General features: G+C 42.1%; 1 protein-coding gene across 1 annotated transcript; it reads left to right on the top strand.

The window, feature by feature from the left end:
* Positions 1 to 49,691: 49,691 nt before the first annotated feature.
* LOC124775076 lies at positions 49,692 to 100,454 on the top strand. Its single transcript, XM_047249880.1, has 3 exons — positions 49,692 to 49,808; positions 91,398 to 92,273; positions 98,854 to 100,454. Exons 2-3 carry the CDS (start codon positions 91,419 to 91,421, stop codon positions 99,268 to 99,270), a joined length of 1,272 nt encoding a protein of 423 aa, XP_047105836.1. The 5' UTR covers positions 49,692 to 49,808; positions 91,398 to 91,418; the 3' UTR covers positions 99,271 to 100,454.
* The last annotated feature ends 43,725 nt before the right edge of the window (positions 100,455 to 144,179 follow it).

The raw sequence follows: 144,179 nt of genomic DNA, 5'->3' as shown, positions 1-144,179 counted from the left end.
AGGTCGTGGTTGACGTTTCACATGTGGCTGAACACTTCCTGTTTCCTTAAATAACGTAATTATCCGGTGAACGGTCGGAACACTTGGATGATGTCTTCCAGGATACCGAGCAGCATGCATGACACACGCCCGTTGGGCATTTTGTTCACAATAGCCATACATCAACACGATATCGACCTTTTCCGCAATTGGTAAACGGTCAATTTTAACACAGGTAATGTATCACGAAGCAAATACCGTCCGCACTGGCGGAATGTTACGTGATACCACGTAGCTATACGTTTGTGACTATTACAGCGCCATCTATCTCAAAGTGATAAAAGTGGTCCAACTAAAACATTCATATTTCCTGACGTACTACACGAATATGTAATAAAAAGTGGGGTTCCTATTTAAAAAAACATAGTTGATATCTGTTTGACCTATGGCAGCGCCATCTAGCGGGCCAACCATAGCGCCATCTGGTTTCCCCCTTCAAGCTAGGCGAGTTTCGTTCGTTGTAGTTGTTTCGTTTGATGCTTATTTCGTGAGATATTTGGCCCGGTCACTATCAATGGACCACCCTGTATATGTTTCACAATGATTTTATACCAGTTCTCAGCATAATAATTTGGTATTTGCTTAAATGATAATGATTAATTGTTGCCAACCTTCCAATCTACGACAATGCAAATATATCACCTAAGTTGAGGTGAGCTCTGTCAGGAGAGGTAGAAGAATGTGGGCATCTAGTGTGGCTGAAATCGGAAGAAGAAAAGGTTTCCTTTACGACCGGTAGTAGAACTTCATTCTTCTACTTCATACTTCTTCTACTTCATACCTCTAGTGTACAGGAGAGCCAATAAAACGGGTTTCTAAAGCTGGTTAGCACATTAGGCTTGCTAGCTACCTCTCAATAGGCAACAACTGGTAGCAATAAGTATTCATGAGATCGTTATAAAGCAAACCAATAACATTGAGTCATAGCAGAACTGCAGTCAGGGTAACATCTTTCGGAGTATCATTACAACAGAGGCTAAGAAGCTGCTTCTGGCAGGCGTGCAATGTTGTATATCTTATTCAAGTACTTCGAAACGGGTAAGTGCTCTCCACTGAGAAACTCACCGAGTAAAAAACGTTTGCGACCCTGCGAATGTGATTGGGCTTATACTTAAGGTGAGCAAGAAATAGAACTATATGTCTTGTGAATCAAACAAAGCAATCTTACTCTGAAATAAGAGACAAAAGAATAATCAAATTATAGGCATTCCAGCACACCTAGAGGTGCCCGCGCCTGGACTCAATGAGGATAGTTTTGTCAATATCTGTGGGTTGCCAAGATGCAGGAGCAGGGCAATAATGTCACAGTCCAGATGGTGTAATGTAGGATGGCGCTGGTAAGAAATTAAAAAAAAAACAAAACTGCGAGATGGCGTTGGTGGGAACTTCAAAAGTTTTGCCAGCCGTTAAAATAAAACAGCCTATCACAGCCCAGCGTTTTGTCATTAAAACGAAACAGTGAACCAGTATTGCACCATGTTCAAAAGTATCCAAAAGATCTGAATGAGTTACCAAAAATGTGTAAAGGGTACACCTTACAGTATTTCCACTATCTGAATTTTGCGTCATGTTCAAAAATGTTTGCACAATATGAATTTCGGTACGTGATCAAAAGTATCTGAATGACTAGTATTATTTATCAAAAATATATAAGCTTTTACACAATTGGAATAGCCATTCACAGAGCTTCGTACGTCAAAGATGATATCATTCTCGTCGCTAACTCCGTAACGTCTGCACGTGATTGTCTAGAGTTAACTGTGGTAGTGGAGGCAACGAGAGGAAAACAGCCCTGTCAGGTCTGGATTTGTCTGACTTCACGTAAACCTGGCACACATTGTGTAACGTCTGCACGTGTTTTGCTGAATGCAGCTCAGTTCTTATACGTGCAGTTCCTTACAAAATAATCTAGGAATTATTTGTTTTATCAAACCCAAGCAATGTTATAAAAGTTTTGTTTCTTTTTGTTTGTATAGTCTATTGGAATTAGATATGTGGACGGGTATTTGGGTTTTTTCTAGTTCTATGCTGCAAATACCTCCTGCCACAGGATGTGACATGTAATCTTCCAGCAGATACATTCTTGGATATGTTTCCTGGTCGAATTTTGAGTATTTTGGTAGATCAATTGGGGGTGAAGACTATCTCGAAAAGCATCTTACTTTTCTAATACTAATAAAATCTCTAACTCTGAATTTCGTTTTCCGTGGCTCTGTCATCCTGATATTATTATACACAGCAGACAAAAACCTGTTATCATTCACATCAACAAGTCTCGTATTAATTTTTCTGTGTTTTGTGCACTGACTTTCTAAATCTTGCGCCATATCAATCAATTTTGAAGGAGCCTTGTATAACGGAATGTTTAAACTTCTTACCATTAAGATCTCTGTTGAACAGCTCCACAACTGAAGCTTTCAAGCTTAAAAACGATGAGTAGGGTCAACCTTACGTTTTTGCATTAGATTCCGAAATGAGTGTTATAAAATTTCTTACTCGAGCCGGTTTTCAAACGATTCTACCTCTTCTGTATATTTTTCTAAGAACTTCTGGGGCCTCAGTATTGGTTTTAGCCATCAAAGCGGCAACCCACGCAAATTTGGACTACACGTCAATTAGTGCTAATTAATATTTATAGCGGTTCTAGGCGCTACAGTCTGGAACAGCGCAGATTCGAATCCTGCCTCGGGCATGGATGTATGTGATGTCCTTAGGTTAGTTGCGTTTAAGTAGTTCTAAGTTCTAGGGGACTGATGACCTCAGATGTTAAGTCCCATAGCACTCAGAGCCATTCGAACCATTTAATATTTATAACTATAATGTTTGTCTAGTGTTAAAATAAAAGCTGACCTACTTTGGACACACAATACGAAGGCATGCCTCGCTGGAAAAAAACATTAATGCTGGGGAAGATTGAAGGAACTAGAAGAAGAGGACGTCAGAGGATGAGATGGGTCGATGGCATCACAGAAGCAATGTGTTCCAACCCTGAAGATCTTCGGGAGAAAGTGCAAGACAGGAAAAAGTGGCGTGATTTGGTTCATGGGGTCACGAAGAGTCGGAACCGACTAAACGAATAGAGAGAGAGAGAGAGAATGTTTGGAATATACAGTCAGATTAACTAAATCAGTCTGATGTTCTTCTTCAATTCCTTTCATTTTAAGTACGGGCCTTGCATAAATTTTGTATGCTAGGCAATGCAATTCTTCATTATTTCAGTTCGCATAATGTTTACAGTGAAGTCAGCAACAAGTGCACGATCTCATCTTAATGAGGAATCAACAATAAAGTATTTACATATGCGCCGACGGAAAAAATCGAAATACCAAAAAATAATGTAAGGTAATGAAATTTCGGGAATAAATTTGTCGAAGTAACACATTTAAGTGATTAATATTGCAAGATCATAGGTTAATGTAAGAACTACACAAGCCATTGCAAATGTGAAATGATAGTGCATTAGTAACAGGTGTAACCGTCAGAATGTTGAATGAAAGCATGCAAACATGCATGCATTGTGTGGTACAGGTGCCGCATGTAATTTTGCGGGGTGGAGTTCCATGTCTGCGGCACTTCGTCACTCAGTTGAGGGACGCTTAATGCTGTGTGTGGATGGCGCTGGAGTTGTCGTCCGACGATGTACCATATGAGATCGGTTGGAAACAGGTCTGCTGATTGAGAAGGCTAAGGCAACATGTCGACACTCTGGAGAGCATGTTGGGTCACAACAGCGATATTTGGGCAAGCATTATCATACTGGAAAACACCCCCTAGAATGTTGTTCATGAATTGCAGCAGAACAGTCAAGTCACCAGACTGACGAACAAATTTGTAGTCAGGGTGCTTGGGATAATCACGTGAGTGCTCCTCTTGCCATCTGAAGTCGCACCTTAGACCATGTAGTATGTCTTGCGCATAGTCAGGCAGGTTGGTTCCAGGTTGCCGCCTCTTAACCAAACATGGTCTTAGCTGACACCCGAGACAGAACCAGCTTTCATTAGGGTATACAACAGACCTTCAAACTACCCTACAAAGAGGTCTCGCTTGACACCACTGAAGTCGCAAATGGTGCTAGTTTGGGATCAGTAGAATGCACGCTACAGGGCGTCTGGCTCGGAGCTGTAGCTACTAGCGCCACTCTTACGCGACTGGCGTGAAATTTGAATAGACATCATGTTTCAGATGTGGAAACACGCCTATCAACTTTCGTTTTGTCGCACCAACACTTCTCGGTGTTGCGATTTTTTTCTGTCAGTATAAAATATATTTAAGAGCGTAAAGAGAGCAAAGAAACAAAAATGCTCTAGGTATAAATTTTATTATAAAAAATTACTTTTCTTTCTTTTATACAACAACAAGATCGCTTTCACTCATTAATTTCAAATGGGAAATCTCTCATACGACAATCGCACCACCACTGACCCAAAAATTTCACATTTAACATACTATTAACTGGCTTCTATTTGTCAACACACATTGTCAGTCTCAGCGCAGGAAGTGAGGGGCAACCATTGTCCTCAATATTATGGGTGTTATATTCTGACAACAAGTCCTTAAACTACCAAAATATATGAAATCTGCTCCTAAAGCATGAGAGAAGGTACCCTGACTAAGATGTGTAACTTCTAAAACGTACACACAACTGTGAATTGAGAGTAGAGTTTCCACTATGATAGGCTACTGACGAAGAGTGTCGATGTTATGGCTTGGTGTATATATTTTAAAGAGCGAAGTTAGCTGCATTGTTAACCACGTGATCGCGATGATTACAATCACTTTTGGTGATGCCTCCTAAATTTATGTGTGTGCTTCCCATCAAGAAACTGCGAGAAATGTGTGACTATTACATCTCTCTTTAGAGAATGATTGAATGGTGAAAAGGAAAACCACTACAAAATCTCTACTGCTATTACTTGTAAGTTTCTATACTGCTATTTCTATAACTAATGGGATAGGGATTGGGTGTAAAGAGAGCAAAACAGGTCTAGAGACTGAGGAATAAAAGACGCTGACTTTTTTTTAAAAAATATTGTTTCTTTACTCCGCTCAGTTTCATATGAAGGGCTTATTTCAATAATGGTACAAGTCCATTACCTCCACTATTTTGTCTATAATGCTTCTGAAATTAATGAGCCAAACAGAAAGAAAGGTTCATCTCTAGCAAGAAGCCATACTTACTTTACTTTACACGTGGCTAAGGCCTTATCGACCATACACCTGCTCTAAGAGCCTCTTCCAATTATTTCTATCCAGGGAAATTGTTGTCCAATCAGAGTTGATGCCCATCCTAGCTGCATCTTCCCGGATATTCTCGATCCACCTAATTCGAGGTCTTTCTCTTCTTCTCTTTCCTTCTAATTTCTTAGTGGATGCTATTTTGGGTAGTCTGTTCTCCGGCATCCTTGCTACATGACCAGCCCAGTTCAGTCTTCTCTTCTTTAACATTTCCACAATGGTACTATGTTTGTACAGCTCCCGTAGTTCTTCATTTTTCCTTATCCTCCACTCCATGACATTTTCATCGAAGATTGGTCCAAATATTTTTCTTAGTATTTTTCTTTCAAATATCAACAGTTTTTCTTCATCTTTTTTCCAGAATGTAATAGCTTCACATCCATATAATGCTACTGGTACAATAGTTGACTGATAAAAACGGATTTTGAATTCAGTACTAAGTGATCTCATCCTTAAAATTTTGATACAGCTGTAAAAAGTTCTATTAGCTGCTGCTAGACGGGCGTCTATTTCTATTTCTGCTCTATTGTCTCTGCTAAAAAGACTCCCTAAGTACTTGAAGTGGTCAACTGCCTTGAAAGTGAGGCCATTTACGGTCAGTGGTGTATTCTTTTGGAGTTTTTTACTTATGACTAGATATTCTGTCTTTTCTTCGTTCACATGAAGTCCAGCTTTCTCAGCTATTTTGTAATAATTTTGCATCATCCTGATTAATTCAGCTTTTGAAGTGCTTATTAAGGCTACATCATCTGCATAAGCAAGTCTAGTAATGTTCTGTCCCTGCAGTTGGATCCCTTGTGGATTAGTTTTGGTGAATTCTCTATCAATCTTCTCTAAGATAATATTAAATAGAATAGGTGAGATGGCATCCCCTTGTCTCAGTCCAGTGTACACCTTAAAATTTTCAGTCTCTCCTGCAGGTGTCTTAACTTTGCATATGGTTTCTTCCAAACACATTTTAACTAATTTGATTAATTTTAATGGTATTTCAAATTCTTTCATGGTGTTTAAGAGTGTCTGTCGGTGTATGCTATCATAGGCCTTCTTCAAGTCTATAAATAGAATATGGATATCTACATTAAATTCCCATGCCTTCTCATTTATTTGTCTCAATGTGAATAAGTGATCCAAAGTGGATCTGTTAGTGCGGAAACCACATTGGTAGTCCCCAATCAGTTCTTCGGTTATGGGAATCAGTCTGTGTAGTATACACATCGACAAAATTTTATACGTGACATCGAGTAGGGCAATTCCTCTGTAGTTCTCACAGACAAGGGGATCATTCTTCTTAAAGATGGGGCATATAATTGCAGTTTTCCAATCGGCCGGTATGTTTTCTGTCTCCCAAGTTGTTTCAATTAAGGAATGTAGTTCTATTTCCAATTGTGGTCCTCCATTTTTTAAAAGTTCAGCATATACCTGGTCTTCCCCACAGGCCTTGTTGTTCTTTAATTTCTTTATTGTTTGTCTTATTTCATTTACTGATGGTGTGGTGACTTGAATATCAACTGTATCTGGTTCTTCAAATGTAAAGTAATATTGTGGATCATTGCAGTTGAGCAGCTGTGTAAAGTATGTCTTCCATGTTTCTTGTATGTCATTCTTGTTTGTAAGTATTTTCCCATTATGGTCCTTTATAAACTGTTCCCTTTTAGTGAATTTTCCCAAGGACTTTTTTATATTCTGGTACATCTGCCTTGCTCTGTGATGCTTGAAATCATCCTCCGCTTCTCTTACCATGTTGTTGTAGTGTTTTCTCTTCTCTTGTCTTAGAGTTCGTTGCGTTTCCTTGCGGATTTTATAGTATCTCTCCTTTAGTGTAATATTGTCCATGTCTTGTAACCATGCCTTCCTCGCATTTTGCCTCTCCAGTACTCTTTCTTCGCACTTTATATTAAACCAGATTTTGTTAGTTCGTTTTCTTTTACCTATAGTTTTGGAAGCTACATCTTGAATACTGTTTCTGAGGTGTCTCCATCTACTTTCCACGTCTTGCTGGTCACTATGTGTCAGTCTAGATTCCGATAGGTTAATTTCCATTTCTTTCCTAAAGTTTTCTTTTATTTTTTCTTCTGCCAGATTTTCTACATCGTACCTTTTAATTTCAACCCTATTTGTACTTTGTTTCTTTTTTAGCTTTATTTTCATTTGAGCTATGATTAACATATGATCTGTCTCACAATCTGCTCCCCTAAAAGTTCTAACGTCTTTAATACTGTTTTGAAATCGTCTTTGGATGGCGACATGGTCAATCTGGTTCACTACTTTTCCATCTGGTGATATCCATGTCCCTAAATGAATGCGTTTGTGTTGGAATTTTGTGCTGCTTAATGTGAGACCATTTGCCATTGCAAAGTTTATGAGTCGCACACCATTCTCTGAACTTTCATCATGTAAGCTGTAATTCCCAATGGTTGGTTTGTAGATTTGGCAAGAAGCCATATGCTTGAATATTTTTGGTATCTCAACTGCAGATTTGTCAGCGCTCATTTGATTTTAGGACTCTGTATCTCAATATGAACAAAAATGGACTTGTACCACTATTGAAATAAGCCCTTCATAGTACAATGTTTCCTTTTTTACGTACCATCATTAAATCTCTGATATATGAGTACACCTTGTTACTCACTTGGTTGAAGGCGTCATTTCTATGACAAAATCGTGATTAACCTGGCAGTATTCTGTAGGCAACAGTTTTTTTTCTTTGCACTTCATTTCTCACACCAATGACAGACGATTTCAGTGTGTCTTCGTCATGTTGCGAGCAATCGATGAGATGAGAGGACTGAGGCACTTCTGGAACTCTGTTCTGCACATGAGCAGATTCTCCATAGCCCTCTCTCTCCGTAATACAGCGACTGAACTTTGCAGTACATTTAATATGGTTGTGCAGCATTGTTTGTGCTAAAATTAACTGAATAATTCTCTTCAGGATATTTAAACGCATTCAAATACGTTTAGAAAAATATTATGTTATTCCACCGAATAGGCTGCAGTCATCGTCAGTCAAATACCTGTATGACTAAAAAGCTAAATTACGTATCTTGAAGTTTCGAGAACTGCATGGCCCACACGTTGCCAATATTTTTTCGACGACACAGCAGAAATTTCGCTGGGAAGTCCTTAGACAACCTCCACTCAGTACCTATGTCTCCCCATGCGATTTCCATACTTTTGAAGCACTGAAGGAAGACGTTCGTCGTCGATTTGCTTCAGATGAAGTGGTGCACATCTGGCTACAATCACGGTTCCATATGCAACTGCAAACATTTTTACTTGAAGGCACTGACAGTTTTGTCTCACTGTCTCGTTTCCTTTTGACTGTCATTTTAAAGCTGTGATTTTAATCAAGATGTTGAAGATGTATTTGAAAATTGTTGTGTATTTTTCAATGTAATAATCCGTAATATGTTATTAGGTATGTAACTCAGTGTTTTTCTTGCGTATCATGTCTTATCTGAACTTCCATAACAGACAGCTTATTCCAGCTTCTTAATACAGTGTTCAGGTTATATCATTTAACAGAGTCCAGGATAAGTACTACATTGTACGCAGACAAACAAATGCAGATATTACACCGTCTGTGACAGATTTCCACAAAGTTAGACGAGTCCAGATTTGGCAAAGCTGCTGACGAAAACATCATGCTGCTCTTCTTGCCGACAGCTACCAAAGCTAGCTTTCGCCAATCATGTGCAGACGTCATGCGATTGTTGTCAGAATGATATCATCCTTGACATAGGAAGCTCTCCCATTGACTGTTTCGTTTTAGTGACTTGTAAAATACTGTGCTGTAATTGAGAGATCTAACTATGTGTGTGTGTGTGTGTGTGTGTGTGTGTGTGTGTGTGTGTGTGTGTGTGTACGCTTATGTATTTTTAATAAATAATACAGGTCATTTGGACACTTTACAACATGGTACAAATCTTGCTTATTTGGATACTTTTGAACACGGTGGCTATGTACTGGTTGGGATTTTTCGTTATGATGACCAGTAAACTACTGAGCTAGGATTGGATCTTTCATTTGATTTTTTTAAACTTTCCACAGCTGTCATCTTGCATTTTTTTAATTCCCGAAAAGCGCCACCTTGCATTCCACTGTCTTGGATTGTGATGACATCACCCTGTCCTGCATCTAGCAACCCATAGATACTGGCAAACCTGCCAATAGGGTCCTGAGGTCGGGACCTCTAGGTCCAAACCCAGGGATGAGGGGTGTGGTGGAATGATTCTAGGCATACTACTGGCAGTCTATTAGAAAGTTAACATCCTTGCACATCTTTGAGATCAAACCTCCTACTGACCTACATCCTGCTACAGATCTGAAAGATTAGTGAGTCAACACCTGTGTTTGGTTTGAACAGACCAGAAATTACACGGTGGAGAGCTGGTTTCAGAATGGCTTCGATGGAGTCTCCAAGGCACAAAAATGATTGGTAGGGAACTCCCATGTGTGGGTTTCAACGATTTACAAAATTCTAATAAGGAACAGTGGATAGAAAGCATTTAAGAAACGATATTTAAGCCACGAGATCACAGCCCAGCTCTGAAAATTTGTATGGCAGTTCCTACGGAAAATTTATAGGAAAGGATGTCTTTGTGTGTAAATGGGACCAAAGTATTTCTAATTCAGAAAGCTCAAACGGGTATTATCTTACTTGATGCTCTTTGGTATGTTATTAGGAGTGGCAGAGACGTTTAACAAATAGAGGAAGCACAGTAGCGTGTATCTGGGAATGCCTAAGCGGCATAACCAAAAGGCATTGCCGCGTCTCCACATGAACTGTTGCCAGAAACGACTGACAGGGGGGCCATCAGATCTGTTGATCATGGATTTTGATGAGTCTTAGGTATGTTGTAGAGGGGCCTGTACCGAGTGCCTGATTAGCGCATTTCATTCGGCGACCCCTAGTTTCTCAGAATATTGATGTCGAAGTTTTTTTTCCCTGTACCCATAGCGTTAAGCCGGTCTCACATGGAATAAGATTCGCTGCAAACGTACTTGCCGGCTCACAGGAACAGCTCCATTGTGCTCTGTGTCGTCTGCTAGCCCAGTGCACTATAGGGAGCTGAGCATATGTTCCATGGTAGAACCTGTGCTAATTTCCTTGTGTGACATACTAAGGTTCCCTGACTGCTACCTGTACTGGCCTGTAGGGCGTCTGATGTTACAGCCTACAGGGTGGGAACTCTCAGACGACGCCAGCTAACCCTCGAGACAAAACAGAATGTCATGCGTCCGTCGGCCGACCTGTGACCTTTCTCAAATGATTGTAAAGAAACTATTCGATAAAAAAATTGGTTCTCACACATCTTGTAGTTCAGTTAGTCAGATTCATGATCAACTGCGGACCATTTCGTCTACTGTCATATTTATTGTGAGATTTCAGGGTTAAGCAAACTACTGCAAGAATTTCAAAAAGTCTTCAGTGAAGAACAGTGGTCTCTATGAATTAGCTTTAGGTGCATGTTAAGTCGTATATTGCTGTGTACGAAATGGAGCTAATATTTTGAATTATTCTTTAAAATTGGAGCCATACTGCTATCTAATGCCGGTCAGTGTGGCGGAGCGTTTCTAGGCGCTTCAGTCTGGAACCGCGCGACCACTACGGTCGGAGGTTCGAATCTTGCCTCGGGCATGGATGTGTGTGATGTCCTTAGGTTAGTTAGGTTTAAGTAGTTCTAAGTTCTGGGGGACTGATGACCTCAGATGTTAAGTGGTGGTTAGAGTTTAACGTCCCGTCGACAACGAGGTCACTAGAGACGGAGCGCAAGCTCGGGTTAGGGAAGGATTGGGAAGGAAATCGGCCGTGCCCTTTCAAAGGAACCATCCCGGCATTTGCCTGAAACGATTTAGGGAAATCACGGAAAACCTAAATCAGGATGGCTGGAGACGGGATTGAACCGTCGTCAGATGTTAAGTCCCATAGTGCTCAGAGCCATTTGCTATCTAATATCAATCTCGAGAAAATGGGCTGCATGTAATACACTTTGTCCTGAAATTGCGGACCGGTGAAAAAGTCACAATGAAATATTCACAAAATTCCTCATATCTCGTAAATGGTTCCAGACATTGACGCAAGGTTTTGGGAAATGATAGTACGTAAAGAGGAGATTATTCATTACATGATCAATATGCGGAACTTCCATACCTAGCGCGATATTCAAGTGACTAGATTTTTTTCAATCAAATAATGTAATGTATAAGCACCGTCGATAGCTGGCGAAACGAGAATTGCTGTGGCTTCGGAAAAATATATGTGAGGAAATTATAGTTTATACTGAGAATAGGAAACAATTGAGTCGATAGTTTAATAGTATGGTGTTCCATGCTTCTGTGGCAATTTCATATATTAATGCCAGTGAATAGAGCATTTGTTAACGCTGCTATATTTTGGCGAAACAAGCAGATTTTAACGTGGCAACAGGGAGACTTACGTATTACTCAAAACTCGTCTCTGGTAACAGTTTTTTGAAGAAAATTTAAAGTAAATCTGGGGAAAATAAATCGCTACTTCACTTCGACGGAATCCTATACCGCAGTTTATTTTTAATGATGAGTGATACGGACTGAAACTGGCCCACGGATTTTATTTCTGTATCTCAAAAATCTAAGAAATGAGAGAACAATTTGCAGCACCTGGTGTGGCTTCTTTTCTTTCCTATCCCTATACAGAGTGAAGGATTATACTTTTTCACCACAAACATCTCCAAGTTTGTCGAAGATATTGGTAATCTGTTTACGTCATGATGGGTAGTTGACAGTATTTTGAAATTTTAAATTTTTTCATATCTCTCAAATCAATGAGGTAGCGAAATGAAATTCTTTGCACAGTTTCAGTTCACATCATTCATTATTAAAAACACAGTGTAGTATAGTGGTCTGTTGAAATTTCAACAGAAGTAGCGATTGATCTTATCCAGACTTCTTATTACCTTTACTTTTCTTCAGAGAGACACTATCAGTGACGAGTTTTGAGTAACACGTAAGTTCCTTTGCTGCCACAATCCAATCTCTTCCTTCGCAAAAACACAGCAGGCTTTATAAATATTCATCTCACTGACATTCTAATGCAGTTGTAATTGTGACAGAATCGTGAAACAGCAACTGATGGAAGGACAAGTCAATAATTTATGAAAGTGAGTAATTACTTCACACATATTATTCCAAAAGCATAGCAATTCTCGTTTTACCGCCTATCGATGGCTCTTAAATATTATATTACTCAATTGGAAGAATCTTTAGTCACCTTGAAGACTGCATCAGATATGGAAGTGAGGCATATTAATCATATGCCAAAGTACTCTTTGCCAAAATCTTGGCTCCATATCTGAAACTGTTTACGATACCAGGAATTTTGTGAATATTTCATTTTGGATTTCATACTGATGTGCAAGTTGAGGATGAAGTGCTTCACATACAACCCATTTCCTCGAGATTTATGATAAATAGCAACATCCTTCCAAGTTCTAAGGATAATTAGCTATGCTAGCTACATTTCATATACAGCTACATATGCCACAAACTGCACCAAATGCAAATTATAGCTACCTCTACTTTTCACTAGAAACATTCCAAAATACTTACATTAGTTCGGTTAATCGTGAAATATCACAATATATATGATAGTTAAAGAAATGATAGCCAGTTTGTCATCAAGCTGACGAATTAAACTATGAGGTAAGCAAAAATCAAAATTTTAATCGAATACTTTATTTAATATCATTTGAGAAAGACTGCTGTTTGGCCAGCTTGCATGGTTCGCAGTTCATGGAGTCAAACCAGCCAGCTATCTTCTGCGCCAAGGTTCCGCATGCAAGCTGGTTGTCATGCTCGCCATCTACCAAACTTACGGAGGACCATTAATTACATTAACTCAAAATGTAGGGTGGGGGGGGGGGGGGGAGGCGGCAAGGATCTGGCAAAATCTCAACAAATCTCATTTAAAGGGAAGGGGGAGGAAATTGAAATATGATGTAAGCTTTTTAATTCTGACAACATATGTTGTTAAAATGGACATCTTTTTACTTTATGTAATTAATCCTGAGTGTAGACAATATTGAAATGCTCACCAATCTTTGTGGCCTCTCTGAACTGAACTGAATGTTTCACATGTGTGAATTCTCTGATTTTAAACAAGTGTCAGATTCCATTCGGGGAGTTCTCTGGCCAGCTGGTCAGAATCACTGCGACTCAGACAGTGAATTAATCGTGATCTTCTGCAACGCATATAAAGCTGATGTTACTATGTTGAACATGAATTTGTACCAAAATTCTTACAACATGTCCGTTAAGCTGTATACGGACAAGCCAAACACACGTCCCAGCCAGAAGTTAAATGTTGTGAAAGGAAGCTAAGCCAAAGTTCACCGACAAGAGTTCTCTTAATGACTCTACAAACCAAGAGACTGAAAAGCTATGTAATTGTACAGTTCAAAGGAAGGTACAAACAATGTTGTATAAAGATGCAATGACATTTAATGTATATACTATATACAAACAGAGCGGCGCGGGATTAGCCGAGCGGTCTATGGCGCTACAGTCATGGGGTGTGCGGCTGGTCCCGGCGGAGGTTCGAGTCCTCCCTCGGGTATGGGTGTGTGTGTTTGTCCTTAGGATAATTTAGGTTAAGTAGTGTGTAAGCTTAGGGACTGACAACCTTAGCAGTTTAGTCCCATAAGATTACACACACATTTGAACATTTTGAACAAACAGAAGATTAGTGTTTGTGATACACCAAAATGGTTAATACTATTACCGTGGAGCCTTTTTGTCCATCTATCTGTCTCTCTGTCCATCCTAGTAATATTCAGAATTGGCATGTTTAAAATAGTGTTTTTAATCATGGGTTAAAACACTGTTTAATACACTCGACTAGGGAGGCGGGGTGAGAGGAGGATGGTTCCCACCTCATCTGACGAAATCTCACCAAGGGGAGAGGGTGGTCCAAATTTTAAAGAAAACTCCTTACGTAACGTAATTAATGGACTTCCCCGCACTCCGTGAGAGACAGGCTTTAGCATCGTTTGAACCAAGGGAACGTGGATCAGCAGTTTATGTTCGCGGCCACCACGCAAATCTTGCCGGTGTTCTCTTTCTTATTTTTGTCGTAATGCATTACATGTAGTGAAGATTCTATGAAAATAAATTACGTAATTCAGTATCAATTTAGTGCGCCTGATTTCATAGGAATGCTTAAATATGCGTAGTTTCCATCGAAGAATTGAATTCAGACGAACTGCATTTTCCAGTAACGCAGGAAAAGTCACTATCCAGGTACTCAGGGCATGCGTCTCTACAACCTGCCTAAGACATCAAAACCGTTCATTGACAGCTGTGGCGGCCCTCCGGCGAGCTGGAAATCACATTAAATCATGCTTACAAACATTTAATGCACAGATCGCAGCATGAGAAACAAGATCAAATTATTTTACAAACTTCAACACCAGTACCCGTCATTAAAATGCGCATATTGTTTACGTCTGAGGTTAGAAAATAACTTAATATTTTATGAGTAAATATCAATTTTAAATACACAGAGCGTTTCCAAATTCATGTTGCACATTTCTAGAGGTTGTAGAGGGGACTTCGCAGATCAATTTTCACATAGGAACCCACGTCCGGAAACGTCATCCAACGGCGCTATAGAGCGTCAAAGTTGTAGGCGGCGGCGCCTGAGTAAATGTGTGGTGTGCGTACTGTAAGACCTTCGGTACACACACCATCAGATTATTTGACTTGTCGCTCTAGCGAAGTAGGCGAGTGTCAGCAATATGTCTCGTGGTCTTATCGTGGCGTGTTTATCTTCTGCCGTTAGGTCAGACGATAGAATTGCCACTTGCACGCTTAGAGTAGCAGATTGACGGTGACCAACTTTAAATAGTGAAACACGTATGTAACATAGCAGCGATGGCGAGGCATTGTAGCATCTGTGACCAGAGAGTATGCGCTTGACCGCGCGAGTGTTGCGAGCGGTTCTCAGTCTGTCAGTCAGTCGTTGCGAGTACTCTGTCAGTAGTCGTCGCGTGCTGTACGCTAATAGTCGTCATGGAGAGCGGTCGGTCAGTAGTAGCAGCCCAGTGCGGTTGTGTGATGTAGGCGGTCGGCAACACTGGTCAAGATGGTGAATAAGGTATACTGTTAATTAATATAATCATTAGATAATGAAAAATTTTATTTATTGTAATTATTCTCCAACAAGCCCCCCAATAATAATTTTTATTTCAAAAGCATTTTTTTAAAAATTTGATTTTTATTGAACTAAAGACTTCGTTGCACTTCCCATTTCATTCCACTTCTTTTGAAGAAAAATTTCACTAAAATCACAAAAAAAGAGAATATTATTATTTGCAATGCAGTTCCTCCAAGCGGTGCGCAACAACAAGAGCAGAAATGTGACATCCATTTATTCTGAGGTAAGACTTTAACTCTGATTGTTTTACACAGGGCCAAAGACCGATATTTCGGTTTAATTGAATTTTCTTATCACTGAATGGACTTTAATTTTTTTTTATGAAAAACTTATATTTGAGTCAGATTGCGAATTTCACATTTTGTTGCCATTGTCAGTACATTTCATTGTGGGCAGGTTACGCTTAGAGCAGTGTCCATTAGCACTCATAATTAAATATTGTCATATTTCTTTCTTTCAAATTTTTGTGGAGAGGTTACAAACGGCTCCCATTTGTATTAAATATTGTCATTTATTCCCTTTTAAATTACGGTGGGGAGGTTACACTTGGCGACCCTGCCAGGATCGAATTTCGTTGAGAGTCTTTTGAACAACAGTCAGATATCTGCTCTTGTTTGCTCAGATATAATTACGATTTGGCGCAACGCTTTTACTAATTTTGTGACTTTCTTTCTACAGGTCAACGGCAATTCGTTGCTCTGTTGTATTTGTGTGTTGTTTTTGCATTGTGCTTATTGTTTTGTGAATATTTGTGACTACTGTAAAAATGCCGCGAAAGACTGTGAATAGTGTATCGCGAGGTATTATGAATGAAATTACCGACTCAAACAACTTTACCGATAGGACATGTGACACGCAGTGTAATGATGACAATCCTGCGTTCACTAACAATCAGTGCATTCCAACCACTAGTGATGACTTTTACCCTGATAATGAACAAACGAACTCAATTGTCTCGTCTGTTAATTGGACGACAATTGATGACGCAGAACGCTCTATTGTAATGAGCGCTGCCGAGCTTAACACACCCGATTTGGAAAATTCAAGTAACGTACAGACAAATTTGTCTAGTGAAAATGAACAGTGTACTGAAAGTAGGACGGATTTATTTAATTCTGAAATAATGTCTGACAGTGTACATTCGACTGACAAACTTTTTTCTAAATCTCAGAATAACCAAATGGTTACAGTAAGCGAGAAAGTTCCAGATCCACTATTGAACAGCATAGAGAATAGAAATGCTAATTTTGAATCGGATCCAATTATGGCATTTTTGCGGCAAAATTTCAAACAGTTTAATGAAAAATTTGATAAAAATGACGAAAATCTCAAACAACTTAGCGAACAGGTCAAACAACAGAGTGAAGATTTCAGACAACTTAGGGAAGACAACAAACAAGATAACGAAAATCTCAAACAACAACTTAATGAACAGGTCAAACAACAGAGTGAAGATTTCAGACAACTTAGGGAAGACAACAAACAAGATAACGAAAAACTCAAACAATACTTAAATGAAAAATTAGACGACAATTCGAGACAGCTGAGTGAACAAATTAGAGCCGTTGCTGCGCAGTGCCATGACACTAAGGAACAGTTGCGCGTGGAAATTGAGGCTTGTTCACGAAAAAATAGCGAAGAAATTAAGTCTGTTGCGCAGGAATTAAGAGAAATGCAAACAGCCGCAACAGATACACTCAGAGACGAAATTAGCGGAGTCGCTAAACAATGCTCTGAAAAAGCTACACAATTACGCGACGAGTTTAAAACAATGACAGCGGAACTTTCGCGCACAATGGATGAAAAGATAGACGCAAAATTCGAGCAACAGAACTCTCAAATTAACGAACGTCTTAGTGTTCACATACGAAACAGTGATACGCGTTTCCGTAAATTTATTCAGGATCAAAACAAAGTAAAACGACAAGTCATGGAAACAATCACTGCACAAAGACAAGAGGACAAACGAAAAATATTCGCGAAAGCGAAGACGTATGTAGACAATAATATTACTACAGTGTCCGACAAAATTAATACCATAGAACAGTTGAACGCGGAATTACGGGATGAAATTTCTGATCTTAAATTAAAAACAGATACACACACAGTAAATATTCAAACAGTGACAGACAGATTCGAACAATAAGATCTAACACAGGATTGCGATGTCATCAAAGCTGATGTTAAAAAACTGAGCGAAACTACGTGCAAGTTGCAAAAACAGATTAATGCGTCTGATTCTAAAACCGATGATCAGGTTAAAATACTGACTGAAAAATGTGATGAATTGGCCAGTCGTATTGATGCTATCGAAAATACTAATGACAATAAATCAGACGATACTGCACCGGTTTCATTTATCCAAACACCTGAATTTCAAAATTTACAGCAGACAATTAATGAGATCGATTCATCTAACAACACGTTACGTAGGAAGTTATCAAATTTACAACAAGAAGTAACAGAGATGAAAAACATTTCAGTTAATAACATACCACAACAGACGCCACTTTATGAACATGTGTCAGACTCACGCAACACGTATAATGTGAGCAATTTACAGAGACTACGAGACGTAAAATCCGAAAAGCCACGCGACTTAAAATATGAAAAGCTACGCAACTTGAAGTACGAAACGACACAGACGAACAGATTCACACCCAAACCTGAACGTGTTATGAAATTCAATGACGAGAAGGTTGATTATAAGCAATTTGCATTTGTAAGAAAATGTAAGGAATTTAATAATGGCAGAACACAGATACACGATTTGCACTGTATACGACACTTTATCTTTGTACATTCACCGCTATTACCTGTAATGCAGAAACTAGCTTTGAACCTGATGCAACAATTTGCTATTGTACACTCCTGGAAATTGAAATAAGAACACCGTGAATTCATTGTCCCAGGAAGGGGAAACTTTATTGACACATTCCTGGGGTCAGATACATCACATGATCACACTGACAGAACCACAGGCACATAGACACAGGCAACAGAGCATGCACAATGTCGGCACTAGTACAGTGTATATCCACCTTTCGCAGCAATGCAGGCTGCTATTCTCCCATGGAGACGATCGTAGAGATGCTGGATGTAGTCCTGTGGAACGGCTTGCCATGCCATTTCCACCTGGCGCCTCAGTTGGACCAGCGTTCGTGCTGGACGTGCAGACCGCGTGAGACGACGCTTCATCCAGTCCCAAACATGCTCAATGGGGGACAGATCCGGAGATCTTGCTGGCCAGGGTAGTTGACTTACACCTTCTAGAGCACGTTGGGTGGCACGGGATACATGCGGACGTGCATTGTCCTGTTGGAACAGCAAGTTCCCTTGCCGGTCTAGGAATGGTAGAACGATGGGTTCGATGACGGTTTGGATGTACCGTGCACTATTCAGTGTCCCCTCGACGATCACCAGCGGTGTACGGCCAGTGTAGGAGATCGCTCCCCACACCATGATGCCGGGTGTTGGCCCTGTGTGCCTCGGTCGTATGCAGTCCTGATTGTGGCGCTCACCTACACGGCGCCAAACACACATACGACCATCATTGGCACCAAGGCAGAAGCGACTCTCATCGCTGAAGACGACACGTCTACATTCGTCCCTCCATTCACGCCTGTAGCGACACCACTGGAGGCGGGCTGCACGATGTTGGGGCGTGAGCGGAAGACGGCCTAACGGTGTGCGGGACCGTAGCCCAGCTTCATGGAGACGGTTGCGAATGGTCCTCGCCGATACCCCAGGAGCAACAGTGTCCCTAATTTGCTGGGAAGTGGCGGTGCGGTCCCCTACGGCACTGCGTAGGATCCTACGGTCTTGGCGTGCATCCGTGCGTCGCTGCGGTCCGGTCCCAGGTCGACGGGCACGTGCACCTTCCGCCGACCACTGGCGACAACATCGATGTACTGTGGAGACCTCACGCCCCACGTGTTGAGCAATTCGGCGGTACGTCCACCCGGCCTCCCGCATGCCCACTATACGCCCTCGCTCAAAGTCCGTCAACTGCACATACGGTTCACGTCCACGCTGTCGCGGCATGCTACCAGTGTTAAAGACTGCGATGGAGCTCCGTATGCCACGGCAAACTGGCTGACACTGACGGCGGCGGTGCACAAATGCTGCGCAGCTAGCGCCATTCGACGGCCAACACCGCGGTTCCTGGTGTGTCCGCTGTGCCGTGCGTGTGATCATTGCTTGTACAGCCCTCTCGCAGTGTCCGGAGCAAGTATGGTGGGTCTGACACACTGGTGTCAATGTGTTCTTTTTTCCATTTCCAGGAGTGTATTTTCATCAGCATTACGTATTATGCAGAAACTGGAATTAGCAAGAATACAGCGATTTACTTTTGGAATTTTACCGCTATTGCCTGTAACGCAAAAGCTGAAATTTATTTGCAGTGCGTAATTGACCTCAGGGGATTCATTACGCTTTAATGAATATGTGCCGTAGCGAGCATAGGGCCCCGAGCTGGAGTAGTGCTGTTTCATCTTTAGTTTTCTGCACTGCTGCCTTTTCTTCTACTATCCTTTATATCTATCAAAACTGCTCTTTAACTATTGCTCTACCTAGAATTAAAAAAAATATGTAATGAAAACCGGATATGACAAATCTTTACCGAATGTGACAATTTTCAGTAGGCACTCCCGTAATGACAACTACCGCCGTAATTTTAATAACAGATAAAATCGTAATCATCAGTATGTGTAAAATTATCAGCAATAGGAACCATATTTTTGTAACAATAGATGTTTTTCACCACAACAGCATGAAAGTAAGCCGCTTAGCATACCTAACCAACAATGCAGTCTACAAGGTCAACCAAACTTTAATGTTTCGCCGCGTGCACGTATAGTCCCAGCTCCAACAAATAGTAACGCATGGCAGCAAAGAAATAACTACGTACAGACAACACACTATTTCAACTCGTATCGCAATGCGCCGTACAGAAATTACTATCATGACAGACGTAAAAAAAATAACGAGGACAATTTTCAGCGTACATTTAATAACAGTCGATCTTATGAGCAGCAACAACATCAGCAACAACGAATAATCATGAATGAAACAGACAACAGGTGTCATCCATAGCGTAACACGTCAGTAAGAAATAACAGAACAGTTCGTATAGTGGATATGCCACAGCATCCTCCCGTAAATAATAACACGTACGATAAATTTTAACCAGATACAGCACAGATTGCATATTACAGTAACGCAAACATTACTTTTGACACGCAGAATTTTGTTCACGAGAATGTTATTTGAAACATGCTTTGTTGAATGCTCCACTTTTATCGCACCCAGATCTTAGTAGAAATTTTTCCATTGCCACTGACAATTCCAATACGCTTTAGGCGTACACATTTTTCAGGAAAAAGAAGAAGATGGCTCTACAGTAATTAAAAACATCGCATTTGCAAGTCGCATTTTGTCACCCGCTGAACGAAATTATTCCGTTACAGAATTAGAAACATTATGTGTTGTATGGGCTTTTACGAGATTTAGGCACTTTCTTTATGGCAGACATACCACCGTTTACACAGACCACAGAGCGATACAATTTTTACTTTCAGCTAAATTCACTCACGACAGGTTAAGCAGATGGAAACTATATTTACAGGAATTTAATTTTACAATAGTTCACATTCCCGGCACGCAAAATGTTATAGCAGACGCACTATCGCGTTCTCTCGGCAACAATCAGCAAGACGTAGCAACCAACTTCTGCAAAACAAATTTCAGTGTCATGTACATTCAGCAAGTTGCATTTGAAAACTTTATTTCATCGTCATTACAGGACATAGCAAAGGAGCAAAATAAAGACAATGTGTGGAAAGAAATTAAACAGCTTTGGCAAGATAAGAATAATGTTACGATTAGAAACCATTACACTGTGCGCAATGACATTGTGTTTCGCCGCTCTCATCCTGACAGCAACAATTGGTTATTATGCATTCCTGACGAACTGGTTAACAAATTAATTTGGTACACTCATTTAAGTTACGCACATTACGGAGCACGAAAATGTTTTCTTATACTGAGACAGAACTGTTATTTTACCAACATGGAGAAACGTATACGACGAGTTTTAGCGTCTTGTAAAATTTGCCAGAAAGCTAAATCAGACACCACCTCACATATTCCTCCATTATATCCCATTGTACCTGTTAAATTAAGACATATGGCCGCTGTAGATATTTTTGGTCCGATTCCCAGAACTAACAGAGGTTTTTGCTACATATTTGTCGCTGTTGAGCTCACTTCAAAATTTGTTACTTTCACTCCATTACGCAAAGCTACTGCTAAAACTGTTTCGAAAGCATTTGTAAAACATTTTCTATCTCATGTAGGGCATGTAATGAAAGTAATTTCTGACAATGGATCTCAATTTCGTAGTAGCGTATGGACACGCATGTTACGAGCCAGAAACATTTCTCCGATCTATATATCCAAGTACCACGCTTCTTCGAACCCCTGTGAACGATTAATGAAAGAAATTGGTAAACTGTGCCGAATATACTGCCACAAAAGACATATTGAGTGGGACACACACATATTCTCATTCCAAGATGTAATTAATTCCATTCCAAATGAATCCACTATGCTATCTCCGTCTGTTATACTGAAAAATGCTGAACCACCTAACAAAATTAAAGAATTGATAACATTTCCTACATCTCGTCGATTACGACACCACGAAATAATTGACATTGCGCTGAACAACATCAAACGTGCCGCAGAGCGCCGGAGAAGACAGCAAAAACAGGTTTGTACACACCGCGTCTTTCACGTTGGACAGAAGATACTAATACGTACACACTATTTATCCAGAAAATTAAAAGGTAAGTGCAGTAAATTTGAACTTCTATACGCAGGTCCATATCGGATTCGCAGCATCCCTCACCCCAATGTTGTACACGTCGAAACTTTGAGAACCAGAAAATCGAAAGGCAATCACCATATCTCAAACATTAAACCGTTTATTGAGTGAAACCACTGTATGATTCAACACACTATGATGCCATTTACTAACGCAATTATTTCACCTGACTAATTACTGATGATTATCGTATTTTTTTTGGCAAGTGCCCGACAAGGTAAGGTTAGCAGGTTGCTTTTCTTGTTGTTACACATCAGACCGTGCATATTTTTCCAGATGAACTTACGTATTTTATGAATAATTATGCAATTCTATGTAATGACGTATTAATTTTATCAAATTCTCTCTCCATTAAAGTCTTTAATTCTCGCCTCTATTAACTACACTACATACAAGCTGAACACAACGAACGTCACATTTGTCTTTTTATGTACGATTGTATTCCAGTTTTGTTTGTATGCACTGTGAAATGGTTAAGATATACCACACACCAGTCGACTTTGACATTTTTTTTGCCCTATGATATCTCAACATCGTGACTGTTTTACATTTTTTGCTGCTGCATTGTATTATTCTGTGTACATTTTTGCATCTGAACACTGTCAATGTCTTTGACATATTACGTTTTCTGTCATGTTATGCTGTATGCTTAATTGTGTCACCATAAACCAGTCATTATTTAGTGGGTATAGGATTTAAATGCAAGACATTAATCTTTGTTCATGAATTTCAGAAAGAAATGATGCATGTAAGAAATAAATTCAACAGAAATGGGAATTTCACCTACGGAATAAACGAAAGGAGATGCAATAACTTTATGAGGAAGAGTAAATGGATCAGGATTAACAAACATTAACAAGAATATACTATACTCATCGTAGAATAGCAGTCTTAACTAATTTTTTCTTTCAGAATACAAGGTGATTGATGCAGGCTGTCAGACTGAACTACACATCTTAGTTTTAGTGATGAAATATGCTAGAGATAAGGAATAGTTGTATAATGAGTAATGAAGTGATTTTTTGCAGATGATAATGAATACTGATTAATAATGACGAAGGAAATGGTATTATGAATAATGAATTTTTTCTTTACAGGTGATGATAATAATGAAGTTATGATAATATGGATAATGAAGTGATGGATAATGAAGTTTTTTCTTTACAGATGAGGATAATGTTGAAGTTATGTATTTATGCTACGTAGTTATTTAAGTATTTGTTGCAGTTTGCTTTGACAGCAGGTGTTACATTGCATAGTAGGATGACAGAAAGTTTTGGAAAGGACAGCTATGGAACACATTTTTATACACACTTCACTGCCTGTTAATTCGAAGTTCACTACTTTTCAGCATAGTGTGCGTTTCTTCTTTCAGGTCAATAATCCATTTTGTATTTTTTTCAGGAGAAGCTTTTCATGATACTTACTAAACCTGTTACTTATTATACCTGTTCTAGTACTTGCATTTTTTATTTTTTACCCATTTGTGTTTATCATTTATAAATGTGATCACATATACTGCCTTGTTACATAACCTTGCTACAGCTGACTCATGACGAATGACGTTACCTATCCTCATTTGCGGCAATAGGTCAAAAGCAAATAGTATTATGCCTCAGCAATTAATTAACGATCCCAACGCAATGCATTGCTAAAAAGAGGTATTACCAGTCCCAAATAGTGATACCAGTTTGAGAAAATTCTGAATAATACTGATTAGCTCTGAATAGTATGTCACTTGAGTAATGACTTCTTAATGAGACAAAAAAAAAGGTATATATTTAAAATAATGCTTTGTCACTAGTTAATAACTGCCACTGTTTATTGTAATGAGACTACTTATAATGCCTATGATTACTAATGCTATGACTAATTAACTGATTTTAATAATGACTTTGTAATGATCTGAATACTATTGAAGGAGGAACACTGTTTATTGTAATGAGACTACTTATAATGCCTGTGATTATTAATGCTATGACTGTAATTAACTGATTTTTAATAATGACTTCGTAATAATCTGAATAATACTGAATGATGATTCTATTCAATACTTGCTGGCCACTGAGTGCCAATAATTAATGTCACTTGAAGAATTGTTATTAATTATGCCATTAGTTAGCCCTTTTTTTTTCCATGTTGAGTTTTCATGTTTTGGTTAATGGCCAATGAGTGCCAATAATTTGTATCACTCAATGTATTATGTTAATGCTAGGCCAATAATTGACTCTCCTTTTCAACTAAGACTTCTGATGAACATTATTCTGTCATACTAAATATACTTTGTAACTGGCCAAGGACCGCCACTGTTTATTGTAATACGATTACCCATGATGCCAGCTAGTGATTCTTAATAGATTGGAATGACACATAATTAATTAACTATGGTACTGTTTAATAATGCTTTGTAATTAGGAGAAGACTAATAATTCTTACTATTGGAATGACAAATGATTAATTAACGACAAATGATTAATTAACTGTAATTAGACAAATGATTAATTAACGACAAATGATTAATTAACTGTAATTAGGAAAAGGCTAATGATTATTATTGGAATGACAAATGATTAATTAACTGTAATTAGGAGAAGGTTAATGATTCTTAATTACACTCTGTAACTGAAAAGAATGCGATTATTTGTAACCAGGAAAAGAAGGCTACTGATTCCATGTAAAACAATTAATGAACATTTTTCTGTAATACTACATACTTAGTACAGAAATGTTCAATAACTGGGCTATGAATGCCACAAACTAATTAAGTCTCTAACTGTCAATATTATGTGACTTGATGTCCTTCACCTCATAAGCTGACTACCCTGAATTATTGCAATGTCCATTTGTCCTGTTTATCCTAGTGATCATGGAGCACTATATTTGGTTTTGCACTAATTCTACGTTGGTGCGCCTTGTAAGAGCGTGGTGTTGACACGACATGCTGTCCACCACCGTGAGCGATGAAGACGTTATTATGGTCGCACTGTTTGGTGTACCTAATGTACTGCCAAAATGAAAACATGGAACATTACTACGACAATTCAGTGTCTTGGGAACGCTGATAAATTCTGATGGGAAAAGAACTTCAAGTTGTGTCATTTGGTGTTGCACTTCTGTGGAAAGATATGGACTTTCAGAGCAGCTGTGTGCAATCTAAAGTGCTACAACCATGATGCAATCCTTCCCTTTCCTATCCTGATTCTTGTCACATAAAAAAAAAAAACTTTTTTGGTAACATCATTTATGTTCATAGGTTATACATTTTTCGATTTGTTGAATTCCAGTGCGAGTACACTTGTGGCACTGGTCGACATGATTTTTTTTGCCATTATGTTTATTTGTTGTGAAAATGCTAAAGACTTTTCTTCAGTGCGTGTGCACTTTGGACATGATTTTTTGCCATTATGATTATTTATTGCGAAAATGCTAAAGACATTTTTTCGATTTGTTCTGAAGTACAGTATATGTACACTCTTGTCTTTTATATTGTATATACATTTTTTATTGTAATGATATGTTCTGAACTACAGTACATGTGCACTTATGATAGGTGTTAATATGTTTTCTATTGAACTTCAGTGCCTGTGCACTTATCTCATTTTTCAATATGTTTTCTACTATTCTGTATATTCAATACTTCAATGTCTATGCACTTATGTCATTTGTTACTAATTGTACATACATTTCATCAATTACTGATATGTTCTCAACTGCAGTGCATGTGCACTCATGTCACTTGTCAACATAATATTTTTTTCCAGTCTGTTTATTTGTTCTAAATATGCCAATGAATTTTTTCAGTGCCTGTGCACTTTGTTTTCTGTCAAATAATTTGTATATACATTTTTCTGATTTGTTACTAAGTTTTGTACTCACATTTTGTCTTTGTCTGATATATCTTGTACTTAGTGCGTGTGCACAACATTTACTTTATGTACTACATCTAATTATTCTGTAAATTGTAGAAGTTTATTAGTTAATTAAAAATTTTGCCGCGATTGGCAAGTCCAAATGACTCACCATCGCTGCCAAATTTTTGCCCCCCCAGTGGAGGGTTACGAAACACGTATGTAACATAGCAGCGATGGCGAGGCATTGTAGCATCTGTGACCAGAGAGTATGCACTTGACCGCGCGAGTGTTGCGAGCGGTTCTCAGTCTGTCAGTCAGTCGTTGCGAGTACTCTGTCAGTAGTCGTCGCGTGCTGTACGCTAATAGTCGTCATGGAGAGCGGTCGGTCAGTAGTAGCAGCCCAGTGCGGTTGTGTGATGTAGGCGGTCGGCAACACTGGTCAAGATGGTGAATAAGGTATACTGTTAATTAATATAATCATTAGATAATGAAAAATTTTATTTATTGTAATTATTCTCCAACAAGCCCCCCAATAATAATTTTTATTTCAAAAGCATTTTTTTAAAAATTTGATTTTTATTGAACTAAAGATTTCGTTGCACTTCCCATTTCATTCCACTTCTTTTGAAGAAAAATTTCACTAAAATCACAAAAAAAGAGAATATTATTATTTGCAATGCAGTTCCTCCAAGCGGTGCGCAACAACAAGAGCAGAAATGTGACATCCATTTATTCTGAGGTAAGACTTTAACTCTGATTGTTTTACACAGGGCCAAAGACCGATATTTCGGTTTAATTGAATTTTCTTATCACTGAATGGACTTTAATTTTTTTTTATGAAAAACTTATATTTGAGTCAGATTGCGAATTTCACATTTTGTTGCCATTGTCAGTACATTTCATTGTGGGCAGGTTACGCTTAGAGCAGTGTCCATTAGCACTCATAATTAAATATTGTCATATTTCTTTCTTTCAAATTTTTGTGGAGAGGTTACAAACGGCTCCCATTTGTATTAAGTATTGTCTTTCCCTTTAAAATTACGGTGGGGAGGTTACAATAGAACTTGATTAATTTTCACACACATTTCTTAAAATAATAAAAAAATATAGACATTACGTAACTTGATTCTGGATGATGTTTACAACTGACAATCTGAAGTTCCTTTGGTATTGGTACATTAATCTTATTCTCACATATCTCTGATACTTGACAAAGTGTCTATTCATTTATCTTCATGGCTATGTACAGGAATATGGTAATCTTGTTAGGCGCAGACTGAAACTTGACTGTAGGCTGGTACAGACAAATGCAGACTGGTACAGACTAATGCAGACTGACTAATCGGAGGTCTGTACACTCGTTATAATACCTCGCGCTTTCAGGTATCACTGCACGAGTGTGATCCACGAGGAGAAAAGGTTCTACGTTAGCAGCAATCTCATTGGCTGCGTTACATGTTAATACGCGGATCGGCGGAAGCAGAATTTGGTCCGTCTCTAAGACAGTGCAATCTCGTAGTGCGGAGACGGACGAGCGCTCCGCCTGCGCTGTTGTGCTTAGCGGGGCGCGCTCTAGTGGGAAAGTTGTGTACGCGCTGACTATGCGGAACTATGTACACAACAAAATGTATGTATATAAACGGCGATTCTGTGATGATGTTACAATTTTTCTAGGATTATGGGGAAGGATAAATGTATCCATTTGATATAAGGATCCCTGTAACTGAAACGAAGGAATCTAAAATTGTAAACGAAAACCGTTCTTATACCTCTTTAAGTGGAACATATGTACTGGTACGGTTGTTTCTAAGATTGTGGCGTAGGCAACTTCCAGAGTTGGTAGTATGTCCAACAGAAGGAAAATATATCCAGTAAAGATGGTCTCTAAAACGAATGCCTGAGGAGCTGTGAGCACTTGTTCATCTTCGCTACAGTGAAACACATCTCTTCCACTAAACAAGTGCTCATAGCTCTTAAGGTATGCATTTTAGAGCACATATTTACTACACTTTTTGCTTGTTTTGGTCCATACTACCACCTCTGATACTTCACTGCAATCTTAGCAACAACGGTACCAGTACATGTATCCAAATGTAAGAGGTATCAGAACGGTTTTCGTTTATAACTTCCGCTCTGTCGTTTCCAGTACAGGGACCATTGCCTCAAATTGATACATTTATCCTTCATCATCATGGAAAATCTGTAATATCACCAAGGAAACTGTATATAAATACATTTACAGGTGCCGGTGTCAATAACTTTGACACTCTGTAACGTCCATGGGGGAGGGAGTGGGGTTCCTCCGAAAAACTTAATCTACTGAGACCCCTCTGCAGCATTTAGAGGTGTGTAACATGCATTATGAAACACCCTCTACAATGTGTGAGTGTGATTTATTATGAAACTGTTTTAAATTACGTTGGTCAATTGGTTCAAAATTTGTGTAAGCAGATCAATAGGAGGGAGTGGCATAGTAAGAAGAAACGATGATGGCAACCAGTAGGAAGGAAAGTAAAAGATGTTGTGGGGAGAAGGCATAGTAAGCCGGGCTGGGTTTCAAGATGGCTGATAAGCTTTGTGTTTGGTATCGAAAGGATGAGGAGATCTGTGTCCATGATGCGAGGTGGTAAGGCTTGTGTGGCTGATTTTAGTGCAACAAGCCGCCACAGAGCGAGGACTTGGATTTCACCAAAGGCAGACTCAAAGTGTCTCTCATAATTGAAGAACAAATAATTGACCTGCCACTTCTACGATACACAATCTGCGATACACCTTCCTATGAAAACCTTAAAGTTCCTTTAGGATCTCTCTCGTGGAAAAAAAAAACAATAAATAAATAAAAAACCCTTATTATGCGGCCGCTTGCTATAGTTTAGCAGTTTGGTGCTCAAGTCCGTTTCGTTCATTAAACATTACCATGCGTCTAGATTCTTGTTTCCGCAACAGACGCGTGCCAGTAATGTTAATGTGACGTTAGCGTGCAATAACCACTCACAGACGGCTCGTGACAGCACAAGCAATGGAGAGAGTCGGGGCGACGCCGAAAACAATGCAGTTATTGCCGTACTGCGGAAACGGAGCAATTTGTCTGACGTCAGAAAGGGCGGCAGCGTTTACGAAACAGCAAAGTTTGTAAACTGTGTGCATGCTGCTGTGGCTAAACTATACTGCGCGTAGCGCCGAGGCAACAGCGGTGCACGACGAGTCAGGGGTGAGCGACGGCTGCGGCGATGTGTATGGGCGAACATACGTACAACGTTTTATGCTCCATCAAACAGCCATTGGCGTATACGGCGTGAAACGTCTGAAAACAATCTGCAACAATCGTCGGAAGATTGGAGAAGTGAGCGTTATGGTCTGGGGATGTTTTCGTGGCATTCGCTGGGTGATCTCATCATTTCGGAAGGCACGATGCTTCAACACAAGCATGCATCTATCCTTAGGGACTACGTCCATCCCTACATGCAATTTGTTTTTCCTCAGCGTGATGGCACCTACTAGCCATAAAATGCAACTGTCACACAGCTCGCAGTGCACACGAGTGGTCTAAAGAGCGACACGATAAGCTATCATACTCCCCAGGCCACCAAACTCCCAGGATTTAACCTGTTAGAGAATCTGTGGGACCACGTCGACTGGGCTGTTCGAGCCATGGATGCTCAACCTGGAAAACTGGTGCAGCTTGCTATGGCACTGAAGTCCAGAACCTGGCTCTCTTCCTGCACGTCTCGCAGCAGTTCGCACTGCAAAAGGTGATTATTCAGGCTGTTGATAGGTGGGCGCATCAGTGTAACTGTACAGTGGAGTTTGAGGGCCCTACCTGCTGTGTGCACTCACTAAAAGGTAACGCTGGCCTGCAAAACCGGAAATGACTGAACCAGAAATCCAGTCCTGCACACAGGGATGCGCTTTCGGATTCTCTCAGTTCACCACACAGCAAAAGGTTACTTGTTTGATCACGAAATATCACTCGCCCATGACTTCAGAAATACACTTGGAAAAAAGCCATCTTCGTCCCAGAAGGTATATGGCTTATACACTCCCCAAAAGGGACGTGAGTACCAATTTTTTTTCTTTATGGCGATTTCATTCTCCTGCCCCATATGGGCAGGGGAGAGCTGTCAGTGGCACAATCCGCCGGTCTTCAGCCGAGTGACATCACAGCTAATACGAGAATAAAATGTTACATATAAGGCAATAAAAAAGGGGGACATAAAACAGAGTAAGGGGAGATAATGGAGGTAAAAATACACTGACATGGAGATGTTCATGTGAGAACAATTAAAAAAAAGTCGACATAAAGTTAAAAAACACAGTTGGCGATTCTTAAAACACGAAGAAGAAGAGACTGAAGACACCCGCAAAGGTTAAAAGTCGGCCACAGTATTAAAAACGCTCCAGGACAACACACTTTAAACCCACTTGGTGCACACACGATGAAGAATAAAACTGCCAGGTGGGACCTGCCGAGGGAGAGGCCAGAGAGGATGGAAAAGGAGGGGAGAGCAAGGTGCAGGAGGGGAGGGGGCGGGATGAAAAGAGTAGGGGCGTCAGCGGCTACACCAAGAGGCAAGAGACTGGTGGGGCAGGAGATGAAGAGAGAAGACAAGGCAGGAGGAGTGCAGAGACACTGAGGGGGAGCACAGGAGAGGGAGGGGGCGTAGGAGGGGAAAGCCACTCAGTAGAAGATAGGGGGGAGAGAGAGCCCAGAGGAGGAGGCAGGAGGAAGATGAGGTTAGAGTTGGTAGGAAGGGTAGATGTCAGGGCAAAGTTCATCGTCTGGGAGGGGCAGGTGGTGGAAGTTGCATTGGGAAAGGAGGCGGAGGGTGTGGAGATGGAGATAGGGTGGGACACAAGGGTAAAGGCGCAGCAGTGGGCTGGGGGTGGAGAGGAAGGGAGACACAAGGGGGTGAGGGGGATCAATGTGGCGGACAATATATAGTATGCGGATGTGTTCAAGGAAAAGGAGAAGGTGGGGGAAGGGGATGGAATCATAAAGGATGCGCGTGGGGGACGGAAGGCGGATGCAGAAGGCGAGGTGGAGCACATGGCGTTCGATGATTTGGAGGGATTTATACAACCTGGGAGGGGCGGAAGTCCATGCTACGCAGGCATAACAGAGGATGGGGTGGATCAAGGATCTGTAGGTGTGAAGAATGGTAGAAGGATGCAGGCCCCATGTCCAGCTGGACAGGAGCTTCAGGAAGTGGAGTCTGTTGTGAGCTTTGCGTTGGGTGGTAAGGAGATGAGGTGTCCAGGTGAGGTGGCAGTCAAGGGTGAGGGCAAGGTATTTGACGGTAGGAGTGAGGTGGATAGGATGGCCATAAATGTAGAAATCATGGAAGGAGCAGGTGGTGTGGCCTATGATGATAGCCTGGGTCTTGGAGGGGTTGATACAGAGGAACCACTTGTTGCACCAAGCGGTGGATATGTCAAGGTGGGTTAGTACCAAAAGGGCTCCACAAAATTGTTTTTAGCTTTTAACCCTCTTAATACGAGCGTAAAATAAGATTAAAATTATTTTGAACTACTTATCTCTTCTTTTATACACACTGCTGGAAAAAATTTAACACCCTCAAGGACTGTGTTCAGTAGCACCAGGGTACAGTATGTGCATACTGAGGGGTTGTAGTGTTGGTGATTCATTTGGCACAGCCATCGGCGACTACATGGCGCTCGGAGGTGTGTTTGTGCGCCCTCTGTTTTGTATCTGCTTTCAGTAACTGTGCAGAATTTAGAGGTGAGCAGTGCTTGCAATATTCATTCTAGGTGTACAACCATGCCCCTCTGCCGTGTAAATATTCCAGTCAAACAGTGATAGTCATTTGAACAGGATCGCCTTATGGGCCAGCGGAGAGCTGGATTGCCTTATCGATGGATTGCCGCACGTGTTGGGCATAATGAATTGGCCGGTGGTCTGTCGCTGCTTTTACCAGGGCTCTGTGGAACTTTTCACACTCGTAGACCAGGTTCTGGACGTCCCCGTATAAAAATAGTACAGACGCACGCCAAAATCGACGCATTGTGCGAGCAGCGGTGGTCGACCGAACAACATCCAAGTAAGAAATCTGCGGACATGTTGCACCTGTTCAGTCACAGAGAATCACTGGAAACTGTCTGCTTGCAGCAGGACTAACAAGGAAACATCGCCAACTAACTGACCAAGTGGGAAGTACTGTACAGCGCGGTCACTAAGTCGGCGAAGCAACAAGCGAGAGTGCATTGCACGTTGTGTCAAAGTGCGCGGCTCCTACGCTGTAGTAGGTGCCAGAGAACTCTCTGCTTTGAACGCTTTTATATTGCAATTAACAAGAACAGTGTAAATTAATAAAATTAATAAGTGTGCCATTAAAGAAGCAGCGTAACGCTATTTAATTATTAAAATAGGCACTGTGCGTCATTTTCTTTCGATTGAAAATCTGACAGTATTAAGGTGGAGTACATTTGCAAAAGTTGCGCTATTCTCCAACGTCACTGGAGCGATTAAATTGTAAATCTAAAGTAATTAACTCCATTTCATAGTAACTGACAAGTTGCTTACGTTTATTCATTTTGAGTTATGTGTGTGTGTATGTATTTGTGTGTGCGTGTGTCAGGCTGACATACTACGTACTGTTTTCGCGTAAAACACGTGTTTTAAAACAATATTTCAAAACACGTTTGGCGGACGTGATACCCTTCCATCTAATCTTCCCTCGTCTTCAACAGCCCACGAATAGGACGGCGCTGCTTATCTATCCGCTGTACAGTACTTGGCAATCTGACATAAGGCGGCTAATTGGTGTAGAGCGAGTGTCAGCTAACCGTTGCACTCGAAACGAGATCGGTTGCTGGGTTTGATATCTAGCTAAAGTGCTTTTTCTCCTTAAAATATCAGGTAATAGTATGTTTCCTTCGAAAACTCACGTGTGCCTATGGCCAGGCTACCAATGACACCGCGACACCGCCAAGCACGGGTACTCTGGTGTCGCGAAATATTCGACTGGAGAGTGCAGTGGCATTCAGTGAGGTGAGTAGGTTCTGTCTGTATGTGAGTGACTGACAGACACTTGTACGACGTAGACCTGCTGAGCCTCCTGCTCTGAAGTGCATTCGCCTGCGATACACAAGTCTCATCACAGGCATCATTATCTGGGGAGCCATCAGCTACAAATCGTAGCCACATTTGGTGTTTCTGCAGGGTGGAGTAACTAGTGCCCACCGAATCACTCTGCTTGCTAACCGCTGCTGCTGCCATTTCTTCGATAGGAAACTGATGCGCTTTTCCAGTAGGACAACGCTCGTTTACATAGGGCTGCTTACGATCGTATGCATACGGGAATACACGCATGCGTTGCTGTCAGAGAGGAGTACACTGCATAGCGGTGCATGTGTTTGGACATCCTGTACTATGACACATATATTTCATTTGGTCTGAATTTGCTAGCACATACTCCTACATCACTGGCCATTAAAATTGCTACACCAAGAAGAAATGCAGATGATAAACGGGTATTCGTTGGATAAATAAGACTAGAGCTGACATATGATTACATTTTCACGCAGTTTGGGTGCATAGATCCTGAGAAATCTGCACCCAGAACAGCCACCTCTGGCCGTAATAACGGCCTTGATACGCATGGCCATTGACTCAAACAGAGCTTGGATGCCGTGTACAGGTACAGCTACCCATGCAGCTTCAACACGATACCACAGTTCATCAAAAGTAGTGACTGGCGTATTGTGACGAGCCAGTTGCTCGGCCACCATTGACCAGACGTTTCCAAATTGGTGGGAGATCTAGAGAATGTGCAGGCCAGGGCAGCAGTCGAACATTTCCTGTATCCAGAAAGGGCTGTACAGAACCTGCAAAATGCGGTCGTGCATTATCCTTCTGAAATGTAGGGTTTCGCAGGGAACGAATGAAGGGTAGAGCGACGGGTCGCAGCACATCTGAAATGTAACGTCCACTGTTCAAAGTGCCGTCAATGCGAACAAGAAGTGACCGAGACGTGCAACCAATGGCACCCCGTACCATCACGCCGGATGATTCGCCAGTATGGCGATGACGAATACACGCTTCCAATGTGCGTTCACCGCGATGTTGTCAAACACGGATGCGACCATCATGATGATGTAAACAGAATCTGGATTCATCCAAAAAAATGACGTTTTGCCATTCGTGCACCCAGGTTCGTCGTTGAGTACACCATCGCAGGCGCTCCTGTCTGTGATGAGCGTCGAGGGTAGCCGTAGCCATGGTCTCCGATCTCCGAGCTGATAGTCCATGCTGCTGCAAACTTCGTCCAACTGTTCGTGCAGATGGTTGTTGTCTTGCAAACGTCCCCATCTGTTGACTCAGGGATCGAGACGTGGCTGCACGATCCGTTACAGCCATGCGGACAAGATGCCTGTCATCTCGACTGCTAGTGATACGAGGCCGTTGGGATACAGCAGGGCGTTCCGTATTACCCTCCTGAACCCATAGATTCCAAATTCTGCTAACATTCATTGGATCTCGACCAACGCGAGCAGCAGTGTCGCGATACGAAAAACCGTAATCGTGAAAAGCTACAATCCAACCTTTATCAAAGTTGGAAACGTGATGGTAGGCATTTCTTCTCCTTACACGAGGCATCACAATAACGTTTCATCAGGCAACGCCGGTCAACTGCTGTTTGTGTATGAGAAATTGGTTGGAAACTTTCCTCATGTCAGCTCGTTGTAGATGTCGCCACCGGGGCCAACCTTGTGTGAATGCTCTGAAAAGCTAATCATTTGCGTATCACAGCATCTTCTTCCTGTCGGTTAAATTTCGCGTCTGTAGCACGTCATCGTTGTGGTGTAGCAATTGTAATGGCCAGTAATATATAATGGTGAATTGCCTGTCACGTCATTTGTAAATGAAATTATCTTGTCCTTGAGGGTGTTTCATTTTTTTCCGGCTGTGTGTGCAGACTCTTTTTTTCTCTTTTTGGCGATGTAGTCACTCGGACTGCAATGCATGGTACAAATCTGCCGAACTATAGTTCAATTCTTTTATCTTGGCGGCTCGCGCATGCCCACCCAGACGCGGGAGATTGCTGCGTTGCCATTGCACACGACGCACGCGCCAATAGAAGCAGCGCCATAGTATAGCACAGTTCGCAAGCTTACGTGTAGGGGGGAGAGCGCAGTTCATGAAGTAAAGCGACCACGGCCGCATTAACCCTTTCGCTGCTACAAAGACGTGCTCACTGCATTCCGCGCTGTGGGCGATTTTGTCACTGCACTGCTCGCCTGTGCAGACACATTGTGTTCCGACTGCTTTGACACTCTTTATCATTCGATTCCACAAAAACTATTTGGCTCAAAAATTAGATTTTTACCTATCTTCTTGACTGATACCTTCCCCCCCATAAATGACTTAATTTTGTTTCGATGTTCAACGCAGTTATTATGCAGCATTAAATATAGTAAACCTTTGCACGAAATTTTGAAGAGTTTGCAGAGGTAAAAGTCCATAGAGTATACTTTCCGTATGGTCGATTTTAGTTGCCACAATGTTGAGAATGAAATGTGGACAAGATACCTGTATATTTCATTTAATTTAAGTACCACATAAGTGTCGTATGTAATATTGAGAAATATTCCACCTTTCGCGACTGTAACAAAAGTTTTACTTACACTGGGCACGTTTGGCTTTATTTTAAAGCACTTCAATCAATCAAAAGGAAGTAGACAAAATACATTAAACAAAACTGTGGACTTACAAAAACATTAGGACTTGAATATACCGTCTGTCAGTGAAGTGCTCAGAGCTATGTCAAATATAATTTTGTGTGTGGCACACACAAACAGCATTTATTTGCTAAAACACTGATGAGCCAACACAAACGTTGAATATTGTGCTACCGCAGCACAAAACTACGAAAGGTGACTTGGCAATGGAGGACACAAAATACAGTCCTCTTATGATGCTTCAAAAGAGAGAAACGCGTCTGGTCTAAATAAGTCACTTATTACAGTTGCAGAAGAGGGATATATTTCAATACCATTGGTAAAACTGCGACTGTGGAACAAAAACAAGAAATAGAACATGAATACCATTGTGTATGTGCCATACCTTTCACCGATGGAAGTGCTTTAAAATAAAGCCAAACGCGCTGTGTGTATATAAAACTTTTATTACAGTCGCGAAAGACGGAATATTTCTCAATATTACATACGACACCTATGTGGTACTTAAATTAAATGAGATATTGTTATACGGTAAATATTATATGAAATTTAGGTATCTTGTCCACATTTCATTCTCAACATTGTGGCAACTAAAATCGACCATACGGAAAGTATACGCTATGGACTTTTACCTCTGCAAACTCTTCAAAATGTCGTGCAATGGTTTACTACATTTAATGCGGGGAGCACGTGTCTGCAGCAGCGAAAAAGTTAATGAAGAGGCAAAGCACTAGAAATTTCATTCAAACGAATAAAATTCGTGAAGTAAGGCACTCCAATATTGTTTTTAAAAAAAGAAAATACTAAGCTCTACACAAGGTTTGAACTCATAACCTTTCACTTGGCAGCCCAACACCTTAACCGTTCCGCTATTTCAGCTCATCGAACAGTGCAACTCCATAAGGACTCTAACACCTCAAGCAACTACTTATAAACACTGTTGGTATGACTATGAATTACTCACGCTTCGTCGAAGTACAATAGGAAATAAACAATTACCGCTGTTCTTTATTGCGAAAAAGCAGTTCGTGAGATTGAAACAAACACCTTTCCTTGCTATCGCCTGAATTAGGAGTCTTATTGCTTGTTTGGTTTAATTAATTAATAGAATAAGAAGCAAGTGGTATAAAGAATGCTTTTTCCGAACTTTCTGTAAAAGAAAGCCTGCCATCAAGACATTGCTTTTGTTCTATTACTTTATTTATGACTGAACGTTTCTAAAACTGAAGACACTCGTCCGTGCTCTGCACTGCTGTCGAGATCTGGCAACGTCGTTCTCTGTTCATTGGCTGACTGTGTTTTGTGACGTCAGATGCGCAGAACGAACCTAAACTCGGCCGCCAAGATATATGACGTGCACTATAACGGTTAGCGCGTATATACTTTTTATCGTAAGTTGTAATTGAAATAATAATCCGAAGACTGCACACTGTAGCGTACGCCAGTATTAGCTCGCCAAACCATTACAGTGCCAAACGTACCCATTAACTCACTCAGCAGGCGTAGTAATATTGTGAAAAATTTCGATAAGTGCGATAAGTGTCCGCGCTCAGTGCCTCTGAGTGCAGCCTACAACAGCAGGTACTCTGGCAGTTCACACGAAGCGACTAATATGTTTCTTTTAGGCAGTCAGCTTCAGGAACTCAATTCAGACATTTACGTCGGCCAATGTTATGCTCTCGGCAATAAAACACACAAATAAAGAAAAGATGTTATGTGGAGATGTGTCCGGAAACGCTTAATTTCCATCTTAGAGCTCATTTTAGTTTCTTCCACCTGCGCTCAATGGAGCACGTTATCATGATTTCATACGGGATACTCTACCTGTGCTGCTAGAACATGTGCCTTTACAAGTACGACACAACATGTGGTTCACGCACGATGGAGCTCCTGCACATTTCAGTCGAAGTGTTCGTACGCTTCTCAACAACAGATTCGGTGACCGATGGATTGGTAGAGGTAGACCAATTCCATGGTCTCCACGCTCTCCTGACCTCAACCCTCTTGACTTATGGGGGCATTTGAAAGCTCTTGTCTACGCAACCCCGGTACCAGATGTAGAGACTCTTCGTGCTCGTATTGTGGACGGCTGTGATACAATACGCCATTCTCCAGGGCTGCATCAGCGCATCAGGGATTCCATGCGGTGGAGGGTGGATGCATGTATTCTCGCTAACGGAGGACATTTTGAACATTTCCTGTAAGTGTTTGAAGTCACGCTGGTACGTTCTGTTGCTGTGTGTTTCCATTCCATGATTAATGTGATTTGAAGAGAAGTAATAAAATGAGCTCTAACATGGAAAGTAAGCGTTTCCAGACACATGTCCACATAACATATTTTCTTTCTTTGTGTGTGAGGAATGTTTCCTGAAAGTTTCTCCGTACGTTTTTGTAACACCCAGTATATGTGTTTACAGACATGTTCAAATTATTAGACAACAGACGTGTTTTTCCATAACTTTACATATATTGCACATTTACCTCCATTAAATAGTTTGTGTGCATGCTTGCTCAATATTTTTATCCTCACGGAATTGCGTTTATCAACGTTTCACATGACATTTTAATGTCATTGTCGTACTATTACATTTCCTGTAGCTTATCCATGAGATCTAGTTTGGTGGTTATTGTAAATTTCGTTGTCCTACGCATGACAATAGAGCAAAAATGTTCACTGGGATTTGTATCAGCGCTGTTCCCTGGCCCGGGCAACACTTTCAATTGCTTTTCTTCCAAACACTTCGCAATACTTTTGCCGTTGTGGCAAGGTGCCACATCATGCATAAAAATGGCATATTTATTGGGGAGCCACTCACTGATTTGGTGAAAAAATTTCTTTCCAAAGATTTCTTTATATTGTCCTACCTCACTGCCCTTCCGACAGTGTTTGATCTTCCAGGGTCTTCCACTCTAGAGCCTAACCGAAGTTGGATGCTTCGCACTGGAACGCTTCTCCTGGTCTCCGACGAACAGACTGGCTGCTTTCTTCCATCGCAGAGAATACAGATTCGTCACTGAAGAATAACTCGAGGATGAATACAAAATTCCAAATTAGGAAAGATGTGAATTGTAGCAAAGGAGACCTGAACAATCCCAAAATCCAAATTTGCATTTCTTTGACGTTAATAAAACGCCACAATTTGGAGCACAAACTCTTAATTTTACATTTCACTCCCAATTAATTTACCATCATGTTACATACCTTAGCCAAGACCTCATTTGTCCACGCCTGAAATAGTTTAGTCAGCTGTGGTAATTTTCTGGTTTTTCATCGGTCGGCATGCTTTTAAAACACATTCAACCAGTTGCGTCCTCACTGTCACAGGAGAAACTTCAAAACCTAAACCTTTCAGCTGATGGCTAAAGTCAGAAGAAGTAAGTTAACGGTTCATTGTTTGCCATGTCTGGAAGTCTTCTCTATTATTATAGGAGTGATTTTCTTTTACATCCACATTTTCCTCCTCTGTTTAATTAGTATTCAGCAAGTTCGCACACTGGAAGATTGAATCTGCTAACAGTTTTCTGTGATATTCTCTTAGCGACAGAAATTTCTTGCTGTGTATAACGGTTTTCAGCAAGACGTACTACCACGACAAATGTTTTCCTAGGTGAAATGTGTTTTGACTTTCCCATCTACATCTACTTTTACATCTACATCTACATCTATATTCTCAAACCACCGTGAGGCGCATGGCAGAGGGTACTTCCCATTGTATTTGTTATTAGTATTTCTTCCCGTTCCGTTCACGTATGGGACGCAGGCATAATGACTGTTTGAATGTCTCTGTGCGTGCAGTAATTATTGTAATTTTATCCTGACGATCCCTACGTCACGATACGTAGGGGTTTTTAGTATATCCCTACAGTAATAATTTAAAGCCGGTTCTCGGGACCGTTAATAGACTTTCTCGAGATATTTTACGTTTATCTTCAAGAGTCTGCCAGTTGAGTTCCTTCAATACAGCTGTGACATTCTCCGACGGATAAGACAAACATGTGACCATTCGTACTAACCTTCTCTGCATACTTCAACAGCCCCTGTTAGTAATTTTTGGTACGGGGCCCCGAACACTTGAGCAATATTCTAGACCTATGGCACGAAGATTTGTAAGAAATCTCCTTTGACTGTACTTCCCCAGTATTCCACCAATAAACCGAAGTCTACCACCTGCTTCACCAAGAACCGATCCTGTGTGATCATTCAATTTCGTATCCCTACAAAGTATTACACCCAGATATTTGTATGAGTAGGCCGATTGCAACACTGACTCATTGATATTATAGTCATAGGACCCTACATTTTTTTCGTTTTGTGAAGTGCACAGTTATACCTTTAGTAAAGCTTAAAGGAAGCTGTCAATCTATGCGCCACTTTGAAATCTTATCAAGATTTGACTAAATATTTATGCAGCTTCTTTCAGACAGTACTTCAACACAGATAACTGAATCATCCGCAAAAAGTCTGAGGTTACTGTTAATATTGTCTGCATGAACAGCAAGGGTCTCAACACAGTTCTCTGGGGCACACCTGAAGTTTCTTTTTCATGTGGCAATGACTCTTCGTCCAAGATAACATGCTGCGTCCTCCCTAGCAAAGAGTCCCCAATCTAGCTACAAATTTCACTTGATCTCCCACATGATCGTAATTTTGACAGTAAGTGTAGGTGTGGGACTGAGTGAAATGCTTTTCGTAAATCAAGAAATACTGCATCTACCTGACTGCCTTGATCCAAAGCTTTCAGTATGTTCTTTCTTTGGCACCTTCAAGGTTTATTCCTACACTAAACACATTCAAGTTCACAGGCTATATAAGATCTTATTATGTAGCAGGAAGTTTGTAGAATAAAAACCAAATTGAAGTTCACCACAGAAACATGAAACAATGTTGTAAACACAGTTTCAAAGGGTGTTCAAAAAAATGGCTCTGAGCACTATGGGACTTAACTGCTGAGGTCATTAATCCCCTAGAACTTAGAACTAGTTAAACCTAACTAACCTAAGGACATCACAAACATCCATGCCCGAGGCAGGATTCGAACCTGCGACCGTAGCGGTCTTGCGGTTCCAGACTGCAGCGCCTTTAACCACACGGCCACTTCGGCCGGCTCAAATGGTGTGCCCTGCGAGCCTACACTGACCCAATTTGGTGGGGAAATGACAAATGTTGCCAACTGTGAAAAATGCAATGATATGCGAGTTGCTTGAAAGAGAAATTTCATAGAACAATCAAGAATGAATTAACCATAAAACATATCAGGTATTACACTTTTTTCTCTTGTTTTTCTGCTAGCGAACTCGGGATATTAAAAAAATAATATATCCTTTAGTCTAGTAACTTGAACATGTAAATGTATATAGCTTTGAAATATTAAAAAAAATATATATGAAGACAGTAACTGTTCTCGAAAGAACAGATACCATTGATGACCGTGCAGCTTCTTTAGAATAAAATAAATGATAATTAATTGAAACCATCAGCTAACTGCCGACAGGTGTTGTTGATATACCTCGATGGGGACAACTGAAAACTTGTGCCCCGACCGGGACCCGAACCCGAGATCTCCTGCTTTCATGGCAGACGCTCTATCCAATTCCTTCCTTTTTTTCGGTATTGTTCGTTGCGTTTGGTCTGGGCGGACGTCAAAAGACATCCGTTCAAGTTGATCGTTGATTCCTTTACTCAGGTTTTTTTTTTTTTTTTTTTTTTTTTTTTTTTTTTTTTTTTTTTTTTTTTACAGAGGGCGAGCAGCCATCTGACCGAACACGCTGAGCTACTGTGCCGGCAAAAGCCGCAAAGGACACAGATGAATAGCGCGACTGCTGGGACTTATCCCTTGCACGCCTCCCGTGTCGGGACACACATTTTCAGCTGTCCCCATCGAGGTGTATGAACAACACCTGTCGGCAGCTGAGGGTTTCAATTAATTATCATTTATTAAAAAATATGTCCTTTAGTATAATAATCTGAATACAGATATACAGGGTGTTCAAAAAAGTGTGGAATACGAGTGTGGAATACTTTGAGAGGTGGGAGTACTCATCGAAATAAGAAAAATAAGTCCGATAAACATATGACCCGAAACGCATACTTTACGAGATAAAGACGTGTTTATAGGGAGGGTAGCGCGATAACTGGTTGCGGATATTAGCACAGTCGTTGCATTGGTACTCCGTCAAATGTGTCAGCAGGGTATTATGATGTCTTGCTCACAGTACTTTATCTACCGTTAGGTAGTCTGCAGGCAGTTTTGTGGGTCGAGTCGTGTTGTACGTTACGTCAGTTTTGGTCGTGTTTGTGTGCCTTGGTACGTATCCTGGTGATTTCCCATCTTCCAAGCGCAGATTAACTTATGTGTTTACTGTTATTGGTGCAGTACATTTACATTTTCTCTCTTTCACCTCTTGTTAGCGATGGAAGCCTATTACTCGACAACTGAAACGGTGGATATGATATTCTGCTATGGTTTAGCAAATGGACCTAGGTAGCGAGCACGTGTCCTCTACGCTGAAAAATATCCACAGCGTAGAGTGGCCTCTGATAAGCTGTTTCGGCAGACTTTTCAGTGTCTGAGGAACACAAGTGCCACTGCACCTCGGAAGACCGACAGTGGAAGGTCCCGCACAGTTCGCATGCCTGACATGGAGGAGCGTGTACTCTGTTCGATGGAAGAAACCCCTGGGGCCAATGTGTGGCGATTATTAGCAGCAGAACGCGTGCATCACTCTCTTATCTGGCGGGTACTTCACGAATATTTGCTGAGCCCACATCATGTACATCGCGTTGAGGCCCTAAGGTCACAGGATCCTCGTGGCAGACGGCGGTACTGTCAGTGGCTGTTGCCGCAGATCCACTTCTCACATCCAAGATTTTACTTACCGATGAGACGGGTTCACAAGACATGGTGTTGTGAATTACATAACCAGCACGTATGGGCAGCTGTAAGTTCCAAAGCAATCCAGGAAAGAGGGCATCAACATCGATTGTCAATCAACGTATGGGCAGGCGTACTTGGCAACAGATTAATACGGCCATACTATCTACAACAAAGGTTAACTGGGGTGCATTATCTGGATTTTCTCGTCAATGTATTCCCTACGTTGCTGGAGGCTGTGCCATAGCAGCAATGAATAAAAAAGTAGTTCGTGTACGATGGCACATCAGCACACTTTCGAAAGAATGTGCGGGAACATCTGACAGAGACATTTTGGGACGGCTGGATTGGTCGGGGGAGGGAGGGGGTGGGACGGCTGGATATGTCGGGGGGAGGGAGGGAGAGACAGCTTGGCCTGCTCGTTCCCCAGACCTCAATCTCCTAGACTTTTGATTATGCGGACACTTGAAAGAACCGGTCTACGCCACGCACGCCAATCTACGATGTGCAGACACTACAGGGTCGCGTCTTCAATGCGTGCCGGCAGGTACAACAACAGCCGGGGATACTTCAAAGGGAGAACCGACTCGTGGCGATAACATATTAGACCTTCTGGTGACAAACAGACCAGAACTATTTGAAACAGTTAACTCAGAACAGGGAATCAGCGATCATAAAGCGGTTACTGCATCGATGATTTGAGTCGTAAATAGAAATATTAAAAAAGGTAGGAAGATTTTTCCGTTTAGCAAAAGTGACAAAAATCAGATTTCAGAGTACTTGATGGCTCAACGCAAAAGTTTTGTCTCAAGTACAGATAGTGTTGAGGATCAGTGAACAAAGTTCAAAACCATCGTACAATATGCATTAGACGAGTATGTACCAAGCAAGATCGTAATAGATGGAAAAGATCCACCGTGGTACAACAACCGAGTTAGAAAACTACTGCGGAAGCAAAGGGAACTTCACAGCAAATATAAACATAGCCAAAGCCTTGCAGACAGACAAAAATTACACGAAGCGAAATGTAGTGTGAGGAGGGCTATGCGAGAGGCGTTCAATGAATTCGAAAGTAAAGTTCTATGTACTGACTTGGCAGAAAATCCTAAGAAATTTTGGTCTTATGTCAAAGCGGTAGGTGGATCAGAACAAAATGTCCAGACACTCTGTGACCAAAATGGTACTGAAACAGAGGATGACAGACTAAAAGCCGAAATACCAAATGTCTTTTTCCAAAGCGGTTTCACAGAGGAAGACTGCACTGTAGTTTCTTCTCTAGATTGTCGCACAGGTGACAAAATGGTAGATATCGAAATATATGACAGAGGTATAGAATAACGAAATCGCTCAAAAGGGGAAAGGCTGCCGGACCTGATGGGATACCAGCTCGATTTTACACACAGTACGCCAACGAACTTGGTCCCCTTCTTGCAACGGTGTACCGGAGGTCTCTAGAAGAGCATAGTGTTCCAAAGGATTGGAAAAGGGCACCGGTCATCCCCGTTTTCAAGATGTGCAGAACTATAGACCTATATCTCTAACGTCGATCAGTTGTAGAATTTTGGAACACGTATTATGTTCGAGTATAATGACTTTTCTGGAGACTAGAAAACTACTCTGTAGGAATCGGCATGGGTTTCGAAAAAGACGATCGTGTGAAACCCAGCTCGCACTATTCGTCCACGAGACTCAGAGGGCCATAGACATGGGTTCCCAGGTAGGTGCTGTGTTTCTTGACTTCCGCAAGGCGTATGATACAGTTCCCCACCGTCGTTTAATGAACAAAGTAAGATGATATGGACTATCAGACCAATTGTGTGATTGGATTCAAGCGTTCCTAGAAAACAGGACGCAGCATGTCATTCTCAATGGAGAGGAGTCTTCCGAAGTAAGAGTGGTTTCTGGTGTGCCGCAGGGGAGTGTCGTAGGACCGTTGCTGTTCACAATATACATAATTGACCTTGTGGATAACATCGGAAGTTCACTGAGGCTTTTTGCGGATGATACTGTAGTATATCGACAGGTAGTAACAGTGGAAAATTGTACTGAAATGCAGGAGGATCTGCAACGAATTGGCGCATGGTGCAGGGAATGGCAATTGAATCTCAATGTAGACAAGTGTAATGTGCTGCGAATACACAGAAAGAAAGATCCTTTATCATTTAGCTACAATATAGCAGGTCTGCAACTGGAAGCAGTTAATTCCACAAATTATCTGGGAGTAGGCATTAGGAGTGATTTAAAATGGAATGACCACATAAAATTAATCGTCGGTAAAGCAGATGCCGGACTGAGATTCATTGGAAGAATCCTAAGGAAATGCAAACTGAAAACAAAGGAAGTAGGTTACAGTACACTTGTTTGCTCACTTCTTGAATACTGCTCACCGGTGTGGGATGCGTACCAGATAGGGTTGATAGAAGAGATAGAGAAGATCCAACGAGGAGCAGCGCGCTTCGTTACAGGATCATTAGTAATCACGAAAGCGTTACGGAGATAAACTCCAGTGGAAGACTCTGCAGGACAGACGATCAGTAGCTCGCTACGGGCTTTTGTTGAAGTTTCGAGAACACACCTTCACTGAGGAGTCAAGCAGTGTATTGCTCCCTCCTACGTATATCTCGCGGGGAGACCATGAGGGTAAAATCAGAGAGATTAGAGCCCACAAATGGCTCTGAGCACTATGGGACTTAACATCTGAAGTCATCAGTCCCCTAGAACTTAGAACTATTTAAACCTAACTAACCTAAAGACATCACACACATCCATGCCCGAGGCAGGATTCGAACCTGCGGTTCCAGACTGAAAGGGCCCTCCAACCTGCTCGCGATTTTGACGATCTAAAGAGTCCATTGGACATAACTTCGCACGTTATCCCACAAAAGGACATGCAACAAATCTATCAATCCATGCCAAACCATTAGCTGCTTCCATAAGGTCCAGACGTGGACCATCTCGTTACTGATTTGCCGAATTTGTGAAGCTCTTTCTCTTGAAAGAACCATCCATTTTTTTCTGAAGTTGTAATCATCAGTTTGTCTGTACATGCACATCACATCTACCGATTTCCGTTCCAGTCCGATAATTTCTTCGTGGTGCGTCATTTCTTTGTCTTGGAGTATATGTAGAACAGTATGATGTCTCTTATTTTCTGCAGTAATCCACTTTATATATAGCAGGTGACGTTATAGTAATCTGCTACCATTACGTAGTCTCTTAAAATTTTTATGTCCATCATAAACAAATCTCTCAATTTTTTTAAATTAGACATTCAGCACCCGTATAAAATGCGAATTACGTGACGTGTGCTTTAAAAGTTACAGATATGTTAACCAACTGTGACAAATTTGTGCCGGGCTCGAATCCCAGCCTGTTAGAAACTTTCATATCTCACATTTGGTTATTACAATTATACGCATTTCAGCTGATATCGCGAAATTCTCACCCACCGAATAATTTGAAATAAGGAGTCTATAAATTCCCAGTTTAAACTGCAAGACACGTGTGAAAGATGGAAGAAAACCACACTGTTCGACAAGCTTTGTCAACGCCTGTCGGATCAAACACAGCGGGATCAAATACTATCACTGCAATACGCTGCTCTCGTCTGGACCACAATAAAAAATACATTCTCCCATTAACTACGGGAAGGTCGACGAGACGTGTACTTTCTCTTAAACCAATAGTTACACACAAGCCTACACAGCGAACAGCGACGCAGTTTTGAGCGATTCCGATTATAAAGTGACGTAGCTACAAGCATCCGAAATGATATGAAAGCACAGTTTTTCTTGAAAGTAGCAGCAAAAACATACAGACGTTCATACAACTCATTCAAGCGAAACGAACGCATTGGTCACAGAAATACTTTAAACAGCTAGCAGATAATCATCATGCCACTATAGTGCAAAGGTGTAGGGTTAGCATATAAGGCTTGTAATGAAAACGTGCTAGGTCCTGGTTTCGATTCCACCCACCGCTAAAAATTTAAATAAAAACCGTCGGCAAAGCGGCTGAAGAGTTATAGTATAAGTAATCAGCATCGTTCTGACAATGGCCTTATCAAAGAGGGCGGAGAGGTTGACAGAAGTTCGGGGCATCCTGCTATCCTTGCGGTAAGAAACGGACCCTAAGGTATCAGAAATGATCAACGGCATGAGGACATGCAAGGCAGTGTTAATTGCTCCATTAAAGGCACAGTGCCTTTGCAGTATTATAGTGCAACGGTGGTTTGGAAGAACTACTAGCATATAAGGCGGAAGTCATAGACAACATTACTTCAGAATTTCTGAAAACGTTGGAGGAAGTCGCAATCGAATTACTAATCAAGTTGGTTGCAGAATCTATGAGTATTATCCTTTCGTAGAAATATCATCCACATGTCCCTGAAGTTAGCAAGGGCAGATACGTGTGAGAACAATGGCACAATTAGCTTACCATCTCATTCACACAAGGTTTTGACAAAAATAATGGACATAAGATTTGAAAAGAAACTCGAGGATCTGGTTGAGATAATCCAATTAACTTTAGGAAAAATAAAGGAAACGGAGAGGTCAGTAATGGCTCCGTTTGATAATGGAACGAGAACTTAATAAGAAACAGTACATTTTCATACTATTTGTTGAGCGAGAAAATCGTGCGATAACGTAAACTAGTGAAATGTGTTCTAAGCTCTGAGCAAAACAGGAAAATCCGGGTAGTATACAATATGTACGAGAACAAAGATGGTAAAATAGGAATGGAAGAGCAAGAACGAAGTGCTTCCATTAGAAAATGCATTAGAAAAGGATATAATTAGCGTCCAGGAGTGGGATTAAATTTCAGAGTGAAAATACATCAATTATAAGACTTCTCGGTGACATTGCTGTTACTGTAAATGAGGACGTAATGCTGGACCTTTTGGGTGGAATGAACAGTGTAATGAGCACACAGCATTGAGAGAAAACCGAAGAAAGACAAAAATGATTAAAAATAGCGGAAACCGGATTAGCGATAAGCTTAATGGGGTAGACGAAGTAAAAGAATTGTGCTACATTGGAAGCAAAAACCACATGACAGACATGACAGACGCAAAAAGAGGACGTGAAAATCAGAAAAGCACATGCAAAGAGGGCAATCCTGACCACAAGAGTTCTAGTAGCATCAAATATTCACATTAATTTGAGGAAGAAATTCTGAATTGTGCGTTTGGTGCACAGAGTCGTATGTAAGTGAATCATGAACTGTGGGATAAAGAAGAGAAAAGAAGAGAATCTAAGAATCTGAGATATGGTTCTATAGAAGGAAGTTGAAAATTTAGAAGACTGATAAGATAATAAGCGAGCAGGTTCTCTACTGAGTAGGCGATGAGGGGAACATGTGGAAAACTTGGAGAAGTAGAAGGCAGGGCATGATAAAAATGTGTTAGTCTATGATACTAGAGGGAGCTGAAGAGCATAAAGACTGTAGGGGAAGACAGAATTTGGAATACATCCAACAAATAACGGAGGACGTTGGGTGCAAGGGGCACTCTGAGATGAGGAGGTTTACACAAGAGAGGGATACGTGACAAGCGGCATCAAAACAGTCAGTACACTGATAGCCTGAAAAAGAAGAAAACAGCGTGGAGGAAAGGCTACTGTAGACTATCGTAAGTAAACAATACGTTAGTTTTCAAAATGTGTGTGAAATCTTATGGGACGTAACTGCTAAGGTCACCAGTCCCTAAACTTACACACCTAAATTATCCTAAGGACAAACACACACACCCATGCCCGAGGGAGGACTCGAACCTCCGCCGGGACCAGCCGCACAGTCCATGACTGCACCGCCCTAGACCGCTCTGTAACCCTGCACAGCAGTTAGTTTTCCCAGCAGCTTTGGCCTGTTATGGTCACACCCGCTTTACCTGTATGTTAGGTGTGTTGCATACCTATCGGGCGTTACCTCGTAACGATCACTTTCCCTACGTAAGTGAACAGTGTCTTACTGGATTCTCTGATAGCCAGAAGTTCAAAAATGGTTCAAATGGCTCTGAGCACTATGGGACTCAACTTCTGAGGTCATCAGTCCCCTAGAACTTAGAACTAGTTAAACCTAACTAACCTAAGGACATCACACACATCCATGCCCGAGGCAGGATTCAAACCTGCGACCGTAGCGGTCTCGCTGTTCCAGACTGCAGCGCCTAGAACCGCACGGCCACTTCGGCCGGCAAATATAAAATAAACAGCAAAACAAAAATATATCAAACATCGTTTCAGTACTTGGTCGAACTTCTATAAAACACATTTCTGTTATTCATAAACAAGTTTCACATTGTGTATGTAAACTGTACTTAAATCAAAAGGATTTGCTTTGGTTACACAAAAGTGGTGAAGTTACGCAATCAGCTAATTTTCAGTACTCATAAAAACGCAATTTATATTCCTTAAGGATATAAAATACACAATGGAGTAACACTGAATGACGTGTAGTTCTAATTATGTGCAAAGAAAAAACAATCAACGAAACAAGAAAACAACGAGCAGTCGTTGACTCTCAGCTTCTCTCTTACACATTTATTTATGCTTCTTTCCCTTCAAATGCCACCACTGTTACCCGTAATAATACCATTTACTGCGTCTTTAATGTTGTCAAAACTACCGAACTGTAATTTTGGTAGAACGCTACTCTGAAGCAAAGCTTTTGCAAGGAAGGAACCTACCACATTGCGGTAGTGCTGGTGAAGCGGTGCATGGTTAGCGATATCACCCTGGGAACCATTCCGGGAGACCCACAGAGGAAGCGGAGGACGGGCGACGTCTTTTCGCGGACGTTCATTTGTAGTGCGCACGTCCTCGACCTGCTAGTTCTCTGGGAATTGACGATTGCGCAACGCGTTGTCCGTGACGCCCCTCTGCCCGGCCTGCGGCACACGAGATGCCGGCCGTGGAACGGCGAAGGCGCGCTGCCGGCTGCTGTCAGCTTTAGTCTGCACTCAGCAGCGTCTGCACACACACCGCCAGCCGCCGCGCCGCCAGAACCTGCGGGCAGATACCGGCAGCTTATTGGTTAGTTAGTCCACGCCATCTCCTAAAGTGTTGTACCTACCTTCCGCTTTGCTGCTAGTTATCAAGAGGCTTTTGAAAGTTGTTGTGGACGGGTTTTCCATGTGCATTCACTCAACACATCTTTGACTTTCATGAGTTTGCCAAAAGTGACGTTTCATCCATCTCGACGTTTAGTGTTTGAAATTGCACACCTGTAGCCATGTTATTCACGTTGAAATGTGCCTGAAAGAGCTTTCTCTCCGACTGCTGTTGACGAGAGCGTTCGAGGTTAATTTGCTATTTATTGTCGCATACAAATCACATTGAAGTGGTGATCTTTCCATCCCTTCCCTCCGTTATCTGAAGCAAAAACGATAAGCTACTTGCGGTCATAAATGCAGTACTGTACCTAATATTTTCTCTTATCTCCTTTCTTGTGTGATCCTGAGGCTCTAGAAGATTTGCTAATGCTATTTGCTGTAACCTTTTTTTTTCACCTATTAAACGCAGATACAGAAAACAGAATTTTTTTGCAATATCACATTATGTTGAAAGAAGCAGTCATCATCTATGCCACACATCTCTGTAAACCCTGCGCGATTCGACAAGCATTCTAAACAAACGATACGATTACGACTCTGCTGACGAGCAGTTTAGGCGAGAAGATTTTGAAATGTCGTGCTACAGAAGAATGCTGAAGGTTAGACAGGTACATTACGTAACTACGGAGGACGTACTGAACAGAAGTGTGGAGGCAATAAATTTTTGTCACAACTTGACAAAAAGAAGGGATCGGTTGATAGGGTGCACTCGGAGACATCAAGGGATCACCACTTAAGTACTGGAAGGAAGTGCAGTGGGTAAAAGGTTCAGAAGGATACAGGGTTTAGTAGTTACTCGGAGGTGAAGAGACTTGCTCAGGATAGACTAGCATGGAGAGGTGCGTCGAACCAGTCTTGTGACTTAAGGTCACAATATCAACTGTTGTAAATACACTTCTAGAGTGTGTGCCGGCCAACATTGCGCTAGTGCCATAATAGCACATCTAAGCGGCTGTTCGACATCTTCAGTTTGTAGCCAGTCTTTTCACATCCTTTTGTTAGGATTCTGTTCGCGTTGCCAAATCATTTTCTTTACTCACAACTGAACTTATGCATTATTTTAGTAACATATTTCAAAACTGCCTGTGCATATATTAAATAACGCATCATTATACGTCCTTAAGCGCCTCTTTTCATTTATTTAAAGCATTGTCGACGCTTTGTAGTCAGAACGATTTAAAATTCTAATCTAATGCTAGATCTAAAGGAAAGCAAAATTGTTTGTATATTTCAATCCAGGCAGCAGTCTATGTAAGTAACCCATCAAACGAAACGCTTACGGTAGAATAAATGCGCATTTTTAGTATTTGCAAGGACAGATTTGGAACTCGTTACGTAATCACACAAACTACGAACAGTATTGCAACACAAATTAATAATTTAGTCCTCATCTAGTTACTATTTCCTCTTTCTTATTCCAAGTTAGAGTTCCGTTCAGTTTGTTGCGTAGCTGTGGGCTTTCTGCTTCCTATATTCGGAGAAGAGCACAACCTTAGTCTTTCGCTTAAAAGACGTGGCAGTACCCAGAGCATATACATGCCTTTTGAAGGCCAGGTTGCAATTTCGCGCAGTTTGCTCTCGACAACGTCATCCGCGAAAAATTTTAGATTACAACTAATGTCACGTATTATGAGTTAAGTGACGCAATTTGTAGACAAAAACGGCCGTTGCAAAGTTCCACGAGGCAAGTTGGAGTTGTTTCTGTCTGGCCTCAGAGGATTACGGGCTGTGTTGTAACTACGAAGAAAAGACTACTCCAGCTACAAATCGTACCAGCTCTTTACGGGATCGTAGTTTATTTATCAGTAATCACTGCCAGCTGTAGAGCAGTACATGCTCAGGAAACACACAGCTACTCCTGTTCCGTCACTTACGCCTCTGACGCAAGTTCAAAAAATGGCTCTGAGCACTATGGGACCTAACTTCTGAGGTCATCAGTCCCCTAGAACTTAGAACTACTTAAACCTAACTAACCTAAGGACATCACACACATCCATGCCCGAGGCAGGATTCGAACCTGCGACCGTAGAGGTCGCGCGGTTCAAGACTGTAGTCTGACGCAAGTGTTTATGATGTTGTAATCTTAAATCTTATTTACTAATGCCACGAAAGTTAACAGTATAACCAGCATTCTTCGCGTTAACTGCGATACTGTCGCTGTTGACAAGCCTCGATTTTCCGGTTCTTTATCAGTATTTAGTTTATTCCGTTAGTCTGATCAGTACAGTCGAGGATAAACTGTTTGCGGGTGAAACCAGACAAAGAAGGTTACGGCACAGTTATCAACGTGCTGGTAAAAGTATAGTACCCACCTGTAAGCTGACGACCATGATTTGTAGAACAGGGGAGGTTTCCGTTGATAAACAGTATGGCTGCAATTTTAACTTTACATGTGAAGTACTACAATAGAAACGATCGAAAAACGTGAAAGATGACATTCTGAATGACGTTTAGTGCACTGACAACGAACGGGCTCCGTCTATGGGTGCAACGTGTCTTCTACAGGAACACTTCAGTTCATTATACTGAGAATGCTGTGTGACCATTCCGTCAAACGTTTGTTTGCGTATGTCATGGTAGTTCAGTATAAAGGCGGTAAGTAAAATTTTATGACGAAACGCAAGGTTCTGTTTGTTTTAGAGGATTGAGTTTTACCCCAAACCCAGCTAAGAAAATTAAAATTTAATTACACGTAAATAATCTAACAGAAATAATCGATTGTGGCATTTAAAATAACTCTTGCACCCGTGTTCAGGAAATTAATGATCTTTCGAGAGAGTATTTGTTTTTTTGGAGCTTTGAAATTGACATATAAACTTTCTATTTTATTGAATGGCTGTACCAGAGAAGCGAAAAAACTTGTCATAAGTGCTCTTTGTTACAGTAAATTTCCCTTAAATAATTGTTTGACAAAAGGTTTTCAAAGTTATGAATACATGCTTCGTTTTGTAAGGGTTATGACTCTTGTTCTTATACTTAATGGGTGTTGCTTAAGAGTTTAGTGATCGGGACGTTAACAACTTATATACAGTACAATTTGCAGGATGTTTAACTGGAGCACTCAGTTCCGCTTCTTTGTATCTCAGTTTAACGCAACGGCTTCCTGTGTTCGTGACGGAATTTCACTTCAGAACACGCTGAATATGCATGTGGGAACTTCCTTATTTATGCGTATTGGATTCATCAGTGTTCGAAAGGGGTAGGTGAGAAGTAAGGATGAAATCCGACCACCGCCACTCCAGTCTCCCTCTGAGACACTGTTGGTTTGCATCTACGAGCTTAACGGATCCACATCAGTATGTTAAGCTGTTAGGAAAGCCATTTCGCTCCTCCATATGCATCATACTCCTGACGATAGGGCAGTGACTGACAATATGCTGTACATACTTATTCTTTAGACAAACAAGAGGGAAATGTAGAGGAAATGTCTGATCTGGAAATGGAATAAGAAAGAGATGTAGTCCTTCACCGTTGCTGTTCAGTCTAGGCAATGTCGAAAATGAAAGTTCAGGAGAGGGAAGAAAATTCATGCTGGGTACTATCCTCAGTTAGAATTTAATGGTGAATTGCAGAAGCTGCTGATTGGAATGGGCAGATTATTCAGCACACACAATGTATTGACAGTGAACTGGAGAAAAACAAAAAGGAGAAATGATCAGCGATAAACTAAATACCAAAACTGAGTACCACGAAATATGCGAAGCGAAGAGGTTGTACCATCTTGGACTCAAAATAACAAATGACGGACGAAACAAGGACTTAAAATGCAGACTATCAGGAGTAAAGGGCACATACCTGGCCAGTATAAAATATCAGCATTAATTTGAGGAGAAAGCTTCTGACAACGTATGTTTGAAGCAAAGAATGGTATAGAAGCGAGTCATGAACGGTGGGAAAACCGGAAACGAACAGTATTGAAGAGTTTCAAATGCGGTGCTGTAGTATGACATCGAAAATTATGTGGATTCTCAGCAGAATCGGTGAGTAGAGGAACACTACCTAGTAGAAGAGTCAGGATGATAGACGATGTGTGAATACGTCAGGGAATAACTTCAGTCGTGTTAGAGAGAGATGTAGAGGGTAAAATCTGTAGAGGAAGACAGACTGGAAAACATCCAACGAAGAACCGAGGAATGGAGTGAAAGTGCCTTGGCACAGGAAAGGAATTCGTTTCGGGCCGCATCAAACCAGTGAGAAGACTGATGAAAAAAAAATCACTTTTATTGTAAGATTGCATTCATAAAACCCTTCATGACGACAGCTTCATTGTAATGTGACTGTTTTGTACACAGTTTACATGGATAGTAAAAGACTAGATTCCCTTACCTAGTACAAAAACTAAAAAGCGAATTAGAATTGAGCTTAAGAACATACAACGAAGTTCCCAGAACAAATATCTCACGAAATAAGCATCAAACTAAAAAACTACAAAGAACGAAACTCATCTAGTTTGAAGGGGGAAACCAGATGGCGCTATGGTTGGCTCGCTAGATGGCGCTGCCATAGATCAAACGGGTATCAACTGCGTTTTTCTAAATAGGAACCCCCATTTTTTATTACATATTCGTGTAGCACGTAAAGAAATATGAATGTTTTAGTTGGACCAATTTTATCACTTTATCGCTTTGTGATAGATGGCGCTGTAATAGTTACAAACGGATAAGTGCGTGGTATCACGTAACATTCCGCCAGTGCGGACGGTATTTGCTTCGTGATACATTACCCGTGTTAAAATGGACTGTTTACCAATTAGGGAAAAGATCGACATCGTGTTGATGTATGGGTATTGTGAACAAAATGCCCAACGGGCGTGTGCTACGTATGCTGCTCGGTATCCTGGACGATATCATCCAAGTGTCCGGACCGTTCGTCGGATAGTTAGGTTATTTAAGGAAACAGGAAGTGTCCAGCCACATGTGAAATGTCAACCACGACCTGCAACAAGTGATGATGCCCAAGTAGGTGTTTTAGATGCTGTCAGTAGCAGACAAATTGCGCGAGAATCGGGAATCTCAAAAACGTCGGTGATGAGAATGCTACATCAATATCGATTGCACCCGTACCATATTTCTACGCACCAGGAATTGCATGGCGACGAGTTTTAACGTCGTGTACAGTTGTGCCACTGGGCACAAGAGAAATTACGGGATGATGACATTTTGTTGCACGCGTTCTATTTAGCGACGAAGCGTCATTCACCAACAGCGGTAACGTAAACCGGCATAATATGCACTACTGGGCAATGGAAAATCCACGATGGCTGCGACAAATGGAACATCAGCTTCCTTGGCGGGTTAATGTATGGTGCGGCATTATGGGAGGAAGGATAGTTAAAAATCGATGGCAATCTAAATGGTGCAATGTATTCTGATTTCCTAAGTAATGTTCTACCGATGTTACTACAAGATGTTTCAGTGCATGACAAGATGGCGATGTACATCCAACATGATGGATGTGCAGCACATAGTTCGCGTGTGGTTGTAGCGGTATTGAATAGCATGTTTCATGACAGGTGGATTGGTCGTCGAAGCACCATAACATGGCCCGCACATTCGCCGGACCTGACGTCCCCGGATTTCTTTCTGTGGGGAAAGTTTAAGGATATTTGCTATCGTGACCCACCGACAACGCCTGACAACATGCGTCAGCGCATTGTCAATGCATGTGGGAACATTACGGAAGGCGAACTACTCGCTGTTGAGAGGAATGTCGTTACACGTATTGCCAAACTCATTGAGGTTGACGGATATCATTTTGACCATTTATTTCAATAATGTGGTATTTACAGTTAATCACGCTGTAACAACACGCGTTCTCAGAAATAAGTTCACAATGGTGCATTTATCACATTGGAACAACCGAAATAAAATGTTCAGACGTACCTACGTTATGTATTTTAATTTAAAAAACCTCCCTGTCACCAACTGTTGTGAGCCATATGTTTGTGACTATTACAGCGCCATCTATCACAAAGCGAAAAAAGTGGTCCAATTAAAACATTCATATTTCTTTACGAACTACACGAATATGTAATAAAAAATGGGGGTTCGTATTTAAAAAAAAAACGCTGTTGATATCCATTTGACCTATGGCAGCGCCATCTAGCGGGCCAACCATAGCGCCATCTGGTTTCCCCCTTCAAGCCAGACAAGTTTCGTTCTTCGTAGATTTTTCGTTTGATGCTTATTTCGTGAGATATTTGGCCCGGTCACGATCAATGGATCACCCTGTATATACGTGTGTATGATAAACCCCTTCCCTCGAAAATTTCTCTCCTTCATGCCTCCTGTCTGTTGCCACGGATGACATGTCACTGATCTCATATGTACTAAGATTGCAATTTACACGAGGAGCCTATTTGTTTCCACCGCCCTGGTTGTAATGCGTAAGTTCTAATTAATGTTCATCAACCCCACGCCTTCTACAGCTGTTGTCCCCTGTGCAGAAAAACAGCACGTAGATCGTGAATCAGTTATCTTGAGGCTGTAAGAAACTCTTAGCGAGGAACTGATATGTGAATAATTATATTTTCAATTATTTTGTTGATACGGGATGCCACTCGATTTTTATTAGCAGAACACGAAAAACTGCACAATTACTTTCTACTTTTTAGAGTCACAAATAATTTCCGTTCTTTAACAAAATACTGATTTGCGTATTTCCGCAATTACTGTGACACTGTTCTCAACTACATGTCCAAATAACCATACATTGCTAATTAAGTCTCAACCTGATACCGACCGCCGCAGACAACATGTCTGTCCTCCGACACTGTCGAACCAACTCTTATTTGACAGCCGAAACACCTCCCACGCCATGAAAGTTGGGCGCGATCCGAAGATCTTCGAAGTGGTTCGTTTGTCTTTACGTTTACCAGCTGCTTATTATTCTGCTGGTTATTAATACTTGTGAAATAATGGAATGATAGGAAGTTATTGAGAGAGGCTTTAATATGCCGGCCGGAGTGGCCGAGCGGTTCTACGCGCTACAGTCTGGAACCGCGCCACTGCTACGGTCGCAGGTTCGAATCCTGCCTCGGGCATGGATGTGTGTGTTGTCCTTAGGTTAGTTAGGTTTAAGTAGTTCTAAGTTCTAGGGGACTGATGACCTCAGGTGTCAGGTCCCATAGTGCTCAGAGCCATTTGAACCATTTTGCTTTATTGTGAAATGCAAGTAAATACGCTGTTTAGCTTTTTGATATTAATAACAGAATATTATCATTTTGGCGCGCAACTTCCGAACGCAACAGCCAACAATTTAGGTGGCAATTTAGGAGGACAACAATTTAGGTGGTCTTTCTCTCGATACGCGTGCCGAACACACCATCTGTCATCGGTACCTCACACCACATTGTCATCTCAAGGTCGTGGTTCGCCGAAACGCACCGGAGAAGTTAGTTTGTGTGCCATATTGACGGCATGGTGGCTTAAGGAAGTGTCCTGTATGACAGATTGTCAGAACTGCTAACTGTTGCTGAATTCTGGAAACATAAGGAATGCTGCGTGTCTAGCTACTTTCTGATAGCAGCGCATGACGACGGTGTACTTCGTCGAATATTTCGAGGGAATTTGTATGTCGGCTTAGAGGATTAGGAGCTTGAATAAGTGTCAAGAATGTGAGATGCTCGTAACTGTAAACTGTTGTCGGTCTCCGTAAGCGTGCTACATGTGTAGATATTGCATTTCAAGGAGAAGGTGTAGTTCGTTGAAAGGCATCGAGGAAGTTTGTTTGTGCGACGCCTTAACGGCTTAAGCAAGTGTCACGCATTCGTGCATAAGATTCTCAGAACTGCAAAGTTTTGGTGATTCAGTGCGTTATCGAGACGTAAATCCGGTCGCTTTACCTCCTAGGAAGTCATATCGGATCTCGTAACTTTCCGCAAGAAATTAAAAACAAATTCCCTCAGCGTACTCAAATAAGAAAGCTCTCAACATGTTGTGGTTAGTATAACGCACTTAATCAGCCGCAGAGTTAGACCGTAAAGAGTGTCACTACTTGTCGATGTTGTACGGATATACTCTGCAGTCGTTTGGTAATGGATCTTGGTTTTCGTGTAAAACATACTGAACGACAGGTAATAGAGTTCACATTTTCAGTATATAACAGCACCTCACAAGTATGTCACATGCTGTTTATTTTCTAAATTTTGACTGTGATTGTGTATCAGTTGTTTAAGAAATCTGACTGAAATTCACCTTCGAAATACACCATAATAATACACACAAAATGCAAGAAATGTTTCAGTTAGGTTACACAAAGCTGTTATTACTAGTTCTAGCAAGGTAATATTCCGGTCGTCAGTTTATACCGGCCACATGCACGTATTAGAAAACAAGGTAATTGTGATAGTGAAATTTAAAATTTCAGTAAGTAAATAAATTTCTTCACTAACATTTTCATGAGAAAACTGTTTCACGGGATCAACTTTGGTCTACAGTACCGTCGTGGGACAATAATTAACAGGAAATTCACTGCCTCATGTTAACAATTACGAAAAAAGTCTGGATGGGCCTGAATAAAGCATGTTAAGTCATCACGGAAGATAATCGACAGGACTACATTCTTTATAAAGAGGGTGACGTTAAAGTCCGTTAACATTTGAAAATGCGCTAATTCACGGAATAATGTAGGTAGAGACGTAAAAATTGACACACGTGTCTGAAATGACTTGCGGGTATATTGAAACCAAAAGAGTACAAAATCTGGCTAGCAGATGGCGCTATACAGAAACCGGCCAGTGACGCCACACGAGATTTGTGTATAGAATGAGCTGTAGTGAGAGAGACAGAGATCATCCCTAGCGCGGCTGGTAGACACTTGCCAGAAGGTACGACTTTCATGCGGGATGGCTCTTCACCCCATATTGCCACACAAGTGAATGCTCTCTTGCACACAACTATTGGTGAGGATCGTGTGCTGAGCCACCACGTAAGTCATGCGTGGCGTCTCAGGCTGCAGTTCTCAATCCGTGTGATTTTATTAAGGGCTTCTGTGAAGTCGCAAGTTTACCGCGATCGTCCAACGCTATTAGGGACGGCAATTTCTCACCATACCTACTGATATGCTGTACAGTGCAGTTCCCAACATTGTCCCTCGACTACAGGTATTGTGTTGATGAATGACGACCGACATGTTGAGCATTTACTGTAAGGAACATCGTGTTTGTTAAATCTCAATTGTTACGATTTTACTATCTTTCTTGCATCTTATGAAGCGCCTTCTGTTGCTCATTTTGTGCACTTTTTTGTTTCCTGTAAAACCCCATGTAATATCAAGCATTTCACCTTCCTACCTACGTTATACTGGGAACACGTGAGGCAATACTGACCTTACGACTTACCTTAGAAGAAAGATTAAGGAAAGGCAAACCTACGTTTCTAGCATTTGTAGACTTAGAGAAAGCTTTTGACAATGTTGACTGGAATACTCTCTTTCAAATTCTAAAGGTGGTAGGGGTAAAATACAGGGAGCGAACGGCTATTTATAATTAGTACAGAAACCAGATCGCAGTTATAAGAGTCGAGGGACATGAAAGGGAAGCAGTGGTTGGGAAGGGAGTAACACAGGGTTATAGCCTCTCCCCGATGTTATTCAATCTGTATATTGAACAAGCAGTAAAGGAAACAAAAGAAAAATTTGGAGTAGGAATTAAAATCCATGGTGAAGAAATAAAAACTTTGAGGCTCGCCGATGACATTGTGATTCTGTCAGAGACAGCAAAGGACTTGGAAGAGCAGTTGAACGGAATGGACAGTGTCTTGAAAGGAGGATATAAGATGAACATCAACAAAAGCAAAACGAGGATAATGGAATATAGTCGAATTAAGTCGGGTGATGCTGAGGGAATTAGATTAGGAATTGAGACACTTAAAGTAGTAAAGGAGTTTTGCTATTTGGGGAGCAAAATAACTGATGATGGTCGAAGTAGAGAGGATGTAAAATGTAGACTGGCAATAGCAAGGAAAGCGTTTCTGAAGAAGAGAAATTTGTTAACATCAAGTATTGATTTAAGTGTCAAGAAGCCATTTCTGAAAGTATTTGTATGGAGTGTAGCCATGCATGGAAGTGAAACATGGACGATAAATAGTTCGGACAAAAAGAGAATAGAAGCTTTCGAAATGTGGTGCTACAGAAGGATGCTGAAGATTAGATGGGTAGATCACACAACTAATGAGGAAGTATTGAATAGGATTGGGAAGAAGAGAAGTTTGTGGCACAACTAGACCAGAAGAAGGGATCGGTTGGTAGGACATGTTCTGAGGCATCAAGGGATCACCAATTTAGTATTGGAGGGCAGCGTGGAGGGTAAAAATCGTAGGGGGAGACCAAGAGATGAATACACTAAGCAGATTCAGAGGGATGTAGGTTGCAGTAGGTACTGGGAGATGAAGCAGCTTGCACAGGATAGAGTAGCATGGAGAGCTGCATCGAACCAGTCTCAGGACTGAAGACAACAACAACAACAACAACCTACGTCATTCCGTTAAGTACTGAGTTCTCAGACACCCGACCTTTGGGCTACCCAGTAGACGTCCCATTACTACATGTACTCCTAAATTACTACAGAATTGTCACACACACACACACACACACACACACACACACACACACACACACAAATAAAATGCTAAAGAAAATTTAAACGTTTAACTTAAATGTTTGTCGAATAGTACTGTCAGAATCAACATATTTTTGAATCTTTAAACTCAAATTTTATTCTAGTATTTCGCAAGGGCCAGGAATAAGTGCTCTTCCAACCGAATTCGCCTAACCGTTCCGCTTACAAACGTGGTGGGGGTGACGCGTCAACCTGACAGCCAATACGCGCGCCTACGTGTCATCTTTGCCCTGACCCGCAAACTTGGTCTCTGCTAAACTTGTTCACGCTTGGGGGGTTGGTACTACCCTACCCCAGAACGACCATTCATGCAGTGTTACAATCTGTGCCTAAAGCTTTCTGTTAGTTCACACAGTCACTCATTTACACCGTCCAGGCCGCGCAAAGGAAAGGAAAATGGGAAACGTGGCACACAACATAAAAAAATACAATAAATAACACTGTTTAGTCCATTCTCTCCTTTTGGACACCAGCTGAGGTATTACCTGCAAGAGAAGAAACTCTTGTTAATAATTTCTGCGTGCTAGCAAGGTAATAAAACATTGGAACGGTACAACAAGTTCCGTTTGAACGTTGCGAACGTATACACCAATCTAATATTTTTTGTACCGTTATTTTAGCCCCGCTGGGCGCGATTATATTATTAATCGCGACTGTGTCTGTGTTGATGCAGTAACTGCATTTGTTACAATACAATCTCCTTAATGTATGCATCCATGGTGAGAAGGGAGAGCTACGCGAGGAGTACAACGTTAAATTTTTCGTCGATAACGCAATGATTAGAGGGGGAGCAACAGTCTCGGATAGAACAAGGACGTTCTGGAAGTCGTCCATGTCGGTTTCGAAGTATCCATCCCTACATTGGCGATAAGCGATTTGATGGAACTGCGGGAAAAAGGAATATGAGTGGCGTACGGGGGTCTGAATGTGTCTTCTCCCATATGTGCATATCTGTCCAGTATGACACGCGAGAGGACCAGTCTGCAGTGTGGGGTCACCCTGTTCAGCATGTCAGCTGCTTGCAGCCGCTTGCGTGGCGGTCTCAACCCGCAAGGCGAAGACAAGCAAAAACAAAGCGGCCACTGTGAGGTCGAGCGCGTGAAGCTGTCCGTGGCCTCTCAGATGGGTGCAAGGTTCAGCCGAGAGTCTTGGCTTTTACGGCTACGAGAAAGACCCAACATCACCGCTGAAATAAGGTGATCTCACTTCACTGCAAAAACTGTTGGTCAGGTTTGTCGCCATCATGACGTGACTGACCTTTAAGTCACAGGTGGTCTTGCCTATGCTGCTTCAGCATAGTGTTGGGTTAGTTCTCTTGCCGACTTCCCTCATTTTGTTTTTTACCAATGACAACATGACTGCCTTTTTACGTTTTTTCCCTTTTTCCGTTTTATTGTTCTGACTTTACTGAGTTGTCCCATTAGCGGAATGGCGCATATTTGAAACAAGGGACTGATGACCTTGCTGTTTGGTCCCTTAAACCTCAACCAACCAACCAACCAACCAACCAACCAACCAACCAATGACGTAACTGACATTGTGCAGGAGTCTAACGGGCGGTTCTTTTGCAATCTTACTATAACTCTCACACACAGCCGTTTTGTCTCAAGGGCACATTTCAAATACGAGAGCGTGCTGTAAAGGAATGCATCCGAATATTTTATATGAAAACTCTTAAAGCTTTTTAAATAAAACAAACTTCATTAAGGTTCTAAACTTTTTTCTTCATGTCAGCGTATTTGTAATACTCTGCCGCTAGAGGGATCCAAATTGTAGCATGTGACATGCTGGTGTGAGGCGCAACCATGTCGGCACGTGAGAAATAGCGTGCTGTAATCCGGTTTAGAATTAGAAAATTTTGTCCGCACCGGGAGCACCCTGTCTTTCAGCATGCCATTGTCAGACCACACACGAGCGCTGCGACGTCTACAATAATCAGACGCCTTGGTTTCACTGTCATCGATCGTCCTCCACACAGCCCCGGCTTCGCCCAGTTTTCATCTGTTGTGAGCGTGTGGGTGCTATTCTGTCATTCGGCGCAACGGATTAATCTGAGATGTACCCTTTACCCTGTGGCTTCTGCAAGATGCAATTTCCACCCCCACACTACTACAGAAATCAGACAGACGCTCCTAACGTTCCAAAGAGAGATGCCTGAAAAACTTTCAGCAATATGTATCTTCGGGAGTAGTCCGCTGTAAGAAAATGACACAAAAATTCACAAAATTTCTTACGTAACTAGTGGGATACTTGGGTACTGGATTAGTGCAAGTTAGTGTAAGAAAAACATGAAACTAACGAAAATTATTATTTATTTTGCTAAAATTCTGAGAAATCACAATGGCACTTTTAGTTATGAACTGAACAAGTTATTTTTGGGTTCTTTTCGGAATGTGAAGTTACCTCTCAAGGATAGGATTCGCTAATTAAATTTCCATACAAAGTTGAAGATTGTTATTGACTTGGCAGAATGGCTGAGAGCCGCGCCTACTCAACTTGAATAATTATCCGTTAGAATGTTGCTAGGTACGGTCGAGGCTGTCGCGTGTGAAATACAGTGAAGTGTACTGTTGTGGAGGAAATATGGGGCTCGCAAGAGCTGTAGCGCACAATACCATAAGCTGCGATGACTGCTGTCTGCGCCACTTGCTGCTGACAAATAAGATAACTCTCGTTCTATCTGGATTGACCTTCGCCAGTCAAACTCTCTCTACGCCTTGATGAAGTAAAGGACTCCTATTCGCCCCTAGTCTAACTATTGGCGTGGTACACCAGTCAGATAACCAGTCCACCGCGATGCCACTCTTAAATTCGCTCGCAGGCATTTAACTATAACTCTGTCCATTTACACCGCACAATAAGTGTGGCAGCCAACGCAGTGATCAACGCTTAATCGCATGGACTCTATATTGAACCGCACTTTGATGCGCTGTTGACCGAGGTGCTCTTACAGTGAAGTACTGAGGAGAGACTTGTTCCTCACTCTTTGAGTGCACGTACGAGCGCACACGCTCTCGTTACGTGTTCTCGTTCCAAACACGGTCTCGTCACGTGCTCTCGTTCCAAGAGCGACAATGGAACGGCCCCTCTCCACGCCAGACGTGAAGGGGTATATCTTTCGGTCTCTTCCATTACTCCTTCAGCCCAAGGCGTCAGAAATATCGTCTACCAATCAGTATTGCTCTTCTAAAACGGGAGGATGACGTTTCGTTTAAGGTGACCAATCCGGAAATCTGTAGCATCGGCGCTTGGCGTTTGCTGTCTCCCTGTGAAAACCTCTGAAACTGTGTGCTCTGTTTCTAAAGAATGCATGGGCTGGGCGTTCCCACACAATTTAGCGGAATTTGCTTTTAAGCCGAACACGGGCTCGTTCTTCCTTTCACTCAGGCTAATGCTGTCCGCTCCATGGGCGGACGAGGTTGACTCGTCCTCTGAAGGGACCGGTCTCCCGTCGTGCAGTCTGTCTCTCTCGAACTAAAAGCTCCTGTGACCGTCGTGTCTGGAATGTATGTGTGTACACCAGCCTCGAGTATTTCAACCACAGTGAGATTACTTGTTATTTGCATATCGTTTACATGAATTCATACAACACTGACTTTATCTTACCGAGTTTGGGTTCGAATGAAGCGTCTTGATGTGCAGAATATAATTGTGAGGGCGGAATATGTAAGCAATGAAGGTCAGGAGACCACGACGTCTTACACTGTTCCCAAAACTTAAATAACACACTCGCGGACTTCATGTTGATAGTGATGAAGCAATGCAAGCAGAGGTGAAGTTGTGGTTCCATCAACAAAGTCGAATGTCCAACAGTGACGGTAGGAACAAACTGATCTCTCGTTAGGAGAAACCTGTTCATCACCAGGGTGACTATGTTTAGAAATAAATATATAGAGATGAAGAATAAAGATGTAAAATGTTAATGACGTGTATTTTATTTAAAAAGTTGTAAGAGGCATTACTTTTCAGTGCGCCCTCGTACATACATCGCAGCAACTTAATAAACCACCGTACCTCACGTATAATGCTCATTTTCGGTGTATTGTGAACGCGGTTATTAAATATACACTTAGTGTCGAACGATTACTATAGTCGAGATTCCGCCAGTGGTCTCATTCAAGAGAATTTTACTTTTCGTATGGAGTTTACCTCTGGAGAGTGTTTTTAACATGGTCCTCTGGGTAGCCTATCTGGTTTTAGGTCACATGGAGACAGATACTTACGAACTCCACTATCAGTGGGCGTTAAGTTTTTTCGCTATGGGGTAAATGCGCCAATAATTTTTTAAAAAATGTGCTCACCGTTAGTACACGAGCACGATTAGCATTTAACGTCCCGTCGACGAGGTCATTAGAGACGAAGCTTACGTTCAGATCGTTTTGTCAAGGATGTGGACTGCAATCGACAGTGCCCTTTCAAAAGAACCATCCGGCATTTGCATGGAGTGAAGTGAGGAAATCACAGGAAAGCTAACTCTGGATGGCTGGACGTTGATGCGAATCTTTGTCCACCTGAATGCGAGGCCAGAGTATTATCCACTGTGTCACCCCGCTCGATCACCCGCCCCTCGTACTTGATCCATGATACGTAACTCAATGTTGACCACCAGAATATCGATAGGTGATTCCTCTGAACCACTGGAAAAGTTCTTAGACGTTAGAAACGCATCAGTTTCATCAAGGTAGACTTGCAATGGATCGACGATTGGTGAAGACGCTGGCACCTGACCTTGAGCGTAAATAAATGCGACTTATTCCGTATAAATTAGTGAAGAAATTGGTTTGTTTGATTAGTCCTTGCTTGGCGTCTGGGGTCCTGTGTCGTCCGAACAAGACACAGCCAGGGCAAAAGCACCGCACACGCAAAGATGCAGGCTGGCGCCAATGCAGTAGAGACTCGCCACTTAACGCGAGCTCCACTAGCGCCGCGGGCGGCGCTGAGAATAAAGATATCGACTTCGCCTCGGACAACTGCCGATCGAGTACAATCCGCCAATGACCGGACGACAACGGAGATTGTCTCTTTGGCTCTTGCACACTTGGTTATAGAACATCGCCCATGGCTGACTTAGATAGGGAACGTCATGTAGTGATCTCTTAGAATTGAACAGACAGTTGTCGTAAATTCCTTTTTACAGGGTGTTACAAAAAGGTACGGCCAAACTTTCAGGAAACATTCCTCACACACAAATAAAGAAAAGATGTTATGTGGACATGTGTCCGGAAACGCTTAATTTCCATGTTAGAGCTCATTTTAGTTTCTTCCACCTACGCTCAATGGAGCACGTTATCATGATTTCATACGGGATACTCTACCTGTGCTGCTAGAACATGTGCCTTTACAAGTACGACACAACATGTGGTTCATGCACGATGGAGCTCCTGCACATTTCAGTCGAAGTGTTCGTACGCTTCTCAACAACAGATTCGGTGACCGATGGATTAGTAGAGGCGGACCAATTCCATGGCCTCCACACTCTCCTGACCTCAACCCTCTTGACTTTCATTTGTGGGGGCATTTGAAAGCTCTTGTCTACGCAACCCAGGTGCCAAATGTAGAGACTCTTCGTGCTCGTATTGTAGACGGCTGTGATACAATACGCCATTCTCCAGGCCTGCATCAGCGCATCAAGGATTCCATGCGACGGAGGGTGGATGCATGTATCCTCGCTAAGGGAGGACATTTAGAACATTTCCTGTAACAAAGTGTTTGAAGTCACGCTGGTACGTTCTGCTGCTGTGTGTTTCCATTCCATGATTAATGTGATTTGAAGAGAAGTAATAAAATGAGCTCTAACATGGAAAGTAAGCGTTTCCGGACACATGTCCACATAACATATTTTCTTTCTTTGTGTGTGAGGAATGTTTCCTGAAAGTTTCTCCGTACGTTTTTGTAACACCCTGTATATGTATGATGAAGTTTACCTAGATCATTTGCACTTAGCCATTGAGAGCCATTACATGCAGCGCTGCAGACTTCATTATTCGACAAGTGGCAAAGATACGTAAACCTTTCAACTCACTTGTGGGACTCTGTTACTGATTTGTTGGAGTGTTGTAGGACATTGGTTCTCCTATCCCGTTACCTGACCCTAGGGCATTTCTGGGTAATAGTGGCAGGGAGAAATTATCTTAGCTGCATACTACACCAGAAGCCGTTCAAGAACTCGAAACCTGCCTACCGCAACAACAGTAGTGACGAGGCCTATACAAACTGGCGACAAGGGCTTACAAAAGACTCAAAGGCTCTTTCCACTACAAAGAAACAATTTTAGCGTGGACGTAGGCCTCTTGGCCTCCAGATATACTTTTTATGGACTTTTTATAAGCGGACAAGATGTTTATGGTTATATCACGGCTCGTAGTACAATATTTTAGTATTTTTGCAATGGGGTCAGAAAATACCGCAGGTGTACAACATGTGATTTTGTCATTTTCCAACATTATTACGAAAATAAAAAGTTGGCCTCAATGCATATTCTCAAGAGACATTTACGTCTCTTGTTGCAATCAATTCGTAGAAAAATACATGCATCTGCTTTATTGAAACTAATTCACAGTTAGGAATTACTTTCTGTTGAAGTAGGACATGGTCTCATATTTTATACATAATTGATGATGATGTACCCTATGAAAGGGGCTACAGGCTCATGCGGGCTTTGGCAGATACACAAGTAATAAATTTTTGGAAATGTGGATCGTAGTGATAAGTGATGCTGATGTCGACATGATAGAGGAATAGATAGAGGTCGGAGAATATGCGGATGTAATGAGTGTGAACTTCATAATGGTATTCAGGAAACTAATGCGGCTACGCTTGTATTTCTAGAAGTGGACAGATAACATACGACATACCACCACCCGATGTGCCCAAGAATGCTTTCAAGAATACAATACGTGAAACTCCACATATCCCAAGTCACCTTAGACCACAACTGCATACAAGGGCAGATTGTTTCAGACTTTTTATCACCACATAATGTGCTAAGTGCAACAGTAATGTATAACAGTAATCGTGCAGAAGACAGTAAAATTCTATAGCCGTACCTTGAACACTGAGTTGAACTTGTCTCTACAGAACTACAGATACTCATTCTGTGGTCTGGTTTACACAAGGCACGTGGGAAACCTCTGAATTAATTCTGGTCGGATGAATACGGCTTACATATTTTTCGAGTGGCCCTGAGACGTTCTGATGTGGCTCCGGTTCGGTGACAAACTTACAGGAGAGAAAAGAAAAACCGTTTCTGGATCCATTGCTGAACCTATAGTGTCTGTATCTGAAATGTTCGTTGATACCTGCATTTCTTCTTATATCCCTGGGTTGTATATTATTATTATAGTTGATGAGCACCTGTCTACTTTCAGGGGATGGCGTCTATTCAAGCTGTACATTTGTTCAAAGCCTGGAAAGTACGAAATAAAAATGTGGGCTGCTATAGATTGAGAGACAAATTACCTCATAAATGAACGACTGTATACAGGGAAATCTGCTGAAGGAAGGGAATAAATCAAGAGGAAAGAAATGGTACATGTTTCAGTTGATCACTTGAGGGGAAGTGATGGGAACATTACCTCTGATGTTTTACAAGTTTGCAGCTTAATTTCAACAATGTGCATGGGTCTCACAATAACTCATTATTTTTGTGGAAATATTTCACATTTTATGACATAATTGCTAGGGTCACTCTGGGGTCATGAAAGATCTCATACATATGTTTTTCCAGAGCTGATACAATGCGAGAGTTACATTGTTGCTGATAATCTTCGCAAACTGTAACAACCGCAAAATACTTAGGAGTAACTGCTCAGAGCGACATAGAGGGGGAACATCACACAAAGCTAGTAGTATTAAAAACAGATGTCACGCTGAGATATATTGGAGGAATGCTAAGGGAATGTAACTCATCCACGCTCTCAACACATCAAATGGTTCAAATGGCTCTGAGCACTATGGGACTTAACTTTTAAGGTCATCAGTCCCCTCGAACTTAGAAGTACTTAAACCTAACCAACCTAAGGACATCACACACATCCATGCCCGAGGCAGGATTCGAACCTGCGACCGTAGCGGTCGCGCGGTTCCAGACTGTAGCGCCTAGAACCGCTCGGCCACCCCTGCTGGCTCTCAACACATCCGTTAGGCCGATTCTTGAACATTGCTCATCAGTCTGTGACTCTCTTCATATTGGATTAATGCAAGAGACAGAGAAGATCCAATAGAGAGATGCGCTTTCCCTAATGGTAACAGGTAGCAACCGTGAGAGCATTAGCGAGATGCTCAACAAAGTCTGCTGGCAGACCCTACAAGAGATGCGTTGAGCATCATCCACAGGTCTATTGTTCTAGTACCGAGATCAGACTTTACAACGACGGCCAAGAAAGATTACGCTTCCTCCTACATGCAACAAACATAATGCTTCCCCCTAAATGTACCCTCCGTAAAAACCACGATGAGAACATCAAAGAAATTAACTCATGTAGGGCTTACTGGCAGTCGGTACCACTACTCACCATTCGCGAATGAAACACGGAAGGCACCAAGATAGTCACGTGAAGGACCCTCAGCCATACACCGTAAGGTATGGATGCAGATGTCGACGTTCGTGTGGCATTTTACGTGCCAGTGTTTCGGTCCGATCTTGAAATATTGTTCCTGGAGGAGGTATTGCTGCACTGGGAACTAGTGAGGTACCACCCCCTGCCCTGACTTTCGAGTAAGTCATTCCTCCTGACTCTCCTTCGATGTCACAGGGTCCGCCCTCCATTACATACTTATGAATACTAGGAAAAATGTACTTTCTATGTCGGTTTTTCGTATTTGGAAAGCAACTTTTGTATGAAAAACCCACTGCCTGTTCTTAACAAAACATAGTTTGCTTAAACCATGAGTTTATAGTATCTCAGGGCCTAAATATTCAAGCAAAAATAAAGAACTTAAACTGAGCTTGCATAAGTTCTGATTTGGTATTCGACTATCGTCTAAGTAATTAATGAGCCGCTAACGCGTAAAGATAGAATTTTCTCGTTTTGAGAGTACTGAAGGATCGATCTATTTTAATTGCTATGAAACATTCATACGCCTAGATCGCATAAAATATTTCTTTATTTAAGACACAGTTTCGATAGACTTAGCTGTCATCTTCCGGTCTTAATGTTTTATTGTGAAACACATTCATTTTATGTTGAACCTCACGCCAAGTTGGCAGCACAAACCTTTTTCAACGTGCTGATTTTTATCAACTTGACAACTTGGGTCCCAGTTTTATGTAAAAGGAACATGTTTCACAACAAAAGATTTTTAAGAGCTGAAGATGACAGCTAAGTCTGTCGAAACCGGTTCTCTTAAACAAATATTTTGTGCGATATATGCTGCTGAATGTTTATCATATGAAAGAAAAACAATATGAGATTACAGGTGTATCACTGAAACAACTTTCAGGTACACGATACGCGCGTATTGTTACTTCTAGGGCAAGTCATCTGCGTTACTATACACCGTAAACTGACAAATTCTATATATCCACAAATCATATTCATATGGCTTCCAAAGATACGTGTAGGGTGTTTATAATCAATTTACCTCTATTTTGCTCTATCCTGAATACCAACAAATATTAAGCAATATTTTCATTATGACTATGAGGACATAGAGTATATGACCAGAAAATTGATTCAAGAATATAAAAAATCAGGTCTAAATGTAAACATGAATAAAACAAAGTACATGGTAATTGGTGGAGTGAATGGAGACTTAATATTAGAAGAAGGGATGGGAACAATAACAGCTACTGAGGAATATAAGTATTTAGGTGTGAAAATTACAAATGATGGGAAACAGGACAAAGAAATTAGATCAAGAATAAATTCTGGAAAGACGACAATCTCTTTATTGAATGGAATTCTCTGGGACAAACACATAACAACTGATAACAAAATAAGGATTTTTAAAACAATAGTTAGGAGCATTATTACATATGGTTCAGAAGTGTGGACAACAAAATGGCAATTGAAATCAAAATTATTAGCCACAGAAATGGATTTCTGGAGACGTTCAGCAGGAATATCAAGACGAGAAAGAATAAGAAATGAAGTAATCAGAGACAAGATGAAATGTAAAAATTCAATTATTGATTTCATCGAGCACAAACAACTTAAATGGTATGGACACATCAGACGAATGAAACAGGAAAGGCTACCAAAATGCATAATCGACTGGGTACCAATTGGAAGAAGAAAAAGGGGACGACCACCTGATACATGGATACAGGGAGTTCAGTCAGCAATGAGGAAGAACAACATTTCTGAAGATTTATGGACAAATAGAGAAGAGTGGAGAACAATAATTAGTGACTTACTGTAATCTAGAATAGGTGCTGGAAAAATGTACTCACATTGTAAATCCAGAATAATAATAAATAACTTTTGCCATAGAAATAATAGGATAATTAGGACTCAATTCCTGGAACTTTTTAAAAGGAGATAATAGATCGTTTTGCTGTAGTAATTTCGTTGGACAAGTTTCAAATAAATTATTAATGGTGTTGTGAATTACATATATTTTACGTCTGAGTTTCTCGTGCAACGAATGAATCGTAATTGTAAATGATTAAGTAAATAATTTTATCGCCTGGGCTCCTCGAACGAACTTGATGCAATAATGTGTGAATGGTTACAGACTTCATTGTCTGAAAAGCTCTCGGAAAAGCTTTGAAAGTGCTCTACACTCAAACACAGATGCACTTCGAAAAGCAATTACGATGATCCAAAAACTCACAGATGGCTTCGTGAATGTGGGTAAAATGAGTAAGAGGAAACAGAACATGAGGGACTATTTTCGTATTGCAGTCACTGGTCGCATTCTGTTGCCCCTGTTTGGCTATCTGTATTTGTTTTCTGCAAACCGCCGTACGGTCTAAGTAAAAGGGCACACTGCGTTAAAAGTATATATTTCCCCACTTCCTGCTGTATTCTCGAACAGTGCGAGAAAATAAATGCAGTCTACATGCCATAGTATGTGCTTGAATTTTTATACAAATGATTAATCACTAGTGATGTAAACAATACAGGTATCTTTGCCTCTTCTCCACCCCTCCTGTTATTTCCTCTACCTACTGCCCTAACTTTTTTTCTAGACCGAACTGTGCTGTTTGTGTTCTTCCCGTGATTTCTGCCATCCTAGACCATGGGACCGATGACCTCACCGTTTGGCCCCAACCCCATCAAAATCAATCAACCAATCTTTACCTGAAAACTGTGTGCCGGACCGAGACTCGAACTCGGGATCTTTGCTTCTCGCGGGCAAATGCTCTACCGACTGAGCTACCCAAGCACGATTCACGCCCCGTCTTCACAGCTTTAATTCCGCCAGTACCTCGTCTCATTCTAGAATCTTTCCCTGTTCAGCGTATTTATTGTACGTTCATATGCTACGTTGAGGGCCTGGTACCAATCATAGCACCAAGCACTGCTTTACCAACAAATCGTGTTACAGCTTTCTTACGATGGGCCTTATAGTTTTGGTCCTCTTACAGATCCTTGAGGGCGCGTTAACTTTGTTTCTGATTACATTCCTCCTTGAGAACGATATAATTTGTTGCCTAAGACGAAGAATTTCTTTCCTCGTCATGTATTTCGTAATCGCGAAGTACGCCATAAGGCAAAAAGTGCAAAAATTCGTTAAGATATATGTTAGGCAGCAATCATACGATTACTTACGTTGATATTTAAATCTCGTTGAGTGATATCTTTGCTAGTGACGTAATTTCGCTGAATACATTATAAAATACCCAGAGCCTACAGAAAGGAGGAAAGCGGACGGTAAAGCAAGGAGTTAAAATGGTTCAAATGGCTCTTAGCACTATGGGACTTAACTTCTGAGGTCATCAGTCCCCTAGAACTTAGAACTACTTAAACCTAACTAATCTAAGGACATCACACACATCCATGCCCGAGGCAGGATTCGTACCTGCGACCGTAGCGGTCGCGCGGTTCCAGACTGTAGCGCCTAGAACCGCTCGGCCACCCCGGCCGGCAGCAAGGAGTTACAAATGCCAAAATGAAAGTAGTAGTGAACATGTTGATGATGATAATGATAATGATGATATATGCCTTGGATCAGAGTTTACTTTAATTTCAAAATATTAACTGTGGAAAGTGACAGCCATTAATTGTTGACAGTAAACGTGAAATGATTTGGGGAAATAAAGCAAAACGCAATCTTTGAATTGCTGTTACTGGTAAATGATCCTCTATCCTCTTTACAAGAACAGTATTTCATCACTCTCATTTATCAAAACATAACTACGCATTCAAAAATACTCTATATTTGTTCGCTTTTCTCTACTACTTCACTGATTTCAACGACTTAAATCACTGTAACATGCTCTGAAGAGGAATGACATTATGCTGCCTAATAGCATGTTGGCACATTTCTTAAATGCAGTAGTGGACCGATTCTGCTTGATAAGTCTTTGGTAGGTCTCGAAGGTATGTGACACCAGATTAGACATCTGGTGTCACAGATCACGCATTTCCTGTAAATTACAGGCCGGTGCTTTATGGCTACGGAACTGGCGCCCCATTGCTGTCTCAGATGCGACCAGTCGGCTTCAGATCCGGTGAATCTAGTGGCCAAGACACCAACGTGACTTCACTATTATAACCTCAAACGACTGTAGCACGATTTTGGTCTTGTGACGCTGCTAAAGACACCTGCGACGCCGGAGAAGATATCAAGCATGGAGGGCTGCAGGTGGTCCCCAATGATGCTCATGTAGTCGTGATGGATTAGATTACCACCACAGATCTCTCCCATAACATAATATTGACCCCACCGGCCTGTGTCCGCGGTGCGATGCATGTTTCGAGTAGTTATTCACCTTGACACGACCATCCGATTAATACAATGGCAAATCCGACTAGGTGTCACGTTTCCCAGTGAAACGATATCTTTGGGTCGACAGGGAGCCACATATTCAACAATGTGTCCTGAGCTGTGCGCTCTGAAAGATTTGAGCCTGCACCAACACTGTACTCTCGTGTAAGATCCACAACAGATCCTCGCCTATTCTACTTCACAGAGCAGTAAAGTGTCTGACATCCACATCCTGGAATGAGAAATGAACGTCCAAACACCGTGTGGCCTCCTCGTGGTTTCACTGCCCTTCAGTATGTTTCATACATACTCGTGACAGCAATCGGACAGCTGACAAGCTTAGCCGTTTGCGAGTTTCTTGTTCCCAGATACCGAGCCATAACCTTCTGCCATTTATCTAAATAGTTTTTAACCTCCCAACAGTTAAATTATTTTCGTAACCTCACAATAAAAATGTGACTAACCTCGCAATAAAAATGTGACTCGTATATAACCTTTCAATAATTGACTGTGAATCTAAGCTGGTGCATCTAGACGTCAGTAATGCTGCGTTATTGCCCTGAAAAGTCATTCTGAATAAACTGAAAATTCTTACCTTAATGATGTCGCCGGATAACGCGTATATATATATATCTGCTCCTGTAAGAAATTTTTCTGGCACAGCCCAGTGCAATGCTAGCCACTAGTTTTTGTTATGTATGAAAAACAACTGATTTTATTTACGATAATTGGCTTGCTCATGGATAGGAGAAATTAGCAAAAAACTTTAAATTCAGGTGAATGACTGTCAAAAGTTATGTTTATAAGAAAGATTATTATTGAAAAATTGTTGAAAAAATATTTACATGTGACTTTGATGTAACAATAGTACAAAATGAGTTGTTGCAAATTACATATGCGCACGGAAATTAATAATAATAATAATTTTTTGCTTTTACCATATACTACATCGCTCGGGCACCGCCATTGTTCTCCACGACCGGCCTTAGTAATTCCATACAGGACACAAGTGCTCTCTGTGAGCTATACAACGAGACAACTGCTGTATACGAGCGACCTGACCCCAACCGCCCGACTGCGAGCTGCTACTGCTACTGCTGCTGCTGCTACTGCTGCCGACATTGCTCTCTGGTCTGCGATTCTGTTGTGGCTTACATACCTCAGGCAGCGCGTGAGAAATCCATCGAAGTTACATCTGCTCGAGTGCGATAGCAATAAATTCCTTAGTCATGTACGTCTTACAAGTTTGTCAGCGGATTTCCCCATTTTAGACCCGTATCGTCGCTAGAATGCTCCCCCACCATCTCTGCTCCGCTTACATACTGCTAATGTTGTATCGGACCTCCTTTTACCCGGTGTAGTGCAACAACTCAGTTTGGCATGGACTCGACAAGTCGTCCCTTGAAGAAATACTGAGCTATGCTGCCTCTATGGTGGTCCATAATTGCGAATGTGTTCGCAGGTGCAAGATTTTGTGCACGAACTGAGCCTCCGACTACATCCCATGAATGTTCGCTGGGATTCGTGTCGGGCGATCTGGTCCATTGTCATCCATAAGAATTCCATCGTTTTCTGGGAACATGAAGCTCATGAACGGCTGCAGATGGTCTCAAAGTAGTCGAACATTCAGAGAACCCAGAACATTCCATGTAAACACAGCCCACATCGTTATGGAGGCACCACCAGCTTACATAGCGCCTTGTTGACGACTTAAGTTCATGGCTTCGTGGGGTCTATGCCACGCTCGGACCATTACCATCAATACTTACCAATTGAAGTCCGGACTCACCCGGCCAGGAAATGGTTTTCTAGTCGGCTATGGTCCAACCGACATGGTCACAAGCCCACGAGACACACTGCAGGCGAGTCGTGCTGTTAATAAAGGTACTGGCGTCTGACGACTGCTGCCATAACCAATTAACACCAAATTTCACAGCCCTGTCTCAATGGATACGTTCATCGTACGTTCCACACTTATTTCTGCTGCTGTTTCACGAAGTGTTGCACTGACACCTCTACGCAAGCTCTCGATCGTTAAGTGAAGGCCGTCGGCCACTGAGTTGTCCGTGGTGCGATGTAATGCCTCAAATTTGGTATTCTCGGCATACTCTTGACACTGTGGATCGTGGAATATCGAATTCTCTAATTTCCGAAACGGAAAGTCCCATGTGTCTAGCTCCAACTACCATTCCGTGTTGAAAATATTTTATTTCACGTCGTGCGGCCATAGTTACGTCGGAAATCTTTTCACATGAATCACCTGATTACAAATAACAGGTCCGCCAATACACTGCCGTATTTTACCTTGTGTATGTTATAGTACCTCCGTCAGTAAATGTGCATATCTCTATCCCCGTGAGTTTTGTCACCTCAGAGTATACTTTACAAAATACAATGTGCAATAGTGTAATGTTAGTCAACAGCTCCGCCATTACACCAGTTATGCAAGTGAAGCAGCAAGATGATTAAATTGTAAGTGATCAACTGTCATATAAAAGCCTTTCCCACTACTTTCGTAACACCCAACTGACGCAAATCTATCTGCAACCTATACAGGCTGTGATATACATAGTCAAACACAAGGAAGAAAACCAGCAGAGGACATCACTGATTTCGATATCTAGCCGTACACTGCCCCTCTTCTTCCCCCCAAATGCCACGCCAGCAGCTACAGTAAAAAATAATGGACAAAGTGTTCTAGATTAATCTAGTTTAAGACTGTTTATTTTTAAGTAACATTTCACTATGTGTGTGTATGTATGTATGTATGTATGTATGTATAAACGCCTGAAGATGAACAGGACGTGTTCGAAACGCGTTGCATTATGTTAGATTAAGCATAAAATAAAAAGTGACTGGTAACAGAAACTTGAAATAAATAATTATCCCACACAATCACGGTTCACAAACATAGCCTTTATGGCTGAAAATAATACTTAACAGCGTCATGTGGCCGCAAAGACGTTCAATCTCGCGGCGGGCCGTAAATATGCTTGGGTTCAGTGTATAAGTACCTACCGCGGTCAGAAAGTATTCTTTCTGTCTGAACAACTTGAACGTATTTCCTCATCCCAGTTGGCACTGAATCGCGAAAGTATGCGCAGTGAACAGTTTGTGTTTCACCGATGTTGATTGTAGATGGTACTCTGGTCGTAGAGGTGGATGCATTCAGCTTCTGCAGGATAGAGTGTTTTCCACGAGAACGTAATTTTTACAACAGGTGTATTTCGTGGTGAACAAACTGGACCGAAGCTGCGCATGACGCCCGGCACGTGGCCTTCCAAGCAAGAGCAGGCGCTGCCTGCGGGCAGCGAGTGCTTGCAACACCACCGACGTCACAGCTGCTGGCCGCAGTCGTTGGCTGTAGCACTGGCGTGATGCAAGAGAGGAGAAATACCTGAGGCTCCGCGAACCTGTCTGCATGCGAGCGCTGTGATGATGACTCAGCTGGAGTAAGAAAATCGCAATATTGTGAGAAACTCGCCTGAAAAACACCTATTTCAAACGGTGAATGCTTTGAACGCAAAATTATCGTTCCAGACCAGTACCATTGCAACGCTGAAAAAAAAATCCTGTTGAGAGTCCAGGCCACTTAAGGCCTCTTCGCATCAATGAATTCAGTAACAGATGTTCTGACATGTTTCTGAGAAACTAACTGCCAGGTTTTGATGTTCTAGTTGACATTCGTTTTATGGGCATTGCCAGTTCTGTAAGGTATGTTTGGCAAAGCTCCAAGGCATATTTTTGTGCCTAACGTTTCGTCCGCTACTTCGGGAGATATCCTCAGAAGCTATAAAGATGTAATAACTTAATTTTCAAACTTACCGAAACTATAGAATTTTTTATTGGTAATCTCACAGCTAGCAATTGTGACGCCATCCGACCGCTACTAACAGTCATGCTGACGCGTGTTCCGTAACTTAAACAGCAGAAGAGTTAGCCGTCTTTTATTTATTTATTTATCTATTATTTATTTATACTGACCTATTAGAACCTTCAGGCCCTCTTACATCGGACTGGGGTTTCTCACATACAGTATAAATTACATCATAGTAACCTAAATAATTAACAATTTTAGTATGACGACTGGCATTAAAATGATCCGAGTGTCTGCAGTGCCCGTGTGAATAAATTATACTGACTATGAACTAACAAAATTAATATTGGCATTACTTCTACTACTGCAGCTGCAGTCATTAGTAATGACAATAGTAACAGTAACGGTGGTGGTGGTGGTAATGATGATGTTAATAAAAGTAGTAACAGCTACAGTATAAAACGATAATTTGTACGTCCAGCATTAAGGTATACAACTTGTCTGACTTTAGTTTTTCCTCTTATTTCCTTTTAACGTTACTTTTTTTAAGTTCGAACTTCTGTGACCTCTGTACAACGGCATGATAGGAACTTGATGAAAGTTTAGGCACAGAAAAACTCCTGAATTAAGCCCATACAACACGTGTCACAAAGAATATAGGATAAATACCGGCCGTGAATGCCTGTATTGCATATTCTTATGCTGTTTGTTATTAATATACGAGCTGTCAGGTTAAGAGAGACGCGACACAGTTCGTCTTGTGTTTTTCTGGCGAACAAAGTCAGCGGTAAATGAAAGAAACAGCAAAAGTTGTATGCGGGCAGCCTTCTGTCTGTAGCGACTTGGAAAGTGTGCGATCTGCAGCCACATGCGTGTAATAGGACCAATTTACAAACGACCTCAGAGACACTGCGATGGTATCTTTGTTCGCCAGAGAAACACCGAATTTGGAGTGAGATGAGGCGGATGGTTAAAATCATGTAAGGTGGGAGACCGCCGATTACTGGCTCTTTGCAGACTGCGTCTTTGCTACGCTCTTGTCTAATAAGAGGTGCAGAGTCATGAAGCAGTAGTGACGATGCACGATACCACGTCTCTCACTCCTTGAACGTTTACTCACCTGCTAGACTGGTTTTTGTCTTCAATAGACTCGTGTAGTTGGATGTACAGAGAGAACACCCTCCTGTTCCCCTGAAGTGAATTCCGATAACGTTTTTCAGTACACCCTGGGACTGGCAACCGTAATTTGTTTAACTAATTGTGTACAGAAGGCTGGAAAAGGAATCTGAATCCCTTTAGATGACAACCCGTGTACCTTCAGGAAAGGTAAAGGCATCAGAAAGGCTATTCTGATGTGCTTGATACTGGAACGGAGACTTAAAAAAGAAACATAAAGACCTGGAAGACCGGGTAAAAGGATTTGTTGACTTAGGAATGTTCGAAATTCTGAGGAAAATATGTATGAGCTACAGTATGATTCAGTACGTAAAGGGAGACGAAAATCTAGTATTCGTGGGGGATTGGAATGCAATTGTAGAGGAAGGAGTAGAAGAAAGAGTTACGGGCTTGGTATTGGGACTGCGAGAGGCGGAAGACTGAATTCTGCAATAAATTTCAGCTAGTAACAACGAATCCTCTGTTAAAAAATCACAAGAGGAGGAGGTATACTTGGAAAAGGCCGGGAGTTTGATTACATAAAGGTCAGGCAGATATTTCGAAATCAGATTAAGGGTTGTAAGGCGTACCAAGGAGCAGATATACACTCATTTAGACCCATATCACAATCTAGTAGTGATGAAGAGTAGGCTGAAGTTTAAGAAACTAGTCAGGAAGAATCAATGTTCAGAAACGGGGTACGGAAGTTGTACTGAATTATTGGATACGCTTGAAGTTCTCTGAGGCTATAATATTGCGCCAAGGAATAGCTCAGTAGGCAGTTCAGTTGAAGAAAAATGGTCATCTCTCAAAAAGGACAGTCGCAGAAGTTGGGGAGAAAAAGATAAGATAGGCACAAAACGGTAACTGCAAAGAAACCATGGGTAACAGAAGAAATACTTCAGTTGATCGATGAAAGAAGTACAAAAATGTCCAGAGAAATTAAGGAATACGGAAATAAGTCACTTAGAATTGAAATAAATAGGGAGTGAGGGGGAGCTAAGGCGAACTGGCTGCATGAAAAACATGAAGAAATCTGAAAAGAAATGATTGTCGGAAGGACTGAGTCAGGATTCAGAAAAGTCAAAGCAGTCTTCGGTGAAGTTAAAAGGAAATTGGTAATTCGGATCCAGTATTAGAATTAGAATTTAGAGGAGATTTGGAATAATTAAGACTGAATGAGGCAGAAGGGACAGATAACATTCTGTTAGAATTTCTAAAATCATGGGGGGGGGGGGGGGGGGGAGAGGAGGAACAAAACGAGTATTTACGTTAGTCTTGAGAATTTCAGACTTGAGATATACCAGCTGACTTTCGGAAAAACATCATCTACACAATCCCGAAGATTGAAAGAGCTGACAAGTGCGAGAATTTTCGCGCAATCAGCTTAACGGTTCATGCATCCAAGTTGATGACAAAAATAATTTACAGAAGAATAGAAAAGAAAATTAAGGTTCTATTACATGAGGGTAATTTTGGCATTAGGAAAGGTAAAGGCACCATAGGGGCAGTTCTGACGTGTTTGATGATGAAAGTAAGACTAAAGAAAAATCAAGACACGGTCGTAGCGTTCGACAATGTCAAATCGTACGAGATGTTCGAAATTATGAGGAAAATAGGGGTAAGTTTTAGGAAAAGACAGGTAATATACAATATGTACAAGAACCAAAAGTAAACAATAACAATCGAAGACAAAGAACGAAACTCTCAGATCAGAAAGGGTATCAAGCAGGATTGTAGCCTTTCACCCCTACTGTTCAATCTAGACATCGAAGAAGTGTCGGAAATGAAAGAAAGAAACAAAGAAAGAAAGAAAGAAAGAAAGGTTAACCAGTGTGAATGAAAATCAGGGTGAAAGGATATCAACGAAAAGGTCCACTGATGACATTGCTATCCTCAGTGAAAGTTAGAAAGAGTGACAGGATCTGCTGAATGGAACGAACAGTCTCTTGAGCATACACTATGGTTTGAGAGTAAACCGAAGAAAGATGAATGTAATGAGGAATAGTAGAAATGAGATTACAGATAAATTTATCACACAAATTGGTCACCATGAAGTTAGAGAATTCTGCTACATTGAAAGGAAGATAACCTCTGACTGACAAAACAAGGATACAAAAGCAGGTTAGTACAAGCACAAAATGGAGTCCTGGCCAAAAGAAGTCTACTAGTGTGAATCATAGGCCTTAATTTAAAGAATAAACTTCCGAGAATGTACGTTTGTTACATAGCATTGTATGAAAGTGAATCGTACACTGTAAAGCCCGAGGACACACCTGAAAATCCACTAAAAACGATACTTTTGTCTAGAGATGTTTCTGTTGGTCAGTCTGTCTCATTTCATTTCTGTCTTACCGTGCAGGTTCTTTCTTCGTCTATGTACTCCGATCGTCCCATGTAAGGTGAATTACTTACTGTTTAATATGTACTTACAGAGCTGTTTTCGAAAATGTCTGGTTGCATGTATTACGGGATTACCATTTCGTTTCAAACGTGCTCTTTTATATTTTTCATTTGTGTCCAGCTATTGTTCAATTCATCTTCCGCACCCATTGCTGACGCTTCCAAATGATATTGGATATAATTAAATTGTTGTAGGTCTAGTTTGGCCATAATAGGCCGTGGTCTTATAGTAAGAGCAATCCTGGCTTTTGACGGCAGTAATTTAGGGAAAACAAGGAAGATATATAGCATGATAACCATATGGCTATTAGAGCCTCTGTCTTCCCGAATACAGGACTACTCTGTTAAAAAGGTGCAAATTCGTTCGTCTTACCCGTACAGTATAATACCATTTCATTTATTCATAGTTTATACATAGTCTACTTGCGAGAAAAAAGTTATTTCGTAATTTAAAAAGTTGGTGCTATGCTGTTCATTTTTCAACAAGAATCACACTATTCGCACAATCAGCTGAGATCAGGACCACAACGATGATTTTTGATTTCATATTCTGTACAGCAGCTTCTTATTTGGTTGCCTAAAAATTGAGTCAATACTTGTGTATATGAGTGAGATGTCGAGTTGAGAAAGAGTTTAAGATGTTAGTGTTATCCACTGAAAAGATTTGGTTAAATTTATCCGAAACTTTTGTTCTGTACATGCGTTTTCTTAAACTTTGTGATGAGTTGTTATGCGACCTACTTCATAATTACTCTGCGTGTAGCTTGTTTTAAGACACTTACTGTATGTCTTTATTTTCACAGTTACTAACTGCAGATCACCTAAGGAGGACCTAGGGGCCAAAGACAATTTTCTCAATAAAAACCTTTTTACGCTACTGGAGCTGATACATTATCAAGTACTTAATCATCTGGTGAACTCATCCTTCCGCCGACCGGGAAACTGGAACATAAAACGTGACAAGTGCACAGAAAATACCCTCCGCATCGCACCATGAAGTTACTTGCGGAGTATAGATGTAAATGCAGATGATGCGGATGTAGTAGCTTTCGAGTTTGTTTGTGACGTAGAAGCAAGTCAAGTGTGGAAGACTCTAGATTTCTGACAAATATTAAATATTCAGTGTGTCCGTGGAAACCGTACACGGCAAAGCTTCTTTTTTTTTTTTTTTTTTTTGGGGGGGGGGGGGGGAGGCTCAGGTACAATGGCACCCGACACTGATGTGACGGAACGGCAAAAGAAGGAAGTAGCGGGCTTCAAAGTTGTGTCGCCACTAACTGTCGTACGATATTATCGGCAGTGGCAGGAATACCGGCTTCCTTTGTGATCATGGGAGAACTAGGGGCACAAACCTCCTAAATAGACCCCCGAAGAATATACTAACATACCAGAAAACTAATGACTAATGAGGAAGAAAGTGCCGAACAGTGCTGGGAGGATGAATCACAAATGGTTAACAATGCACAAAAAATTGGTAAAAACTCCTTCCACTCTGTATACGTGTCTGATGACGAGGGTAATAAACTGTAGTTTCTTAGGATTCATGGAGCGGTAGTCAAGTACAGGAGACGCATAAGTGATTTGTTTTCAGTACAGGTGTTTATTTCTGGGAGGGACGGCTTGGTGAAGTACCTCATCAGCGTGATTTGCCGTGACTGGTAACGTAATGAGCCACCGGAAGACGGAAATTCACCCCTCACTGCGGGAGACTGCTAATGCAGTTCGTTTGTTCCACGATTGCGAACATACAAACACTGCGAGGGGATTGTTACGTATCAGAGAATGGTTTTTCATAAAATCATGCCCGTAGCGACCGCATTTAGTTTTGCGTCAAAGTAAGTGTTTATCCTATTATTGGCATTTACCGTGCTTATCATAAGCAGCAGCAGCAGAACCAGTTCCGTGAGATTTGTTCAGGCGTTAAGTCTTTGTTTACTCATTTCGTCTTCGATTTTTTAAACTGTAAGGGGCGATCAAAAAGTCTTCGTCTGAGGGTGTGGCTGCGAGCAACGGAGCAGCATGCCTGTGGAAAGCTACCGTTGTCGGGTGCTGCTGCTTCATGACAACGCACGTCCCCATATCGAAAATGCAGTAACGCAGAAGTTACGCCGACTCACGTGGGAGACAGCCGAGCACCGGTACCATAGGCCCATTCTCTCCGCATTCTATTGTCACGCCTTTGGTACCTTAAAGAAACACCCTGAAGGGTTGACGATTCCTGTCGGACGAGAATGTGCAGCAGGCAGTTACAGACTTCTTTACGTAGCAGAACACCGTGTTCTGCAAAATGGGTATCTTTAATTTGATGCGCTAGTTGGATGATTGTCAATGCTCACGTCAAATTTGTCTGACTAACATACAGATTCTGGACACTAAGACCATCTAGTGGAAACTTTTTGATCGTTCCTTCCATTTTTTGTTGCTGTTTTGCATCTACCTCAGCTATATCATCGCGGTTCTGTCAATTCCGGATCTAGCCATGCGTTCCTTTAATTCGTTCTCAAATATTACACTGAGGGGACGAAAGTCATGGGATACCTCCTAATATCGCGTCTGGCCTCCTTTTGCTCGGCGTAGTGCAGCAACTCGATGTGGCATGGACTCAACAAGTCGTTGGAAGTCTCTTGTAGAAACATTGAGACATGCTGCCTTTATTGCCATTCATAACTACGAAAGTGTTGCCGATGCAGGATTTTAGCACGGACTGACATCTCGATTATGTCCCATAAATGTTCGATGGGATTCATCTCTCGCGATCTGGTTGGTCAAATCATTCGCTGCCGGCCGGAGTGGCCAAGCGGTTCTACGCGCTACAGTCTGGTGTCGCACGACCGCTACGGTCGCACGTTCGAATCCTGCCTCGGGCATGGATGTGTGTGATATCCTTAGGCTAGTTAGATTCAAGTGGTTCTAAGTTATAGGGAACTGATGACCTCAGCGGTTACGTCCCATAGCGCTCAGAGCCATTTGAACCATTTTAACCAAATCATTCGCTCAAATTGTCCCGAATGTTCTTCAACCCAATCGTGAACAATTGTGGCCCCGTGAAGTGGCATGTTGTCATCCATAACAATTCCATCACTCAACGGCTGCAATGGTGTCCAAGTAGCCGAACGTAACGATCTTCAGTTCACGATCGGTTGAGGTGGACCAGTGGATCCTAATCCTTTCCATGTTTACAGCTCCATTATGGAGCCACCATCAGCTTTCTGCGCCACACTCAAACCCTACCGTCAGCTCTAACCAACTGAAACCGGTACTCATCTGACCAGACCAGGTTTCCAGTCGTCTAGGGGATCAATAGATAAGGTCACGAGCCCAGGAGAGGATTGGTTCAAATGGCTCTGAGCACTATGGGACTTAACTTCTGAGGTCATAAGTCCCCTAGAACTTTGAACTACTTAAACCTAAGTAACCTAAGGACATCACACACATCCATGCCCGAGGCAGGATTCGAACCTGTGACCGTAGCGGTCACGCGGCTCCAGACTGAAGCGCCTAGGACCGCTCGGCCACACCGGCCGGCCCACGAGAGGAGCTGCAGGCGATGTTATGCAAATAGCTTTGGTACCCGGGACGATCGTCTGCTACCACAGCCCATTAATGCCAAATTTCGTCGCACTTTCATAGCGGATACGTTCGTCGTACGCCTCACGTCGATTCCTGTGGTTATTTTACGCGGTGTTGCTTGTCTGTTAGCATTGACACCTGTACACAAATGCAGCTGCTCTTGGTCTTTAAGTGAAGGCCGTGGACGGTTGCGTTGTTCATGGTGGGAAATAATGTCTGAGAATGGTATTCTCAGCACACACTTGACATTGTGGAACTCGGAATATTGAATTCCCTAACGATTTCCAAAATGGATTGTCCCATGTCTCTAGCTCCAACTACCATTCCGCGTTCAAAGTGTTTTAATTCGCGTCGTGCTGCCATAATGATGTCGGAAATCTTTTCACATGACCAGGCGCTCTTCCCAATCCGGAAAGCCGTGCGTTAGAGCGTACGACTAACCGGGCGGGCTTCCAGTAGAGTATACTCTGCCACTATCTTAACAAATGCATCTTTTTATTCTCTGTTCTTATTGCCTGTTGTTTCGTCGTTGTGCCATGCAATAATGGTACACCATAAGGATGACTGTCGATGAACCTCCGTATGCTTCTGGATTTATGAAAATTGCAGATTATGGTCAGTTTGGAAATTTGTCGAACCTCTGACAGGGAGAGGGGGGAGGAGGAGGAGGAGGAGGAGGAGCGCGAACCGTGAAAAGGCGCCTCAGACTCGCTCGGCTACGGTCAGTTAACGACATATCCATGAGAGGTAGCAACATACCTGACGACTTTTCGTGGAAAGTCAGTTCTGTGAATTTTAACAGTAAGCATTTCCGTAATGCATAACACTTCCCTTATGTCCTCGGAGACTCTTGTTATGTCTGACACTGGAGTGATATGAGCATCTCCTCGCCACTCACATGGTTACTAAACGTCGTCGCGACATAACGCGCTGCTCGTTCTTAAATATTCTCTTGAGGCCAGGATCCAATCGCAGCTGACGGCCGTGATGACGAAAGCCTGTCAATGTTGTGAAACTGCATCAAAAAATCTCAACCACTTCTGGTATCTTCCTCGTCCCCCAGCTGTACCTCTGATGTACACAGTACACAATGCTGCAAATGGTGTTCATATCCTGGGTGAGTGGCTTCTTAGGTAGAGTAAGAGCTCTCTGGAACTCTGCACTCACTGTGAAGCTCGTCACCGCTCACTTGCGTTGTACGAGTTATACACTCTCGGATCAAAAGTATCCGATCATCCATTAGTGGTGTCCACCCTTCTCTTTTATGATGGCGTGAACTCAGCTGGGGACAATTTCATTAAGGTGACTGAGTGATCGATGAGGAATGGCAGACCCGAAACCAGAGAAGGTAGTGACATTGGACGCAGGGGTTGGAGCAAAATCCGTGTTTCTACTTATGCCGAAGGTATTCCAATAGGTTCAGGTCGGGATTCTGGGTAGGTTCGCCCATTTCAGGAATGTCCACAAACGATAGCTTAAATGATGCTGCTCCATGATATGTTGCATTGTAGTGCTTATGGAAGGAATCCTCGTTTCGATACTGTCCCTCTGCTCTACTTATTGCACAATGCTGTAAATTCATATCCTTCCACATATAGTGTTTTCTTAAGCGCAATAAGTGCACCGCACTGTAACACTAAAAAGACGCCCATACTGTAACGTCATCTTCTCCATTTTGAGTGTTTGGATTACTCTTGATGAGAGGTAAAATTCTCCATGCATTAGGCAAACCCAAACCCTTCCATTGGATTGCAGCAGGGTACAGCTTGATGCGACACTCCAAAGCACTCGTTTCCACTTATCCACTTCCACTTATCCACTTCCACTTATCCACTTCCACTTATCCACTTCCATTCTCCAGTGGTGTCGCTCTTCACACCGTCTTAAGTGTGCGTTCACTACGCAAATACACTCCTGGAAATTGAAATAAGAACGCCGTGAATTCATTGTCCCAGGAAGGGGAAACTTTGACACATTCCTGGGGTCAGATACATCACATGATCACACTGACAGAACCACAGGCACATAGACACAGGCAACAGAGCATGCACAATGTCGGCACTAGTACAGTGTATATCCACCTTTCGCAGCAATGCAGGCTGCTATTCTCCCATGGAGACGATTGTAGAGATGCTGGATGTAGTCCTGTGGAACGGCTTGCCATGCCATTTCCACCTGGCGCCTCAGTTGGACCAGCGGTCGTGCTCGACGTGCAGACCGCGTGAGACGACGCTTCATCCAGTCCCAAACATGCTCAATGGGGGACAGATCCGGAGATCTTGCTGGCCAGGGTAGTTGACTTACACCTTCTAGAGCACGTTGGGTGGCACGGGCTACATGCGGACGTGCATTGTCCTGTTGGAACAGCAAGTTCCCTTGCCGGTCTAGGAATGGTAGAACGATGGGTTCGATGACGGTTTGGATGTACCGTGCACTATTCAGTGTCCCCTCGACGATCACCAGTGGTGTACGGCCAGTGTAGGAGATCGCTCCCCACACCATGATGCCGGGTGTTGGCCCTGTGTGCCTCGATCGTATGCAGTCCTGATTGTGGCGCTCACCTGCACGGCGCCAAACACGCATACGACCATCATTGGCACCAAGGCAGAAGCGACTCTCATCGCTGAAGACGACACGTCTCCATTCGTCCCTCCATTCACGCCTGTCGCGACACCACTGGAGGCGGGCTGCACGATGTTGGGGCGTGAGCGGAAGACGGCCTAACGGTGTGCGGGACCGTAGCCCAGCTTCATGGAGACGGTTGCGAATGGTCCTCGCCGATACCCCAGGAGCAACAGTGTCCCTAATTTGCTGGGAAGTGGCGGTGCGGTCCCCTACGGCACTGCGTAGGATCCTACGGTCTTGGCGTGCATCCGTGCGTCGCTGCGGTCCGGTCCCAGGTCGACGGGCACGTGCACCTTCCGCCGACCACTGGCGACAACATCGATGTACTGTGGAGACCTCACGCCCCACGTGTTGAGCAATTCGGCGGTACGTCCACCCGGCCTCCCGCATGCCCACTATACGCCCTCGCTCAAAGTCCGTCAACTGCACATACGGTTCACGTCCACGCTGTCGCGGCATGCTACCAATGTTAAAGACTGCGATGGAGCTCCGTATGCCACGGCAAACTGGCTGACACTGACGGCGGCGGTGCACAAATGCTGCGCAGCTAGCGCCATTCGACGGCCAACACCGCGGTTCCTGGTGTGTCCGCTGTGCCGTGCTTGTGATCATTGCTTGTACAGCCCTCTCGCAGTGTCCGGAGCAAGTATGGTGGGTCTGACACACCGGTGTCAATGTGTTCTTTTTTCCATTTCCAGGAGTGTATATGGTTTACGAGGAGCTGCCCATTCTTAGCTCCATATCCAGTCACTGTGAAAGTTGGACTGCTGGTAGCACTGTGGATCACATGAATGATTCCTTCCGCTGATTTAAGCGATTTTTTACAACCCTCAGCAGTCTACGACGGTCCTTCTCTGTCAGCACATGAGGTCTGCCTGGTCATGGTTTATCTGTGGTTTCCCCTTCACATTTCTAATCCATTCACGTCGCCAGCTGTAGATTTGGCTGATTTATTACGTTACCATCGACTATCCCAAATTCGAAGTCACTGTGGTCTCCTGACGCCTGTCTTTTACACTGGCGGTGTCAGTTCCGCATTACATAGGTATGTCCAGATACTTTAGATTCGACAACATAAATGTCACTCGTATCTGGTGAGGCTTCTGATAACAGATCTCACCGTCTCACCGACATACACTTCCTTACTCGCAGCTGCTTTCATTGATTCCAGACGAGTGCAGTTTAGCACCTTTCTTTGTTGGTCCTAGCACATTTCTGACTTGATGAACAGTGTGCTACCAATTGTGATTTTGGAGCACGCGTCACGGACGTGCCCGAGCCGTTCGGGAAGGGTTGAGGTCAATGGAAAGTTGGTTTAGGTCGGCTCGTAAGACTAGCTTGGACAGCGTAGCTCAGAAAGTACTGTCAGGCATCCAGGTTAGAGTGCCAACACAAATTAGAATTTTGCTTCATAAGTATTACCGATGAAATATATACCTGGCACAAGATAACGATTCGGTGTACTAAAGAATGGTATCTGGAGATTAAAATTGCATTGTTATGAATCAAGACACACACATAATTGATTTAAATGGTAAAGTTTACTTCATTAAAAAAGAATCTAGTGTATTATAGCTGTAGTTGATAATTAGACAAATCAGAATGGATTCAAACCTTAGAGTTCTTTGAAGTTAGAACTGCATAGGCGAAAGAGAAAAATGCCAAACTGTTTATTATTATTTCAGACTAGTTTCCATCTTACATCACTTTAACACCAACAAATTTCAACGAATCTTTCTGCCGTGTTGTGTCGGTACTATTTGGCAACATGATTATTTAAAATCTAAGCCAGGAAAAATAATGATAATAATTATTATTATTATTAAAATTTCTTTAGAAAAAACTATAGCCATTCGCCTTTTGTGATTATTCATTTTTTATTATTTTTAGGGTTGCGTGCCTCAGTCTGTAAAAACTGAACCCTTGTAAGATCGCTTTGTTGTCTGTCCATCAATTACGACCATTTTTTTCTGAAACACGTTTGCGTATCCAATTCCAATTTTTTTTACATACTAAAGTCTAAGATCACAGTGTGGTTTAAAAAATATAAGCTTATAAGTAAATGCAATCAAAAGATAGTCATTAATATCACACATTTTGCTAAAAAATCACTCTTCAAAACCAATAGGGTACTTTCCGTTAACCTATAATCATGAAATTCATCAAGGTTTGACAGGACGAGTAAAGTAAAGAATCTGAAACTTGTTAAACTGTAATTACATCACATAAAAATCTTTTGCCATCTGAACATACTTTGCATTCATCATCGCTCAAAAGCCTAAGACGAACAGTCATGCATGCAAACGTGATATATATACACACATGTCTGAAATAGTACTGGAGGGAATTGACACCATGAGTCATGCAGGGGTGTCCAAAACCCCTTATTGGTGGCCAATGTGAGTGCTTAAGCTCGGAAGTGTGTCCCTGGAGCCATCCCTGGAGCCACTCCATAGCAATTCTGGATGTGTGGGGTATCGCATTGTGCTGCTGGAATTGTTCAAGTCATTCGGAATGAACAACGGACATGAATGGATTCAGGTGAACAGACGGGATGTTTATATACGGCGAGGCGTCACCTTTGTGTCGTGCAGTGATCAAGGGTACACAAGTGGGCCTTCGGCCCCGAAAGCCCGTATCGATGACGTTTCGTTGAAAGGTTCGAATGCTGACATTAGTTGATGGCCCAACATTGAACTTCTGTCACGTTGAACGATTCTCTTCAGTCGTCATTGGTCCCGTTGTTGCAGGATCTTTTCCCGGCCGCAGCGATGTTGGAGATTTGATGTTTTACCCGATTCTTGCTACTCAAGATACATTCGTGAAATGGTCGTAAGGGAAAATCCACACTTCATCGCTACCTCAGAGATGCTGTGTCCCATTGATTGTGCACCAAATATACCACAGCCTCCACACTCACTTAAATCTTGATAACCTGCCGTTGTAGCACCAGTAACCGATCTAACAACTGCAGCAGACACTTGTTGTATTATATTGACAGCGCCTTATTCTGCATGTTTACAAATCTCTGTATTTGAATAAGCATGCTTCTACCGCTTCAGTGCATACACAATTTGAAGAACTCTTTGGTTGGCCTACTGTCTTGCATTCGACACAAGTTTCCAAAAATTACCGGGCCCCTTTTTTTCATTATTTCTAATCAGTTTTCCCAATGTCGATGAAGTTCATTGTTACTCCGTAATTTCCATTTTCGCATAGTTTTTCGTAGGCCTAATATTTTCCTAATGATCCGCTTTCTAGTGTTTCTATAGATATGAATCCTAGTTTAACGCTAGACATTCACTAGCTCATAGACATTCTGGCTTCAATAATGTATTGCAGTGTCCTAGTTATGTATTTTTCGACAGGCATTTTTTGTTGTAGAAGTCTCGAGTTATACCATATGCACTTCCCGTTTTATTTCCTTTCCTTCATAGCAGCTTTTTACAAACAATTCTCGTCCATTATCTCACCAAGAAATTCAAATTTTTAAATTTTTCATTTTGGTCAATATTTGTTTTCAGAAATTTTTGTCCATTTTTAATGTTTTTAAAAAATATTATTTTTTTCTCTACAGAAATTCTTGAGGTAGTTTTATTTACTATGTTCTTCTAAAACATTAATTTGTGTTACAGCAGATGTCACATTTTCAGAAAGAGTAGCAAAGTCATCCTTCTTCCCGACGTTGTTGGAGAATTATTACATTCATTCGAAAAAATTTAATAGTCAGTGATATTTATTCCTTGTTATGGGTTTCAACAGACTGTAGTCTTCTGACAGATAAAGAACTTGCTGTTACGCGTCCCGTTCCATTATGACTATCACACATACCATGCTGACATCCTAGTGGATATTGTGTTGGATATTCCAAACAGGTTTGTCAAAATACATTACGAATTAAATACTCCATTGATCTACATTATTTAACAAACCTGTGTCAACTGTCCTACATAATACCCACTAGAATGTCGACATAGTATGTGTGATACAGTAATAATGGAACAGGACATATAACAAGTTTTTTTAACGAGTCTTAACTCTTGAAACTGTTAATCAGGAATAATAGTACTGAATACGATCTTGACTATTAAAATTACTCCAAACCAATTACGGATAGCTCCTTCTTATCTCTATTATGAGAAAACTGTTACATTCATTCAGCCTTTCATATCAAATTCGCACTGTTTTCTCTAGAACACAATCTGAAGGAGCTGGGTAAATGTCATCATCTTGCTATATACCGTTAGTTATTCTGAAGGCTTCAGATATTTCTCCCATAAATTTCAGTTTAGATACTGTTTTTATTTATTTTTTGTTAATATTTTATCATAAATCAATGCTCTTGGTGGTTTTAAGATACCTTTTCCGAATGTTGTTATGTAAAAATTCAGTCATACTATAGCATTTCCTGATTTAACGTAGTATGTGATTCTTTTGTTCCGAAGGTCGAGGCACATAAATCAGCCATGCCGAGAGGAGATGGAGCGAAACAGGTGACGCCACCGTCTTGGCTGGACAAGGCCTTTGTCGCCGACGCCCTGAAAGCCTCTGACCCAGCAACCGATGAATCCAGCGTACAGATCGTCTCTGTGGCGGAGGTGTGTGGCGGCTACCTGAGCGAAACCTTCAGGGTTGTCGTGCGGAACACCGTGACTGGGGCGACCCAGAGAGATAAGACCACGTCGCTGATTGTGAAGATCGCGCCGAACTCCGACGGTCTCCTCAAGGACGTAATCGAAAGTGGAGTGTTCACCAAGGAGAAGATCGCCTACAGCAGCTTCCTCCCGGCCGTGGAGGCTGCTCTCAGAGCGGTTGACCTTGACGAGTGGCAGCCTGTGTGGCCCAAGTTTTATTATCAGGGCTCGACGCCAAGCGACTTTCTGGTGATTGAAGACCTGGACGCTTCCGGGTTCCGTAAGGTGGACGAGGCCGTCTCTTTGGACCTGGAGCAGTGTACGGTCGCAGTGCGAGGTCTAGCCCGCCTGCACGCCGCCTCCGTCGCCTTGCTGGACGACGAGCAGTATGCAGACGGTCTATTCCACCAGTCGCTCATCTTCAACGAAAAGATGCTCGAGAGCTACGAGTCCTCAATGGCGGACGGATTTGGTAAAATGGTAAAGATCTTCGAAGAATACGCTTGGTTTCACAAGTACAAGGGCAAGCTGAGCGATTTCGGGCTTCCTCTGCTGCGCACGACAGTGGATGTGGTGACAAAGTCGAAAGTAGATTTCAGAGTTATGCTACACGGCGACTTCCACAGGAACAACATGATGTTTCGCAGGGACGGGGAAAGTCTACAGGTTCGCGTCTTCGATTTTCAGGTGAGATATTGGAGAACTTTTTCATATTGTTAAATTAATCAGTATGGAATCCTTTTGGAGATGCACCATTATACCAATAAACCGACTCTGAGAAATTGGCACAAAGGAATAAGCAGTTGATAACCGTGTACATGAAAGTTATTTGTATGTGTGACTCGAGACTGGAGAGAAACTATGCAAAGGTGTCTTTCTAAGAGATCAGTGCGAAAAGTAACCCTCATTTCCTCGTGGAGGTAGCAGAACAGTAACCACCTTTTCTAACCCAGTAGGTCAGCGTGTCCACAGCTGCAGTAATGGGAAAGTAACATTGAATTTCACTCTCATACGGTTTATATAGTCAAAATGTCAAAGTACTTGAGATTCATCATGGAATTAATACTGTATATGGACCGAATATGATAAGTGGTTGTGATAGTCACTTACAACGTTAGTTAAGATTAGATGGACAAATGCTGCTCATCTATAGTAAGCAAAAAACTGGTGCAGGAAATTGATGAAAAAGTTTGCGACAGCCGGTCTTTCGCGATATTTCAACTGTCCGCAGAATTTCTCGATTTTTTTGTGCGAGATAATGACAAAAAGACTCAGATATCATATGTTCTGTGCTCTTAGAGTTTCAAAACTCCTTTCTGAAATTCAACGGATAACTGCAGTTCTTTTCCTTTATGTAATGTTGTCAGCAGCTTCATGAGGTCTCTACCCTTTCGCGGTTTGGTGGAAGCTTGTCAAGGTACCCGTCTGAACTTCCAAGTGTGAATTCACTAGTGGGGTACCAATGATGATCTTTAAGATTTCAACTGTGCACCAGGTTCACGTCCAGTGATAGTATGCTATCATCATCACGCATGTGGCCATAAACAGTGCAGCATGATTCAGGGTCAAAGCATTCCTGCTGCACAGGCAGCTCAGCAGCTGCTGGTGCCGAGTTAGTGATGGTGACTCATATTTCCTGTCAACATGGTGAACAGGTGGTACTGACAGCCTTGAAGGCGATGTCATCTGCGGAGCAAAATCTGTAACACCAGTCCTGCCAGCTTCCAGCGACAGCCTAGTATGGGTCCAGTTTAAAGCCCAGGACAGCCGATTGCAGATGGAGAACCTATGGCAGACAGTCTAGTTGAACAATACTGAGATTGATTACTGCAGCAGCGGACAGCGATTGGTTCCCAGTCTGAACGATATGGCGGTAACCCAATGAAGTGGCCACTGACACGCTGCCCTGTGCTGCTTGAGAGGGAGTTTCTGACGCAACATTGATCCAGCATGTTGTGATGTAGATGCTGAAGGTATCCTCTGGTCACATGTTGGAATGCCCAAATATCACGCTGGACAATGGTCATAGCGACATACTGGTGCCAGATTGAGTGATTTAATGCGGAAACAGGTTCTTGACGCAATATGGTTATGCAGTAGTTAGGCGGTGACTTTCAACTGTTGGCTAGTGGTGTTACATTTATGATGTGGAACATAGGTTTCCTGTTCCGTTGGTTTTCAAACGTTTACGATCCACAGATCCCTTGACATAAGAATAGATATACATTATTAACTGTTGACACAATACATTTTAATCAACTTAAAATCTTATTACATCTTATTATTTCAATGCAATTAATTCGAAGGATGAGCTTGCTTGTGTAATCAGTTCCTCAAATCTTGGCAAAACAATGGAAATTGCGGTTCGCATCTCTTTCTCCATATTCATGTACAATCTATATTTCGTGTTGATAACTGCGAATGCTGAAAAAGCCACCCAAGTACTACGCTGCAAAAAGTTACAAAACATGTGTGGTCTTATTACCTACTTGGAGATAGTCCTGTTTCACTGATCTCCGTAACTAAAGCAATGATGAGGAAACAAATTATACTGGAAAGATCTTTGATACAGTAGTGTTGATCAACTTATTGTGGAAATTGCTACAAAAACGTTTTTTAACGTTTTGCATGCCCAATCGTGTCTTCAGTATTCAGATTTCCAAAGAATATGCTATATTTGCTGCAGAGGTCCATGCGATTCTAAAGGCAATGTAGCAGATGAGACATCTTTTGGGCAAACAGTTCATCTGCCCCAGATCCCTTTCTGTCCTAAACTCATTGCAACACGCACACCCGCAGAGAAAATGGCCCAGCTCATACATGACAAACTGTACTTGCTTCAGCAGTGGGGGTGTTGGGTATCATTCTGCCGCGAACCAGGGCATGAGAGGGTTCGGCGGAGTACGTCGCCAAGCAGGCCTGCTGTGAACGTAGCATGGCACAATGTGCTATTCCCCTTCAAGCTGTCATTTAGTTTGAGAGTCAGAGATCCACATACGAGGAGCAGTGGCTGCCAGTGATGGACAATAAGCTGTGATTGATTGAAGCCAGCTATTTAGCCTGGTTCAAATTCAAATGGCTCTGAGCATTATGGGACTTAACTGCTGAGGTCACAGTCACCTAGAACTTAGAACTACTTAAACCTAAGTAACCTAAGGACATCACACACACCCATGCCCGAGGCAGGATTCGAACCTGCGACCGTGGCGGTCGCGTGGATCCAGACTGTAGCACCTAGAACCGCTCGGCCACTCCGGCCGGCATTTAACCTGGCATTCCTCCTCCTGGTTGCACAGGCAGGATGAGTGTTCCTGATCTGAATCGAAATTGGAAACTGTCCCCTCACATATGGGTTTGTACCGTGGAAAGAGGTTCACCTCCACCTGTCTTTGATGCATGTGCTCGACAAAATACTGAAAGGTACATTTTCACTGGGCGCCTTTTATATTGTATTAAATGGATAGAAGCTGATTTAGTTGTGAACCTGCCCGTCGATGGTGAGTGTGTTGAAGGTTTTAAAGTTTCGGGCTGTGTGTGGTCTATTGTGGAAATTTCGAATTTAGTGTACTGCAGAGTGGCTGGCTCATCCTCTTTATTCTGGCAATGAACTTTAACAGTTGCTTGGTAGCTGATTCAGTTGTTATAATATCTAGTATGTCCAGAACAGCTCTTAAAATATAAGATTTTCCTTGGTTACATGGTAGACAACTTTGGTAGGGCCTCTGTAGGAATCGTAGCTTATTTACTGAATGCTTTCGTTGTCCTGTCATTTCTTTTAACTTGAGGGAAAATGTTTTATTGGTTTGTTTACTGAATTACCGTGATTCGGCAACTGTCGTAACGTTTTATTAGGAAGCATACCTTTATTAGCTAGGATTCTGAAACAACTGATGCGCTGTGGTCATTCTCCCCAGCAACAGTACATGTAAAACTCAAATCCAAGTAACTGTCGAAATATTTCTTGCATTGCCATCTATTCATACCATTAAGACTGCATGATAAATTTGAAATTTCTTTTTTTGTACTTACATTTAAAATTTTGTTCATGCTGACAGAGAAACAAAAATCACAGAAGACGAACAAAAATTAAAAAAGATCTGCGTTTGACAAAGCAAACATCCAAACTGGGTTGTTAATGATTAAAAACAAGGGAGTCACATAGTAAAATTTGGCTGCCATGTACCACGCTACTATAGTAGCAGTACGTACTTGCTGATCCCCTAGATATCAGAATTAATGCACACGTCATTCCTTCACTCTGAAAGAGAATAATAAATGAAATTATTATTTTTATGAAACCACTACTATGCCTCTGTTGCAAAGCCACATACATTCTAACACCAAGTGCTTGAAAAACCAAATCATCTCACAATATGATCAGTACCAAGTCAACAATCTATCTAGCTGGTTAAATAAAACATAAGACGTGATGTTGGTGAAAGAAGAAATCCAACTGAAATACAAGAAGACAGGGCATCTGAATACTATAATACACATGATATACCTAGAAAAGGGCAAGCTAGCACAAAACACAATATTTAACATTACGATGAACATTACTACATATAACATAAACGATTAGACATCAACACAGTAAGAATATTAACTCTTCACTAACTAATAAATAACTCATGTAACGGAAAACAAATTCAAATTGAACACTTGAATTATACAAGAGTGTGAGACCTTCCCAACATTGAACTTACCAACAAAAATGTTTACAGAAATGTTGAACTTACAGCACTGTATGAGATTCATACCATAGTAGTAAAGCAGAAATGATTGGACGTGTAAAAATGGCAGTAGATGCAACAAAAATCCAGCAGCAGAATAAAGCAATGTAGTTTGTAAAAGATCCATAATAATCAAGAAACAATAATAAAAATTCCAGTAAGTCAATTGATCACAAAAAGCAAAATCGTAAATGCTATAATGACAAAATAAAAGATAATGATGCTGTTATTTCAAAACCAGACAAAGCAGACACTATTGCAACTATTAAACAAGAATACTTCAATAAAACACGAGCATTTTGTAGAAACAACAGAAGATGCATTGGCAGAAACCCAACAAACTTACTTGAGGCACTTATTTAAAAAAGTGTTAAATAGGAAGGACACCTTATTTGACAAAACTGAAAGGTGATGGGGTAAAATGATAATCTATCAGTTCTTAAATTACGATCTCAACAAAAAAGACACCATGAAAATGTACCATGTAGGCATGTAGTTAACTGTATGAAGCGTCTAGCCCATCACCTGAGCAAAAAACTAAACACCATTCTTAATAAAAATTACGTTTCTGACAAAAGAAACTGAGGTCCCAGCATCGTGAAGTCCCCTTGTTAGTGGTATTTCATATGAATAAACTGACTTACAAAACGAAAATTCTGTAAGTATCTTTGTACAAAGAAGAAGAAAACATTTAAACTAAACATAAACAATGCTATGGTATTTGTAGTACACATTTTACTTTTACATTAATTGCTTTTTATATATTAGGGTGCGGAGAACAGTAGCGCCTTCAATTTTTATGTGAGAACTCTTAAAGCTTTATGAATAAAACAACATTCTACATCTTTGTTCTTCATGTCTACATGCTTATTTCTCTGTACAGTCACTTGTGAGAAGCACATTTCTCCCAACGAGAGACCATTTGTTAAGGATGGGAAAGAATGGGGAACGAAAGGAACCATGCTGGCATTGCGATTTGGGGAATTGATGGACTTACTAGATCTGGATGGTTGGACTTGGCTTTGAACCATCGTCGTCCCAAAAGCAAGTCTTATGCACTGATCACTGCGCCAGTTCTCTCGCTATGTGTTATGTTGGTGTTTTTGTTTTGCTTGCTGGTATTACGGTTGCCATAGATCTAATTATCTGCTGTTTTTTATTTGTAGTACACTGGTGCCATTTGATTTTACATAATGTCATGATGTCCTTTGGAGATAGTGAGTGGAGCTATGGAAGCTAGAAAATGGAGTGCCATGTGGATAAATCAGAATATTTCCGACATATTCTTCTGCTTAAGTTAAACAGAGGGGCGACAGTACCTGAGGCAGCTGTGTACGGGAATAATGCCAGTACACACAGCATTGCAAGAAAATTGATGATCATTTAAAGGTATTAATCGACAATGATACACGCCCGCCCGCATTATTCTAGACTGACAAAAGAGCACTATACAAGAGTTGGATTGGGAAGTCATTTCGCACTTGACTTATTCACATGATCTTGCGCCCTCAGATCTTTCACGTTTTCCGCTCTCCATCAAACAACCTTCAAGGAACTTCCTTTCCGGATGAAAAAGTGGTACGAAAATGGCTCGAGCAGTTCTTCGCATCATAACCACGTGATTTCTACAGTCGCGGAATCGAAAAGTGAACCTAACGATGTCAGACTATTGTAAATAGTGAAGGAGGCTGTTGTTGATAACTAAAGTCTCCGTTCTGTTAAACTTACAGAAATACGCCACAACTTACGCACCAACCTAATACTTTACTGCGAATAGCGAATGTCTCAGGTTCGACTATCGGTCCGCCACACAGTTTAAATCTGCCAGGAGATTTCTAGTCTAAATTTGTGTGCACGATACCTACAGATCACTACGTAGGGGTTGTGGTATACTTCTAGATTTCTCGCCGCTCGGGATTAGCCGAGCGGTCTTGGGCGCTGCAGTCATGGACTGTGCGGCTGGTCCCGGCGGAGGTTGGAGTCCTCCCTCGGGCATGGTTGTGTGTGTTTGTCCTTACGATAATTTAGGTTAAGTAGTGTGTAAGCTTACGGACTGATGTCCTTAGCAATTAAGTCCCATAAGATTTCACACACATTTGAACATTTTTTTCCCTAGATTTCTCATTTAAAGCTAGTTGGTGATGTCTGTAAATAGGCTTTTGGGGACAGTTTTTGTCTACGTTAAAGTGTCAGCTAGTTAAGATTTTTTTGTCATGATGGGTCGAGCAATAATTCGTGCTGTCGTTCTTTGTATAGTTCAGTAACCGCTGTAATCCTATTTGATACAAGTCTCTCAGTATAATAGATAACATGAATGTTTTGTAAACAACTTCGTTTGCAGACTAATCACGTTTTACTGATTTCCTACCAATGAACAAACGTCTGCCACATCCTTAACTTTAGACGCACCCCTATGATCATTCCATTTCATATGGGCCACTGGACATCTCCAGAAACACGTTAGAAAAAGGATGTGAGGAATCTCAGGAGGGGCTGAGCCGGCCACCGTAAGCACGGTTGCTTGAACTTTGCAGGGTATGTACGTGGGGTGTCCGGCGGTGGAGCTGCAGTACTTCCTGCACACGAGCGCCAGCCTGGAAGTGCTGCGCGACCACGTGGACCAGCTGCTGGCAGAGTACCACGTGGAGCTGCAGCGCGTGCTGCGGGCCCTGGGGCGCCTCCAGCAGGCGGACGCCTACCCACTGGACAGCCTGCGCCGCGACTTTGACCGCTTCGGCATGGTCGGCGTCTACGTCACCTTCCACATCTTGCCGCTCATCCTCGACACCCACATGGCGGGGCAGATGGCCGACATGACACTGGAAACTTTCCAAGAGCAGGCGGACGATTTTTGTCAGAAGCACTGCAGAAATGAAAGGTTCCTGCGTTACGTCGAGTACCTGATCCCCCATTTTGACTCCAAAGGGTTGTTTGAAGTAAAGGTAGAATAAATCATATGCAGTTCAACGCTCTTGACGTAAACATTTTATGTAAAACGAAGAAGGAGTGGGATATGACAGTTTAATGTCCGGCCGACGACGTAGTCATGAGCTCGAATTGGGCAACTGACTAAACATTTGAATATGGGTGGCAGGACATGTGGTTGAACCGGTGTCGTCGTCCCGAATACGAGTCCAGTGCGTTTATAGCTGTTCCATGTCTGTCGGTATGTAGGAGGAGGCCGAACTTGGTTCTAGCCGGTATTGGGATTGACAATCAGTGTCTGTGCCAGCACTAAAGCCGACCCAAACACTCACGCCGCTGCTCTTCCTCTAACTGAGCAAAGAGGCTCAGTGAGATCGCAGTAATATCGATTCGATTCGAACTCCCTTCCGGCCATCTAGATGGAAACTTTTCGCGGTTTTCCAACATCACATAAAGGCAAATTCCGGTACTGTTCCTTGAAAAAAGACACGCACGATTTCCTTGCCCCATCATCTTCCAGTCTCAGGTCCCGTATCTAACCTTCCTTCCTTCCTTCCTTCCTTCCTTACTTCCCTTTTCCTCCAGGCACAGCCTGCACTCTATCTCTGATCATCTCGCCGTCGATACAACGTTAATCACAAGCTTCCTGCCTTCTTTCTTGCTATTCTTACCGAAACACAGTTGTTCGTAGACCCTCTGAATGTGGTTCTTATCTAAGGAGTAGACAATGACTTGTCGGTTATATTTCGACATATATTTTAAAATATCGTTAACCACAATTTCTCTAAAAACAGTCAGCCTGTAGTTGACGTGTCAACATGAACACATGCCGGTCACTGGCAAATGACTGACCTCTCGTGACATTTTGATGTGTATTTATATACGCCGTCGCACCGTGGAGTAATTCACTGCCACAATTTTAGTTCTGATTATTGCAATTTTGGTTCCTTAAGTAACCATCGTCCTAGCGCATGATGCTGTTTACTTTAACGTCAATAGTAACAATTGCACTTTGATCGTGCACTAACGGATGCAGTCCAGCGTCCCACCACCTCTGCATCTGAGCGTCGCCTTCTTGGGAGGAACAATCTTCGATTACCGCAGAGCGCCAAAGACGCACGACTTTCAGGTTAGCAGAAATTATAGATAAGCTGTTGTTTCGACGAGAGAACTTTCAATGGACAGTTGCGTGAAGAATATTAAATCACTGACAAGATTTCATTAAAATCTTCCAGTTTCTATTATTCGTGCGGCTGTTACATATGAGAGAGAGAGAGAGAGAGATAGAGAGAGAGAGAGAGAGAGAGACAACAACAGGGAATATGGGTCAAGGGAAAGAAAGTGTAACAAGAATAATTTGCTACTTAAGAACATGTCGGAAACCAATCAATGCTTATTCACAATTTAAAGTTGAAGAAAATCAGTTAGATGTTCTTATGTAGTTATATCCTTGCAACCAAACAGCAGTGGACAGAAGTAATATCCAAGGGCATATAAGGAAAACCATGTTTATGGTGTAGTTTGTTCTGTCACTCGTACCTTTCTCACTGGGTATATGAAAGTTTGCCCGTCGTTATGTCTTTGCCACGGATCGACATACACGCCAGCTCTCTCATTTCACATATACCTACCACAATAAGGCTGTGGTTAAAATGTTGGTTCGCGTTCGGATGCACATCTCCCTTTGGCCACTCGGATTTATGTTTCCCGTGATTTATCTACACGACTGAGGCGAATGTCAGGATGATTTCCTCAGTGTGCTGTCGGATAACAGTGATACCCAAACTACGTTCCCTCCACTTCGCTGCATTTATACTGGCTAAAACAAATACATATCCCACTCACATAAGATAAAATAAGACACACTGTACGTATTTTATATTATTTACGCTTGCTTTCTGTTAAGTTACATTTTGTTTAAGTAAAGGTTGCTCATATACTATAGTACTTAAGATGTGTACATGCATTATGTATAAAATGTGTATTTCGCTTTGATTCGTACGTGACTTAGCCTGCATTGTAAGCTAGAAACAAGAGTTCTATACTAAATAAAGCTTTTTAGATACTTTTATCACAGTAACTACGACATTATTCTTTGAATTTAGCACAGAAGGAAATTCTACTGCCTCTGTATGTTGAATCATACGAGTTCTCTCAAAAAATATGTTCTTATTCCAAAAATTACATTTTACTTTTTAACGGCGTTCATTCTAGTACCTATTTATGTAAATCGATACGTATTTTTCTTGAAATATATAGAATATTGACACAGTTGTTACAAAGATGCTTTCATGTGTACTCTGTCATCTGGCGCTTCAGCGTATGACTCTATAACTAATTCATTTAACCTCCTCATCAATCATCAGAAATCTTATATATTTGTAAAGCTTATTCCGTTCCATGATGGCTTGACTGGTACAGCAACCGGTTTTTCATAATTATTACACATATAATGTAAGTTCCCTGAAAAACAAAAAAGCCAGTGGAGAAGACTGTATTACAACTGAACTTAAAAAATGGTCTCAACAAAAAATTGTAACTACCCTTATGACCATGTATGAAAAGATAAGCGAACCTGAAATGATTCCAGAAGACAGGAAAATGGTTATTCCTTTGCACAAGAAAGGTGACAAATATGATACAAATGACTAGAGGTATCTGTGTTGCCAGTGGCTTATAAAATATTTTCAACAATTTTACTAAACAAGATCTTACGCACTTGATAGCCATTTGGATGAATATCAGAATGGATTTAGAAAGGGCAGATCTTGCTCAGAACAGATTTTTCTACGAAAAATCCATAATCCGTCACATACTTAGGAACTCTAAACTAATAGCTGGAAGATTTATCAGTTTTAAAAGGCATTTGATTCGGTTGGTACGGAAACACTAGATAGTGACAGAAGAAGCTGGCATTAAATTTAAAATAGCAAACCTTATTCGTGACACGCTCACAGACACCAAATCAAAAGAAAAGTTTCTGGGTGAAATCTCTACGGCATTCAAAATAAAACAGGTTAAGGCAAGGTGACGGTTTGTCTCCTCCCTCCTCCGGGCCCTGTCTGCCCTCTCCCCTCCCCGAGAAAATAGTAAGCGAATGGAAACTAAAAGAACATTGCATCAGTAACATTGGGGACTATAAACAAAGATAGTGAAATTCAATCTAGCATTTACAGATAATTTTACCGTTCTTTCTAAAACCTAACTAATGCAGTAATAGAAATCAACCTCTTAGAAGCAACTACCAACAAAGCAGGTTAAAGAATTTCTGTAGAAAATACAATGTGGAAAACATAAGTTATTCTCCAGAAATTCTCATAACATATATTGGACAAATAGAGGATTAACAAATTTAAATTTTTAAGAGAAGTGATTCCAGAAAATGGTTTAGAGAAATTCGCTGTGGAAGAAAGAGTACGTAAAAAGGAGAGAGCGTTTGGTACAACCAGAAACATTTACAACAAGATGTCTCTGTCTAAAAATTTGAAAATACGACACTACAAGACAGTAGTAAAAACAGAATGTATCTGTGCAAGTGAGTGTTAGTACTAAATTACTCATTACACAAATTGAAGTCCTAGAAAGAAGAATCATTAGAAAAAATACACGGTCTGCTAAGAAATGCAGAGGCATTCAATAAGAAGTAATGAAGAATATCGCAACATAGAAAACATAATTGAAACGCAACAGAACAGGTGATGGATGTTTCTTTAGACGTTCATACAGAATGAACGGCAGCAGATTAACTCAAAAGATTGTTAAATATCTTGGGGACAAGATGTCAACAATAGCCTGGATACAAGAAGTTAGGAAAGATTTGGAAAGAAACAAAAGTGAAAAAATGCAACAGATTTTTAAGAACATGTTAAAAATTGAAACATTCCAAGGCAGGAGGGCGAAGAGACGGACAAAATGGTCTGAGGATAGGAGGATGCATGTTGAGAACCTGAAAGAATATTGGAGGAAGAAGAACGAGCATAAAAATAGGAAGCATTGAAATCGGCACCTGGTTCTTATGACCCAAACTGAAAAAGAAAGAACACAGTCTCGGTTGCAAAGCTAGTTTTATTATAAATAACGTGTTTCACATGGTAAAGCCTCCCTCAGGTTTTCTAGAAGAAAAGAAAAAGCAAGGATGTACTTGCACAAAATTAAGAGTTAAGGTGCATGGTATTAAGATGCACTAAACTTTCCAAATTATTTTAAAAGTTTAAAAATGCAAATTAACAATTACGAAAGGCTATCAAAGCAATACATTTCACCGGTTGGTTGGGCTGTTAATCACAAAGATTGTATCAAATCATTTAAAGGAAGAACCGTCGAACAAGATACACTGGAAAAAAACCACGTGTAAAGAATTCAAAGGATAAAAAACGAGGATATGTATATGAAGGCAAACATAAAGAGGGGCAAGTATGTGTGTGTGTGTGTGTGTGTGTGTGCGCGCGCGCGCGCGCGCGCGCGCGCGCGCGTGTGTGTGTGTGTGTGTGTGTGTGTGTGTGTGTGTGTCGCACGTCCGAGGGAGGACTAGAACCTCCGTGCAACCCGTGACATGGAGCCTCAAACCGCGCGGCCACTCGGTGCGGCAAAGGGGAGCGAGGTGCACAGACACAAAGTAGCGGAAAATATCTTAAAATAGTCAGAGCCGCCAGGTGTGAAGTGCAGCGTAGAGCCACACTTGCATCGAATGACCTGGATATCAGATGACTAAACGGTCTAATACACAGCCACATCGACGCAGCAATGCAGAGGAAAACTGTTTGCCGTGTTATTAGATTGGTATAACAACAGAAGGCAATAGTATCGCTAAATCTTAACTAATCTCGGCCGATGTTTATAAGAAGTGGCTACAGGTAGTAAACAATTTTCAGTTAACATGCGATCTAATTACTTTCATTTAGTACCATACCTTAACTATAGAAGAGAGAATCCTGTCATAGTCAACGGCTTAAAAATTATCAGAGCTGTTAAAGTATTTTAATGATAAACGTTGATTTAAAGCGGTATTACAACACGTAGAGCTGCTAACTGTGTCCCTAATCCAATAAGGGAACTGTTGCCAGTTTTATTGACTTTAGTCATTATCAAGCAACTGAAATTCATAAAAATGTCCTGTTATTCCATTTGGGGCTAATCAGTTTTTTTTATTTGTGTCACCACTTAGTGATTTGGTTACTGAGTTAAAAAATGGTTCAAATGGCTCTGTGCACTATGGGCCTTAACATCTGAGGCCATCAGTCCCCTAGAACTTAGAACTACTTAAACCTAACTAATCTAAGGACATCACACACATCCATGCCCGAGGCAGGATTCGAACCTGCGACCGTAGCAGTCGCGCGGTTCCGGACTGAAGCGCCTAGAACCACTCGGCCACCGTGGCCGGCCTCGGTTACTGAGTTAACGTTCACGAAAATCATTTAGCGAAGCTATAGCTCTAATAAATACCAAATACCTATTTTACCAAATCGTCCGAAAGTTTGTTCCAAGCATTTAAAGTCATTAAATCTGTTTCTGTAGTTTTTTTTTATGGTAACCTACTTTTAACACGCAACACGACAGCATTTACCTCTTTCAATTTCTCGCATTGGGTTATCGAGACGTGCAAATTTGAAGCTGTGTGTATTTTCTGCGATAACCAAATGAGTTATCAAAGAGGAACTTCAAGAAAGACACGTTCGTGTTAAGAACAGTGTAAGGCAGAACTGCAGCTAATAGCTACTGTGCTTTGCCTCCTGTATTCGAGAAGCCTTGAAAGATAGAGATAAACTAAGTTTCACCCTTCTGACTGAAAGAAAGGAAGGCTTCAACATGGCTGACGAAATTTGCAGAAATTAACCATTGTAGATAGCAAAGCGAAGAATAAGCGATGCTGAGTGATGGAAAGGAGAGCCGCGAACTGGGCATTTTTCGGTACCACAGCTCGCGAAAGATTTCTCCTGTTTAGGAAGTGGAATCACAGAGGATGTCAGAAATAAAGAACATGAGCGGTAGACAGGAGCAGACGATGAAGCTTCCTTCAATGAAATCACCTCTCCGAAATAGTTATTTCAAATGGAGTAAGAATTGTAATCCATAAGGCTTTCCCAACGTAATGAGTATAACGTCAACATATTGTCACAAAATTTCGGGTGGCAGCCATCCAGCCATATTCAGGTGAGTGTCTTACACTGAAGATTGCCACTCCACGTCACCAATTTTATTGTGCTGAGGCCATAATTTTAACTACACAGCCGCAAGTCAACACATGGCGTGCATGCAATATCAGCACCAAATCCTTAGCACACGACAGAGCGTGCATTCGAACGTTGGTCTTTGAGCGAGCCGAGTTTCTGACATAATACACTCCTGGAAATGGAAAAAAGAACACATTGACACCGGTGTGTCAGACCCAACATACTTGCTCCGGACACTGCGAGAGGGCTGTACAAGCAATGATCACCCGCACGGCACAGCGGACACACCAGGAACCGCGGTGTTGGCCGTCGAATGGCGCTAGCTGCGCAGCATTTGTGCACCGCCGCCGTCAGTGTCAGCCAGTTTGCCATGGCATACGGAGCTCCATCGCAGTCTTTAACACTGGTAGCATGCCGCGACAGCGTGGACGTGAACCGTATGTGCAGTTGACGGACTTTGAGCGAGGGCGTATAGTGGGCATGCGGGAGGCCGGGTGGACGTACCGCCGAATTGCTCAACACGTGGGGCGTGAGGTCTCCACAGTACATCGATGTTGTCGCCAGTGGTCGGCGGAAGGTGCACGTGCCCGTCGACCTGGGACCGGACCGCAGCGACGCACGGATGCACGCCAAGACCGTAGGATCCTACGCAGTGCCGTAGGGGACCGCACCGCCACTTCCCAGCAAATTAGGGACACTGTTGCTCCTGGGGTATCGGCGAGGACCATTCGCAACCGTCTCCATGAAGCTGGGCTACGGTCCCGCACACCGTTAGGCCGTCTTCCGCTCACGCCCCAACATCGTGCAGCCCGCCTCCAGTGGTGTCGCGACCGGCGTGAATGGAGGGACGAATGGAGACGTGTCGTCTTCAGTGATGAGAGTCGCTTCTGCCTTGGTGCCAATGATGGTCGTATGCGTGTTTGGCGCCGTGCAGGTGAGCGCCACAATCAGGACTGCATACGACCGAGGCACACAGGGCCAACACCCGGCATCATGGTGTGGGGAGCGATCTCCTACACTGGCGGTACACCACTGGTGCTCGTCGAGGGGACACTGAATAGTGCACGGTACATCCAAACCGTCATCGAACCCATGGTTCTACCATTCCTAGACCGGCAAGGGAACTTGCTGTTCCACCAGCACAATGCACGTCCGCATGTATCCCGTGCCACCCAACGTGCTCTAAAAGGTGTAAGTCAACTACCCTGGCCAGCAAGATCTCCGGATCTGTCCCCCATTGAGCATGTTTGGGACTGGATGAAGCGTCGTCTCACGCGGTCTGCACGTCCAGCACGAACGCTGGTCCAACTGAGGCGCCAGGTGGAAATGGCATGGCACGCCGTTCCACAGGACTACATCCAGCATCTCTACGATCGTCCCCATGGGAGAATAGCAGCCTGCATTGCTGCGAAAGGTGGATATACACTGTACTAGTGCCGACATTGTGCATGCTCTGTTGCCTGTGTCTATGTGCCTGTGGTTCTGTCAGTGTGATCATGTGATGTATCTGACCCCAGGAATGTGTCAATAAAGTTTCCCCTTCCTGGGACAATGAATTCACGGTGTTCTTATTTCAATTTCCAGGAGTGTAGCATAGTAAAAATACGCTGGGGAGTCCATGCAGGGCTCACTGCTGCTGCAAGCCGGCGACTGGCTGGCTCGGGCTGCGCTCCGGACGCGTTGCGACTCCCTGGCAGGGCCCAACTCACGACCCGAACTGCGGCCGTGAACTCTCCTCCTCGCATGTTCCGATTCACTCCACAACAAATGACAACCGGAAAGTCATAGCAGCCGAGCAAAGATCCTATCGATAAGCGCTACTACCGCCGATGATGGTCAGGGTGAACAGCAACTCAGTAACACCAGTAATTTAAATCAACGTGGTGAGATGGAAATACGTTAAAACAGGACGTAAAATACGAAATGGTGGGGCGTCGAGCCATGCACGGCTCAGCCGGAGCACATGACTGTCTAGGCATGAGAAGTGGTCAATGTGGAATACGAAAAAAAAAGACTGGATGTATCTGAAAAATGGCGCAATCGAAGAATATAAATAAAAAACAAATGTGAACAGATAAGCGAGGATATGAAACCGTAATAATGACAATGGGTGAGGAAAGAAATCTCTGGAAATAACTGAAATATAAGAAGCGTCAGTTTGGAAAAATATTACCGTTATAAATGTAGACCACACAATTCATTGATTATCTGAAACTATTATTGTGTCGACATCTGCCTTGACGTCTGAAAATATGAGTACTTGGTTTGAAAGCATCTGCCAGGCCATCCCGAAATACTTATTTGGGAAGTAAGTAAATGCGGAGGAGGAAAACTGTAAAATTAATAGGGTTTTGGATATAGTTGTTACTTGGATATGAAAAGAGAAACGCAGAGGATGGAGAGGCATGATTCGTACAAAACAAGGAAAATATTCGCAGCTTCTCAAAGTCAGTAATTGCAGTTAAAAATCTCCATTGCGGAAATAGTGTGATTATTTCCCTTAGGCATTTTAATGTGAAGTCGTTAAGCGCTTTCTACAATACTGGCCATTAAAATTGCTACACCAAGAAGAAATGTAGATGATAAACGGGTATTCATTGGACAAATATATACACTAGAACTGACATGTGATTACATTTTCACGCAATTTGAGTGCATAGATCCTGAGAAATCAATACCCAGATCAACCATCTCTGGCCGTAATAACGGCCTTGATACGCCTGGGCATTGAGTCAAACAGAACTTGGATGGCGTGTACAGGAACAACTACCCATGCAGCTTCAACCAGCTCCAACACGATACCACAGTTCATCAAGAGTAGTGACTGGCGTATTGTGACGAGCCTGTTGCTCGGCTACCATTGACCAGACGTTTTCAATTGCTGAGTGATCTGGAGAATTTGCCGGCCAGGGCAGCAGTCGAACATTTTCTGTATCTAGAAAGACCCGTACAGGACCTGCAACATGCGGTCGTGCAATATCCTGCCGAAATGTAGGTTTTCACAAGGATCGAATGAAGGGTAGAGCCACGGGTCGTAACACATCAGAAATGTAACGTCCACTGTTCAAAATGCCGTCAATGCGAACAAGAGGTGACCGAGACGTGTAACCAATGGCACCCCATACCATCACGCCGGGTGATACGCCAGTATGGCGATGACGAATACACGCTTATAATGTGCGTTCACCGCGATGTCACCAAACACGGATGCGACCATCATGATGTTGTAAACAGAACCTGGACTCATCCGAAAAAACGACGTTTTGCCATTCGTGCACTCAGGTTCGTCCTGTCTGTGATGCTGCGTCAAGGGTAACCGCTCCATGGTCTCCGAGCTGATAGTCCATGCTGCTGCAAACGTCGTCGAACTGTTGGTGCAGATAGTTGTTGTCTCGCAAACGTCTACATCTGTAGACTCAGGGATCGAGACGTGGCTGCACGATCCGTTACAGCCATGCGGATAAGATGCCTGTCATCTCGACTGCTAGTGATACGAGGCCGTTGGGATCCAGCACGGCGTTCCTTATTACCCTCCTGAACCCACCGATTCCATGTTCTGTTAAGTCATTCGATCTCGACCAACGCGAGCAGCAATGTCGCGATATGATAAACCGCAATCGCGATAGGCTACAATCCGATCTCTATCAAAGTCGGATAGGTGATGGTACGCATTTCTCCTCCTTACACGAGGCATCACAACAACGTTTCACCAGCTAACGCCGGTCAACTGCTGTTTGTGTATGAGAAATCGGTTGGAAACTTTCCTCATGTCAGCACGTTGTAGGTGTGTCCAACGGCGCCAACCTTGTGTGAATGCTCTGAAAAGCTAATCATTTGCATACCACAGCATCTTCTTCATGTCGGTTAAATTTCGCGTCTGTAGCACGTCATCTTCGTGGTGTAGTAATTTTAATGTCCAGTAGTGTAGATCTCTGAGACGCTTGATGTAAGCATCTTCACACAAATTCTCTAAATTAACAAGGATTAGAATCATTTTCGTTACAAACGAAGTGTTCTCTTCTTGTACTGAAAGAACAGCATTGCTTTTGCCTTGCAGCTAGTAAATGACCTATTTTAGTTGTAATATGAAGTCCATTTGAGATCACACGTTCAGCAAATCTTGATGATCTATTAATTATGCTTGCTGAAAAAATTTAGTCTCGAAAAATTTTCAAATCTGGGATAAATTTCCCGAATAACTATAACAATCAAACGTTTGAAAATCGGAGGAACTTAGCCTGTGCGTAGAACTCTTACAAAACATAACAGAAACATGAAAACAACGTATCACGGAACAAAGTGAAAGATTGTGCTTGAAAGGTCCGTCAATGACGTCTTTAGGACAAGGATAGAGGAGGCCGAAGTCTTTTTCAAAGTAACAGCCGCAGCGTTTGCCTTAAGCGATTTGCAGTGCCCACGGAAATCCTGATTGGACACTCTTTGTGATTATCATCATTGTGATTGGTTTGATGTAGCCCCTTTACGAATTCCTCTCCTCAGTCAGCCTCTTCAACTTAGAGTAGCACTTAGAAGCAAACTCTATATACCCCTATAGCTTTTACGCTCTAGTGGCACGGAAATTACTCATTGATATCTTAAGACGTGTCTTTAGCAGCCAATCCCTTCTTCTTGTCAATGATTTACACTTGTTACTATCCTCGAATTTCCAAATTTCTGATATCATCAATCCACCTAATTTTCGTCATTCATCCACACCATCTCGTCTCAAACGCATCAATTCTTTTCATTTCTCCATCGATCACAGTACACTTCCATACATGCTGAAATGTTTTCCTTTACTCTCAATATGTAGTATCTGTTCACTGGACTGTTTATTTCACTGCACTGGCGTTGCAGTTCCTCAGTGTCACTGAGGATAGCTGAGAATCTTATACTTTCAACCTGAATATTTCCGCCATCGCTCTTTCGATGAATAGACAACAGTAGTAGCTAACCACTACATACCTGTGTTTTATACCCCTTCTGCTTTGACCACTACGTTCTCGGCCTTCCATTGTTGTTGTTCCCTCTTGATTCTTACACATACTGCGTACTTCCCGTCTATCCTTCCAGCTTACACCGTTTTTCGAGATAATTTCTGACATCTTGCACCACTTTACATTGTCGAACGCTTTTTCTAGGTCAACAAATCCTATGGAAATGTTAAGTCTCGCTTCCATTATGAAACGCAACCTGAGAATTACCTCTCTTGTGCCTCTGCCTTTCTTGAAGCCAAACTGATCGTCATCCAGCAGATCTTCAATTTTCTTTTCCAGTCTTCTGAATATTATTCTTGTCATCAACAAGGATGTTTAAGCTCTTAAGCTGATTGTGCGACAGTTGTCGTACCGGGCTTGCATTCTTCGAGATTGAGCGGATAATATTTTTCCAGATGTCTGACGGTATGTCTCTAGATTCTTCTCCTCAGCTTGAGCAGTCGTTTGCTTTCACTTCCTGCAAAGATTTTAGAGATTACGAAAGGATCTTCTGAATGCCTTCCAACATATTTCACATGTTTGACAAATAAAAATTTTGCATCATCAGTCTCGTTTCCCTGTGGCAGTCCTCTACAGAAAAGAAAGTCAAATGGATTACTCGCACTTAGAAGATAGCTTTAATCGCTGTATCTAGGAGCGTGCAGACAGAACTGGCCATGACACAGTTGGTGACTCGGTCACTGCAAGTGGCTAGTGTGACTCACCATGAAGCGTATCGAGGTCAGACTGCGACCACTGGCGTCCGGAGCCATGACAGCTGTCAGTGTCTGCAGCTGATTGCGCAACGGAAGCAGCCGCTCTTCGCAGCTGGAGAAGTGCCAAGACGCGCGTGTGGAGGTTGATTACCATGCAAACGTTTCCGTGATGTCACTTCTTAGCATCGCTTAATGTAGCAGCTGACTTACATTTTACCAGTACTGCCAGATAATGCTTCGCATCATCTAAACAACTGCAGTGTCTTTGAATAGGGATCTCACCTAATCGAAAGCACTCAACTCTGTATTGATATACGTCACATCATGAATACAACAAATTTTCATTGCATCCAGTCACGTATTACTGCTACAACTTCGTATTAAGCCTTTAGAGAGTTAGCTAGTTGTATTCAAACACACGTGCTATACAGATGGTCTGGTTTTTCCTTGAGCAATGTTATTTTGGTGTTTCAATAAGGAGAAGCACGTCAGATGTTGTTAGAGAGTTAGCTAGATGTATTCAAACACACGTGCTATACAGATGGTCTGGTTTTTCCTTGAGCAATGTTATTTTGGTGTTTCAATAAGGAGAAGCACGTCAGATGTTGTTCATTACTCCAATGATGTTAACGTTCTGATTATTTAACTAAATAATGTCTTTTGATTTCATAGATCTAACCATTCTACATGAATGCAGAAACATGCACGCGTCAGACATGGTAACATTCCCAGAATTCACTTATGCTTAGTAGTGTCCACTGATACTGTGGAAGAAGGTACTGTAAATGTAACAATTGGTCAAGTACACTATTTCTACCTTTTCGGCTTATTTAAAAATCAATGTGAATATCTTTTTAAACACATATTTTCACCGTTTTTTTCACGCTGTGGTCTTGATGTTCAGTTATGTGTTTCAAAATTGTGAATCACAGCGCCTTAACATATCATGAATAACGTATAGTTGGAATTTTAGGAGTATGGTCTGTTCTCGAAGCTGAGTGGAGAAAGAATCAAGTGCGACATGGGTCGCATTTGTATTGGTTGAAAGTGGACTTTGCCCTCGCTAGTGGGCACACGCTGCAAAATATGAATATTGGGTGAAACTAAGTGTCCCTTCTCAAGCCAGAAAAAAATACAGAAATCATGTATGTTTTCTTACCTAAAAATATCGCTCAAAAGTAACTGATCAGCCAATAACTTTATTACCTGAAGCTCAGTTGTTAGTACCACTATGTTAACTTTATTATTAAACCTTTATGACGAGAAAATCTTATTTTCCCACCAAAACTGGTTATTCTTTTTTGACAAGTCTCTTTATCCAATGGAAGCTTACAGCGGTACTTTGATACGACCTGGATGACATAGTGCTTTCTCGTTTTGTATGTAAATTATTTATTATAATCCTCCATTAGTTTGACATCTCTCTCGAATAAATTTGTTTTTGGTTACTTTCCGTCTTGAGCAAACACAAACTTCCATTTTAACAACTTGGTGTTGAGCGTTGATGAAATTTTCATTTACATTCAACTGCGCAGTATCTTTGCTAAGGAACTTGCCCCTCAGACCACCAAATCTGGTAAAAAATACTCTTATTTTTATTAGAAACATTCTGTTCAATTCCATTATTCATTATTTTAAATATTTTATCGAGTCCTATTTTAGTCTTCTTAATATTTCCAGAACCGATGGTTCTGCCTCATGGTGCAACGCATCAACAATTTTCGTTTTTTATTTATAAGTCTAATTAGGATGAAAGATGACTAAGGCGACAATAGGAGACAGCTATGGTAAACGGTTTTTAATTTTTATAACGCAATATTAGAAATAATTAAAGTGGAGATCAAAGTGCAAAACGCCGCGAACTGATCTGTCTGAAACACACAAAGCGCGGGCTGACGCACCGTTGAGTGCGAGGGCTGGCCGCCATAGCGTGTCGAACTTTCTGGATGTTTTCTGCTTTTATAACAGCCCGAATACCTCCCCAAGCTATTGCAGTCCTCACCGTTCCTCTCATTCTGAAGTTGTGGAACGACTTTATTATTGGGAACCACTTGATTACTGTTGGTCGAGATGGGACGGCACCGTGTCGGCTAACATTAAACTGATGGCGAAGTCCCTGTACTACCGAATGACCGATTACAACGAAGATGTCGTAAACAAAGTCCAAGGCTCTGTGGCTACTGCCAGGGCAACTAATACTAATGTACATCAACCATTGCGCATGCGATGCTTCCGCCACCACTTAAGTTATAGCGGAGTCTGAAACGTAATACTTCCCTGCCAGACCCTGTGTTGTAAACATACGCTGCCGCGTTATCTGCGGAAGCAAATGAAATATTTCGTCTTGGGCCTAAATCACTTTTGTAACATTCTTCTCTCTATTCAGTTGGTCGGTACAGCATGATTTTTTTCGGAGATATGTAAAAATCAGGGGCACTATCTTCTAATATTTCAATTAAAATATTGACCAGTCAAAGTTGCATAGCATTCTTGTAGTCACTGACTGGGTCGTTAAGTTATCCAGACATACTCAGTCTACAGAGCAGCGACTTGACCTCTCAGTTTCAAATTGTTTATCTCAATGAATTTACCAATTCATGTACATCTACATGTATACTCTGCAAATTAAGTGCCTGGCAGATAGAAATATGAAAGTCAGAGCTCTGAATCGGTAGGGAGCTAGGCTAGTGAGTGGTAAGGTGTTGGATCATGTAAATAGACACATCATCAATTACGTTACATTGAATTTATCGTTTTCCATGGATCCCATGGAGAGGAGCCGGCCGAGGTGGCGGAGCGGTTCTAGGCGCTACAGTCTGGAACCGTGCGACCGCTACGGTCGCAGGTTCGAATCCTGCCTCGGGCATGGATGTGTGTGATGTCCGTAGGTTAGTTAGGTTTAATTAGTTTTCTAGGGGACTGATGACCTCAGAAGTTAAGTCCCATAGTGCTCAGAGCCATTTGAACCCATGGAGAGGAGTCTCTGCGATGTGGAAGGAGCCAGTTTTTTCCTCAGATATATGGATATTGTATAATTCTAATGCAGACATAGTATGAGCTATAACCCTTGTGAAGATATTCATCGATGGAGTAGGAGGAGTTGGCCAACAGGAAGTTCTTTGAAACTTCCTGGCAGATTAAAACTGTGTGCCCGAGTCCCGAGTCCCGAGTTCGAGTCTCGGTCGGGCACACAGTTTTAATCTGCCAGGAAGTTTCATATCAGCGCACACTCCGCTGCAGAGTGAAAATCTCATTCAGGAAGTTCTTTAATTCACTTTGAAACCGATCTTTATCACTTACAAGACCTTTGATAAGCTCTGGTGAGTTATTGAATATATGAGTACCCATGTATTTGACTTCTTTTTGTACTAATGTTAAGTTTTTATAGTCCTTATACAGATTGTTTTTGGTTCTGGTATTATAATCATGTTCTGCACTATTTTGTGTAAAAAGAGACATGTTGGAAATGACAAAGGACATCAATGAGTACATGTACTGAGAAGTAATAGTTAGAATACCAAGTTTCTTAAAGAGGTTCTTGCATGACGATCTAGGACTGACACTAGATATAATTCTAATGACTCGTTACTGAATTTTGAAAATAATCTCTTTGTGAGAGTAGTTCCCCAAAAGATGATTCCATATCTCATTAGTGAATGGACGTAGGCCGAATACACGAACTTCTTCATTTTTAAATCACCTATTTCTGCTATCATGCGTACTGCAAATGTAGCTGAATTAAGGCGTTTCATTAAGTCTAGAGTGTGAGTTTTCCAATTCAGGTTGTGGTCAATTTGTAGCCCTAAAAATTTGACCGTGTCTACAGCTTTAATTTGAGTGTTTGAATACATTATACTTATATGATCATGTATTCTTTGTGAGGTACTAAACTGTATGTACTGGCTCTTGTAAAAATCCAGTGACAATCCATTTACTGTGAACCACCCATTGGTACTTACAAATATTTCATTAGCTGATTGCTCAGTGAGATCACGGGCACTGTTTTTTTATACCAATACTTGTATCATCTGCAAATAACACAAAATTTGCATTTTGTGACACTGCATATGGAAGGTCATTAATATACAATAGTAACAGCAAGGGACCGAAAATAGAGTCCTGGGGCACCCCTTGTCTGATGGTTTCATATTTTGAATGACTATTGTTATGTGGTAAGCCTGATACAGACACACACTGTTTTCTATTAAAAATATAGGATGAGAACCATCAGCCTGCTACTCCTGTTATCCCATAATATTTTAACTTTTGTATAAGGACATCATGCTTAATACAAAAACTTTAGCTAAATCACAGAATATTCCAAGTGGTAATAAATTTTTTAACGGTAAGATCAAATACCGAAACAACAATAAGTTTTAGCTCTCTTAATGTTCCAGACGGACACTACAGAAAAGCAATTTACATTCCATTAAATTTTATGATATGAAAAACACTCAGAATAATGACGGTACCAGCAATAAAATATGAAAAACTATTCCAACTATTGGCCGCCATAAAAGGCAATAGAAAAAAAAGTGATTCACTAAGCGTCTTCTTAGTGACTAATGTGTTGAAATACCATTTGAAAAGTTACGACTAGTAGCTTGTCTTAGTTGGTAACCAAAATAAGCAAAACATACGAAAAAAAGCACTTAGGAACAGCTTAGATAGCGGACAGAACAAATTACCAAAACGAAGAACATTACAATTTAACTATCCTCCTGAGGAGACCATCTACGTTTCAATTGAGTTGTCAAACTAAACACTCCACGCGAACTGCCGAAGCCATTCCCTCGGCATTACACGGAGCAATTAGAAAAATGTCACCTGCAAGTCACACTACTGCAGTAGTAGCTCAACCAGCCTTCTTGCATTGGCTCGAGGAGAGCTTTTATCCGCGCAAAGAGCAACGTGGCTGCCAATGAGCGGGATGCCCGAGGTGCTATTATCAGGCAATGGACCAAAGATGTTAGGCTACAGCGGCAGCTATGGATAAAAGCTCTCGCACGGCTCAGGCTTTTTGACATTTATTTAGCTTTCTTTTCCAGATATTGATAGCTGAACGCTGCACTATCTGTAACATATAGTTTATAGATCTTTGTGTCTCGTAGCACACTGAAAGGTTCTTCCATATGAACCAGAGATTACACTACAGCAACATGTCGTCGTCTTATTTAGCCCTTAGTTTCTATTCTGCTTCCAGAATTTAGGTAAAGGTTTCCATTTAACATGATCACAGAATTGGTGGTAACATTTTCAATTGTTTGTTATTCATTCACAGTATGCTAGGCCTACCACATAACAAAAAAGGTTATGTTAATTCACGAAAGTCTGCTAGCAAACGTAGCTGACACTAACTGATACGTCATTTTTACAATATAGATCACATTCTTTTTTAATTTCTCAGGCACTGTCAGCTGCGTTTTGACTCAGCGGAAAGCATCATTTTGCCAGAAATGGGTGTCGGGTCGGTGATAACTGCGTCCGGCGCCACTATATCTGCAAATCACTCTAGTAGATTCATCCGTTGATTCGACAAACATGAAACAAACACAGGGATTCGAACGTTTTGTAGAATTTTGCAACACAGATTTAATGCAACAAAATCGTTTATCGTTCAGTGAAATGACTTAATTTACTGCATCCCATACATCGTGACGGCGGCATAACTCGTAGGGGAACAGCTTCCATTGTTGTAACACTACTATATCACAATTGCAAATATATTATTTATAATGTTTTGAAAGAATACTGAAATCCATATAAGGCGTCATGGCATCAGAAAGGACACAGTTTTTCAGAAGATGTTTGATAAGCACAATGATAAAGAAAACAGAAATACAGTGAATTTATTCTCTCATTATAGTCAGATTTCAAATTCTTTCCGGCACAAACATTTTCAAGCAACAAATAGCTTTATCTCTTTCTCTTGTATGACGGATAAGCCCAAGAGCAGGAGGTTCCGAAATTTTTCCACTGACGCAAAACTTTGAGAAGCCTGATACTTTCGTGGAATGCTTTATTTATTTTCAATGTTAATAACATTTTTTTAAGAAATGAGAAACTTGTTCTATTCACTGATTACTTCAATTTTAGATCATAACTAATTACACAGAAACTTAAGAAAATAATTAGTGTCGTCAAACTGTCGAAATAACCGCCGTCTTGTTAATAGTTTTTCGCTTAGCGCTTCTTCATTTCCCGCGGAACACTGGTGTTTCGTGGATCTGCCCTAGAGCACGAAAAGATACTGCGTGAGATGACCGAAAGAGAGATCGCGGTTAATCCCGCAAGAGTTCAATTTACAACGTTCACCTGCTCTTTTCCATAACACACGACGGCAGTATGCGTAAAATAACCGTCACTGAATGGGCAGCAGGTTTTTCTTTATATTGTTTTCAAGAAAATATAGGTGTACAGTTTATTACACGGAGTGTGGCGCAGGAACTTCCCTATTTGAAACGCGCGCCACACCGTCACCGTTATTCAATGTTGTGCTGGTCTGACTTTTTCTTTTTTTTTTTTTTTTTTTAAAAAAAGATTAGTTTCGTAGTGATCATGCAGTGGACTAGAGAGCAGCACCCGTTCGCCCAGGCACCTTACTTTTCCAGTGACTGATCTGTCGTCGCAGCCCAGCGTGCACTCAGGGAAAAGTTTAATATCGCTCCTGCAGGTCGTGTCCCTGACCGAAAAGTGAGTGTTATGTGGGTGGACACGTTTATGGATAGTAGTAGTGAGTAGGAAAAGCAACTAAGACCTTCGAGAACCACCACGACACCGGAGAAAGAGAAGAAGAGGCTGGAGATTTTGAATACCTCCAAACGATCTGCTCGCAAACATGCAGCTGCTCTTGCAATTTGTGATTTCACAGTGACGCTAATGTTTCATGAAGACATCAAATTTCATCCACACAAACTGACAGTGATGCACACGCTTAACCTATGCTGTTTTGTTTCACGAAAAAATGCAAGTGAAGCCTTGAGCGAAAATCTGCCCCATGCGTTCTGCGTGAATCAGTTGCGATACTTCTGTGACACGAACCCTCCGAGAGCTTCACGAGTAGCCTCTGAGTACAGAATGTTTGACTGTTTGGTGTTCATTACCCAAAATTGGCATTATTGGACTATAGTATTTCGAAAAGAACGTTAGGGCTGTTACGGTCACTTCTGAGCCTTATGGTATGTCCAATAGAGGTGTTTCTTCTTTCCGAAGAGGCGGGGGATGTCTGGTTCCAATAAGATGGCGCCACGACTCATATGGAACGAACATGAATGACTCTTGCGCGAACACTTCCCCGACTGTGTCACCTCTCTGATGGGCGATCTTCCTTGGCTAGCACGCTCGTCAGATTTCTCGCCCTGGGACTTTTTCATATGAGGCGGTCTTAAACCCCTGCTGTATACCAATCGTCCACAAACCCTGGTGAGCTGCGGAACAATAAATCTTGCTGCTATGGCCAGTATAGACAGAGACATGCTGGAGAAAGTGGACCGAAACTTCTGATTTAGACTCTCCAAATGCATTGAGCATAACGGAGGCCACCTTCAAGAAATAATTTTCAAAACGGAATAAAATAAAATTTTAAATGTACCTCTACGTAAAGAAAAGAGAATTCCGTTTAACGATTCTTTTTTTTTTTAAAATAAGGAAGTTCCCATGCCGTAAGTTCATGAATACGTAAAAAACTTAGTGAACTGTATAATTATCGCTTAATTCTCTCCTCTTCACATCTGTCTCTGTTTGCACAGAAACTCTCTTTTTAAAACAATTGTGATCGATTCCATGCATGAGCATGGTCCTCCTTTCAACTGCTTATTGATGAATAACTGGCTACCTTCTTCTATAACAAGGACCTTTAAAGGATTAGCATGTGTTCTGACCCTCAAGTCTGTGAAAACAAGTAGTTCCTTTTCGTTTATGAACCTCCACTGACCATTCAGCATATTTTTGTAGTTGCCTCCGTTGTTTATACAAACCTTGTGAACTCAGTTTCTCAGCTCCTTTACTATAATTTTTACATTTCCCAAGAAATTATCTCTTTCCACACATTTCTGTCGCACATTGATGCACAGTTAATAAAGACACTTGCAAACTACTAAAAAAACCTATAAATTGGTTTGACAGATGGCAGGTTACTCCCAGTTGCTTCGAGAATAACATGCGAGAAAATATATGTTATATCCCATAAACGTAGACATTATACTTGCTACGACTTCTGCCTTCCTAGAAAGTAAAAGACGTTGGGGTTGGCCCGGACTGGTAGTAAAAAAGAACGGTTCAGTTCATTGTGCAATCTCGTTACGTGCCTTTTGTCACTGATTCAGCACATCACCAACCCGCTAGATAAGAATGCATTCAGTTAAGGAAACTGAGGTAAACAACCTACTACATTCGGTAAAAATGGTTCAAATGGCTTTAAGCACTATGGGACTCAACATCTGAGGTCATCAGTCCCCTAGATTTAGAACTACTTAAACCTAACTAACGCAAGGACATCACACACATCCATGCCCGAGGCAGGATTCGAACCTGCGACCGTAGCAGCAGCGCGGTTCCGGACTGAAGCGCCTAGAACCGCTCGGCCACCGCGGCCGGCCATTAGGTAAAAGACAAATTTATTATGCGCATATAATATTTTGACAAATTACCGATTTTCCTGCCGGCCGGTGTGGCCGTGCGGTTAAAGGCGCTTCAGTCTGGAACCGCGTGACCGCTACGGTCGCAGGTTCGAATCCTGCCTCGGGCATGGATGTGTGTGATGTCCTTAGGTTAGTTAGGTTTAATTAGTTCTAAGTTCTAGGCGACTGATGACCTCAGAAGTTGAGTCGCATAGTGCTCAGAGCCATTTGAACCGATTTTCCTATTCTGAAGGCTCAGGGCCACCCCTCCTTGTCCTACAGAACTTAAATTTTAGACAGTCATTTTCAGATAGGATTGAACCTAACGGGGGAAAACTCAAGAAAAATTTTAATTTTTTAAGTTATCACGAGGTCCACATTAAAGCTATTCGTGGTCGATGTGCCACCAAGTATTGTTACGGAAAACTGCGCCTAACGAACTGGTCTGATGGTACGTATTTTACATATTTTCATTCAGAACCACGTCTTCTAATGAGTATCTTCATGTGTACGTTGAAGCACCATCTGACAGTAAAACTGGAAGATGTGAACTTTGGATCTACTACAATGTCATTAAACTGGAACTTTGGCACATTTACTGAGAAACTTTTTGATCTCAGTGTGTTTATCTTATACTGAGCCATATCTCTTTATGACAAATGTGCTTCTCAGGATTCGTTGCAGCCAAGTAGCAGGCATTCGCTCTTTGGGTGTTGCTTGATGAAGAAAAATGTGAAGAAATCAGGTCGTGTTATTAAATGTCAGTCTGTTTACTATTCTTATAGCACCGTTTAGTGTTCCTTAAGGGTATTAGCTGGGGGGGGGGGGGGATAGACTTTAAATGAGCCATTTCAAACGCATTCTAGCAGCAGATCCTACTGTGGTCACTATTATGGTGAAAAGCCAAAACGAAGTGATCGAGCTATTAATATACATCGATGATAACAAATATAGGAAAAATTAAACTGTAAATATTTATTGAACTGAATTATGTAAACATAAAGATAGAAATTCCCTGAGGTGACCAAAGGTGGATTACAAGAATCTGACGTTAACACTCTGCTGCCCTCGGCAAGATTCATGTAACGACGGCCACCACCGCTATCCTAATCAGGATTCGTTCATTTGATCATCGAAGTTCTTCTTTTGAATTGTAATTTCGTCACCCTCGCCTAATATGGGCTGCGGGTGGGCTGTCAACGGTACAACATTCCGCTCTTTAGTCAAGAGCTTTTCAAAATATAACAAAGACAAAAAACAAATATTATTATAAGGAAAAATTGTACAGCAACTTTTGAAAACTATAAAAGGATTAAAGTTTGTCGGTGTTTGCGTAAGAACACTAAGACTGTTGCCTTTTATTTTATTTAGGTTAAAATCAAAGGTCTAAAAATTAAAAATGCAAAACTTGTACTTTTAAAAACACATCAGAGAAAGGTGGCATTCCTTTTAGAAGCAGCGCTGTACTTCCATTTAACACCTAAAGGGTGTGCACTTGGAGGGAAGGATTTGGGGAGGAGAGAATATGTTCTGTGGGGTTGAGTGTGATTGATAGAAAAAATATATGGGGTCTATAAGATAGGAACTATGTAGGTTAAGTAGGTGTTGGGGTGGACAGTGATAAAGTGAACAGGAGTGTAGCAGGTCCGTAATGCCACAAAGGGACGGGACTGGGTTGAGGGTGGGGCCAAACCTAATGTGGATTGGGATAGGTGGCGAAGTTATTGTTGGTAGGACCAATAGACATCAAGGCAGATCGCCTTGTGTGGTAGTGGTAGTTGAATTTGCGCTGGGATAGGATGTGGAGTGTGTGTAGGTGTAGGACGGTGGAATTTGTTGTTAAGGCGCTGCTGTGTACCAGATTGGTGATCAGAGGTGAAACAATAGGGTTATTGCCATATGATTTGCGAATAGTGTAAGATAGGCAGCGGTGCTATCTGTGGGCGGGGAGGGTGAGAGGGGTGAGATTTGATGAGATGCCAGAGGATTCATATGGTGGCACGGGAACTGGAAAGCGAGACAAGGCGCGTGACGTTAAAGGATTTGGAGGGACTTACGCAGCTTTAGTAGGGTGGATATCCTTGTAACATTAACATGGATTAGCGAAAGAGAGAATATATCAGATTAAGGTTTTATAGGTGTGGCGGATGGTGGAAAGATGTAATCCTCAGCTCTGGGCAGTTAGTATATTTGGTAACTTAGTTTTAGTCTATTTTGGGCTTTCTGTTGAATGGTTAATAGGAGAAGTTTCCATGTTGATTGCTGGTCAAGGTTTCGTCCGAAGTATTTTATGGTACTAGGATAGTCACAAGAGGTAAGATAAGTCATGGGAGGTGTACGTGGTTCATTCTATAATTATTGCCTGGATCTTTTGGGGCAGCGGATAATAATCCAATGGTCGATGCTTCGCCATGAAAAGACTTAAATTGGGCGGTAAGAGAAAGTATCAGTATGGGATTTGTGAGGAAAGAAGAAGTGCAGGATTTTGGAGGTTTTCGATAAGTAAGTATCGAAACCTGTGGAGATTCTTATAAAAGGTTGCAAGGTTGTCTCGAAAGACTGGAGACATTCTTTGAGGTTTCGGTAGCTAATGTGGTCATGACCAGAGCAAGTTGTGGGGAGGTGGGTGGAATAATTTTTTGTTATAATGTAGAATGTAATGTAGAAAAGATGCATTTCCCGGCCGATTGGCACCACATATGGGGCGGCGGGTGGAATAATTGTTATATAATGTTTTGTATTTCCCAGCCGATTAGCATATTTTGTGGGACGGTGGGTGTAGTTTGTTATTAATAAAATGTTTTGTTTTTCCCGGCCGATGCACCATATGTGGGGCGACGGGTGGAGTTATTGTTATATAAAATGTTCCTATTATTTATTTAATGTTGTTGTTGTTGTTTGCCGTTCTCAACACTGGCTCTCTAACTACAATATTGGCAACCAGAAAGTGATTAGCAAAACGTGAAGCCTGTAATTAGAATTCCTAGTGCCTACTTCATCTGAGAAATACACTTATACGAGGGCAGTTCAATAAGTAATGCAACACATTTTTTTCTGAAACAGGGGTTGTTTTATTCAGCATTGAAATACACCAGGTTATTCCCCAATCTTTTAGCTACACAACACTATTTTTCAACGTAATCTCCGTTCAATGCTACGGCCTTACGCCACCTTGAAATGAGGGCCTGTATGCCTGCACGGTACCATTCCACTGGTCGATGTCGGAGCCAACGTCGTACTGCATCAATAACTTCTTCATCATCCGCGTAGTGCCTTCCACGGATTGCGTCCTTCATTGGGCCAAACATATGGAAATCCGACGGTGCGAGATCGGGGCTGTAGGGTGCATGAGGAAGAACAGTCCACTGAAGTTTTGTGAGCTCCTCTTGGGTGCGAAGACTTGTGTGAGGTCTTGCGTTGTCATGAAGAAGGAGAAGTTCGTTCAGATTTTTGTGCCTACGAACACGCTGAAGTCGTTTCTTCAATTTCTGAAGAGTAGCACAATACACTTCAGAGTTGATCGTTTGACCATGGGGAAGGACATCGAACAGAATAACCCCTTCAGCGTCTCAGAAGACTGTAACCATGACTTTACCGGCTGAGGGTATGGCTTTAAACTTTTTCTTGGTAGGGGAGTGGGTGTGGCGCCACTCCATTGATTGCCGTTTTGTTTCAGGTTCGAAGTGATGAACCCATGTTTCATCGCCTGTAACAATCTTTAACAAGAAATTGTCACCCTCAGCCACATGACGAGCAAGCAATTCCGCACAGATGGTTTTCCTTTGCTCTTTATGGTGTTTGGTTAGACAACGAGGGACCCAAACCTTTGAATATCCCAACTGGTGAACAATTGTGACAGCACTACCAACAGAGATGTAAGTTGAGCACTGAGTTGTTTGATGGCGATCCGTCGATCGTCTCGAACGAGTGTGTTCGCACGCTCCGCCATTGCAGGAGTCACAGCTGTGCACGGCCGGCCCGCACGTGGGAGATCAGACAGTCTTGCTTGACCTTGCGGCGATGATGATGACACACGCTTTGCCCAACGACTCACCGTGCTTTTGTCCACTGCCAGATCACCATAGACATTCTGCAAGCGCCTATGAATATCTGAGATGCCCTGGTTTTCCGCCAAAAGAAACTCGATCACTGCCCGTTGTTTGCAACGCACATCCGTTACAGACGCCATTTTAACAGCTCCGTACAGCGCTGCCACCTGTCGGAATTCAATGAAACTATACGAGACGAAGTGGGAATGTTTGAAAATATTCCACAAGAAATTTCTGGTTTTTTCAACCAAAATTGGCCGAGAAAAAAAATGTGTTGCATTACTTATTGAACTGCCCTCGTAGCTACAGCTTACAGCTCTGAGGAATTAGGAGATTGTCTGGGATTCATAATCAAAAACGATTCTCTCTAAAATGTTCACTATATTCTGAAAGTCACAGACCAGAAAAGAATCCACACAATCCAACTACCAGAGCAGTTCAGAGTCTAATGCGCTGATGCAACTATAACTGTTCAAATTAAAGGTTTAAGTGAATGCTCGCCATAATTTGATGATAATGTTCATCAAACGCCACGCTAAATAATGGTAGAATGTCTGTCCTGCAGCGGCACGTGAAAATACGACATACGTAAACTGAAGATAGATCATTAAAGTCATCCCAGAATTAACACTTCACTCGAAAACGATTTCATGGTTACGCGTATCCTGAGTAACTTATTACGGCATCCGAGGCTGTTTATAGCAATGATACGGATGCGACGCGACTCCCGGCACAGATGGTGTGCTAATCAGCGTCTGGAGAGAACTGGGGCCTTCTTTTCTCGCGCAGCGTTCTTATATATAAAGCTGCGGTGCGGATGGCTAAGGGAACGCCTGATCAAATCGGCTCTCCCGACTAGCCACTGGGCTAGTAATGCACCACTTTAAGTTATCGAATAAATCATTGCTTCCTTTGCTGATGGCCGATGAAGCTCTGAATTTAAATGTGCAATCAGCACACAGGTAAGTAATCGTAATAAAAGTCTGACGTGGCTAAGTCAATTATTTTTGGCGAGAAAAATAATTTAATTACACTACACGCAGTAGACGAGCTCTGAACTTGCCCTTTGGAGATACGCTATCGCTATAGTTTTATAGTTATTCAGTTGAAACTTCTCATATCTTTATGATTATAGCGGATCTCCCTTCTACGTAAATTTAAACATTCTAGCTTTATTTATTCGCCTACTTAATCTATCTTGCTTTCTTAATTTTTAAGACAAAAACCAGAAAATCATGAATTTCAATTAAAATTTTAATTTGTGAGATCCAGAATACTGTTTCTACTACATTATTATGCAAAAGGAATCTAAATATAAATTTTTAAGTTTCTAGCTCTTTTCTGTTGCGCCAATGATTTTTACAGAAAAACGTCCAAATTTCGAAAATGGTTAAAGTTATTGAACCGATATTCAACGCATATTGATTTAGTATTACTCCTGACATGCTAGAAACGTTTCAGGTTATTTACTTGATTTTGAAAGTATTGCACAACATTTATGACGTCAGAGCTAGTTACAGTGGACTAGGCTGGCACACAATGGAAAGACAGATGTGAATTTTATACGGCGTGAGTAGGCTGCTTCCCTACAAAGTGTTGCGTTTTTTGTGTACTTATTCTATGTTATGTGCTGCGTTTGGTATATTTAAGTCTGTTTGTTGTATGTTTTCTAAGTACTGTGTGCTGGGAGCCAGGAGTGAGACAGTGGTGCTTTTGCATTCACAGATTGTGGGGAACAGGGAGTAGTAAAATTTGGGTAATCAGGAAGTGAGAAGATGTCAGAGAGATAGGATGCAAAGCGTTCAGCTCCATTTCAGGTTGTCATTTAAGATGCAGATGTTATAGATGAGTAGATAGTGAGGGATGGAATTACTGTCAATATGTCGACTGAATGCTTTCAAGTACTTGAAAGAGTTCGTGAGGACTGTAGCAATGAGTCTGCTGCGTGTCTGGCGCCATTCCCGGCATTTTTTTTAGCACTGAGTAAATTCCCCCCACCCCCTCCCATGAACCATGGACCTTGCCATTGGTGTGGAGGCTTGCGTGCCTCAACGATACAGATAGCCATACCGTAGGTGCAACCACAACGGAAGGGTATCTGTCGAGAGGCCAGACAAACATGTGGTTCCTGAGGAGGGGCAGCAGCCTTTTCAGTAGTTGCAGGGGCAACAATCTGGATGATTGACTGATCTGGCCTTGTAACATTAACCAAAACAGCCTTGCTGTTGTGGTACTGCGAACAGCTGAAAGCAAGGGGAAACTACAGCTGTAATTTTTCCAGAGGGCATGCAGCTTTACTGTATGGATTAATGATGATGGCATCCTCTTGGGTAAAATATTCTGGAGGTAAAATAGTCCCCCATTCGGATCTCCGGGCGGGGACTACTCAAGAGGACGTCGTTATCAGGAAAAAGAACACTGGCATTCTACAGATCAGAGCGTGGAATGTCAGATCCCTTAATCGGGCAGGTAGGTTAGAATATTTAAAAAGGGAAATGGATAGGTTAAAGTTAGATATAGTGGGAATTCGTGAAGTTCGGTGGCAGGAGGAACAAGACTTCTGGTCAGGTGAATACAGGGTTATAAATACAAAATCAAATAGGGGTAATGCAGGAGTAGGTTTAATAATGAATAAAAAAATAGGAGTGCGGGTAAGCTACTACCAACAGCATAGTGAACGTATTATAGTGGCCAAGATAGACACGAAGCCAATGCCTACTGCAGTAGTACAAGTTTATATGCCAACTAGCTCTGCAGATGACGAAGAAATTGAAGAAATGTATGATGAGATAAAAGAAATTATTCAGATAGTGAAGGGAGACGAAAATTTAATAGTCATGGGTGGCTGGAATCCGACAGTAGGAAAAGGGAGAGAAGGAAACATAGTAGGTGAATATGGATTGGGGCTAAGAAATGAAAGAGGAAGCTGTCTGTTAGAATTTTGCACAGAGCATAACTTAATCATAGCTAACACTTAGTTCAAGAATCATAAAAGAAGGTTGTATACGTGGAAGAATCCTGGAGATACTAAAAGGTATCAGATAGATTATATAATGGTAAGACAGAGATTTAGGAACCAGGTTTTAAACTGTAGGACATTTCCAGGGGCAGATGTGGACTCTGACCACAATCTATTGGTTATGAACTGTAGATTAAAACTGAAGAAATTGCAAAAAGGTGGGAATTTAAGGAGATGGGACCTGGATAAACTGACTTAACCAGAGGTTGTACAGAGTTTCAGGGAGAGCATAAGGGAACAATTGACAGGAATGGGGGAAAGAAATACAGTAGAAGAAGAATGGGTAGCTCTGAGGGATGAAGTAGTGAAGGCAGCAGAGGATCAAGTAGGTAAAAAGACGAGGGCTAGTAGAAATCCTTGGGTAACAGAAGAAATATTGAATTTAATTGATGAAAGGAGAAAATATAAAAACGCAGTAAATGAAGCAGGCAAAAGGGAATACAAACGTCTCAAAAATGAGATCGACAGGAAGTGCAAAATGGCTAATCAGGGATGGCTAGAGGACAAATGTAAGGATGCAGAGGCTTATCTCACTAGGGGTAAGATAGATACTGCCTACAGGAAAATTAAAGAGACCTTTGGAGAAAAGAGAGCCACTTGTATGAATATCAAGAGCTCAGATGGAAACCCAGTTCTAAGCAAAGAAGAGAAAGCAGAAAGGTGGAAGGAGTGTATAGAGGGTCTATATAAGGGCGATGTACTTGAGGACAATATTATGGAAATGGAAGAGGATGTAGATGAAGATGAAATGGGAGATACGATACTGCGTGAAGAATTTGACAGAGCACTGAAAGACCTGAGTCAAAACAAGGTCCTGGGAGTAGACAACATTCCATTGGAACTACTGACGGCCTTGGGAGAGCCAGTCCTGACAAAACTCTACCATCTGGTGAGCCAGATGTATGAGACAGCGAAATACCCTCAGACTTCAAGAAGAATATAATAATTCCAATCCCAAAGAAAGCAGGTGTTGACAGATGTGAAAATTACCGAACTATCAGTTTAATAAGTCACAGCTGCAAAATACTAACACGAATTCTTTACAGACGAATGGAAAAACTGGTAGAAGCCGACCTCGGGGATGATCAGTTTGGATTCCGTAGAAATGTTGGAACACGTGAGGCAATACTGACCTTACGACTTATCTTAGAAGAAAGATTAAGGAAAGGCAAACCTACGTTTCTAGCATTTGTAGACTTAGAGAAGGGTTTTGACAATGTTGACTGGAATACCCTCTTTCAAATTCTAAAGGTGGCAGGGGCAAAATACAGGGAGCGAAAGGCTATCTACATTTTGTACGGAAACCAGATGGCAGTTATAAGAGTCGAGGGGCATGAAAGGGAAGCAGTGGTTGGGAAGGGAGTGAGACAGGGTTGTAGCCTCTCCCTGATGTTATTCAAACTGTATATTGAGCAAGCAGTAAAGGAAACAACAGAAAAATTTGGAGTAGGTATTAAAATCCAGGAAGAAGAAATAAAAACTTTGAGGTTCGCCGATGACATTGTAATTCTGTCAGAGACAGCAAAGGACTTCGAAGAGCGGTTGAACGGAATGGACATTGTCTTGAAAGGAGGATATAAGATGAACATCAACAAAAGCAAAACAAGGATAATGGAATGTAGTCTAATTAAGTCAGGTGATGCTGAGGGAATTAGATTAAGAAATGAGACACTTAAAGTAGTAAAGGAGCAAAATAACTGATGATGGTCGAAGTAGAGAGGATATAAAATGTAGACTGGCAATGGCGAGGAATGCGTTTCTGAAGCAGAGAAATTGTATCAGGAAGTCATTTCTGAAAGTATTTGTATGGAGTGTAGCCATGTATGGAAGTGAAACATGGACAATAAATAGTTTGGACGAGAAGATAATAGAAGCTTTCGAAATGTGGTGCTACAGAAGAATGTTGAAGATTAGGTGGGTAGATCACGTAACTAATGAGGAGGTATTGAATAGGATTGGGGAGAAGAGAAGTTTGTGGCACAACTTGACTAGAAGAAGGGACCGGTTGGTAGTACATGTCCTGAGGCATCACGGGATCACAAATTTAGCATTGGAGTGCAGCGTGGAGGGTAAAAATCGTAGAGGGAGACCAAGAGATGAATACACTAAGCAGATTCAGAAGGATGTAGGTTGCAGCAGGTACTGGGAGATGAAGGAGCTTGCACAGGATAGATTAGCTTGGAGAGCTGCATCAAACCAGTCTCAGGACTGAAGACCACAACAACAACAACAACAACGAGTAAATTCCTGACTTGTCTCTGTGTTTTCGGAGTTGCACGTGAGTATATCCCAGTCATGAGTCCTTAGGAAGGTGCTGCATAAGCTCAGGATTCTTGGAGAAGGAATAGCGCTTGTAGAAGATTGGGGTCATGAAGATGTATGGGCGTGGTAGGAATATGGGCAGATATTTTGTCTGACAAGGTCTGTAGCAGGTGGACGTGTTGAGTGGGGGGGGGGGGGGGCGGGCATCATCATGTTTCTGGAGAGTTATGGGGTGGGCTGGACTAATCTTGGATGGCTTTTGGATGAGAATGAGGTAGTGAGGTAGTATATAAGATATTGTGACGTGAACAGGTAGGTGATTACTTCAAATTGGACTGAGGACTTGTGCAGTGAGGTGTCCAAGGAGGTTGGGAGATGCTAGGGTGACATCTGAACTAGTGTTGCTTTCTGCATTGGTGTGCTGTGGAATGGGGTGAATGTCGCCTTGGGGAGACCATGTGAACTGATGCCACCATTGGAATTCTGTAGGGGATCGACTGTGGATGCTGAGCAGCAGTAATAAAGTTGGAAAAGATACAATCGATGTTAGTGAGGAGGTCATAGGGAATGGGATGATTATGTTAGATTTAGATGGTGGTACAGGTAATTGTTAATATTTTGAAGAAGAGGGTAAAGGTAAAGTGTTCAGTGGGAGTACTGTACGAAGGCTGTGGCCGAACACGGCTGGTGGCAACTTTGTCTCTGGCCAAGGGAAGGGGATTATCTCTGTAAGTGGAGGATATAGGGAGAGCTTCGGATCATGTGGTAGGGTTGAAATAACGTCTCATTAAGGGTGGAAGTATGGACATTGTGTTGGGACGGGATATGCAATAAAAGGGACTTGTTGGTGAGTAGGGAATGGACATTGTGGTGCAGGATGCTATAATGCTCTCGTGCCAAGATGAAAAGGTAGGTGGTGGGCTGAGTGGGTGAGGGGCAGAGTGGCTTTAAACGACCATGTCAGCTTAAAATGAAATGTACTTGGTTTCTGAGGTAAGTGTCTTGGGTATTTGTGTGGGGTACTGAGTGGGTGGCAAGGCATGTGGTCATCTTAAACGATAGATATTTTTGAGTTCGATGATGAGAAATTTGATATCTTTGGTGCTGGAAGATGGGCAAAGGGAGATATTGGGGTGAACAGGATTATCAACAGGTCAGACAATAACTTTTATTTCTGGCTTGATGGAATGAGGCTTGGCTTTGCAGTTGGCAGAGTATGTCAGGTAGGTATCATTGCAGCTGTTATGTGTGGGAAGGGAGGCAACGTTTAGATGTTGTTTGAGGAAGTGAAAGGCTTTACAGTGAGGACAAGTGGATTAATTTTTGCAGCTGGGAGCCAGATAGTCATTGTAAAGGAGGCACTTTTGGAGGTTGTAATACTTTGGGATTTCGAGGGTTCATTTTCATGGCGACCAATGTAAATCAGGGATCCCTCTATAAGGAAGTGATAGATAGGTAGGAGCAGACTCAGTGAAAATGTACGTGAGGAAGGTGGGGCCTGAGTCACTGTAGATGAGGAGGGATGTGCGGATTTCTATGGCAGGATGTTATTAGATTTTGGAGGCCATCTCCTCTATTATGAACTCAGATCAAATCTTCGTTATCAAGGCAGTGAGGATGGCGAAATGGCGAGGAGTCTGGGGTTGTTTGGCTTGGGAGGTACTGTTGAAACGGACGAGGGAGGGATGTGAAACAATGGTGAGGCGTGGGATTTTGAGGATAAGACCTGTGTCTAAGAATTCATGAATTTATAAGAAAATCTTTGTGGTGTTTGATTTTGGGTAGTGGGAATGTGTGGTAGGTACTTCTTGATTGCAACGGTAAGGCATTTGAAGTAAAGGAATTTGGAGTGAAGGAATTTGGGACTAGGACAGGATAGGAAGGTGGGAACAGTTAGGGAAAAGATGGAGGAGGGGGGGGAGGGGGATAAGGAGAGCAGTGTCCGTATATTCAGTGGGATTGGTATTTATTTATTTGTTTTTTATTTTTGGTCATACCGCTGGTAGTGTGGTCTATGCTAGGATGCTTTTGTTGTTTGCCTGCCGGGGTGGCCGAGCGGTTCTAGGCACTACAGTCTTGAACCGCGTGACCACTACGGTCGCAGGTTCGAATCCTGCCTATGGCATGGATGTGTGTGACGTCCTTAGGTTAGTTAGGTTGAAGTAGTTCTAAGTTCTAGAGGATTGATGACCTCAGCAGTTAAGTCCCATACTGCTCAGAGCCATTTGAACCATTTTTTTTGTTGTTTTTTGGAGACGGTAAGATGGGGTTTTGGAACTGCTGTAGGTGGAAGTTGTCATGGTGCAGGTAAAGGTGACGGCGTCGGCGACATAGACGAAGCCAGCAATCGACAGTGGCAGTGGTGGCAGCGAGATATGAAAAGATTGCAGTGGCAATGGCGAGACGGAGGTGGAGAGAAGGAGACGCCGACGACGAAAGGGCTGCGACAAAATGAAGTGGGCATATGTGGAGTAGATGATGATCACCACACATCCGCACACAGAAGACTCAAAGATACAGATTAGATACACACATGGCTGTTGATATACTTTCCGGGATGTGAGGTCGTGGTCCAAGAACTTTTCTGCTCCTTACGTTTCGTCCAGGACTGCGCTGGACTTCCTCAGAGGCGCCTCTGAGGAAGTCCAACGCAGTCCTGGACGAAACGTAAGGAGCAGAAAACTTCTTGGACCACGACCCCACATCTCGGAAAGTATATCAACAGCCATGTCATCCGGTCATGAAAGCCTTCATTCTACAATTAGATACACACAATCGGTACAAATGTGAAGCGTACAGGAGTACCCATACCAGTCCATGCAGGATAAGTAGATGGGTGAGATAACCATGGATATAGCAGTAGAGAGTGTACTAAAAATCAAATGGCTCTGAGCACTATGTTACTTAACTGCTGAGGTCATCATTCCCCTAGAACTTAGAACTACTTAAACCTAAACTATCCTAAGGACCACACACGTCCATGCCCGAGGCAGGATTCGAACCTGCGACCGTAGCGGTCACGCGGTTCCAGACTGTAGCGCCTAGAACCGCTCGTCCACTACGGCCGGTGGAGTGTCCTAGCCAGTCTTTTCCAACGGAAGATGGGATTATCGTCTTTGAAGATAATTCTCTACATATATAAATCAAAGTCCTCTGCTCGCTTGTTTCTGTACATTAAAGCTAATCTCAGGAACTACTGTAGGGGCTTTGATATGATTTTTACTAATAGGCAGACTGATTTATGAAGAAGGTTTGCTTGTACAGTTTATAAATACACTCCTGGAAATTGAAATAAGAACACCGTGAATTCATTGTCCTAGGAAGGGGAAACTTTATTGACACATTCCTGGGGTCAGATACATCACATGATCACACTGACAGAACCACAGGCACATAGACACAGGCAACAGAGCATGCACAATGTCGGCACTAGTACAGTGTATATCCACCTTTCGCAGCAATGCAGGCTGCTATTCTCCCATGGAGACGATCGTAGAGATGCTGGATGTAGTCCTGTGGAACGGCTTGCCATGCCATTTACACCTGGCGCCTCAGTTGGACCAGCGTTCCTGCTGGACGTGCAGACCGCGTGAGACGACGCTTCATCCAGTCCCAAACATGCTCAATGGGGGACAGTTCCGGAGATGTTGCTGGCCAGGGTAGTTGACTTACACCTTCTAGAGCACGTTGGGTGGCACGGGATACATGCGGACGTGCATTGTCCTGTTGGAACAGCAAGTTCCCTTGCCGGTCTAGGAATGGTAGAACGATGGGTTCGATGACGGTTTGGATGTACCGTGCACTATTCAGTGTCCCCTCGACGATCACCAGTGGTGTACGGCCAGTGTAGGAGATCGCTCCCCACACCATGATGCCGGGTGTTGGCCCTGTGTGCCTCGGTCGTATGCAGTCCTGATTGTGGCGCTCACCTGCACGGCGCCAAACACGCATACGACCATCATTGGCACCAAGGCAGAAGCGACTCTCATCGCTGAAGACGACACGTCTCCATTCGTCCCTCCATTCACGCCTGTCGCGACACCACTGGAGGCGGGCTGCACGATGTTGGGGCGTGAGCGGAAGACGGCCTAACGGTGTGCAGGACCGTAGCCCAGCTTCATGGAGACGGTTGCGAATGGTCCTCGCCGATACCCCAGGAGCAACAGTGTCCCTAATTTGCTGGGAAGTGGCGGTGCGGTCCCCTACGGCACTGCTTAGGATCCTACGGTCTTGGCGTGCATCCGTGCGTCGCTGCGGTCCGGTCCCAGGTCGACGGGCACGTGCACCTTCCGCCGACCACTGGCGACAACATCGATGTACTGTGGAGACCTCACGCCCCACGTGTTGAGCAATTCGGCGGTACGTCCACCCGGCCTCCCGCATGCCCACTATACGCCCTCGCTCAAAGTCCGTCAACTGCACATACAGTTCACGTCCACGCTGTCGCGGCATGCTACCAGTGTTACAGACTGCGATGGAGCTCCGTATGCCACGGCAAACTGGCTGACACTGACGGCGGCGGTGCACAAATGCTGCGCAGCTAGCGCCATTCGACGGCCAACACCGCGGTTCCTGGTGTGTCCGCTGTGCCGTGCGGGTGATCATTGCTTGTACAGCCCTCTCGCAGTGTCCGGTGCAAGTATGGTGGGTCTGACACACCGGTGTCAATGTGTTCTTTTTTCCATTTCCAGGAGTGTATTTCGAGCAAAGTGGCTGAACTATGATGAATTTGTGAACGGCTGCTGTGCAGATGATGCCATTGCCATCTAACAGTGAGCGACAAAACTCAATGTACCCAAAGTCCTGTGCAGCACGATGTACCCATCGCTTAACTGAGTGTGTGTGAATACGCTGCTTGTTTGTTGTACTGACAAGAAGAAGAAAGCATTTGGCGTGGCGCAGTCGGTGGGACACGACTCAACGTACTGAGACGTTATTTATTTGGACATTAAAATTAGGCTACATTTCGTGCGCAGCACTGATAGCCTAAAGTGTATCAACTGAAAAGTAGCAGCGTTGCTCATAAATGTTAGTAGATGTGTGAAAACACCACCAAAAAGAACGGCGGTTTCAGCTCACTGTGGCTTGCGAGCTGACCGTCGTGAGATTGAAGTGGGAACGATGGACATGGAACGAAAACGTTATCATATTTGTCGAGTAAGCGAGCGTCAGTGACGTCACAGCCAGCGGCACAGCTAAATAACGGCGCCGCAGCAGTCATTTGCTATTTGATACAGGACGAGGAGAGCTCGGTCCAAATGCCTAACGCGGCTGGAAGCCTGCGAAAATTTTATTAATTGTCCCCATTTGTCTCAGAATTGCGAACTTCATATTTCATCTTACACTGAAGAAGGTTTTGTTTTGGTTCACAAAGTGCAGGAAAATTCATTATCGTTATTCTCCTTTCCATAACTCAGCGCACAGTCAGTATTGCTTCTCTAGTGCATTTTTCTTTCACGAAAACAAGCTGAACTTCATCCGTAACCTCTTTAATTTCCCTGTAGTTATTTTTTGCATTATTGCGGACAGCAGTTTATAAAAATGACATGCCAGACGTAATTAGTTTTCATGTTTCTCCGATTGTGCTTTGCTCAGTGGCCTTCAGTTCGGACTATCGGATTCGGTACTATATGCACTGGCAGAGTGAGACTAGCGGATTGTCTAATTGTTCTGGTTTAGGTCCACGTTAGTGTCGCTACATGGCTTCATGTGAATGTCTGTCGTTTATAGGATTTCGTACTACAATCGGTAACAATGGGACACTTACAGGACTATATCTTTATGCGGCTTTTAAATGAGCGTGAGCATTTATGTTCTTTATACTGTAGGTGATGCTTTACATAATGATTGTTTAGACATGCCGATATACTACACCACGAATATTTTTGGAACGTACACTACTGGCCATTAAAATTGCTACACCACGAAGATGACGCGCTACAGACGCGAAATTTAACCGGCAGGAAGAAGATGCTGTGATATACAAATGATTAGGTTTTCAGAGCATTCACACAAGTTTGGCGCCGTTGGCGACACCTTCAACGTGCTGACACGAGGAAAGTTTCCGACCAATTTCTCATACACAAACAGCAGTTGAACGGCGTTGCCTGGTGAAACGTTGTTGTGATGCCTCGTGTAAGGAGGACAAATGCGTACCATCACGTTTCCGACTTTGATAAAGGTCGGATTGTAGCCTATCGCGATTGCGGTTTATCGTATCGCGACATTGCTGCTCGCGTTTGTTGAGATCCAATGACCATTAGCAGAATATGGAATCGGTGGGTTCAGGAGTGTAATACGGAACGCCGTGCTGGATCCCAACGGTCTCGTATCACTAGTAGTCGAGATGACAGGAATCTTATCCGCATCGCTGTAACGGATCGTGCAGCCACGCATCGATCCCTGAGTCAACAGATGGGGATGTTTGCAAGACAACAACCATCTGCACGAACAGTTCGACGACGTTTGCAGCAGCATGGACTATCAGCTCGGTGACCATAGCTGCGGTTACCCTTGACGCTGCAACACAGACAGGATCGCCTGCGATGGTGTACTCAACGACGAACCTGGGTGCACGAATGGCAAAACGTGGTTTTTTCGGATGAATCCAGGTTCTGTTTACAGCATCATGATGGTCGCATCCGTGTTTGGCGACATCGCGGTGAACGCACATTGGAAGCGTGTATTCGTCATCGCCATACTGGTGTATTACCCGGCGTGATGGTATGGGGTGCCATTGGTTACACGTCTATGTCACCTCTTGTTCGCATTGGCGGCACTTTGAACAGTGGACGTTACATTTATGATGTGTTACGACCCGTGGCCCTACCCTTCATTCGATCCCTGCGAAACCCTACATTTCTGCAGGAAAATGCACGACCGCATGTTGCAGGTCCTGTACGGGCCTTTCTGGATACACAATATGTTCGACTGCTGCCCTGGCCAGCACATTCTCCGGATCTTTCAACAATTTAAAACGTCTGGTCAATGGTGGCCGAGCAACTGGCTCGTCACAATATGCCAGTCACTACTCTTGATGAACTGTGGTATTGTGTTGAAACTGCATGGCAGCTGTAACTGTACACGCCAACCAAGCTCTGTTTGACTCAATGCCCAGGCGTATCAAGGCCGTTATTAGAGCCAGAGGTGGTTGTCCTGGGTATTGATTTCTCAGGAACTATGCACCCAAATTGCGTGAAAATGTAATCACATGTCAGTTCTAGTATAATATATTTGTACCCGTTTATCATATGCATTTCTCCTTGGTGTATCAACTTTAATGGCCAGTAGTGTATTCATTATGTGGCACAAAGTATTGTGCACATGGACAAAATGCTTTGAAGTGTAGTGCATGAGATCCGAAGACGGAAACATAGTTTTGTCGAAATCGATGGCCTGAATAAATGCTGTATAAAAGCGATCGTGGCATTTTGAAGTTTGTCACTTCTATTAGCGTTCCGTGCCTTACTTTGTAAAAACGTAATCCTTATAGGCACACGTTGTGGTTCGTCTGCCTGCCCGTCTGTCTGTCCGACTGTGCGAATATTTAGAATCCTTTTTCTCAGGAACGTATCAAGACGTATCACGTTCACACCTATGTTATACAATACGAAAATGCTGTTGGAGGAACATCCGCAACTGAGCTTGATAGAAGAGGTATAAAAGTTCTATTTATTATCACACGACCGGTTTCAGGCTCTTATACGCCCATCTTCAGGTGTCGTAACTGGGTGCTTTGAGCCCCGAACGCCGCGGAACATGCTGCGCTCGTAGGTAGTACGCCGCGCCTTGTACACGTCGACCGCGGCGTTCAGGGATCACAGCACCAAATTACGACACCTGAAGATGAACGTTTAAGTGCCCGAAACCGGTCGTACGAGTATGATAATAAAAAGAACTTTACGACTGTAGCGGTATTTTCAGCCTCTGGTATCATACAAAACGGTCTAAGGTCATTCGGCAGCGGGAAAATTTTGAGCTTCTAAGTGAATGCAATCAAAAGGCACAGCCATTGATATCACATACTTTGATACTCGAAGAACAATTCATCAAAACTTTTAGGGTACTTCCCCTTGACCTAGAATCATGAAATTCCGCGAGAAACAAGGTTTCACAGTACAGGTAATTTAAAAATTCGGAAATTGTTAATTTGTGATTATGTAACACGAATAAATACTATTTTGTGTTTTTCTGTCCGTTTCATTATTTGTCTGTCCGTCAGTTACGGCCCCTTTTTCTCATGAGTAGGTTGGCGTATCGAATTGAAATTTATGTCACCAAGGTCTACGGTCCCGTGGTGGTGTAAAAAATTTAAGATCGTAAGTCAATGTAATCAAAAGATTCGGCTCACAAAAACCGATAAGATATTTCCCGTTGACATTGAATCATGAAGTTGTCAAGAAATAAGGTTTCACAGAACAAGTAAAGAAAAAAAATCTGAAAATTCATTAAATTTTAATTATATCAGCTAAAAACATCGTTTAGCCGTTAGGAAATACATTGAGTTCATCTTCGGTCAAAAGAGTAATAGACGAACACTACTGCAGACAAACATAAAATGTAAGCTGCAGTCATGTTTTAGAAATAAATAAAAAAGATTTTATTAAATCTTCTACGTTTGCATATACATACTCAGTTCCCATCAATTACCCTTATCTTACCAGTATCTCTATCGAAAACAGAAAGTATTACTTATGTATTTATTTTACATTTAATAATTGATCACACATATTGTACAACCTTCAGTTTAGCACATAGTTACTTTCAATGTTGAAAATGTTCACCGTTGGCAGCTATACACATAACAGAACGACGAGCGGTCGCCGCAACTACGTCAGTCAATGTTACAGTGGGGATCGCTGCACATGTCACAGTAATTTCCTCCAGTGTGCGTGGCTTACGTCAATAGACGTTATTTTTCACAGGTCCCCTCAAGTAAAAGTCCTTAGGCGTTAGGTCTGGAGACCGTGGAAGGAACTCATAATGGGCCGTCTTCGTCCAGTCCAACGCCCCGGAAAACTGTCATCCAGGAAAGCTCGTACGGCTAGGTGGTAATCTGAAATTATTAACGATTGTACTGGAATAAGAAATTACAGTGGCAACAAAGATGACAACTGTTGAAAAGGGCAAAAAACCGTTCTGTTGCGGTTAAGTATGCGGCTAGTGGCGTTTCCAATCATGCTGGTAATTATTTTTTTTAGTCATTCTCTCAGTAATCTCACCGCACAGAACATTCGTCACTTCCTTAAAAGCAATCGCTGGCTCTTAGGAAAGTTGAAGCCGACAACAACCGTGATTGTAGTTCGAAGGTCACCGAGCCACCCTATCTCATCCCTACAGGCCCGCAGGCATCACCCAAAATGAATCCCATAGAAAATGTCTGGGACTATTTGAAACAGCAGCAAAACTTAGAAATCAACAGGCCACAATTCGGTAGCTCTGCGCTGTCTCATCATAAATGAGTGACTTCGTCTGGATATGGCTTACCAGAAGAGACTTGTGCTCTCTCTTCCCGTCATGGTTGAAAACGGTGTAAGCGCCATATCTTCCAAGGCGTGCTTAATTTTTTTGTCTTGTGCGCTTTTCTTTGAATCGAACATCCTCCCTTTTGCTGTCATGAACATCGACAATCGTTGCCTTGAGAACCATACAACAACTTATGTTACCCATTTTTATCAACGATGTTCTTTGACCGATGACAGCTATCATTTTTTCTTAAGCCAATATCAACTACTATCCCCGCGGTGACCACACAACAATATGTAACACATTTTTTCACACGCGTGGGCTAATCATACCTGACACTGTTCCACAGAAAGGCCAAAACGCAAGTTTCTTGCTCTCTCCTTCGGAGGTGTTTCTCTTGCGCATCCACCAGAAACGGCCTGTGATACCTGGCAGTGGTTTTGGCCATTTTCTCAGAAGATTTGGAGGTGGCTTAGTTCTAGTGGCAGGTTTTCGGCACTGAGGCGACTGTAGTTCAGATCTTCGCGTTTTTAGGCCGGGTGATAGAGACTGACAGCGTGCTGATACCGATCCGTGTGTGCAGATTTCCTGTAGGCTATGTGGCTAAGGTACCCACTGGTTGGCGGCGAATGAGTACGTCAAGGATAGAGAAAAAGCTTGGCTATGAGTATACCTATCAGATTTGCCACTACCACGCGGTCAAACTGGTCGAAATACTGTCCGCCATCTAGGAAATATGATACTGTCAATGTGTGCTTAAACAATCCCTCTCCTGTACTATCAAATAACTGGGAGAGGAGATCTATACAGTCTTTGACAGGAACGCGCGTAAATGGGCAGACCACGTTAAAGTTGACCATTATGTCACCTACCCCAAGATGTGATTGATAAAATCCTCGATTTTCTTGTGATGCCCACAACTACCCATATGCAGATTATGGGATAATGTTATTAAACAAGCTATAAAAATAAATATATCTGAAAATAGCTTTAATAAGAACTGCCGTTTGCAGCTCAGCACGGTCTTGCACCCTATCATGTTGAGGTTGAAGCGGGTGCGACGGACGCGGCAAGGAAAAGATACCACATTTCGTGAGGAAGCGAGCACCAGTGACGTCACAGGCAGCAGCGGGGCTATATAACGGCGACGGCACATCGACTCGGCAGTTATTTACGAGAGTAGAGCTCTGTCAAAAGCTCTTGGGATTTTTAACCACCTGATGTGGCTGGAAGACCGAGGAGATTTTATTAATTCGTATCGCAGCGAGGCAGTGCGTTCTTACAAATGGGCATGCAGAACAGACGAAAAAGATGCAACAACGATAAAACAAATAAATTTGAGAGAAAGGTCCGTAAAGATAATTCAGAGTTAAAACGGATGCAAGATACGGACACAGTTTATCACTGTTGTTGTTCAAACTATATGTAAAAGAAGTTATGGAAGAGGAACAAAACTGTAAGAGTGTAATTCCATAATTTGCCGTGCTATTAGTAGGTGGGATCCTGTAGTTCCCTTCAGTTCCTCAGATAACAATTTAAGCAGATACGATGTTAGGCTGCACAGAAAAGCTATAGAAATTGGCAAATTCGATAATAACATCACTAGGAAAGAGTAGGCGTTATGGTCTATCGTATTTGGTCCCCAGCACCGAAAAGTAAGGACACCAATCTCACACCAAGTGAGGTAGCGGCAGTGTGCATCATAAACAGACAACGTCCAGTTGCGTGTGATTTAGAAAACTGCGTGACTTCATTCGCTGACGCAGATGTATCTTGCTACGAAATTTTTCTTGATTTAACAGTGAGCCACTGTGTGCAGTAAATCGAAGCCATAAGCTCACTCTCCACTCTACTGAAGAATTTCTTTGGAAACGGACATGGAACGTTGTGTTTATCCATAAATTCAATTCAAACTCAGCTTAAAAGAGAATAAAATTTTAATAATTGTACCATCTGCGTCCTTCAGAGCTTACATTTTGTGGATCTAAGGGCAATAGATACGTAGCTTTGCTGTAGTTGAGCTTAGCCCGTCTGGTTGGAAGTAATGAAACTTTATGAAACCTTTTAGACGGAACTGAGTCGGTAGAAGCGAATGTCAGACAACGCGACAATAATCAGTAGGAAAGAGAACGACTACGCAACGCCAGAATTCGGAATGACACAGTAGAAGTGGAAATGAAGTAATTCTCGTAACTACGAGGTAAAATTGAAAGGATGTCCGATGCAAGATATCAGACACAGATTTCCGCTGGCGAAAAAAGCTTTCTCAAATTAAACATCTCCACGGTGAAAGTGTTTGCTGCAGGACAGAGTGCTACAGCAGTGAAACGAGGGTCATACGTAATCGCGATTGATACTTTCAATGGAAGCAACAAATGGACAGGTAGGGTACGAAATGAAATGCTAAAAACTACAGGTTAGGAAAGAAATCTACGGAAAACACAATAAGAATTGATGAATAAAATCTTCCGCGCTGGCTGTCAAAATACTTTTATTAAAAAGTCGCAACCGGTTTCGCATCAGTGGAGCTGCATCTTCAGGTGACAGGTTTCTTTATTTTTTTTAACTGTAATGGCGCGGCAAAGTAAATGCTAAGAGCCAAGTCCCATCGTTCATCGTTAAGATCCACTTGGTACTAGCAGGAGCAGTGGGGAGAAATACATTGACAGAAACAAGTGTTAATACCGTGTAGCGCCAAGTCCAATATTATAAAACTTTAGGGAGGAACAAAGCTGAATTAAATGAACTTCCATTCCATTCGGAACTGATGACCATAATCGACAACAGTATGACTTGTAACCCCCGTAGGCACCAATACAGTCCTGTATTCATTGTGGCATGGAGGCTAACAGTAACCGAATGGTATGTTGGGGAACTTCTTGAAATTCCTGAAAGTGCTGGCTGCATGCTGGTATTAAAGTGTGTATCCTGTCATCGCCTCCCAGACCCTCTTTGTGTCTCCATTCAATAATTAATAAATCAAACTTGTATCATATCCAGCAGGAATAGATCCCACATTATGGTTCCATAAGTTGGAGAGGTATGGGTCTCGAGCATCGCAACATCATCTACATTCATATGACTGCTCTGAAATTCACACCTAAGTGCCTAGCAGAAGTTTCATAAAAAGAAATCCGCATTAGTTCTCTACCATTCCACTCTTTAAAAATAGGGGGCAAAGTCAACACTCAAATCTTTCCGTAGAGGCTCTGATTTCTCTTATTTTGTGACAATGATCATGTACGTGGATGTCAACAAAATGTTTTCAAATTTCGCGAAAAGATCTCCCCATAACGAAAAATGCCTTTGTTTTAATGATTTCCATCCCAATCCGCTTATCATACCCGTGACACTCTGTCCCCTATTTAGCAATAGTACAAAACGTGCTGCCCTTCTTTGGACTTTGTCGATGACCTCCGTTAAAAGTTTGCGGTAAGGAGCCCATAATACACGGCAATACCCTAGCAGAGGATGAAGAGGCGTGGTATTGGCAGTCCCTATAGTAGTCCTGTTGCATCTTCTAAGTGTTCTGCCAATAAATCGCAGTATTTGGTTTGCCTTCCCCACGATATTATCTATGTGGTCGTTCCAGTTTAAGTTGTTCATAATTATAGTTGCTAGGTATTTAGCTGAATTGACGGTCTTCAGATTCGCATGATTTATCGTGTAACCGAAATTTAACGGGTGGGTGGTCTCACACTTTTTATTATTTAGTGCCAATTCTGTTTTGATCTTCTGATGACTGTACTAGACGGAAAACAACCGAAAACGATCTAACAGTGCTGCTGAGATTGTCTCCTATATCATTTGTATAGATTAGGAACGGCAGACGGTCCGTAAAAATTCCTTGGGGAACGTCAGTTATCATTTCTGTTTTACTCGATGATTTTCCGTTAATTACTACGAACTGTGACCTTTCTGACAGGAAATCATGAATCCTGTCACACAGTTATGACGATGCTCCACAGGCACGCAATTTGATTAGAAGCCGTTTGTGAGGAACGGTATTAAAAGCCTTTTCGAAATCTAGAGATATGAAATCAGTCTGACATCCTCTGTCGGTAGAATTCATTACTTCGTGAGAATAAAGCACGATGTAATTTTTCACAAGGACATTTTTTTCTGAATCCTCAGTGACTGTGCGTCGGGTAGATCGTTCTCTTCGAATACAGTATATGTTCAAAAATCCTGCTGTAAATCGACGTCAATGATATGGGTCTGTAATTAATAGGTTTACTCCTATTTCCTTTACTGAGTGTTGATGTGACCTGTGCATCTTTCCAGTCTTCAGATACGTATCTTTCGCTGCGACCGGTTTTACTTGAGTGTTAAGTACGGAGCTATTATATCGGCTTCCTCTGAAAGGCATCTCATTGGTATAAAACTGGAACGGAGGACTTGCTAAGTGATTAAACTGCTTTACATACCGAGGTTATTTATTAATCTACTAACGTTTACAGCAGTTCTTGATTGGAATTCTGGAATATTTACTTCGTGTTCTTTGTTGAAGGAATTTCAGAAGATCGTATTTAGCAACTCGGCTTTGGTGGCACCGTCATTAGTAAAATTACAATCACTGCACAGTGAAGGTATTGATTGTGTCTTGCCTCTGGGTACTTTAACATTCGACGGAATCAGTTTGGATTTTCTGCTGACCTTCCAGCAGGTCGCTTACGTATACACAGTCGAGACTCATGCCGGACACCACAGAACGCCACTCATTGTCCCGGTTGCAGCATGCACAGCGTCTGTGGACTGGTGTCATCGGAAAACGGCGGGTGATAATGCGAGAGCTCAGCGAAGATTCTCTAACATTCTGCGTGGTGTCTGTCTTCTAAGTCGTGTCTTCCTACCACTTTCGCGCAACGACGCTCTGAACGTGTTTTTTAGGGAATTGACTAGTTTGAACCTGGGACCTGTTGCTGGTAAGGAGACGCCAGACCACACATGACATGTAGAGTTCAGAATAGTTCAGTGAGACTAGCGATGATATAATCAAGTACTTAATGATTTCAGCGTCAGATCCACTGCACTCCCTCTAAAAGAATCTTAATACAAACTAAATTTAATGAAAGGGGTTCAAGGCTTTCCTATTTTTAGTTAGCTGGTACAATAACGTCGAAAAAGCAGTTAAGTTTACCATTGGAAATTTTATTCTACTCACAAAACATTGTTTATAAATTGCACTCTTGATAAAAGGAAATATTTTAATACAGGATGATAAAAACGAACTGCGTCCAACAAAAATGTGAACGAATATTCCCTGAATGGGTTTCCAAGTTCTATAATGGATCGAAGGATGACCTATGCCATATCACATCTATAATCTAGGTTTAAATTAAGTTTCATAAAAGAGAAAACTATCAAAATGGTCTACAGTGACCCTCAATTATCTTTAATTACTTATTTAACTTGTCGTAAATAACAGTGGCTGATGTGGCTTCTCAATAATTATATAACAGAAAAATCATCGCGTTTCAGATTTTTAACTTCTAACAGCAAATGTGAATACTATGAGCTTTAATTGACGATCGACGTTAGTATTATGCAAAAAGGGGGTGCAACAGATGAGACTTCTGCAGTTCTGAGCGAAGCCTTATGCGGCATCGCGTGCGTTCATTACCTTGTCGTTGGTTAGGCAGAGTCAGGGGGCGGCG

Source organism: Schistocerca piceifrons, chromosome 2 (assembly GCF_021461385.2).
Source record: "Schistocerca piceifrons isolate TAMUIC-IGC-003096 chromosome 2, iqSchPice1.1, whole genome shotgun sequence".
In the NCBI taxonomy this organism is placed as follows: domain Eukaryota; kingdom Metazoa; phylum Arthropoda; class Insecta; order Orthoptera; family Acrididae; genus Schistocerca; species Schistocerca piceifrons.
The sequence above is the reverse complement of the archived record's forward strand: the minus strand, read 5'-3'. Positions and strand labels throughout refer to the sequence as shown.

Coding starts and splice junctions, on each gene's coding strand:
- LOC124775076 (XM_047249880.1), top strand. CDS start 91,419: ATGCCGAGAGGAGATGGAGCGAAACAGGTGACGCCACCGTCTTGGCTG. Junction 92,274..98,853: donor TTCGCGTCTTCGATTTTCAG/GTGAGATATTGG, acceptor TGAACTTTGCAG/GGTATGTACGTGGGGTGTCC.